Source organism: Rhinatrema bivittatum, chromosome 1 (genome assembly GCF_901001135.1).
Source record: "Rhinatrema bivittatum chromosome 1, aRhiBiv1.1, whole genome shotgun sequence".
Classification (NCBI taxonomy): domain Eukaryota; kingdom Metazoa; phylum Chordata; class Amphibia; order Gymnophiona; family Rhinatrematidae; genus Rhinatrema; species Rhinatrema bivittatum.
In genome coordinates, this window is record NC_042615.1 from 425,297,543 (window position 1) to 425,441,721 (window position 144,179).

Here is a 144,179-nt window from a genome sequence, read left to right on the forward strand (position 1 = left end):
TTCACTGACTGGTTTCTATTATGGTACTCCATGGAGAATTCTGCACCAAAATATTAAAAATGGGTGAATTTCTTCATAAAGGCAAATAAGTCATAATAAATAAAATTCTATATCTAAGTAACTATTTAGTTTTTTATTTTTATTCAGGGATGATAATTATATACTGTGATTTGACAAAATATGTAGAGGTTTTTTTTGGTGCAGGCTTCCCCTAGGAGCAATCTATATTATTTAAACATGGAAATATGGTTCTTGGTGGGATACTAAAAGTACTTTAGTCATAATTTATAAGCCAATTCTTCTTTTCTGGGTAACACAAAATAAAGATATAAACAAATATACAAAACTAATACAAATTTATTTCAATACAAATATTTAAATTGAGCACAATTTTCACAAAGATAGACATTACATTTTCTCATAGGTTAATTCATGGGCACATATTGTACATGTTTTTCGGTACATGTCTTCTTCTATTTGTTCTTCTGGACCATAGTCATGTTGGTGGGCACTTCTTTCTTTAGTCCATAGACTGCTGCGGACAGCTCGACGCAACTCTAATGAAGTGAAACATAAAAAGAAACACATAGCTCAATGTGAGTGCACTTTTATGCCACACGCTTCTTCCACTATTAACTCTTTTCCTGCAGCTCTGCTACTGTTGGCTTCCAGCAAAATCAGAACCGATTCAGGTTTTCCTCCTTGTATTCCTTCTTTCACTTAGGCAAGCTAGCAAAGCCCAAAATCCTTGGCTGCGGCCAAAGATCAGAGCTGCCTCTGGACACCAGTATGTCTGCATCCTGATTCTAGCCAGTAGATTCCACTGATAGTTGGGATTCCCTCCCCCACCTTCCCATAATGGGGTGGAGGAGCAAGAGTATGGGATCTGTGCTGAAAAAATGTACAGAGTCACTGATGGAAACAATCTGTGAATTAAAATCAGAGAATTACATCAGAGGGGTGACTAGATACACTGAAGAGCATATTCAAAGACTGACTGAGCTGGTAAGTTACCCCAGTGTTTCCCAACTCTCTCCTGGAGGCACACAACTGGTTTTCAGGATATCCCTAATAAATTTCCATGATATTCTGAGTCTCCAATGTATGCTAATCTATCCCATGCACACTCACTATAGATAATCCTAAAAACCAGACAGGCTCCGTGCACCTCCAGAAGAGAGTTGCGAAACACCAAGTTACCCAGATAAATGTATCTGGGCAAAGGAGCCATTAAACAAAGTTATCCGGGTAACTTGCGGACAGTGATTTGTTCACTAGTTATGCAGGTAACTTTAGGAAGCACTGCCCATATAAAGTGAAACCATTCCCTAGAATTGCCCCCAGCATCATCTTATTACCTGGATACATTCTGTGTGGGCAACAATTTGCCTGCACAAACTTTAGCCATGGAACTGGGGGAAGGCAGAAGAATGTCAAACCTTGGGGTTTGTCAACTAATTCCAAAAGTTAGCCAGTCAAACCCTTTGACTATTAACCTCACTGCTCTCAGGTGCTGCTCTGTGTGTCACCAAAGAAAGAAATAAAATACAAATGTGTCCACTCTTTACTTTTCTTTGCTGCTTTCTTATCTTAGTTTATTTCTTTTCATTACACACATCTTTCCATTCTGTTTTTCCATTCTAGGATTTTATTCATCTTTTCTTTTAATGACTTTTTGAATTCAGGCACAGCATAACAATAATAAAAGTCAATACTCTTAACAACGAACCTTTGAAATTCTCAATAATATTCAGCTAAGGTATCAAACGGCAAATTATGTTTTCCAAATTTAACCCCTCTTCACCTCGCCTCAGATCTGACCCACCAAGGATTCCCTTCGCCAGATCCAGTATAGATCTCATATGTGTCCAGGTTTTGTTTTAATGCATATGTCATGCATTCCAGGGCTGCAGTTTCAGCAACTTTACTGTCCCATAGATCTAGCCACAGACTAATTTTCCACTTTTGGGCAATCGTGAGATGAGCCAGTGTGGAACCTCTCTTCCATATCCCCAACAAACAAGTAGCAGGGCTGAGAACAAGTCACATTTGCATATAGCTGACACACACTGTATGAGCTACTTGCAATCAAAACCCAAGTACCCTTTTGAATTCCCACCATCTATAGATATAACTTCCCAGCTGCCCAACAGCTAGGATTTGTGCTGCTGAATTTGGCTTAAAAGAAGGGAGTTCGATAAGTGCCAAGCAATAAATAGAAGCTCCTTACTCTTACAGTAAACAAATCTTTTGGGAAGTTCGTCAAAACGGTTTCCACTCTTGCATCCTCGTGTTTCTATGTATGTCTATGTTCCACTTTTAGGTAACTACTTTAGATGTCCCTTTTTCACCAACCTCTTTTCTATAAACGGGACAGCAAATATTTATTCTCGTCTGGGCTGCATAACAGTTCCTCCAGTCCTTCACATCCTGTCCCCTCACCTAAAATCTTGGTGATATCCCTGCATAGTTGCAGGTACAATACTGTGTGTGAACAGGAATCCTTTATTCATCATTTTCAACAAGTGGAATATTTATGATCTCTGCTATATTTTTATGTGTTCTTTATTTTGAAGTACTGTAGGAATCCCTTATGCACCTCATAGTGGTGTCTGTCTGTGTCCTTTTTCATCTGCGCATGTATGAATAGCTTACGTGCATAAAATCTCGCTGGAAGGAAATTACCAAAATAAAATCCCAAAGCCAAGAAATGATATGGCTATAGTCCAGCTGCCAGAAGAATATGTACATAAAACTCTGCAGAAAGAAAATGTACACAGGTAAACTGTCCGCACATATGCAGAATAAAACCATGCAGAAAGAGAACAGCAGGAGCAAGCACACTCCCCACCCAACACACACACACTTTCCCTCATTAGCAGCTAGAACACTTACTCATGCTCCCCATCTCCCTCCAGACAATACAACCCATACCCAAAGCCTGAGTGAAGGTATGAAGCGTGGAGTGATTCATCCAGCGTGGGAGGAGGGCACTGTGTCGCCAAGCCTCCTGCTGAAACCTCCACTGCAAGGCGCCTGGGGCAGTTTCTCTAATTCCTCCCCCACCTCAAGGATGATCCTTTCCATGAACCCTCTCCCCTCCCAACTCTATACACACATATTCCCCCAACTGCAGCCACAGCATCCCCTCACTGGCAACTGTGCACACACATTCTCCCTTTCCCTCCTCCACATACACACAAACACATCTATCTGCCATCTCTTAATAATAACTACTGGAAGTGAAGGACATTTGAAAATTGAAGTGCATCTTTCCAATCTTGTTTCTGTCTCCTATTCCTGGGTTCTCCTCTTTCTCAGACTCTCTTTACTCCTGGGGGAATTCTAAGCAACTGCATAGTGCAGAATTTCCCTCTGGTACAGAATGGCGAAAATCAGTTCAAATTGGGCTGCCCTGACCTGGGCAGAGGAAAAACAGCTGTGATCCATGCAGCCCAGAAGGAAGAAGTTGTTACTTAAGGCCCGCTCAGGACAAATCGGACAACACTTTCACTAGAATGGAGGCAGCACAATAGGGTCGAATCTGCCGCATGGGGGGGGGGGGGGGATACTGTGTGTGTGATGGTGAGTGAGCAGTAGAGGGGATCACAACATTGGTTTGACCGAAGGAGGGCAAGAGAGCTGCTGTGCATCAAACTTGGGGAGGAGAAAATGATTCGGGGGGAGGGGAGAGAATAAGTACAGTGAGGTGGAGCCTGGGATGGGAGATAGCATGAGCAGTGGAGGTCAAGACTTGGGGGGGGGGGGGGGGGGGGAGGGGAGGGCAAGAGCTGCAGAGAGAACTGGGGGGAGGAAGGATGGGGAAGGGTGAAAGGGGAACTTGACAGGAGAATTGGGTAGAAAAAGAGGGAGTTGTGGGGTCTATTCTGCATGGGAGAAGGGAGAGATCTGAGGTGGCTGAGCCTGAGAAAGTGAATGAGGGCAGAGGGGGTTTCAAGACTGGGAAGTCACAACTTATATATTTAGACATTTTATATACCATCGTTCCATGTAATGATCACAACGGTTTACAGAAGTAACATTCATAATTATTAATCAACAAATATTATGGCATTTTGACAAAGTATATAGAATTTTGCAGAATTCTTAAATATTGCACACAGAATTTTTTAAATTATTTTGCACAGAATTCCCCAGGAGTATCTCTTTAAGCTCAGTCTCTCAGCTTTGCTCCCACTCTTCTTTCTTCTTAATCTCTTCTTTGGCTGCCCTAGCTGATCTTATAGTTTTCCTAGCTTTATAGTAGCAGTGGAACTCTAATATGCTGTCTTATGCATTGGCAGTGTTGCACCAGATCTGGTAAAATTTGGGGGATCGGAAGATGCATTAACCCAGAAAACCCAGATTCTCTTCCTTCGCTCTCCACCCTGAAATGCACAGTACATAGTCCCTCTGCCAGAGTCTTAGTAGATTGTGATACAGTGTAAGTTGCACTATTCTGATTGTATTTGAATAATCAAACTTTTCTGAAATAAAGAACCTTTGTTTAATTTTTAATGTCAAAAAGGCATCAGTTTTCTTCAGGACTAATCTGGCTACTAGAGCTGCACTTTTCCTGTCAATAAACAGCTACTCCACTTTAGTCATGCTTCTACTTATGCCAGGAATGAACTCTTGTGCTGAGGTTATGCCTCCTCACTTTCTCTATAGGCAGTGAGGCGTCTGGGCTAGGGGGCACACTTCCTTCCACAGTCTCTGCGATACACCACCAAACTATCACAAGCAGAGCCAATGAAAAGCGCTATACATGGTCCATAAGAATGTCTGAGCTAAATCATAATATATCCATTGCTAACAGTACCACAAGGTTTTAATCTCGAGACATAGCTGTTTTATCTCAAACACCTCACACAAAGCAGCAGCAAATAAAAAAACACACACACTTCAGAGTTAGCTCTTCATGGTATCATTTCTGGACTGAATACATTTCTGCTTTAGCTCTGTGCTCATTTTGGTGAGTATGCAGCATCCTCTGTTTTTCATGTTCTGTGTTTGGTTAAGTGGCATACTGCTTGCTAGGCACACCATACACCTCTTTGTGGCTATCCGTCGATATAAAGAGAATTCACAAATCATGAGAGCTGCTGGGCACACTGTTACCTGACCACAGGCATAAATAGGTGGTACAATCATATAGAGGGAGATACACAATAAGGAAAAAACACCTTTGCTTGATAATTAGTAAATTTGTCAAAGCATATTAAGAAACACTCATGTAAGATAAATCAAAGTTTGATTTCAATACAATATAAACTAAGAGTCTCCTTCACTCATTTTTTTACCTTTCACTTTTTTATCAAACTTTTTCTGTTTCATTTTATCTCTGTTCTCTTGCCTCGTTTCCTTGGCTTCTTTCAATACTTCCTCATTACCCCAAACTTCAAGAGATCGCTTTATTACCTAAGGAAAAGAAGAATTACATCCAACATGTGCCAATACAGAAACACTGACATAATATGCATACAGAAACTTAGCATGCAAATATTTTACCTCTAGAAATCTGGGTTTGAATTCACAGAAAATCAATTTATCAATTTAACCTGATCTGTGGCAGATATCGGTCACCAACTCAGAGCAAGGAACCACAGGAGACAGTAATGGACACAAATTACTAAAGAACAATTATATTTATTTATGTTTAGTAATATGAAGATTTAACTGACTACTAAGCAATAACAGATGTGTTGGGACTAATGTGCAAATTCAGTGGAGAAGAAAGACATGTCCTGATCTTTAACCCCTTTTCCTCAACCCTCCCTATAATCTGGTACACTCAATTCCCCGATGACCAAAATATGTCCTGAACTTTACCCAATTACTGTCAACCCTCCCTATAATCTGGTTCTGTTTTCTCTGTTTGTGTCTATCTTTATGGTATTCTCCTAGTTTTAGATTGTGTTCCCAGTTTATCTCTGAAGTGAATGCCTACCTTTGTTGCTACAGTTTATTTTCCCTGTTTAACTCCGATGTGTATGCATACCTCCATAACTCATCGTCTGTGAGTGTCAAACCTGTACACCGTTGTGAACTACTGATTCTCACATGGAATGACAGTATCTAAAACACTCAAATAAATAAATACATTTCAGTACGTGCAGGAAGAGTATGTCTAAATTTTTATGAATGTTTATTGTACATTGCATAGAAATTTCAATCTGCAGTATATATATTATTAATAAATAAATAAATAAATAAATAAGAACCAGGTGGCAGGTTTCTGCTGGACCCACTGGTAGCTGAGCTCTCCATGAGATGAGTGGGTGGGAGGTGGTGATGGAGTTCTCAGCTAAAACATTCTCCTCATCCCACCTAACCACCCTACTCACTGCTGGAACCCATGCAAGTGCTCTACCATGGGGGCTAGGGTGTCAAAGCCCTTGACAGGATAAAGAGTCTGGCCCACACCTGCACTGCGTAACTACCTCATTCACCACTGTACAGGAACTACAGTCACTGGACATAACACAGGGAGCTACCCATCAGCAGCGGAGATCCCTGGGAAGGGGTCTTCCATATGAAAAAATGTGACATGTGACTCTCTTCTCAAACAAAAACACCAGGGACTTAGCACGATAACATCAGATCTATCCTCACATAGCTAGATATTTTGCATTCACTGATGCTCTCTGACCTATCTTTGCTTTGATCTTTTGTATGATGACTTTTCTGCTTTTAGCTGCAATGTCAAGGTTAATGATTTTTTTGTTTGTATTGATGTGGGAAACAGGTAAGCAGCGGTGAACTTTGATCTCTGAAAAGTGGCCTTCCTTGTGAGGAGTCTTGCTGTGCCCTATCTCTGACTGCCAAACCATTTGCTATGATCTTCTTGGAATAAAAGCCTTTTTTTTTTCCTTTTCCCTTGATCTTTCCTCCTCAGATAGCATGCCCAGGTGGCTGCAGGGGCGGTGTCTCCATGGCACTCCCTCAGTGCTGCTCACTGGCCAGCAGGGCTGCCACTTTCTTTCCCTGGGTCTGAATGTACCACCATAGTGTGCACAGGCCTGACCAGCCCAGTGGATCTGCAAATTGAACCCTGATGCCTTATGCTGCATAGCTCTATGGCCTGAGCTTCAGCCCAAACATATTGTTTTTATTGAGTTCCTCTACTCTGTGTTTATTGCTGTCGGCACTGGCTGCAAGTGATTCCTTGATCTACTGTGGCTGACTTCACCACTTGGTACCAATGCCTCATCTTCACAGGCTTTTATCCTGATGCTTGTTCTCCCATCTCTGAGATCATACAATTTAAAGGACTGGCAAGTATTTAAAGCCAATTTGAGAAGGTATAGAAGGACTTAAATACTGCCTAGCTATAACCAGTCTGGATGGCCACTAAAAATACCTGAAAACTTTCATCAAAAATGGAAAGGGGAAAATGGAGAAAATACTTACCTGATAATTTTGTTTTCCTTAGTGTAGACAGATGGACAGGACCAGTGGGTTTATGCTCCCCTGCCAGCAGATGGAGTAGGAGCAAGTTGTCATCACAGTATATATAACCCAGCAGTAATCCCAGCCTTCCAGTATTCTCTTCAAAAGCAACTGTGGCAGACAAGCAAAAAAAACTTGATCAAAAACAGATAACCAGAACCGTACTCAACCAACCATAAACACTGAACTCACATAAGATTCTAGGAACCTCAAGCTAGGGACTGGATGAACACTTACTAGTAATCCCTTGGGACCTAGAGCCCCAAAGGAGGACTTCTGACACACTAATGCAGCAGCTGAGGGCGGGAAGCTCAGTCCATCTGTCTACACTAAGGAAAACAAAATTATCAGGTAAGTAATTTCTCCATTTCCTAGCATGTAAACAGTGGGACTCAGGACCAATGGGATGTACCAAAGCAGAGTGAGAGGCTGCCTGTGGTCCAGTCATCACTGCAACATGCAAAGGCTGCATCCTCCCGGGCCTGCACATCCAGACGATAAAACTTGGAAAAAGTGCGCAAGTCGGACCACGTCGCAGCTCGGCAGATATCGACAGGAGACAAACTAACCCATGACACTGCCTGAGCCCTAATCTAAATAGGCAATGACTTTCCAATATCAACATACGAGGCTGTGACCTCTTCCTTAATCAAACAAGCTACGGTAGTCCACGAAGCTCGGGTGCCCTCTTACTCCCGCCATGGAGAACAAATAGGTGATCAGTCTTTCGAAAAGACTCATAGACCTCTAAATACTGCACAACAAGACACTTAACATCTAAGGAGTGCAAAAGGCGAAAATCCTCCTCATCCCTGATCTTATCCAGGGATGGCAAGTCCGAGACTACCTTGGGCAAGAAGAATGGAACAGTATGCAGCTGTAACTCCCCCGGAGTCACCCGAAGGAATGGCTCCCGGCAAGACAAGGTATGCAGCTCAGAAATCCGACACATAGAATATATAGCCACCAGGAACAGTCTTCAAAGTCAACAACCATAAGGAAAGGCTATGCAGTGATCGGAACACAGGGCCTGCCAAAAAGTCCAGCACCAAATTAAAACTCCACAATGGAACCGGTAACCTGGTCTGTTGTCTAAGGTGCTTCACTCCCTTCAATAAATGGGCCACATCAGATGAGACGACAATGAAACACCATTCACCAGGCCTCTGACACAGGCAAGAGCTGCAACCTGCAGGGATCTTAACTGAATGAGGAAGAACACCCCGCTCCTCACACCAGGCCTCAAAAACTCTCCAAACCCGCACATAAGCCAAGGAAGTGGAGAACTTGGGAGCGTGGAGTAAGGTGGCAATCACCGCAGAGGAACAACCACACGAGCCCTCTCAAGGGCCAAAATGTAAGACAGAATCAAGTCAGATCCTCGTGAAGAACTGGTCCTTGCTGAAGCAGATCCATGTGCGGCGGAAGATGAAGAGGGGCCTCCACCAGGAGTCGTAACAAATCCACATTCCATGGATGCCTGGGCCAGTCCGATGCCACCAGGAATACTAGCCCTTATGGCCTTCAATCTTGCAAATTATCCTGCCTAGCAAGGGCCACGGAGGAAAGGCATAAAGCAATCTGTCTTCTGGCCTGACCTGTATGAGAGTGTCTATTCCCAGGGACCAAGGATCTCTCCTGTGACTGTAGAAGCGAAGAACCTTCACATTTCAAGAAGTAGCCAGTAGGTCTAGGAACGGAAGGCTCCAGCGATCCACAATCAGCTGAAACACCTCGGCTGACAGCACCCACCTCTCCTGAGTCCAGACTCTCCTTGCTGAGAATGTCTGCTCTTACGTCGTCTTTTCCTGCAATGTGAGAGGCCGAGATCATCTTCAGATGACCTTCTGCCCATTCCATCAGCTGGTCTCTTTCATGGGACACTTGCTAGCTCTTGGTTCCACCCTGGCGACTGATATAGTCCATCGTTGTCGTGTTGTCCAACATCAAGTGAACCGCTTGATTTTAATCATTGGGTGCGAGCCATATGGGGCCGCAAGTGGTGGCAAAGAGGAGTGGAGATTTGGCAGGCCGCAAGCAGTGCCCAACCTGCTCGCGAACCAGAAAACCCCAGTCAGCGGGCGTGATCGAGAATGAGGTAGCAGTCAGGGCCGAGACCGGGGGGGGGGGGGGGGGGGGCGCAAGGGAGAAGGCTCGCCTAGGGCGCCAAATCCCCTTGCACTGGCCCTGGAGAGGAGAATTGCATTCCAAATTTTTCTCTGCTATATTACAGACTGAGGAGACAGAGGGCGTAAATCTGCACAGTCGCACAGAGCAAAGCTCTGTAACAGCTACATAAAGCTCCGCCTCAAGGCCATCCGGAGGGATGTCCCAGACAGCATGGCTAATTCATCCTATCATCTATGGAAACACCACAATAAGCAAACTTGCTTTTCTTTTCACATCTTGAATGGGTGCAGTGTCAGCAGAATAGAGATATTCAGTAGCTTTTTCTCAGATTAGTTCCTTTAAAAAAGTAACTGGAAAAATAACTTTCAATTCCTTTAGCTTCACTCTAAAGAGAACGTTTGGGTAGTCATCATCATCATTTATTTATTTCAGGCCTTTCCAGCCAGGAAGATCTTCCTTTTGAAGATTTCTAACATTTATTTTCTAGTATTTTTAGCCATATGTATATTGATGATCTCTAAACCTATATTCTATTATACTACCTGAAACATGCCTTGTTACTATGGTTACATAATTTACAGTATACAGTACTGAGGAATAAGCCGGGGGGGGGGAAGGGGAGTGAACCTAAAAGGGATTTGCAGAAGAGAAACTCAACAGGAGTCAAAGAGTACAGTGATAGTATAGTAATAGATCAGTTGCAATAAATCCTCATATGGTGCAAAAATAGTCTTGGATTCAGAGGATGCTGTTAATAGTATGGATCTAAGGCATGGATCAATTGGGGAGGAGTATACTGAGACTGGCAACTATATTGTTTATATACAGAATTGTAAGGGGTTAGAATATGTTGGGAACAGAGGGCCTGATATTCAGCGCCACTTAGCCAGATAAGTATTTGAATATTTGGCCGTGTTTAGCAGCCGCTACTTAGCCAGATAACTATTTGGCTAAACAGTTCTCAGTCTGTGGTGAGCGGGATGGTGTGTTCTGGGGCATGGCTACTTATCTGGCTAACACAGCCGGAGAAGTGGCGATATTCAGACATCTGGCTGCTGCATCATCAAACAGGGACTCCCCCCTACCTCCAGCCACTGTGTCAGACGAAGACTCCCCCAACTACCTGGGGTTTATTTTCCCAGTAACAGTCCTGGCTAAGAACCAGTAAACGCAGGTCCAAACTATGCTTTGCCACAACATTCCTTTTAACCTATTTTAGAGGAAAACTCTGTACTAGTGTGTCAATTCTGAAGTTTTTATGTACACAAAAATGTGAGACTATGTCCCCTTGACTCAGGTATTCACTTTTGACTGTAAAATAAGACGCAAGTTTGGATTTACCAATAATTACACTAGGTGTGTGCCTATGGGGCAGCAGACCAGCTGAAGATTTACTGCCTCCTAGCTGTGCTAAAACTCATTCAGGAAGAATAGTCATCTGTTTTCAGCCAAGCAGCCTACAGAGAAGAGGAGGTGGTGAGCCTGAAACAGATAGAGCACAGCAAAGAAGAGTTACTCTGCTCCCTAATTTAATCCCTCCCTTTCTGTCATTTCCCCTCCAGTCCAGTCCTGTGTAGAGACAGGAGGGGGAGGGCAGTAGGGCTGGATCAGACAGAGAAAATGGAACAGAGCTAGTGAGAGCTCCTTGATAAGAAACTGGCAGCATATCGTTGATTCTGCAAGAAACAATCAGTATAGTATATGCCTTGCTTATTCCAGCGAAGTTTGTTTGCCTGCATAGTTGATGTACATTATAAGAACAGGATTGCTCTGTGCTTTTATAGGATTGTTTTGGGGTGGGGGGGGAAGGAGAAGCTTATTATGACTGTTGAGTTTAATTATTATCAAAATCTCTAAACCTAGCAACACCTCTGGTTGCTGGCTCCAGCTTCTCCCCATCCTGATGGAACCCATAGGGTTCCGAAGTCAGTGCTGTTCCCCACTACCTTCCTCTGTATCTGGCCCATGGATCACCGTCCCTGATCTCCATTCTGCTTATCACCTTTGTTGAACTGAGCCAGCAGGAGGATAGCAGCAATGGTGCCTGACTATTTCTTCCTTCTCTGTTGCCTGGAAAATAAGATTTGCCATACTGGGTCAGCACAGTGTACTGCTTCCAACAGTGGCCAATCCAGGTCACAAATACTTGGCAAGAACCTAAAAAGTTGATAGATTCCATGCTGCTTACCCCAGTAGGAACACAGGGAGACCAGGAACCGGGGCCTTAGGGGCCGAGCAAATTCTAAAGTGTAACCGTGTCTTATTATACTTAAGACCCACTGGTCTGATGTGATTTTGGCCCACTCCTTGTAAAAAAGAGCCAGTCGGCCCCCTATTACTGGAACCAAGGAGTGAACCGGCCTGACATCATTGGGAGGATTTAATTTAATTTAATTCTCCATTTGTTTCCTTTACAAGATGGTTGAGACGTCTGGTCCCGTCTAAGAAGATATGTGGCTCTTGTTAGAATCATTTCTATATGCCCCTGAGGAAGCTTACCCAGCGAAACACCGGCCAGTGTAGGGCGGTTCTACTAATTACATATGAAAGAGTCATTTCTGCTTACATGAATGGAGGACTGTTTTAATTTATTGATAAAAGAAAAAAGAGAAAAAATAAAAAATATTTTGTTTGCATTAAAGTGATGATGAAGGTGGATGATAGATAAGACCGGTTAGTGTCTACTTGAAAGTGACATATAACGTCAAGGCTTGCTGACACCTTCAAAGGGTATCAATTGAATTGTTGTTTTGGGTTCCACATTTTTGGTTATTTGAGGATTTAATTGTCCCAGATCATTGAGAAAAGCTTTGTCTGCCCGACATGCGTCCATGAAAGGACTGATTCCAGGACTGCTGCTGCCCGGAGCCCGGTCTCACGGAAGATCCTGACAATCTTGACCCCCCTGAATTTCCAATTTCCCCGGAAATGGGAGTGAGGGGAGAAGGTAGTCCTCGACTTCGGCTTGTCCTCAGGCAGCTTATGAACCTTGTTCTCTCCATGGGATTTGATCATGTCCTGTAGATCCTTTCCAAAGAGCAAGCCTCCTTGAAGGGAAAAGAACCCTGCTGTGACTTAATGTCCGCCGACCAATTCCTCAACCAGAGGAGCCTGCACGCAGAAACTGCTGCCACCATGGCTCTGGAAGAAGTCCTGAGAAGGTCGTAAAGCACATCCGCATTGTAGGCCCCTACCGTCCGGCCTAAACCAACTCAGTATCAGACAAAGGCCTAGCCTCCTGAAGCTGCTGTACCCAGCGAAGGCCCGCTCACAATATAAAACTGCTACATATAGCTGCTCACGCTCCCATGGCAGAGACCTTGAAGATCTTCTTGAGATGGACTTCCAGCTTCCTATCCTGAAGTTCCTCGAGCGCAGTAGTCTCAGTGACTGGAATGGTCGTCTTCTTAGTGACCGCTGAAACCGTGGCGTCCACTTTGGGCACTTTGAGGAGATCTAGAGCCTCTTCGAGCTGCAGGTATAATTTGTCCATGGCCTAACTGACCTTCAGTCCTGTATTCGGAGTGTCCCACTCTTGGAAAAGTAAGTCTAGCTGACTTATGAAACAGGAAAGACCTAGTGAGACCTCTAAGGCTCACCATAACAGGAACCACCATTCTCAGCCCAGAGTTCTCCTGGGGGGGGGGGGGGGTCAGTACCCAGCTCGTTCAGAACCGCAGGAATAAGAGGCGCCAGCTCCTCTCTGCGGCACAGTCCCACCACCTTGGGATCATCCCCCTCGACAGCAGACCCCTGAACTGAAGAATGTTCCTGATTCCCCACATCAGGATCAGCCCCTGGAGGATTCTGCCCTGGCGGGTCGTCCTGAGGTAAATTCTCAGAGAAACTGTCCGTCGCAGGAGGAGGTGGTGCAGCCCACCGAAGATGCTGGGCCCTTGGATCCCCAAGCTCCTCCGGGGCTCTGGGTCTCTTCGCGGAACTGGGAGAGGACTCCCTGTCCCCATGACACTTGGCTGATTTTCTGGCCTTGTAGGCCTTATGCATGAGAAGGATGAATTCAGATAAATAAGAAGAGGTGGTGTTTGAACCTTCCTCAGAGTCATCCCTTCTCGGCCCATGTGGCCCTGGGCGGCCTGGCCTGCGGCGACAATGTCGGAGGGGATTCCCCCTCCTCCCCCGCAGGAGACCTGAATGCTGACAAGACTGTCTCTGTTCCCGCGCTGAGCGGGAAGGGATCCTCCGGAGGCTGCCGCACCAGAGAGAGCCACCCAGGCTCCCAGCGTCCACTCAACTTCTCCTCTGATCTGCTCCTCAAGCCGCCCTGCCCACCAGGGAGGCAGCAGGAGCACAATCCTCCACACAAAAGATGCACACGTCACTTCAGGCTGAGCAGGCCACACCATGCAGCATGGCGAAATGATGAAAAAATGGCGAAGCGGTAGTGAGGGGAGCCACCTGAGAAATGGGAAGCTGGAGAGCCGCCTAAGCTGGCCCGAAGTATGAGCACGTTGTAAAGCGCGCCGCTGGAAGGAAAACGGAATGCTTTTTTCTTTTTTTTTAAACTTAATAAAAATGAGCAAAAAAGAAAGAAGACATTTCCCTGAAATGGCAGCAGGCTCTATGCATCCCTGCAGGGTGAGTGAGCCGGGAACCCTGGCGTCAACCCTGCTAGCCGCCAAGGGGATGAGGGCTAATCAAGGTCCCCGACCTGAACCCTCTGCCTCAAGTACCAAGGGGGATAGTTCGCCTGGGACCTCACTACACCCTGGGAGGCTGGAAAGCTGAATCTTCCTCCTTTTGGATCCTAACTATGCTATTCACTCCTTCAAAATATCTATCTACCAGACTGCAGGTTTTGCACCTCCACCAACTGCTGGAGACAGAGAAATACTGAGTGACTGCAGATGGCACCTCAGGATAAGTAGCAGTGTCAGTCAAAATGTCTCTGTCTCCATCTGCTGGAGGGAAGGCAAAACCCAGGAGTCTGGACTGATCTGGGTACGTACAGGGTACGTAATCAAATTTCACTAACAAATTTTTTAATTTGGTTCTGTGAACATGCTTCCCCAAATTTGAATCAGATGAATTATTTAAGGAAGGGGTTCTAATAATGTTAAAATCATCCCCAGTAATGACATGTCCCTCAAAAAAAAGTATTAAACATTACTTAAGAGAACAAATAAATTCCCCTGATCAAATATTTAACCCAATCTCATTTTAACCTTGAGAAATCTGCCTTCTTTTTCCATCCTGGATATCTACAATTAGATCCTTAGATAATAATATCCCCACTCCACAATATGTTTTCCTTAAAGTAGTGCTTCTCAATCCAGTCCTCTGTGCACACCTACAGTCAGGTTTTTAAGATACCCACAATGAATATGTATGAGATAGATTTGTATACAGTGGAAGCAGTGCATGAAAATCTGTCTCAAGCATATTCATTATGCATATCCTGAAAACCTGACTGGCTTGATGTGTTCCTAAGTCTGAGTTGAGAAGCACTGGCTAACAGTACTGGAAGCTAAAAACATTTAGATTTTATTTCTTAGCAAACTTTCATCTTTTTTCCTAAAATGGGTTTACTGAATAAATAAAATGGAAACATTCAATGTAGCTGCTTCTCGAAATAAAAGTTGCCTTTTCATTGACAAGTTGAGACCTTTATCATTTAAAGAAAGTATTCTAAAAGACCCAATCCTTATACAATTGACAATCAAAACCAAAGCAAATGATTACCCCAAAGAATCACCATATATCATAATGGCACATGTATCTATCCAAATAATAGATCCAGACCATGTTGTTTTGTCATCTGTTTTCAGCAACAAGCATCCCCCAGAAATCTCCCCCTAAACCCCGATTACTCCACCCCCATGGATCTGTAGGCTCACTGAACACAGATCCAATTGAAATGCATGAGGAATAGCGTCAACAATCAAGTGTCTCCCCAGATATATAGAAAGTGGATTGGCCACTGCTGGAAACAGGATGCTGGGCTTGATGGACCCTTGGTCTGACTCAGTATGGTATGTTCTTATGTTCTTAAAGTAAAAACCTTGATCTAACCCAACACAAAATAATCCTAGCCAGCACCCCATTATTATAATCCAAAGGATTCAAATCCCTTTTTTCTCCTTTTCAGGACCCTCCAAAATTCATAATTCCACAAAGAATTGCCATGGATATAGTCAGTCCTTCAAAAATCCAAAAGAAATGACAGTCCCCATAATTAAATTTCTCCAGATGAAGTCACAGTTTCTGTAGATGATGCTGAACCTCCTGAAAGTCAATGCAGTCTACCCTTCCTTTGTTTCCTCGTTGCCATCTAGCAGGAACATTCTGTGATGATGAGGTTGAGGAAAGAGACGGAAAAGTCATTGCCACAACGATTTTAGAACTGGAACAGCTTCCTCAGGTGGTCTTGCTAAAGACATTACACCACTGATAGTAAACTCCAGAGCAACATCAATAGCGAATATTTACCTTTTGTAAAATTGCTGTAACATCTGAGATTTCTATGCTTTTCCAAATGAAAGCAATATTAAAGATTTCCACTTTTTGTCCTGCCCAGTCCAATAAACCCAGCAATCTAGCCTACTATACAAAGGCTTCCTTCATAGAAAGATCATGAAAACATGTCACAAAATTTCTGGGGCTATTATGTTTGGGAGCTCATTGAGCTCTATACGTTCTGACCACTATGATCTCCACATATTTATTGGCGTGATCTCTGGGCACAAGAATATCCTTTCCCATCTGCTTGACCACCTGGATACAGTCAATGTGATCCTCTGATTCAGGAACCTAATTCTCATTATGCCTATGGGACCTATTCTCAAAGTCCTCAGTTTTATCAGCCAGGTCATTGCTCGATTTCTACAACTCACTAATAGCGGTCTGTAACTGCATCATATTCTCCGCTTGGTCCTCAAGCTTCAATTCAGCCTCTTCCACTTGCTGACCTATCTCCAAAATGTCTCTTCTCAGGACATTCACAATCACAAAGATTCTATCTTTGACACCTGAAATATCACATTTCAACGGAGTTCTTCCTGTTGGCAGACTCTCCTGCACTCAAAAGATAAGCGCTCCTGCTCATTTCAACTCTCGCCACATTTTTCTCCTTCACTGCCGCTTGCTGCAAGGCTCACAAAAGCGTTAGAAGGTTCCACATTTTTCAGGTAAGAACATGGTTTTAAACCAGCAAATTTACATCTGGTGGGCATGAGTGGCTAAGTCTCACCTTCCAAGAAGGATTCAGATCATCAAAAGATGGCAGCATATATCCAAATTGTGGATTTTATTCATATAAAGTGGGAAGCTCAGCTCTTAAGCGGCCATCTTGATTGCTGAAGTGACTTCCCCTCCCTTCTGAACAAAAAAGCGATTTAACCAGGCTACAACCCTAACAGCAGCTGTATGGCTGCATTAGGCTGCCATGGTTCTAGTTTTAAAAGCGCTGGGATAATCTATATGGAATGGCGGTTACAACGCTAGCAGCATTGGTACAACTGCATCTAAGGTGGCTAGGGTAACCTGCAGCATGGAGTGACCATGGTTAAAATTAAGCATCAATGAGCATGGGGAGACCAGATTTCTTGAATAGCCACCTCACAAATTTGTGATGGCTGTACAGATTGTTAGAAATGTGGTTGTACTATATGGGCCTGGGTATTGGATTACTTATTGGCTTTGAAAGAATCAAAGAGGTAGACAATGCCTAAAACTGCCTACTAATGAAGGCACCGAAGGCCAGCACTGAAACGGAATTTAAACATACTTGGAATAGATAATAGAGGGCACAGGGTAGAAACCGTGTTTACAGACTAAAATATGGGGAGGGGAAGCAGAAGTGGAAGCTGGTGTTGGTTGGAGCATGGGAATTTAAATAGGCGTCTATCCAAAGTGTTGTAAAACCGGATAGGAAGAATAGACTGGGCAGAGTTGGTTAGTTCAACTGGTCTCTCTCATCATTTATTACATTACTATGTTAAATAGAGCAGATATAAACTAGGATTCACAGAATAGAGACACATAAATCATCGGAAAGCCACACTGCAGATTGGGTTTTGTCCCTATAAGAAGCAGGAATATCTTACTAACTGTCACACTAAAAATCAAATACCCAATATTCACAACACTACATTAAAAATATATACTTTTTAAACAGATGTTTCTAAACCCAGTGTCTTCTAGGGTAAATTATTACAATGTTCATTTACTGTATTCCACAGTAGTCCCCCTATAAACTATACTGAATGTTTTACTTATTAATATTCCTTCTTCCATCATACCTGCAATTTTAAGTAAAGCTTCATGTCTCCCCACTGTGTATTATGAGGGTTCTTCTTTACAATAAATCTCAGCACGGGTTCCCTTTTGTCTAAATCACAGTCTTTGAGCAAGTACTCCTGCTTTGCCTCTGTCCTCGTCAAAAGCCTGTGCTTTCCTTCTGTGTCCCTGAAACAGATTGAAAGGTCCAGTAATTAAGCAGCCAGAGATGTCGCAGAATATTTTCTAAAGCAGATGAGAACAACATTTCAGAAGCATTTGACACGAATGTTATACACACTCAAAGGGGTGAATTTTAAAAGTGTTGCTCAAGTTAATAGGCCCATGTGCTGTGAGTATATGGGCTACACGTGAGCAATGCATATTTTAAAAGTCGCAAATTATATGCATATGCAAACTAAAAAAGGGGGTGGAACTGGGGCATGCCAGGGGCATTCCGAGGCAGGGCCAACAGTTACACATATAAATCCATATTTTAAATCCAGCAGCCACAGTGCATGGCAGGCTGTTAGCCGCGCATGTTTACGTCTGTTCTTGATGACGTGTAAGCCTGCATTAATTTATTTATTAATTTATTTATTTATTTATTTAAACGTTCTTATATACCACCTCCTCCAAAGGTTGGAGCGGTTTACAAAGGAAACTTACATAAAATTATAAAAAGCAATAAAATAAAATAAACCAATAAGAAACATATAAAAATAGATGCAATAAAATAAAAATACATAAAACTAGAAACAACACTGGCTAGATAGAAAAGGGCAGGGAGTCGACAGAGAAAATGAGGAAGCAAAAAAATCCTATGTAAGCAAGTTTGGGAGGTTAAAGGCTAGACAAATCGGAGAAAGCGGATTTGAAAAGGTGTATTTTGACTGCTTTTTTGAATTCTTTGGTATCAGTAATAAGCCAAATGCGAGCAGGAAGAGTGTTCCAGATGACAGGGCCTGCAATAGAAAAAGATCTTTCACGGGTAATAATGAGCCTGGTGGATTTTGGAGAAGGTACCTGAAATAGCATTTGATTTTGAAATCTTAGAGCACGAAAAGGAGTATATAAGTGTAAAGTGGAGGAAGGCCAGCAATTTTTATTATGAATTAAGTTATGAATAATCGTTAGCAGTTTGTACTGGATGTGCCAGTTAATGGGTAGCCAGTGCAGATTACATAAAACAGGGGTGATATGCTCAAATGATTGGATCCTAGAGAGTAGCTTAATGGCAGAGCTTTGTACGAGTTGAAGTGGTCGAAGTGATGTAGTCGGAAAGCCTGCATAAAGAGCATTACAGTAGTATAAATCTTTATTTAGACCTAAATTGACTGGGTGAGGAGTGCAGGCTGAAGAACCAGAGGGGTGTGGATGATTGAGACGAACTGGGAAACTGGTGAATTCACTGGGAAAACTGGAAATGTCCGTCACATGAACATGTTTTAAAATCCACTTACCTGTGCATGTTAAAGCGGACAAAAGTCCTGGGAAGATACGCAAAATACATTTGCTCGACTAATAACTTAAAATTTGGAGCGCACATTCGCTCGGTGGGCAAATTTTAAATCATCTGTGCGCAACTTGTGTGAATGATTTAAAATCCCAGCACATGTGTGCCCGCGCACTTGTTTTAAAGTTACCGTCCCTGATTGCCTTCCCTCTCCAGGTGGAAAGGAGGGCAATATCCTGGGTCACTGAAATTGACGTCTGCATTCAGACGAGAATATCCATCTGAGGCCAAAGGACAGGATCCCAGGCCAAGGAGCTGCATAGTGCAGGTGTTCAAGGGAAAGTCACAGAGGATCCCCAAGTTGCTTGTAACAAAATCTTGGAAGGCAAAGGAGGCCACTAGGTATTTAGGAGCTCTAAGAGATACCTTTTTAGATGTGCGCTGAGTGGCTGTAAACTCTGGTAATTTAACTGTGACATGGATTTTCTTTTTAAATAACTGCTACTATTCTGCCACAGAACATTTTTATTTGTATTGGTAAAATACTATTTCATTTAAATAGAAACATAGAAATGACGGCAGAAGACCAAACTGTCTATCCACTCTACCCAGTAAGCATTCACACTTATTTTTTTCATACTTATAAGGGACAAGAGTAACAGATAAGTAACTTTTTGATTCTATTTCCCTTCCATCCCCGCCATCGATGTAGATAGCAGTGCTGGAGCTGCATCTAAGTGAAGTATCTAGCTAATTGGTTAGGGGTAGTAGCCGCTGTAATAAGCAAGCTACTCCCAAGCTTGTTTACCCAGCCTGTGCAATTCAGTCCTTGTTGGTAGTTGTCTGAATATAAATCATCGTATCTTCATTCCCCCTGCCGTTGAAGCAGTGAGCTATGCTGGATATGCATTGAAAGTGGAGTATCAGGCTTATTTGGTTTGGGGTAGTAACCGCCGTAACAAGCAAGCTACTCCCCTGCTTTTTTGTGAATGCAAATCCTTTTTTCCACATTTCCTCTTGCCGTTGAAGCATAGAGCAATGTTGGAGATGCATTAATCATGTGTATGTTTCTTGAATAAGGATATTAATCTCCAGGTAGTAGCCGTCATTCCCACAAGTCACCCCCATGCGTCTTCTCTTCATTTCTGAGAGACTGAGCTAAATATCCTATTAGGACTAGGAGCTCCACTCCAAACCCCCAACAGGAAGAACTCCCAAGACTGCAACAAATTTGCCAGGACTCAGCGGTACCTAAAGATGGCCTGACTGCAAATCTAGGGAGGACCTTGAAAAATAGGGTTACATACAGTTTCCTATTCTGACATATCCACACATTAAGAAATGTGGAAGGAAGGCAAAGCAATTACCAGCATGGTTAAAAGGGGAGGTGAAAGAGGCTATTTTAGCCAAAAGATCTTCATTCAAAAATTGGAAGAAGGATCCAACAGAAGAAAACTGGATAATGCATAAGCGTTGGCAAGTTAAATGTAAGACATTGATAAGACAGGCTAAGAGAGAATTTGAAAAGAATTTGGCCGTAGAGGCAAAAACTCACAGTAAAAACTTTTTAAAATATATCCGAAGCAGAAAGCCTGTGAGGGAGTCAGTTGGACCGTTTGAGGGGTTAAAGGGGCACTTAGAGAAGATAAGGCCATCGCAGAAAGATTAAACGATTTCTTTGCTTCGGTGTTTACTGAAGAGGATGTTGGGGGGATACCTGTACCGGAGAAGGTTTTCACGGGTAATGGTTCAGATGGACTGAACCAAATCACGGTGATCCGAGAAGATGTGGTAGGCCTGATTCACAAATTGAAGAGTAGTAAATCACCTAGACCGGAAGGTATACACCCCAGGGTTCTGAAGGAACTCAAAACTGAAATTTCAGACCTATTAGTAAAAATGTATAACCTATTATTAAAATCATCCATTGTACCTGAAGACTGGAGGATGGCTAATGTAACCCCAATTTTTAAAAAGGGCTCCGGGGGCGATCTGGGAAACTACAGACCAGTTAGCCTGACTTCAGTGCCAGGAAAAATAGTAGAAAGTGTTCTAAACATCAAAATCACAGAACCTATAGAAAGACATGGTTTAATGGAACAAAGTCAGCATGGCTTTACCCAAGGCAAGTCTTGCCTCACAAATCTGCTTCACTTTTTTTGAAGGAGTTAATAAACATGTGGATAAAGATGAACCGGTAGATGTAGTATATTTGAATTTTCAGAAGGCATTTGACAAAGTTCTTCATGAGAGGCTTCTAGGAAAAGTAAAAAGTCATGGGATAGGTGGTGATGTCCTTTCCTGGATTACAAACTGGCTAAAAGACAGGAAACAGAGAAAAGGATTAAATGGACAATTATTCAGCATCGGTCTTGTTTTTGCTTTTTCTCACATCCGTGGCTACTCTAGACCGATTACCGCTTTGTTTTTTGGATCCCTCCATGATTCCCTCCAGCTTTCTTCACCCACTTTGGGCCATTATTAATGCTGCACTAAACAGGCAATGGGCCATGAGCATCTCCCTTCATGGCTACACAGTCCTGGTCTGTTTATTATGTATCCCATGTTCAATGTATTCACCCATTTTTGTTTGCTGTAATTTCCAGTTGTTGGTTCTCTGTAAACCGAAGCGATATGTACTAGTACATGATCTTCGGTATATAAAAGCCTTTAAATAAATAATTATATTATATTCTCCAAAATAGACTACTGTAATGCTCTCCTCCTTGGCCTCCCCTCCAACCACACCAAACCTTTGCAACTCCTACAGAACGCTGCTGCACACATTCTTTCAAACACTAAAAAAAAGAGACCACATCATACCAACCCTTATCGAGCTTCACTGGCTACCAATACAATCACGTATCCTTTTCAAAACTCTATCCCTCATCCACAAAAGCATTACAAATGGAAACCTTCACTGGCTCTGCCCTCCCCTCCTTCCTCGCTCCTCCACAAGACCCACCCGTCCCGCCCTTCAAGGAACACTCCGCACTCCCTCTATCAAACCCTACAAACTGATCTCCACAATGAATAGAGCTTTTTCCCTCGCTGGCTCTACTCTTTGGAACTCCCTCCCTCCAGATCTGCGCACAGAGACATCCACACCTAAATTAAAAAAAACCTTAAAAACATGGCTTTTTCTACAGGCCTACCCGTCTTCTAATCCCACCACATATGATTGATATCTAAAATCTCTGTGATACAGTCACTGATTATTTTTTGTAATTTTTGTAAATTTGTCTCTTGTTTCTCTTTTAATTATAGTTACTGTTCCATTTAAAGGCCTTGCCTATAAGTTCCAAGTTAATTGTAAACCGATACGCTGTGCAAATGGATGTCGGTATATAAAAATGCCAAATAAATAAATTTAAAAGGTTTTTTGTCTTTATTTTTATAAATCTCTTCTTCCACTGCTGCAGCAAGGAGCACAAGAGGCAGGGGGACAAAATCATGGGGGGGAGGTGAGAGCTAGCAAATGCTGGAGAGTGGATGCTGGGAAGTGAGAGGCAAGATGCAAGGGAAGACATGGATGCTGGGGAATGGGAGAACTGAGAAGCGGGGGGGGGGGGTGGATGCTGGGAATGGGAAACAAGATGAAGAAGGGGGGTGTAGATGCTGGGAAATAAGTGGGTAGAGGCAGAGGATGGATGCTGGGGAAGAAGCTGCTGAGGTTGCATACTGCAGAGGGAGGTGGGGAGGGAATGACAGGAGACAGATACTGGGATTGGAGGTAGGTGGCAGATGGCAAATGATGGGGATGACAGAAATGGAGGGTTGTTGGTGGCAAGGGCTAAGAATGGAAAAGGAGGCATATGGACAAGGAACAATGTGGAGATGGAGAAACAGGTGAAAAAGATGAGGATAGGAGGTGAAGGATTGGAAATGTGGGAGAGACAAGAATAGAATGGAAACACATGAGAAAAGCTAGGAAAGAGTAAAGAGATAGTAATGAAGAGAAACAAGTTGGAAATGAAGGTTACAAGAATGAGGGGAGAAGAAGGGGTTGGGTCCCTGGTGGTGTGTTGTCTGCAGCAGTAAGTAGTGGTGCCGTAGTTGACAGTGGGGAAATGAAGGACTATTGTCTGCCTCCACCACTCACTTGCAAAAATTATGGCACACCTGCACATGCCCCAGAACATTGCCTGTGACACTACAACCAGTCAAGTTTTCAGGATATCCACAATGAATATACATGAAGCTCTATAAGACAAAAAATAAATTAAAATAACCTAACAGTCACTGTATTGGTGCCCCGGAAGAGGAAGTGGTGAGCAGCAGGTGTGTACGCGGGAAGAAGAGACCATGCTAGTGCAGGCAGCATCGGCCCGAAGAAAAGGAGAGAAGCGCGGCCTGAAGGATGAGCAGCGCAGCTCGGAATAAAATAAGGAACAATGTCAAATCTCGTGGCCGATGGGACTCCTTTCTCTGCGAGGACTGAAAATGAAGTAGGTTGCTGCTGCCTTTAGGGTTGGGAGGAGGCTGCTGCCGCCGCCAGTTCGGGGGAGGGGGGAGAGTGAGTGAATGAGCAAGCATGTGTGTTTGAGATCCTGTGAGTGTGTGTGTGTGTGAGTGAGATAGCATGTATGTGAATGATTGAGCGCCTCTATATGTGAAAGAGTATGTGTGTGATTGAGAGCTGGTTTAGGTGAGGGAGCATATGAGTATGTGATTGAGAGCATGTGTGAAAGTGAGAGAAAGAGAGAGCATGTGTGTCTGTGTGTGATTGAGAACTGGTTTAGGTAAGGGAGCATGTAAGTTTGTGATTGAGAGCCTGTGTGTAAATGAGAGAAAGAGAGAGCATGTTTGTAAGCATGTGAATGAGAGTCTGTGTGTGAGAGAAAAAGACAGCATGTGTGTGTGTGATTGAAAGCCTGTGTGTGTAAGTGTGAAAAGATAGACAGCATGTGTGTAAATGTGTAATTAAGAGCCTATATAAGTGAGAGAGAAAAAGCATGTGCATATGTGAGCATTTGAGAGTCAGTGAGCGAGAGGAGAAAGTTGCAAGCAAACCATCCCTCTTCCGTTAATTCAAAACAATCTCAGGGCATCTGGATATCAAACGTTCCCAGGTATGTAGAGCAAAAAAATTTTTGTATCATTATTTTTCATTACTGGGTCTTTGTGTCTGCTATTTTGAAATATTTTATTGGTATCTAGAAATTTTTGATATGAGTTTTTAATTATTGGATATTCCATTCATCAGCTGTTTTGAAATAATCTGTTCTTTTTGTATGGTTTTACTGCTACTGATTTTATATTTCTTGATTTGCTTTATAAGGATGGGTGATGTTTCTTTTTTTCCTTTGTTACACTGCATACAGAGACTATGGCTTGTTGCGTTTTGGACTCTTTATTCTTTGTTAGGTGAGGGTCAGCACATGTGATTCAGGTGAGGTTTCTGCTGGCATGTAGTTTCTGTGTAGGGCTCTATAGCAGCCTGACTTGGTCTGTTTTCCTAATAGGAGGTGTATTGGTGTCTTAAGACCTGGTGTAATATTTTCAGTGTTGCCTTTTCTTAGGTAAGGTGGTTACTGTTTAAGTGCTGGAAATTGGTGCTGTTTTGGTGTGAGATTTTTACTATTTATGCAATTTCTTTTTTTTTTAATTTATTTGTTTATTCATTTTACAACAATCATACAAAGCATCCACTTTGCGAAGAAATATGGTATTGAAATAGAATACAATAAAATACAAAAAGAATAAACACATATGGTAACAAACAATACCCATTAGACCACATACCGTGGGGAGGAGGGTTTCAGCAAAATAGGAGATACAAGCAAATAAAAAAAGGAAATGGCACAGCTTTCAAGCACTACTATATCATTATAGGATGATTTCCAAGCAGTTACGTGTTACCAGACTGAAACATAGCCTTCTTAGAATCTATGAAGCTTTTTAGCTGTTCTGGTACAAAAAATATATAACTCTCTCTATTATCCTTTGCAGTGCACTTACATGAAAATCTTAGAAAGAAGGTTGCACCAATGGCTAGGGTTTTTCATGATTTTTTTGCCCCATAAATAATGCATTAGAATTCCTGAAATAACTCTGGCCCCCGCAAGAAGTGCTGTCCCTGAGCACTGCCGGATCGTCAACTGCCTGGGTAAGACTTGGGGAGCCGAGGGATACAATCTTATCTTCCCCTTCCTCTTTGCAGGCATTTTTCCAAATTTAGAAGGACATTCTTAAAAAGAAATCTTGCGAGCGAGCAGAGCTGTGTCCGGGTTAAGCTGCCATCTTGGCTCCTCCCCGGGAGGAACTATGCTTTTGTCACTATTTATGCAATTTCTGTTCAGCAGAATACGTATCTTTTCCTTGTGTCATTCCTAACAATAAAAATAATACTGGACCTTTATTTTTTATTTCCACTGTGAATTGTAATGAGCAGTGTGTCACACATGTGAGCGTGGCCTGTCAGGTGTGTCACGATGGGAAAAAGGTTGAGAACCTCTGGTCTAGATGCTTGTATACGAGATATCTGTAATGAATAGTAGAATATGTGTCATGGAAGTTTAATTTTTTAGCTATCCATACCTAGTTAAATATTTTTGATTTACCTGGGGATTATTTTGGCAATTTACTCATTGTGGTGTGGCAAACCAAGACCCACCTTCTTCAAATTCAAGTAAAAGTGGTGGAGGAGTAGCCTGGTGGTTAAAGCAGTGGACTGAGAATCGGGGTTCAAATCAGCCGATACACCATGTGATCTTGAGCAAGTCACTTCACCCTCCACTGCCTCAGGTACCAAATTAAATTGTAAGCTCTCTGGGGACAGAGAAATACCTGCTGTATCTGACATGTAACTTGCCTTGAGCTTGGGTTTGGAAAGATGAGTAATAAAATCCAAAATCAGCAACATAAAAAAACCCCAGGAAAAAAAACCCCATAAAATATCAAGATTCTTCATATTAACATTGACAATGCCCCTTTCACAAATGACCTCTTGTGCATTTAAAAGGAAAGGAAAAGAAGCCAACCATTTTTTTTTAATAAAAATATTTTTTTTTAAAAATATTAGCAGTAGATTTGTTTATACCCAGCAAGCAGAAGTAGAACATCAAATGCAGAAAAAAGTAAATGCATTTTAAGGGGAAACCTCACCGCTTAACTTGAGCTAACAGGGCCAATTCTACCTCATAAAAATTACTTTCTTCTCAGATATATGAAATTTTAGAGGTGTATAGCAGCAGGGAGCATTTCAATAGTACTGCTTAATAAAATTAAGTCTTGGATGGTACAGCTCCAGATATTTTTAAGAACAGACAACAAATCTCACCTGCAGTTATCACACACTGACAGATCAAAGTGATTACTGAGGTAGGAATCCATGAATTCTCGGCTACATTCTTCACAAATTATGTAATCGAATTCCAGCACAGGACCTGTTGGAAAAGACGTTTTGTTTCATTTCCGTGTCCATGTTAAACGCAGGCATGCTCTTCACATGCTTATCATCTATGTTTTGCTGTGCATGAGAATGTACATTTTACCCAGTACTACACAAACGTCTGATACCAATAATGACAACCCCTCTCACCCAATTCCTCGGACTATCCTTATTCTCTCTAACACTCTTTAACGCTCAATCAATCTCAAAAAAAACTCACATAATCAATGACTATCTCCAGGACACACAACCGGATATATGTGCTATGACAGAAACATGGTTGAAACCCACAGACCTACCTCTAATTAACCAACTACCCATTCACATCTACGACATCTACTCCATACCCAGACCCAAAAAAAGAGGGGGAGGACTTTGCTTAGCTGCAAAGAAGGAGCTCAGACTAACCCTACAGACCACTATTCACTCCTCTCGACTGGAATTTGCCCTCTTCAGCTCTAAACAGCTCCAAATTTGTTTAATATATGCCCCTCCCGGTCTCCTGGATTCAGATCCATCACCACTCATTGAACTCATCGCCAAACACCTAAAAAATGACACCCCAGCTGTCATCCTAGGAGACTTTAACATTCACACAGACGTGATCCCTTTATCCGCCAATTGCGATATGCTACTATCTTCTTTTAAGGCTATGGGCTTCTCTCAAATTGTTAAAGGTCCCACGCACAAAGCAGGGCACACTCTGGACCTTATATTCATCAACTCAGGCCTTTCACAATCTTCCCCACCACAATGCTCCCCTATCCCATGGTCAGATCACCTGATGATAACAACTAATCTCTGTATCAAGGACAACCCCATATCTCCAAACACCAAAACCACAATTCACTACAGGAACTCATGCTCTAGAGAGGACCTCACCTCTCTCCTATCTTCGGAACTCGCCAATCTTGACCTTTCAGACGCAGAAACAGCCACCTCGTCATGGCACAACATTACGAACAAGGTGGCAGAAAAACTTTGCCCTCAAAAAACCAAAGAGATCAACCCAGCCTGCAAAACCAAAAACCATGGTTCACGCAGGAACTAAAAACCATCAAATTAGAATTGAGAAAAAAAGAACACGCATGGCGGAGGAATCCTTCCAACACTACACTGAATGAGTACAAAACCCTCATGCACAACTACAGAAACAACATCCTTCGCACAAAGAGAGATTTTTATGCCCACAAAATTCACAATTTTTCCTTTGATCCCAAAGCACTGTTCACATATGTCTCAGAGCTCACAAAACCCACCTCACCAACTATCCCAGATGATCAAGCACAATCAAGATGCACAGAGCTTGCTCAATTTTTTGAAAACAAAATTCTCAAGCTAATGGCCCCTCTGGCAACCAGTAACACAGTACCTCCTTCTATCATCACTCCTTCACGCAACCAGAACATAAACCTAGATTCATTCGAACCTATCTCCTCACTTGAAATCGAAATGACTCTCAAAAAGATGAAACCCTCCACTCACCCGACAGATTCCATCCCTTCTAAACTCCTACTCACCATTCCGAACATCATAGCGAAGCCCTTAGCAGAGATAATTAATAGCTCGCTAACCCAAGGACTAGTACCAGACATCCTGAAACTAGCCACCCTCAAACCTCTCCTCAAAAAACCCAACTTGGACCCTACAGACCCAGCTAATTTTCGCCCCATAGCTAACCTTCCATTTGTAGCCAAACTTATGGAGAGGATAGTCAACAAACAGTTATCTGAATACCTAGAAGAGCATAAAATACTCACAACAGCCCAATTCGGATTCCGCAAATCCCTTAGTACAGAATCCCTCCTAACCTCTCTAACTGACAGAGTCCTCGTAGGTCTGGAGAAAAAGACCCCATACCTCCTGATTCTCCTCGACCTATCAGCTGCATTTGATACCGTAAAACACTCTATCCTGATCGACCGGCTCTCAGACATAGGCATCTCAGGATCAGCCCTGGAATGGTTCAGATCCTTCCTACACAATAGGACTTTCAAGGTCAGAATCAGCAACAAGGATTCCCTCCCGGTCAAATCCTCTTTCGGAGTTCCCCAAGGATCCTCTCTCTCCCCCACCCTCTTTAACATCTATCTTCTCCCCCTATGTCATCTACTCTCAAGTCTTAAGGTCACACACTTCATATACGCAGACGATGTTCAGATTCTGCTGCCAATCACTGACTCCATCTCCAGCACCATCAACTTCTGGAACAATTGTCTACAGTCCATAAACTCACTCCTATCTAGCCTTAACCTAGTACTTAATACGTCAAAAACAGAACTTTTGCTTATCACTCCAGATGAGAACCTTCAGCCTACCAACAACCTAACCTCACCACCAATGATCAATTCCACTCAAGTAAGAGACCTGGGGGTCACCTTAGACAAAAGGCTGAACCTCAAAGAATTTGTCAAGAACACAACGAAAGAATGCTATTATAAACTACATATTCTGAAAAAGCTGAAACCTCTCCTGCATTTTCAGGACTTCAGAACAGTCCTCCAAACAATACTATTTTCCAAGATCGATTACTGCAACTCTCTGCTTATAGACCTTCCAACCATAACCACAAAACCTCTACAAATGTTGCAGAACTCCGCCGCAAGGATTCTTACTAACACCAGCAGAAGTGAACACATAACACCCATACTAAAACACTTACACTGGCTCCCCATCAGATCCAGAATCATTTTCAAAGTGCTAACTATAACACACAAGAACATCCATTCACAAACGTCGCTAGATCTAAGCCTTCCACTTCGCCTACACGAGTCTTCAAGACCAATCAGAAACAGATACTTAGGCACCTTACACGTACCTTCAGCCAAGTCCTCACTCAAGAAACGTGCATTCTCGACTGCCAGCCCCCTTCATTGGAATGCCCTCCCCACGGACATTCGCCTCGAAACGTGTACTCGAACATTCAAAAAGAAACTCAAGACCTGGCTCTTTACAAAAGCCTACACTTAAAGGTCTAGCTCAGAACCACATCCCAGAACTTGAATCATTCTCGCTTTTATAATCATATCAAACAACTCCTAATTTTTATCCTTGGTCTCACAATTCCAAATCATTAAATATTTGAGCATGCTACACCAATACCTCTTAATCCAGATGTAACCTCAGTTTTTGAAGTCTTCAGTTTTTGAAGTCTTCACTCCTATAGAAATAACCGCCAGTTCTTATTTACTTAACCCTATTCTGTAGACGTAAACTTTTCATGAAGACTGTAATCTGTAAACACCTGTATTTATTATAAGAATTTGTATTTACTATTTATATTTATTATTTAGCCATTAACATTGTTCTGTTACCACTTGGTACTATTTCTCTCCTTTACCTCAAACTCTAAGTTCCTACTAAGTTAGCCATGTTATTTATACCCAATTGTTGGATGTAATTGTATATTTGTTTAATTGTTCAATCTGTTTGATGTAATTTTCTGTTCCTTGTTCTGTGTAAACCGAAGTGGTATGCACAAGTGCATGAACTCCGGTATATAAAAGCCTATAAATAAATAAATAAATAAATAAATACTACTCAGAATGAAGACACTCTAAGTACAGCAGAGTAGAAACATGAATGGAACACATGCTAGATAAAAGCTACTTTCCTAAAAGTTTCCATTATAAGAGAAATGCAGGCTGCCAACATAATTCTGGACATTATTACCCTGGACAGAAGCACTCTATTACTAATAAGATGATGATGATGATGATCCAAAAGGAGAAATTACTACTTACCTGGTAATTTCCTTTCCTCTAAGGAAGGCAGACCAATTCCCACATGTGGGTTATGCACTTCTATCAGCAGATGGAGATGGAGATGGAGTAAGAGCTGATGTCACAGATATATAGCTCTGCACCGACATCAGTCTTCCAGTATTCTCTGAAAAAGCCAAACTGTGGACAAACTGATTATACTTGAAAATGATTATTAACAATAGGTTGCTCATGCTTCCAACCAATTGAGAACATTAAGGGGTAGATTTTAAAAAAGTGCGCCTTCGCGTACTTTTGTTGGCGCATCAGGCGCAAACAAAAGTACGCTGGATTTTAGTAGATACGCGCGTATCCACTAAAATCCTGGATCGGCGCGCGCAAGGCTGCCGATTTCGTGTAGCCGGCACGTGCCGAGCCGCGCAGCCTACCTCAGTTCCCTCCGAGGCCGCTCCGAAATCGGAGCGGCCTCGGAGGGAATTCTCTTTCGCCCTCCCCTCACCTTCCCCTCCCTTCCTCTACCTAACCCACCCCCCCGGCCCTGTCTAAACCCCCCCCCCTACCTTTGTCGGGGGATTTACGCTTCCCGGAGGGAGAAGTAAATCCCCGCGCGCCAGCGAGCCGCTAGCGCGCCGAGACGCGACCCGGGGGGCGGTTCCAGAGGGCGCGGCCACGCCCCCGGACCGCCCCGGGCCAAAACCACGCCCCCAGGCCCGCCCCCAAAACGCTGCGTCCCGCTCCCAAAACGCCGCGCCGATTGGCCCCGCCCCCGACACGCCCCCTCGAAAAACCCCGGGACTTACGCGAGTCCCGGGGCTCTGTGCGCGCCGGCAGGCCTATGGAACATAGGCCTGCCGGCGCGCAAGGCCTTGCTCGCGTAAATCCGGGCGGATTTACGTGAGCAGGGCTTTTAAAATCCGCCTCTAAGTGCAGATGAAAGAATTAATGTTCACTAAACTGAGGGACCGGTTAAAACACTTACCAGTCCTCCAACTAATACAGGAACACCACCCTACAATATCCACACCTAAAGAGCGAACCAAAGGCAAAAGTCAGCAGCCGAGGGCGGATCGGGGATTGGACTGCCTTCCTTAGAGGAAAGGAAATTATCAGGTAACTAGTAATTTCTCCTTCTTCTGCACTCAGGCAAGCCAATCCCCACAGGTGGGATGTACCAAAGCTACTCCCGAACAGGGCAGGAAGTTGCCCACAGTCTAGTTAACACTGCATATGCGAAAGCTGCGCCCTGCAGAGCCTGAACATACAAGTGGAAAGCTTTGGAAGGTATGTAAGAAACATCCCATCGCTGCCTGGGAAAACTCGTCTGGAGATGATAATCAAGGCTCCGCCCACAATAGCACCTGAGCCCTAGTGGAATGCGCTCTAAGTCACTTAGAGAAAGGAATCTCGGCAACCATACAGGTAGCCACGATGACATCCTTTTTCCAACAGGCTATAGTTGCCCGCATTACCAGCTCCCCTTGTTTACCTCCACCATGGAGCAGAAACAATTGATCAGACATCCTGACATGTTTAGTAGCCTCCAAATATCACCTTAGATGTCGCTCAACATCCAAGGCACGCATGAAATAATAATCACTCATCTCTATTCCTGGATAAACATGGTCAGGAGAAATAGACAGATTCAAATGAAACTTCAAAAGCATTTTCAGCAACAGAAAGTACAGTCTGCAACTGCACTGCTCCGGAGTCACACACAGAAAAAAAAAACTGTCCTCAAGGAAAGTAGCTTCAAGGAGAGGCTACAAAAGTCTCAAAAGGCAGGGCCCACCAAGAATCCAGAACCAGATTAAGGTTCCACAAGGGCACCGGTAGCCACTAGAGAGGATAAAGATTCTTAACTCCCTTCAAGAATCAAGACACATCCGGAGGGGAAGGCCAAGGTCCTCCATCAACTTGTGAGGACCTTGGCCTTCCCCTCCGGGAAGATGAGAGCTGCCAGTTGAAACTTCCAAACATTAATGGAATTTCCACTTTGAGTGGCTGAAAACCTCGCACCAAGCCTTGAAAAAACTCCAAACACTAACATAAACCAGTGACAAAGAAAAATGTTTCAACCTGGCACAAGGTGGAATCACTGCAGCAAAATAACCATGCTTCAATAAATGAAGGACATAACCGACCCAGATCATCATGTAGAATCGGACCTTGTGCAACAGATCTGTCCAGGTCACACGCTTGAGAGGACTGCCCACCAGCAGTCTATGCAGATGGGAATACCACAGCCTCCGGGCCAAGCTGGAGCCACCAGAAACACGTGTTTTGGTTTGTCTTGCAATCTTCTGCACAATCCTGCCTAATAGTAGCCATGGGGGAAAGGAATATAGCTCCCCATCCCGTTGTCCCACTAGAACAAGAGCATCAATATGCAGAGCTTGGGATCCTGCCTGCAAATGAAAAACCTTGGAACCATGAGTTGGCTGAAGTCGCCCGCAAATCCAGAAGGGTGACCCTAGCATGCCACCATGAGCAGAAAGCCTTGGCCGAAAACTCCCACTCTCCAGGACCAAGCTCTGACTAATGAGAAAGACGGCCCTTTCCGGCAATGTAGAAGATGGATATGTCCAGAAGATATTGCTCTACCCATACCATGAGGGCATCCATTTGCTCTAACACCTGAAGGCTGGCTTGAGGAAGGATGTATGCCACCATGGGCGCATTTTATGACATTATCCCAGCCATCCGAGCTTCTAGAAGCTCGACGAATCACAAGCACGCCAGCCAAACTGCACGTGTTTCCAACTGATTGAAGCTCCTCAGCGCTCCAGCAAACTGTATTACCAATCTGGTGACTCCAAAGAAACTCTCTTCCTGAGACGATCTGTTTGCAACCGCCACTGCAAGTGGATGCTCACTTCTAATGGCAAGAGAAGCCTCACCATGTAGTCCTGAGACTGTGGACCCTACCTGGAAATTGCGCTGAAGAGGCAACCTGTATGCCTTCACCTAGGGGGAACTCCCAACTTGGCTGCCATCGAATCCAAGGCCTGTAAATAAGGTCACACTGACAGGCAAATAGATCTACTCAGGATCTGAACTGGAGCAATTAAGTTTTTGAATGCGACTCTCTGGCGAAACACTCAGCCCTACTAGAAAACGACAGGGATGCCAAGATACTCCAACATCTGAGGCAGTTATAAGGCCTAGCTCTCTTTCAATGCAGATACTGGGAACCAAGACGCCATCCCTGTGGAAGGACACCACTATCACCACCATGACCTTAGAGAAGGTCCTGGGCGCAATGGCCAGCTGGAAGGACAGGGCCTGAAACTAATGATGTTCCAGAACAGCACACCGCAGGCACCATTTATGTTCCAGATGAATGGGAATATGGGGAAATGCCTCCCTCAGATATAGAAATGGGAGAATTCCCTTGATTGCACTGCCATTATTACGGCGCACAGAGTTTCCATACAGAAATGAATCACCCACAAATGCCTCTTGTGGAACAGCGTCCTGTATTTTCTTGCGATTCAGAAACAGAAATTTTGGCCTTCAAGTCCAACTTTGCGAAAAAGCCACTTTTCTGGTAACATTTGCCTCAGAATATGATATGGGTATTGTAATGAAGAATTTCTTTAAAAATATGACAACCCATTTTATGGGGCTCCGGTAAGAATGTTTCCGAACCTTGCTCGTGTAACGCAGCAAAGAAGAAGGGAATTCCTTTCCTACACATCACAAGTTAAAGCTATGGGTTATTCTTTTGTTTGGAGATACCCCTGCAGATGCATTGTGAAGCAACAGAATGAATGTTTCATTTTCTATTATCCTGAACAGCTTAAATCGTTCATAAATTCTAGGATGATTACTGTAATATCTCCTAGTTAGTACTAAGTTGGGATCATAAAGAATGTATTGTTGTCAATTCACGTTAAGCTATTTCTTTTTATATATAACAAAAATGTTTGAGTTACTTAAAATTCTCCTGTATATTTGCCCCCTTTATACATTTAGGGAGGAACTTATATCAGGGTTATGATTTCTTTGTTATGTTGTGCGCCCCATCCTTAAAAAAAAGAATTCGGACCCGTCTATTTTGAACAATTATCGGCCGGTATCTAATCTTTCTTTTTTGGCCAAATTAATAGAAAAAACAGTTCTGAAGCAACTAAATCATCATCTTGAAAGTAATGATATTTTATATCCCACACAATTTGGTTTTAGACGTCATTTTAGCACTGAGACCCTGTTGTTATCTCTCTCAGATACTGTGTTAAGAGGAATGGATCATGGGAAGGCCTACTTGTTGATTTTATTAGATTTAATCGGCAGCTTTCGATACTGTGAATCACCAATATTTGATTACGAGACTAACTGAAATAGGAGTGTCAGGAACAGTCCTGAAATGGTTTGCATCTTTTTTGTCCAACCGTTTCTTTCAGGTACAGAATACATGCTCCAGTAAAATGGACTTAAATATAGGTGTTCCACAGGGTTCTGCGCTGTCACCCCCATTGTTCAATATTTATATGTTGCCAATTTGTCGGTTACTATCAGGTTTGGGTCTACAATATTTTTTGTATGCAGATGACATCCAAATTTTATTGCCAATAGAAAATTTGGTAGAAGAGACATGTAAACTTCTTTCAATATATCTGAGGGCAATTAAACAGGTCCTTGATCAGTTGAAACTTGTACTCAACATGGAAAAAACGGAGATTATAATATTAGAGAGAAAGATCTCCCCTAGGGACATAAGCCAGATAAAACTTCAGGATAACATCACCTTACAATTTTAAGAGACAGTTAGGGATCTAGGATTTATAATCGATCCAGAATTTTCTTTTAAAAAACATGTCCTTGCAAAAGTGAGAGAGGGTTATGCAAAATTATTGATGTTAAGAAGATTAAAGCCACTATTGGAGACAAACGATTTTCGCACAATATTACAGACCCTAATCTTTGGAAGCTTGGACTATTGTAACTCCCTCTTGTTGGGACTGCCTGCATCCACTATTCGACCATCTACCTCCCCATCTGGGGGGTCCTGCGGGGCCGATTCCCCAGTCCCCAACATCGGATCTACTGCCATGGGGACCAAAGTGGGAGGGGGGGGAATCCTCTTCTTGCTCAGAGTGTCGCGAGTCACCCTCCTCCCCCCGTGGGGAGAGGGCCACCCCCGATGGGCCTTCCAAACCGGAGCAGTCTGGGCACAACAACGTAGAGTTCAAATTCTGCCCGCGTGCCCCACAACAGCGGCAGACCGCCGATTTTCGCGGCGCCATGCCGGGCCGCGTAGCCACGCGGTCAGAGCAGCTGAGGGAAGAAAAAAATAGGCCAGAGACCTGCAGCCGTGCGAACGCCGCTGGCAGCGCAAGAAAAAAAAAATAGAAAAACAAGGCTCCGCGAGGAACCGCGCTGTTCAGCCACCCGGGTGCTGAAAACGCGGCCTGGACCCGGTACACACACTGCCTACTTTCACTGTCAACCCATTGCCCTGGGAGAGGAAGGAAATGAAACTGTGATGGCTCAAAGCTGTCCTCACAGCCTGCTGCACAGCAGGCTCCCCCGGTGCAGACTCCTTACCTCAGACTGAAGAGACTTTTTTATTTTTTAACTAACTTTAAACAACTAAACTACTGAAGCCTGCACTAACAGGGGTCGAGGGAGCAGCTTCGGGGGTAAGAAGACCAGGAGCCCCCAGCCTGTACACCCCGGGACAGAGCAGGCGAAACTCCAGCAGGTGGTAAGGTGCATCTTCTGCAGTCTTAGTTTTTTTCAGGGTAGTTAGGAAATTTATTTTATTTTTCCCTCTCGTTTGCTTCCTGAGGTGTTAGGCACCTTCGTGGGCCATCCCTCAGTGGTTTCCTAACTACCCTGAAAAAAACTAAGACTGCAGGAGATGCACCCTACCACCTGCTGGAGTCAGAGAAATACTGGGGGACTGCAGGTGGCACTCACGTTATGTAGCAGTGCCCAAAGTTCTAATTGTTCTCTGACTCCACCTGCTGGTAGGGATACACAACCCACTTTTCTGGACTGATCTGGGTATGTTCAGGAACTGCCCTAACCTCTTCAGCCTCTCCTCATAGGGGAGCTGTTCCATCCCCTTTTTCATTTTGGTTGCCCTTCTCTGTACCTTCTCCATCGCAATTATATCTTTTTTCAGATGCGGCGACCAGAATTGTACACAGAATTCAATGTGCGATCTCACCATGGAGCAATACAGAGGCATTATGACATTTTCCGTTCTATTAACCATTCCCTTCCTAATAATTCCTAACATTCTGTTTGCTTTTTTGACTGCTGCAGCACACTGACCCAACAATTTTAAAGTATTATCCACTATGATGCCTAGATCTTTTTCCTGGTTGGTAGCTCCTAATATGGAACCTAACATCGTGTAACTACAGCAAGGGTTATTTTTCCCTATATGCAACACCTTGCACTTGTCCACATTAAATTTCATCTGCCATTTGGATGCCCAATCTTCCAGTCTTGCAAGGTCCTCCTGTAATGTATCACAGTCTGCTTGTGATTTAACTACTCTGAATAATTTTGTATCATCCGCAAATTTGATAACCTCACTCGTCGTATTCCTTTCCAGATCATTTATATATATATTGAAAAAAAACCGGTCCAAGTACAGATCCCTGAGGTACTCCACTGTTTATCCTTTTCCACTGAGAAAATTAACCATTTAATTCTACTCTCTGTTTCCTGTCTTTTAACCAGTTTGTAATCCACGAAAGGACATCGCCTCCTATCCCATGACTTTTTAGTTTTCTTAGAAGCCTCTCATGAGGGACTTTGTCAAACGCCTTCTGAAAATCCAAATACACTACATCTACCGGTTCACCTTTATCCACATGTTTATTAACCCCTTCAAAAAAATGAAGCAGATTTGTTACACTGAATATCACTTAAATGTGAGAATAAAAAAAAACCACAGTTGCAAAGGCTCAAAGAAGACAATTTGAATTTTGAAAATTTGCTATTCATTTGCAAGGATAACGTAGTATAAACTTAGTATAACATGTCAAAGCCTCAGATCTCATAGATAAAAATGTTTTCTCCTTTCCTGTGTTACCCAAGTGATGTCTGGATAAATCCAGACCTTCTGACCATGAAATAGTGAGCTCCTATTTCTAAAGAAAAATCTAAAAGTTGTATTATCATCATTCACAAAGGCAAAGCTCACTGACAAAGTCCCTCTTTGTACAATTTTGATCTCCTGTGACAATTCCAAGACATCAGTAAGATTCATAGATTGTTGAACTTGAGGATCACTTCAAGGTATCTCAATAGGATTCTGAGGCAAATAATAAGCCTTGGTGACTAAAGGCATAGCTTCAGATGGTATCTTAAGGATGTTAATCAAATAACTCTTGAAAATATACATTATAGGTAGCATCTTGATAACAGGAAAATTCAAAACCCTAAGATTAAGGTTTCTTATTTTCAATTGTACCAGATTTTATTGAATTTTTTCTACTGATATTTTTTTTCAATAGAATTTAATCTTGTTTCATGTTGTGAAGCCATTTTTTCTATATTAATACTATGTTTATTAGTATCTAAATAGACTTGAGTTAATGTAGCAATTGCAGATTCTATTGATACCAATGCATTCCAAACACTGTCAAGTGTTATAACTGCCAGTTTTGACAATAATGTACCTAGTGCTGCCACATTCACACCACTTTCAGTGAGTAGAGTGTTAACGTCCCAAATCGGATCCAGCGTTGAATTGGCCACTGGGATTTGTTCAGAAAAAAACCCAGATACTTCAGAAGAAATTTCTTTAGCAATATCCCCGCTAGCTATAACCGCATTGGAGCAGTCTCCCATGGCTTCTGCTTCTTTCCCCTGTGATACAGGTCTCCCCATAGAACAAAGAATGGGGACCGTAACTGGTAAAATATATGCAGGGCTCCGTCCACTGGGAGGGGAAGGTACCTCTGGCGCACTGGGACTGAGCGAGATCTCCTCGGCCAGTGGGAGTGGCGTTCATTCTATGTCCCCTCCCGCAGTGGCCCTCGCTCCCAGCAAGATTGGCGTGGAAGAAAAGAAGCTCTTGATCCTTGACTGATTTTGATCCAAGTCATCAGATACAGGTAGGCTCTCCCGGAGCTTTGCTTTCCATTTAGTGTGTGGCATTGGAAGGAGGAAAAGGCAACAAAGTCATTCATAAAAAGGCAACGGGAGAGAGAGCATTCTGATCCAGCTCCTCAGTCATCTGCCATCTTGGCCAGGCAATGGAATTTAAATATGATTGAGACACATATAGAGGGCTGTGGTAGGAAAAGGTTGAAAGGTCAGGGAGAGCTGAGGCTGATTTAAGTATGGGAATTTATATGCTTGTCAACCCAAAATGGCAGAGCATTAAAAAGGAACCCAACTTGGCATACTGGGAGGCCAACTGGTTTTTATCTGCTGTCATTTACTGTGTTCAAAGAATTTTAACACAGTTCTGTTTCACAACTTCATAAGAACATTAAAAAAGTGCCATGCTGGGTCAGGTCAAGGTCAATCAAGCCCAGCATTCTGTCTCCGACAGTGGCCAGACTGGGTCACAAGATCCCAGCAGATCCCCAATAGTTGATTATTTCTTGTATCTCACTCCCAGGGATAAGTGCTGGCTTTCCCGAGACTACATAGTTAATAACTCTTTATAGGCTTTTCCCTCAGGAACTTACCCAATCCTCTTTTGAACCCCCCTATGTTAGTAACCTTGACCAGCAACAGATTCATAAACTGATTGTGCATGGAGTAAGAAAATACTTCCTATGATTTCTTTCAAATCTGCTAATTGCTAGTTTCTTGGAGCGTCCCCTAGTCCTAGTGTTACTTGAAAGGGTAAATATCCATACCCTATATACCCATTCCATCCCATTCAATTTTATAAATGTCAATCATGTTCCCCTTTCGTCACCTCTTTTCTAAGCTAAAGAGCCCTAATCTGTCTGGTTTAAGTAAGATTTTCCACCTCCTTTATCATTTTTGTTGCCCTTCTCTGTACCTTTTCTATCAGGCCATTCAATAAGAAGCACGGGAGAAGGGGTGCTCCGTGATGAGCGCCCGCTCTCCCAACGCACTCCCAGCCACCTCTCCTGTATTTAAATGAGGGGCAGCACTGAAAAGGAGGCGCAAGGGACAATAGCACATCTCTAGTGCCTCCTTGGTCCAGGAGAGATGGCTGTCAGCAGGTTCAGGAAACAGACGCTCAATTTTACGAGCGTCGGTTTTCCAAACTCGCTGACAGCCATAGTTTAGGAAAACGGACACTGGTAAAACTGAGTGTCCATTCCTTTAACCTGACTGGCTGGCACATTTTTTTTTTAATTATTATTATTTTTTTTTATTATTATTATTATTTTTTTTTTTTTAACAATTTTGGTTCCTCCGACTTAATATCGCTAGGATATTAAATCGGAGGGTATACAGAAAAGCAGTTTTTTCTGCTCTTCTGTTCACTTTTCAGGCTGCTCAGAAATTAACACCTGTACATAAAATGTGTGGATTGGCAGCACATTTTACTTTCAGTATCCCAGGTGACTAATAGCCTCATCAACATGCATTTGCACGTGATGAGCTCTATTAGTTTCCAGGGGGGGGGTTGGCCATGCATTTTCGGCAAGCTAAACCCCTTACAGTATAAGGGGTAATGGACGTGCGTCAAAAACATGCAGCCAACCGCGTGTTAAACAGTGCATTCGGCTGAGCGCATGTTACAGAATTGGCCTGTATGTCCACTATGTTTACATGCAGTTGTACCATGGATCTAAACAAAGGCATTATAATATTCTCAGGTTTGCTCTCTATTCCTTTCCAAATAATTCCTAACATTTTATTTGCCTTTATGACCACTGTCATACACTGAGCCAAAGATTTCAAGGTATTGTTCGCAAGGACTCTTGAGGTCCTTTTCCTAGGTGATGATTCCCAACATGGAAACCCAGCATCAATAAATGTAAGTGGAATTATTTTTCCCCAATGTATGTTACTTTGCACTTGTCCACGTTAAATTGCATCTGCTATTTAGAAGCCAAGTCTCCTAGTATCACAAGGTCCTTCTGCAGTTCTTCAGGATCTGCTGCTGTTTTAACAACTCACAACAATTTTGTGTCATCTGCAAATTTGATCACCTCACTCATTCCTTTCTCTAAATCATTTATGAACATGCTAAATAGCACAGGTCCCAATACAGATCCCTGGGCACTCCACTAATGACCTTTCTCCATTTAGTCCTACCCTCTGTTTCCAGTCTTTTATCCAGTTATCAATCCACAACGTTGACTCTTCTTCTGATCCCAGTTTCCTGAGGAGTCTCTGAGGGACTTCGGTAAATACTTCAAATAGCTTCTATTCCCCTGATGAAGTGACTAGAAACACATACTTTTAAAAAGACAGCTTACCAAAGCTGATCTCTCCAAACCAAAGATACAACCAACTGAAGGAAGTGAGTCCAGGTTACCTGCACAACCCCTTCCATTAGTGACTCGCTTTCACACTGCTGCTTTTGTAAAATGATGGTGTTAACTAGGCTGTGTCTTTCTCACTAGTGCTATATCTGTCATTCCATTATTTTGCTTGACCACGATGCCTCTCCCAATAATGAGAAAAACAGCCATAATCCCTCCCCCCAAAGAAAAGACTCCACATTAAAACTGTCAAACTGTCCTTCATCTTCTGACCCATGTAGTTCAGTCTCATAATTTTGTTTTTAAGTCCAGTCCATACAATAAAATACATATAAGCAGCTATGGATGAGATCAGCTATTTTCTGTTGCAGAGTTTGTCACACATTTTACCTGGTTGTTCCACAATTTTTTCTATCCGTTGTTCCTCTATTTCCTCCTCCTCCAGGAAAAAGCCACCTCCTGTGTCTATAATCTTCGGTGGAGCTTTTGCATTAGTTATTCCTGAAAATAATTAAAAAAAACAAACCAACAAAACTGTTTTAAGATTATAGGAGCTGCATGTACAATGATGAGCAAATTAAAAAATATTAGTTTGAAAACAATTAGATGTACAAGACATGACCTTAACATAGTGCACTCAGAGGCAGGACTGCAGATTTCTCTTCTCTAGATGCATCGTTTTACTAATGAACCTGGAATGGTACACCAGCATTTGGTTAGTTCATTTATCTATCCCCCATACAAAATTTCTTTATGGATCTGAACACAACTTCTACTAAATTACATCTTAAACTAAAAGACATTTATAATGGAACAAATCACTAAATGAAGAGACAGCATTTACACAAATTCACAACTGTATTTTACAATTTGCCCAGTCACTAGTTTCAGAAACAGGAGTTTGCAGACACTTCTCTTTACCAAAATCCCAGAGACAACCTGCACAGTGGAAATCTAATTTAAAGGGCACATGTATAAAATTTAGGGCCTGATTCACTAAGCTGTTTTCCCATAGACTCAGAATGAAAAAAAAAGTCTTTGTATTACATATAAATGTAGAAAATTTATTTAAAACATATCTTGCGTTAGTATTTGTAGTGCCTTAATTTGCAATTTGAATTTCTTGCTGTGTTTACAGCCTTTGTAGCAGGTTACGTGGTGATGTCACTGCTTTGTGAAGATCTACCTAGAACTTACTTGCTGCATCAATACTACTAAAACAGTTTGGGCCCAATTTATTAAGCTTTATGCCCACAGTCACAGAATGGGGAAAAAGATTAGTAAACAGTACCTTTGTTACAGAATTCATTGGGCAGTTAAATTCAAGAAGAACCCCATTTATATTCTAAGATTAATTATTTCCTGTTGAGATGGTCCTGTTAAATGTTTTGAAAACTCCAAATAAATCAAGGCATTACTGTACTGACCGTCACGAAAGCCCAAAGCAGATATAAAGAAAGCATGAATATTAGAGCAATAGCTGAAGAAAGCACCTACAAAAGAACATGCCATACTGGTTCAGACCAAGAAGTCCATCAAGCCCAGTATCCTGTTTCCAACAGTGGCCAATCCAGGTCACAAGTACCTGCCAGGATCCCAAATGATTCCGTGCTGCTTATCCCAGGGATAAACAATGGATTCATTGTAGTCCTCCTTAATAATTGTTTATGGACTTTTCTTCCAGGAACTTTTTCACACCATTTTAAGCCCAGCTACACTTACAGTTTTTACTACATCGTCAGGAAACGAATCCCAGAGTTTAATTATGCATGGAGTAAAAAAATATTTTTTTCCTATTTATCTAGTAACTTTATTTATTTATTTAGGGTTTTTATATACCAACATTCTCGATTTACATATCGAATCAAGTCGGTTTCCATAGAACAAAACTGTCGCTGGTAAGGCGTTACATTAAACAATAAACAGAGAATTGAACAATAGAACGTAAATCAATAAATATTAAATATAAAATATAACTTTATTAAGTGTTCTCTAGTCTTTGTATTTTTTGAACGAGTAAACAGATTTGCATTTACCTTTTCCATGCCTCTCATTTTATAGACCTTTATATCTCCCCTTAACCATCTTTTCTCCAAGCTGAGCAGCCTTAACCGCTTTAGCCTTTCCTTATAGGGGAATTGTTCCATCCCCTTTATCATTTCGGTCAAGCCTTTATCTTAATTTTGAGATGTGATGACCAGAATCGTACTCAATGCTTAAGGTGCGATTGCACCATGAGAGATACAGAGGCATTATGATATCTCCTCTTTAATATCTACTTACTCCCCCTCTGCCAACTCATCGCAAGTCTAGGCGTATCTTTTTATATATGTACGCCGACGATATTCAGCTCCTCATCCCAATAACCTCTACGATCGAAGACGCACTGAGACTAACAGCCAACCACCTTATTTCAATCAGAAACATGCTGAACCAACTAAAACTATGCCTCAACATGGACAAAACAGAATGCATACTCATTGAAAGAAACAGCACAGGCCAAATGACCCCATTACCCTCCTTACAAATTGACAACACTAACATTCAACTGAAGAATAATACAAAAGACCTCGGAATTTGGATTGACTCCGAATTAAACTTAAAAAAAAACACATCGCAACGAAAACAAAAGAAGGCTTTCATAAACTCCACATACTTAAACATCTCAAGCCACTACTACACCAACAAGAATTCAGAACCGTCCTGCAATCTCTCATCTTTACCAGCCTCGATTACTGCAACTCACTACTAATTGGCCTTCCCAAATCTACCATAAAACCACTCCAACTGTTACAGAATGCCGTAGCCAGAGTTTTAACTGGCAAAAAAAAATCAGAACACATCACCCCTGTTCTGAGGAGCCTTCACTGGCTACCGGTCGACCAAAGAATCAAGTTCAAAACCCTAACAATCCTTCACAACGCAATTTACAGATCAGATGACACCATCCTCGATAACATGATCCAAACACACAAACCTCAACGCACGACAAGAACCTCAAGCAAATTGCACCTCACCATACCTGCGCTCCCATCAGCTAAGCACTCCAACACTAGGAACAGAGCCTTCTCCATTGCAGGGCCGAGAGCATGGAACTCCTTACCAGATTACTTAAGCTCACTCAGAGACATAAAATCTTTCAAAAAGGAACTCAAAACATGGATATTCAGACAAACTTTCACAGATGATGTTGGCTAAGCATACTTCAAACACAAACTCTAAAGACTCAATGACTTTACCCTGTTTTTTTGTCACGAAATTTATGCAGCAGTACTCGTTTGTACCCTGATTAGACAATGTTTATACACTGTAAGACCTGTTTAACCTCGACTATTACTACAATGTTTTTTGTTGCGTTTAATTAACATAATACCCGTTTATATCGTTCTTTCTCTGTATCAAGTTGTTATTCTGTAAACCGGAGTGAAGGCAGATTACTATACTTCAGTATATAAAAGACTTTAAATAAATAAATAAATAAATAAATAAATACTCTCTGTTTTATTCTCTACAAGCCATTAAGCCCATTAAAATGGGCGACATGTTTATTCCAAATGCCAGCTAAGCGTTGTGTGTGGAGGTGTCAGGATGTGTACTCTTCCCCCCCCCACCCTCTCTCCCTTTGCCCTTCCCTTGCACCCAATGCTCCCTCATCCAGCTCCCCTCTCCTCTTCTGCTGTCCCATCTCCCCAACCCCCTCTCACTTTCCCAGTGCTCCTCCTCATCTCTCATTCTCCCAATGTTCCTCCTTTCTTCCACAGGTCCTCTCCTGCAGCCCCTTCCCATTCTATCACCCTCTGGTCTGCCCTGCAGGCCCCCTCTCTCCTCATTCTTCCATTACACTCCCCTTTCCCTCACTGCTCCTTATTCTCCCACTCCTCTGGCCCTCCCTTTTCTCTTACTATCCTCTTCCCCCTCCACCCTCTCTCCCTTTGCACTCCCCTTGCACCCAATCCTCCCTCCTCCAGCTCCCCTCCCCTCTTACTGTCCTGCTGCCCCATCTCCCCAACCCCCTTCCACTTTCCCACTGCTCCTCCTCATCTCTCATTCTCCCAATGCTCCTCCTTTCTTCCACAGGTCCTCTCCTGCAGCCCCTTCCCATTCTATCATCCGCTGGTCTTCCCCTGCAGCCCCCCTCTCCCCTCATTCTTCCATTACACTCCCCTTTCCCTCACTGCTCCTCACTCTTCCTTATTCTCCCACTCCTCCTCCTTTGGCCCTCCCCTTTGCACTTACTATCCTCTTCCCCCTCCACCCTCTCTCCCTTTGCACCCAATCCTCCCTCCTCCAGCTCCCCTCCCCTCTTACTGTCCTGCTGCCCCATCTCCCCAACCCCCTCCCACCTTCCCTTCTCCTCATCTCTCATTCTCCCAATGTTCCTCCTTTCTTCCACAGGTCCTCTCCTGCAGCCCCTTCCCATTATATATGCACCCGCTGGTCTGCCCCTGCAGCCTCCCTCTCCCCTCATTCATTACACTCCCCTTTCCCAGCACCCTACTCTTCCTTATTCTCCCACTCCTCCTCTGGCCCTCCCCTTTCTTCTTACTATCCTCTTCCCCTTCCACCCTCTGTCCCTTTGCACTCCCCTTGAATGCAAGTTTGTCAGAGCCGTGGGTCTCTCTCTCTCGTTTGTGCGCACGCCTCACCGAAGCCCTCACACTGCTCCATTTCCTCCTGGCACCACTCCGCTCTCACCGACATGCTCTCTCTCTCGTGCACGCACGCACCTCGCCGCAGCCCTCACACGGCTCCATTTCCTCCTGGCACCACTCTGCTCTCACCGACATGCTCTCTCGCCATCCGTCAGAGCTGTGGGTCTCTCTCTCTCTCGAGCATGCGCGCGCCTCACCGCAGCCCTCACACGGCTCCATTTCCTCCTGGCGCCGCTCCACTCGGACCGACGTGCTCTTGCCCACGCATGCATGGTAGAGTTGCTGTCTACTGCGCATTTGCAGGCCGTCGGTCAGAGCCCATTTATAAGGTTGATTCTTTCCTAATAATCCCTAGAATTCTATTTGCTTTCTTGGCTGCTGCGCACTGAGCAGAAGATTTCAACGTCTTTTCAACGATGATGACTAGATCCTTTTCCTGAATGGTGACTCCCAATGTGGAAACTTGCATTGTGTAGCTATAATTTGGATTACTTTTCCCTCAGTGCATCACTTTGACTTTGTCCATATTAAATGCCATCCGGATGCCCAGTCTGGCACGGTTTATAGCCATAATAAAAGATGTATACACTCTTTATCCCAAAAGTCAAACAATATATATTAAGCCAGAATATTGAAAAAAAAAAAAAAAGTGAATGAACGTCCTAAAGATCACTCAGAAGCTACAGTTCTCAGAGCTTCGCCGAACATTTACAGGCCTCGCTGGGTCCAGCACCAATCTCCATGGTAACTTCGCACTGCGACCCCCAGGGAACGCGCGCGCACCAACTCTGTGCATCACTGACCCCTGACCTGGCAAGCGTGATGCAATCACTGACCCCTGACCTGGCAAGCGTGATGCAATGCTGGAGCGGAGCTGCCGAAGCGCATCAACAGCTTCGGCTTGCATTTGTCCAGGAAGCCAACCCACCTGTTCCGGCGGTCTGAGCTGGGTAGGGCCTGCAGGCGAGCCGCGCCTGTCTCAGCATAAGCGCTCGCTGCCGGTTCCGCTCGATCCTGGCTCTCACAGCCGCGGGTAGGGGCTGCTCTGCCTCCCCATCCAAGGAAGGCCCCGCAGCTTCCCCTTCCATTCTGTCCCTTGCCTGCAATCCCCGGCGGGGGGGGCGGAGTGATAGAGATACCGGGGCGGAGTGATAGAGATACCGGGGCGGAGTGATAGAGATAGCGGGGCGGAAGTGGTGCCAGGCACCAGAGGGAGCGCCTATTTTCCGAATCGGTCTTCCTGTTTCAATGAGGATCGGCGCTCCTGGAAGTCTTATTCTGGTCTGCGTAGCCTTGAACATTCCCCCTTAGCTTTTCCGAGGCAGCGAGTTGGAGTGGGAGATTCCTAGCAGAACGCAGCGTTTGGAAATCGGGGTGAAATGGAGTCCATAGTGTATTATATTTTCTCACGTTTTGAATTAATGTGCCGTGGCATTATTAATTCATGTATTAATGTAGTGCATATGCCTCCCCAGCAGGGCTGGGGTTTTTTTTTTTAGCGCCAGCACGGGAAATGGTGCCCCCTGTAGCCGGGGTGGAGAGGGAGGCAGTGCCCCTGCCAGGCCTGCAGCGGTGCTCTCCGTGGCTGGGGAATTGTGTGTGACAGCAAATAGGCTGATACAATATTGGTGCGCGTTAAATCGGGTGCCGCGGTAAAAAGGAGGCGTTAGGGGAAATTGTGCGCCCCTAGCGCCTCGGCAGCAGGCGTCCAGGAGAGGTGGCTGTCGGCCGGTTAGGAAGACATTCTCAATTTTATGAGCATCTGTTTGCCGAACCTGTGCACAGCCACGGGTTAAGAAAATGGATACTCGTTAATTGAGTGCCCCTTTTTCTAACCTGACCGCCAGCACATGTTTTTTTTAATTCTCCTATTTTGGTTCCTCCAACTTAATATCGCACAATATTAAGTCAGAGGAACAGAAAAGCAGTATTTTATTTTATTTTATTTATTTATTTATTTATTTAGAGTTTTTCTATACCGGCATTCGCAATGGGAATCACATGCCGGTTTACAATTAACAAGGTGTGACAAAGGTAATATAATAAGAACATTAACAGGTGCTAAAAGAAAAAGCAGTTACAGAAAAGCTTACAAAAAAAAAAGTAGCAGTTACAGAAAAGCTTACAAAAGCTTTTCTGTAATTTTTTTCGGCTCCTCAAGAATGAACACCTGCTCCAGGTAAGGGTTAAATTTTTGTGGGTCAAAATGTGCGTGTTGGGCTCACATTTTTTTTTTTTTTTGCATCGGGGGAAATAGGTAATAGCCTCATCAATATGAATTTACATACCATGAAGTACCTGGGTATACTCCTCTCTAGGGACCCGGCTAAACTATATGAAGTAAATGTTCGCCCGCTGTTGACCAATATGACTAACAAACTTAAAATGTGGGAGAACTTGCCGATCTTGACAGGGAGAATAGCCTTATTAAAGATGCTAGAACTGCCGCAGTGGCTTTACATTCTGCAACAGATCCCACTTTGGCTAACCTCGGGAGATATAAACAGTATTAATAAGATAGTGAGGAAGTTCCTTTGAAGGGGACGCAAAGCTAGGCTCTCCCTTGATACCTTACGGCTAGAAAGAAATCAAGGAGGTTTGGGATGCCCGAGCTGGAGAGATTATAATCTTGCATGCTTATTACGACATATTCGAGACTGGTTGGATGGGACAGGCATATACACACCACTCGAATTCCTAATGGAATGGTGCAGTCCTTATAGCCTCGCCGCCCTTATACAACTTCCGGGATCACTGGTACCGGCACATTGTAAAAGGAGTATGATCCTATGCTCGGGTAGGAAAGCCTGGAGTTTCTTATACTTAAATAAACTGAAAATGGGGACATGTTTGACTCCACATATTCCGCTGAGGGGGAACCCCCAATTTATACCAGGGATCTCGAGTTCGGTGTTCCGGGCTTGGGGAATGAAGGGTTTGAAAAATGTATACCAGCTATATGCTCCCAGGACAGGGATATTCTGGAGCTTTCCGGAACTCCAGGAAGTATATGAGATACATAACCATGATTTCTTTGCCTATTTGCAGATCAGGCACTATGTGTCCCAGGTCTTTGGGCTTCAGATAAATAGGGCTCAATGGGAAAATGTAGATAATGTCATAGATCCAGGATGTAAAAAACGACATTCTTGCTCTGTGTTCTCTCGAGCCTTAAAAGAGTTGAAGTACACCTCAGCGGTGGTATCTATACAAAATAAATGGGTCGTTCATGCTGATATTTACTTATCACTACTGTCTATTATGCAACTCTTGCAGAGCAGTTATAAGTTGTCAGAAAATGTGATTCTCCGTGAAATGAGGTTCAAATTTCTGCATTGCATATATATACCCCAATCCCAATTGTATATTGCAAAATTAGCTGATTCCGATTTGTGTATTAAATGTCAGACTCATAAGGGTACATATTTACACAGTTTGTGGGAGTGTGACACGCTGGTTTTGTTTTGGGAGGAGGTATTGGAACGGTTGGGAAGGATTTTGGGAATTCAGATACCTAAGGATCTTACACTGTGTGTGTTGCATTTGCCAAATGATTCACTTCAAACACTGTCAGAATATGATCAACAGTTTTTGCATAAAACCCTGCTTGTAGCTGTTCAAGCTATTTTGTCGAGGTGGATCTCAATGGAGAGTCCTACGAGGGAGCAGTGGCAAGGTAGACTCGAAACTTTATGTTAGCACAAACTTAGGACGGCATCTACGCAGAAATTGGTGAAACGGACTGAGTGCCTCTCCATATGGAATAAGTTTTGGTGGTCATTCCCAGCTTCCAAGAGAGACATTATTCAAAAACTCACCAGACATCAGTACCAGGAGAATACGCGCCTAGCATCTAATTAGTAGATACTCAAATGGAGGGAGATACCTTTGTCTTTGTAAATGTTACTGTTTGTTTGTCCTGCTGCAGAGGAATGGGGTAAGGGGGGGGGGGGGGGAAATAAGGGGTTATGGGGGTTAAAGTTTCATTTCTTGCACTGTTCAAGGTAAATTGTAAAGTTGTTTGATTATGAAAATCCTAATAAAGAAAGATTAAAAAAAAATATGAATTTACATGTGATGAGCTCGATTGGTTGCGCGTTTTGGATGTTCTAACCCCCGTTTTGCATCCGGGGTTATGGACATGTGTCCAGTCGTGTGTTGAGCCGTGCGCTGTGGCCAGTGCACAGTATTGCATCAACCTGTTAGTGGGCACACAAGTGGTAGAGAGTTCTTGGTAAAAAATTAAAAATGACCCCTAAAATATTAAAGATAAGCAAAGTTTTTGCGTTGTGGAAGAAAACAGGTAAATGATTAGGTAACTGGAATATATATTAATTTGAATAGAATAAGCTATAGTATCTTTTCAGTATTCAGGTTCCTCTGTCAGTCTTGACTAGTGCTAGCAGTTGATTATATTGGGGGGGGGGGGGGGGTTTCCACCTGCAAACTGCTGGATGACTTGTGCTGCCTCCAGTCCAGGTGTGCGGAAGGTGATGGCTAGAAGTTGTGATTGGTGTAGGATTAATTAAGAAATATATTACAACCTAGTCTACTCTCAAAGTTGTCCATCCCGATGATCCCTTTCTATTCCAGTTGTATCAAAACACCTAAGTCCTCTAGCCCAACAGAAAGTCAGCGATTGCACCTTGGCTTATATATCTTGTAGTTGGAAAGGAAGATGCCTTCTAGACCTAGGAAGTAGTTCAGAATCATGGATTTTGGCCAAAGTGGAACTCCAGAGAGTGACGAGGAGGCGGATAATGCTGGTGCTAAGTATGGGTTGGGGAAGGCATTTGGGAAACCATTAAATCTGAGTCAGCTCAACCTTGGTGCTGCAGATGACATAGGGCAGCCCTGCAGCTGCTATTACATGGGGAGAGTATCTTTACCCGTGGCCTTTGCTTCCCCTCCTTCATTGCAGCCTATGAATCTGTTTAGCCCTGCTTAACATGGCATCTTTCCCCACCCAACACAGCAATCTGAACTGCTCAGTTTATCAGGATGTAATGTGGCTCTGCCAGCCAAAGCTTGGGTGAGGGAGCACCCACCTCACTCGTGACAGGGTATGACATATCTGACCCAACTTCGCTAGCCAAAAATAATTTACATTTGCCATGTGATTAACTGAGGGGGAAGGAGAGGGAGCTTTTGGACTTCAGTCAGCACCTTTTACATAGTAAATGACAGCAGATAAAGATCAAAATGGTTTATCTAGTCTGCCCAGCAAGGTGTTTACAGTTGTAACTGCATAAGAACATGCCATACTGAGTTAGACCAAGGGTCCATCAAGCCCAGCATCCTGTTTCCAACAGTGGCCAATTCGGGTCATAAGAACCTGGCAAGTACCCAAAATCTAAGTCTATTCCATGTTACTGTTGCTAGTAATAGCAGTGGCTATTCTCTAAGTCAACTTAATTAATAGCAGGTAATGGACTTCTCCAAGAACTTATCCAATCCTTTTCTAAACACAGCTATACTAACTGCACTAACCACATCCTCTGGCAACAAATTCCAGAGTTTAATTGTGCGTTGAGTGAAAAAAAACTTTCTCCGATTAGTTTTAAATGTGCCACATGCTAACTTCATGGAGTGCCCCCTAGTCTTTCTATTATCCGAAAGAGTAAATAAGTGATTCACATTAACCCGTTCTAGACCTCTCATCATTTTAAACATCTCTATCATATCCCCCCTCAGTCGTCTCTTCTCCAAGCTGAAAAGTCCTAACCTCTTTAGTCTTTCCTCATAGGGGAGCTGTTCCATTCCCCTTTATCATTTTGGTAACCCTTCTCTGTACCTTCTTCACCGCAACTATATCTTTTTTGAGATGTGGCAACCAGAATTGTATACAGTATTCAAGGTGCGGTCTCACCATGGAGCGATACAGAGGCATTATGACATTTTCCGTTTTATTCACCATTCCTTTTCTAATAATTCCCAACATTCTGTTTGCTTTTTTGACTGTCGCAGCACACTGACCCGATGATTTCAATGTGTTATCCACTATGACGCCTAGATCTCTTTCTTGGGTGGTAGCTCCTAATATGGAACCTAACATTGTGTAACTATAGCATGGGTTATTTTTTCCTATATGCATAACCTTGCACTTATCCACATTAAATTTTATCTGCCATTTGGATGACCAATTTTCCAGTGTCAGAAGGTCTTCCTACAATTTATCACAATATGCTTGTGATTTAACTACTCTGAACAATTTTGTAACATCTGCAAATTTGATTACCTCACTTGTCTTATTTCTTTCCAGATCATTTATAAATATATTGAAAAGTACGGGTCCCAATACAGATCCCTGAGGCACTTCACTGCCCACTCCCTTTCACTGAGAAAATTATCCATTTAATCCTACTCTCTGTTTCCTGTCTTTTAGCCAATTTGTAATCCACGAAAGGACATCGCCACCTATCCCATGACTTCTTACTTTTCCTAGAAGCCTCTCATAAGGATCTTTGTGAAACACCTTCTGAAAATCCAAATATACTACATCTACCGGTTCACCTTTATCCACATGTTTATTATCTCCTTCAAAAAAGTGAAGCAGATTTGTGAGGCAAGACTTGCCTTGGGTAAAGCCATGCTGACTTTGTTCCATTAAACCAGGTCTTTCTATATGTTCTTTGATTTTGATATTTAGAATACTTTCCACTATTTTTCCTGCCACTGTGAAGTCAGGCTAACTGGTCTGTAGTTTCCCGGATCACCCCTGGAGCCCTTTTTGAATATTGGGGTTACATTAGCCACCCTCCAGTCTTCAGGTACAATGGATGATTTTAATGATAGGTTACAAATTTTTACTAATAGGTCTGAAATTTCATTTTTTTAGTTCCTTCAGAACCCTGGGGTGTATACCATCCGGTGCAGGTAATTTATTACTCTTCAGTTTGACAATCAGGCCTACCACATCTTCTAGATTCACCGTGATTTGGTTCAGTCCATCTGAATCATTACCCATGAAAACCTCTGATATGGGTACCTTTGTACCTTTTGTTTAGGGTTGTAACTGTTACTCTATGCAGTTTACCCTCAAAGCCTCCTGTTTATCCATATGCCTTCTGTTTAGTACTCCTTTTCTATGTCTATCTGGCTGACTTTCCATTCTTTTTTTCTCCGGAAAATCTTATCGTTTTGTCCATTTACTGTTCATTGTTCTCTCTCCTTTCTTTGTTTTCTCTTTCCCAAATCTCCATTTTCTTTCTCCGCAACCTTCTCCTCATTCCCTTTTCTCTTTCTTTCTGTCTTCATTCCTTCACAATTTTATCTTTCCTTCTTACCCTTCCTTCTCATCCCTTGTTCCACAACCTCTCCATTTTTTATTTTTTTTTACTTCTGCCACAAATCACTATGTAAACACCTCTGCTTGTCATGGAGCTGAGTGCATCAACAAGATAAAGTGAAGGAAATAAAAAGCAATGCACTTTGTTGGTAGTACCAATATGGTCCATGCTGTCCCAACGAGACCTGGACGGTGCTTGAAGATTTTCACCTTACAACAGCTGCTGTTCCCCTCAGGTTGAGCCCATCAGTTCAGGCAGCCTCCAGTACTTCCACTGTTTACAGGAACTAGGCTGATCTGAGTGCGAGACTGGAAACAGGAACAGGCAGGTAGCTGAAAGCAAAAACAGGCAAAAGCGAGATCTGGAATCAGAGACTTATGCAAGGGCAAGAACTGTGACACAAATAGGCAAGGGAACATGAAGATGGCCAGAGATCAACAATGAACCAATAACACGCCAGCTGAGCCATTGGACCAGCAAAGGTGTGGCAGACAGAACTTCCTTGTATACTGCAGTCTGTTAGGGTCCCACCCAGGTTAGACCTAGGTTATTTTCAGTCCCTGGTGTCTTTGTGATGGAGGACTAGGGAAATGGTGATGTCATAAATAGGCTAAAGTAGTCCATGGATGGTCTTCCTATCTTTTCTTCTGAACTTTACTAGGAGTTCCTGGCTGTTTCAGAGATCCTGTACCCTCTGTTATCAAATCCCCTGGCTCTGAACAGCTAGAGCTGCAGGTTCAAATCACCCAGACACCTACACATAACTTATGTGACATAAGAGGGTAATTTTCAAAGGCATTCTTGTGAGTTAAACTGTTTTAGTCGCCCTACCCAAATCTGTCATGTATGGGCATGAGTTTTCCTGGACTAAGAGTTTGCATTTACATGCATATTTTTTCATTTTCAAAAGTATATGCAAGTACATTTTCTTGAAAAAATTGTGCACAAATTAGCAGGTGTAATTGTGCCTGGGTAGATTTGGTGGGATAATTTTCAATGTGAACTTAGGCATGTAAGTTTGCTTTAAAAATTGGTGTACCTTATACATGTATTTGATTTCACATTTAGGCAGGCTGTTACAAAATTAGACCTCCCCTCCCCCTAAGATGATTTCTGGCCCTCTCATGTATCCCAGAAAATGTTGTATAATGGCTTCTTGCTTCCTTTTTCATCTAGATTTTTCCATTCCTTTTCCTACTTTGTCTCCCCAACACCACATCCCCCATCCTTCCTCTCCTCCTCCTTCCCTTCCGAAGCTTTCTTGTTTCTTTTGCTGGTCGTACTGCATCTTAGTATAGCACCGGTACTACAGGACAAGTGAGCTGTGAAAATGAGAAGCAGAAAGTACTCCCTTTGAGCTCTTGCTTTTGTTTCCCCCTCCCATCAGTTGTGAACACTTGTGCTAATAAGTAATAGGAGCTGGAGTATCAACAGTGGAGAGAAATGATTCCTGCTGGCGCCTCACAGGCAGCTGACACTGAAGCACTGACATGATATTAGCAAGTCACTATCCATATTGAAAATCGGGTTATCATTGGAAAACATTCACTAAAAAAGTTTGACACATCTGTATGGGAAAACTTTTCTTTAGTCTTTCAATCAGGAAGGAGGAGAACCCTAGGCCTAGCTCCTCCAGATTTAAAAATCTTACGAGCCAATCCTGCAGTCCTATTCCTCTCCATCCCTGAAATAATGGGAATAGGTGTCCCTCCTCCAACCCATCCTTACTCCAGCACATTATACAAAAGATGGCAATCCATTCCAAAGAATAATGCAACAAAAAACACCCAATTTGAATATAAAATTAAAATCACCAGCTCATGTATGGAGGACTCTACAAGGTGCATAAAGGAACATCTGCTTTGGTGCACCCTTACGTGTGGGCCTGTCCTAAATAGGGTGGGATTGGCTGTTGATCGTGTCGCTGGTGGAAGGGGTGTAGTCATGGGTCATTAACCCTTGCAACCAGGTCACTCAGTTGATTACACTCCATTGAGAATTTCCTGTAAGGAAGAACACAGTCCTTACCCCCTAGGAGTAAAAGTGCTGGGTGTAGCTCATAGTTTCAACTGTGGGAAAGTGCAACATATAGAAGGAAAACCTGGCATCAGCTTTGAAAAGGTTGGCATTGGCTGTTGATTGTCACCCATAGGAGGGTTACTTAGTTGCACAATTATATTTTGTTTAAGCTGCAGGAAGTAATGTGGTAGTACTCTAAGGTTGATTGTCAAAGGCGTTTATCTGGATAACCTTTAAGTTAACCGGATAAATGCTGAGTTTTGAATATCGGCGGTACTTATCCATATAAATTTTATCCATAGAAGTTATTATCTGGATAAAATATCCGGATGATTGAGAGATATTCTGAGGTGAAATTGAGTTAGCCATATAACTTATCTGGCTATCTCCGATATTTGGAGTTATCTATTTATTTATTTATTTAAAAAACGTATATTCCACACATATCCAAGTATTCACAGTAGATAACATGTCAAACATACATAAGTAAAACAAATCAATAAAAGACTAGAGTTAAAACAAAATATACAACAATAAACACACAACATAGATCATGCACAAAGTAAAATTAAAAGGTAAAAGTAATAAGCTAAAACAAAAATCTAAGCTATACATAAAACAAAAGCAAAAATAGGAGACGTTCCTGCAGAATGTATCTTAAAATGAAGGGCTTGTCTGCTGAAAGTATCCTAAATACAGGTAATAGGAAACAACCAAAACGGCATAAAAAACAAAAACATCAGCCATCAGGGAAACTGAGTAATTGGCTTTGTATAACTCCACCAAATGCTGCTTCAAAAAAAGGTTTTTTTTCCCCTGCCTTCTTACAAGTAGTGATGCAAGTCAGAGACTTAATGGAATCAGGGAGGTAATTCCAGAGCTGTCGACCAATGATGGAAAAAGCATGGTTATGAGCCTCGAGCAAATGGACCATGTGCAAAGATGGGAGTTCTGACAAACATTGATTTGCAGAGCGTAAGGAACAAGATGGGACATATGGCTTCAAAATCACAGTTGCACAAGGGGAGATGTAAAACAATTTTAAGCTTTATATGACAAGACAGGGGTAGCCAGTGAAGAGAAAAAAGATATGGAAATATATGTTCACGGAATCTTGGTTTGGCGGTGTTTGAAATCTGACAAAGTGGAGCTGGGCCTAGGCATCCATTCCTCAGTTTGTATGCTCTCCTTTGCAATCGCTGGGCGACATGAAATCCCAGAGATTGCATAGTACTGTGACTCTTTGGTGTCCAGTTAGTAATATAATAGTACTGCAGTGCCACACTCATCATGACTGCCTGCATTAAATAACTTTACAGAAGAAGAGTGAAAGGTGGGAAATGAGTGGAAGAGGAAAAAAACAAAGAGATGGGAGAAAAGAGATGGAAGAAAGAAGTGGAATTTATGTTGGGCAAAAATTATATAAAAATTGAAAATAGTAATAGATAAAGAGAAATGGACAGAATATGGAAATCGAAGCAAAATTACAGAGAACAAAATGAAGAAAAAATGAAAAAGAATAGAACTGAGGGAAGACTCACAAATCTCAGGGTGAACTAAACATAAAAGTATCAGTATCTGTAGTCCTTGCATTTGAAATTGAAGCAGACCACGAAGAGATAAATCCTGAGTAAACATTGGAAAACTTAGGTGCATAAAATGAGGAACGGAACACAAAATTTGCCCTCAATATAGATTTTCATATTGAAAATATTGAAATGTGTGCATTGCTTGTGTAAGGTTTAACCCCACATAAAAAGGGGGTGGTTCACGAACAGGTAAAAAATGAATCTGAATTTTCATAGTTATGCACTCTGTTTTATCATGGGTACATCTAGAGCATATATTTAGCCACAGAGCAACATGGCCTTCAAAGACAACTTGTATGCGTGTGTCTCATTTTGAAAATCAGTTGGTTTTGTGTGTGCTCAACCTTATATGCCAAACTGTGCTGTTAGGTGCACTACTGAAACAATATCCCTAAGAATATCAGAATGTACCAGCTTGGGATGTCAAGCAGCCAGAGCTGGCCTAAGGTCTCTCTAGAAATTGTGCCACTTCACGTTTCTAAGGCTTGAAGACATGCTGTAGTCATTCCATGGTCTAGCAATTATTCATATCTGCACTTAGTAATTAGCTTGTATCACCTTTGTAAGCCAAAATATCTGTAGCAACTAGTTGTTTTTTATGTTACATAAAAATACACATAATTAAAAATATATCTCCCCTTGAATGGTAGATAAGGTAAGAGGAAATCTTTTTAAATAAATACATAAATAAACTGGCCTCCTAGACTGGACAGATTGTGTCGGTATTTCAACATGTACCGTGGTTTTCCCAGAAGTGCATCTAGGATTTTTTTTTAGAGGGTTTTAACAAATTGCTGTGAGTAGGGCAGCGTCAGAAAAGAAGATCCACTGGTATATCCTAGGAAAAGGGTTTGGAAAATCTTTACCTTTTGATTGTAATGGTGTAGTTTGCTGGAAGTGTGATCCCAAAACCAAAAGCGGTACATGGACATAGACTCAACTTATGGAATTCTCCATATGTCCATATTGACCGCAAATGACCTCCCCTTTCGACTTATGGACTTATGAACATAAACTTTTGGTCTGCACATCCCTACTTCTGGCAGACCCCACTGTGATTATCCCGGGGTCTGCGGACAGAAGTTAGGAGCCACTGATGTAGACCATCTCTTTTGCAATCACATACGCTAATACTGTAGGGGTGTTTGAATTTGTAATCCTGTAGAAAAATATGAATGATTGATGTTGTTTCCTGTACTATTCAGGAGGATCCAAAACCACTTAGCTAACATTGTTTATTCTCTTTATTTCCACAGATGCAGTAGATAAGTCTGTCTGTTTTACTGAAACACAAAAATTATTTAAACTGTTAAAGAAACGAGGAGACAATACATCACTTCAAACAGAGAAAGAATGAGGAGGCAGAGAGAAAATGAAAAGAAGACCCAGCATAAACAGAGTGCGTGGAAATTTAACCACAGCCACAAAGGGGGAAAAACTGCTTTTCTTTCAGTTTGATGATTTCTGTGCTCTCAGGGCTGAGTCATGGCAGGCAGCCGGTATCTGTCCTCTTCCAGTGCTGTGCTTACCAGGCTCTTTAAGGTAGTTTTCTTTTAGTACAATGTGGGGAAAGGAAATCTTGAGGTAAAAATCTCTTGGTTATGGGGGAGAATAGGAAGGGGACAAAGGGCAGGAGGGAAGGTACTGAAGAGAGGAGGGAAGGGGCCAGAGGGCAGGAGGGAAGGGACCGGGGAGGAAGAGGGGAGGGGGAAGGGAACAAGGGACACAGCAGTCAGACAGCAAGAGGGAAGGCACCTGGGGAGGGGCAAAGGGTGAAGGAAGTGGGGTAAGAGGAAAAGTGACACAGGGGAAAGAGCAAGAGGGAAGGGGACAGAGGGCAGGAGGAAAGGCAGGGGCCTTGGGTACAGGGGGTGGATTGGCCTATCGGGGGATCGGGCATCCCCCGGTGGGCCGATCGCGCTAGTCATGTGGTCTGCCGGGCGTGGCCGTGACAGTCACGCTCTGCAGACCACATGGTATCTCCTGGGCGGCGAATCCCTGGGCCGCTCTTCATCGGGAATCCGCCGCTGCTTGGGTAAGATGAAGCAGAGCAGGAAGGAGAGGGGACAAGGTGGAGGGGGACATGGGGGAAGATTAGCAGGGCAGGAGGAAAAGAGCTGGGGGAAAGGGGAAGGAGCCATGGGTGAGTGGAAGTGAGGCAAGAAGGAAAAGGCCATAGCTGGAATTCAGGAGGGACAGGACACGAGACAGAGGGGCTGAGGGTAAGAAAATGGACGAGAGGGCAGAAGGAAAGGCACTCGGGGGCCAAGAGGAGGGAACTGCATTAAAAAATGGGTTAGGGCTGAGAGGCAATAGGGCAGAAGAGGGGGATGCTTTCCTGAAAAGTAATGGTCCTGGTGTACATCTCTTTATTTCTTTTATTTAATTAATAATTTTCCATATATGTCATATAACTGCATGTAAAAATGAAAGAGAAACGTGGTCAACAAACATTTTAAAGGTTGCAAAGAGGTCCATGATCTGAACAAATGAAAAGTATCAACGACAGTGTTGTTTTTGGTGGCAGCAGCACAGCATGGAAATGGAATTCTGATTGCCCAGAGATTGGTGTTAGCGGCAGGGGCTCGCATACACATCACCCACACATTGTTTCACCCAAACACCGCTCCTGCTCCTGCACTCACTCAATGAGTGCTCCCTCCCACCCCCGGGCTGGCTATAAGGGTGCCAGAGTATCGGCACAGAAATTGCCTGCACGTGCTGTCACCCCCTCACCCGCACACTCGCTGGCTCGCTCCAGGGTCGTGCTCTGAGCTCAGGATCCTTTCGGAGAAACTCCCCCTCCCTTTCTGAGAGAGGAGCTGCTTTCCACTTTCCACGCCCCCGCATGGGATTGGTCGGTGGGAATGGCAAGGTCATCAATAAGCTTCCAAAGGGGCGGGGCTCTGCTGTTAGTACTTGTTCAGTGACTAGGAAGCAGGGGGGAAACTTTAGAAATGTGAAAAGGGCGCCAATTTTGTCCCTAAAGTTTTAAAAAATAGCTAAAACAGATCCCTATCCCAATCACAGTTTTAGAAATCTTTATTCGGATGAAAAATTCCCCAGATCCAGTGATAACAATCTCTTTATTGCCAGCTCTGTATAATCCCTTAATTTAAAGCTCCCTGTCTTCTCACTGATGTCATCAATGTGAGTCCTGAGAGTTAAACGTCTCCTGTGCTGTGATGTAATCAGCATGTGCCCTCAAAGTAAAGCGCCCCCTGCTTTGTGATGTGATCTATGTACTCAGTGGAACGCTGCCCGCCTCTCTGTGTGACGTCATCAGTCTGCACTGGGCAGGATGGGGTGGTGGAGCTGATCTGCACGTTTGATGCTTTTGAGAATCAGAAACAGGAGCAAGAGTTTTCCCTTCCCCTTCCCTGTCTGCAGCCCGCAAAGAAAATGCCTGCAGGAGCTTCTGCTCAGATAGGAGAGTGCCCCAGCTTAGAAACAGAAACATAGAAACATAGAAATGACGGCAGAAGAAGACCAATCGGTCCATCCAGTCTGCCCAGCAAGCTTCACACTTCTTTTTTCTCATACTTATCTGTTTCTCTTGGCTCTTAGTAACCTTAGGTTCTATTTCCCTTTCACCCCCACTATTAATGTAGAGAGTAGTGATGGAGCTGCTTCCAAGTGAAATATTAAGTTTGATTTGTTGGGTAAGCGGCAGCATAGCTCTCTGCCTTGAATACTTACAAGTATTTAAATCTATATCATAGATCTCATTTTGTGTCTTTCATCCAGGGTATACATATTTAGATCTTTAAGTCTGTCCCCATACCCTCTATGATTAAGAACACTGACCATTTTGGTAGCTACCCTCTGGACTATTAAGTTTATATTCTTTTGACAGTGTGGTCTCTAGAACTGTATACAATATTCCAAATGAGGTTTTACCGGAGACTTATACAGAGCCAATTTTTTTTTTCTGAACTCAAGTATCCTTTTGGCTTTTGTTGTCACCTTATCTAACAGTTTCACCAAATTAGGATCATAAGATATGCACACCATCAGATCTTGCAACACTGCATCCCATATTGTACTTCTCCCTTTTTATTTTTAAATTTATATTCCAGGTTTTGTGACACTTGAAAGCAGATTACATTCAGGTACTGTAGTTGTTTCCCTATCCCCAGATGGCCTACAATCTAAGTTGTACCCAAGGCAATATAAAGTGGGGTGACGTGACATGTCCAAGGTCACAAGGCGTGTCAGCAGGATTTGAATCCCTCTGTTCCTGGTTCACAGCCTGCTACTATAATCACTAGGCAGCTATTCCACCAAATCAAATGCATAATCCTGAATTTTTTTTTAGCATTAAATCTTAAGATGCCATACTACGCCATTTGCTCAAGCCTCACTGGATGATCCCTCCTCATGTTTTCCAGGATCTCTATGCTGTTGCAGATTTTTGGTATCTGCACAAAAGTAAACCAACATTTCCCAATAGCCCATTTGCAACATTGTAAACAAAAATGTGGAACAGAATCAGAACCAGCGCAGACTCCTTTGGTACACCAATGACAAATCCCCTTACCTCCTTTCCTGAGAGTGAGCGCCACTTACCCCTACCTTTTGTTGCCTCTCACTCAACCAGTTTCTAACCCAGTCATTTTAGGGCACATTGATACAGGCTGGCTTTCAAATTTACAAATATTTGATGCCAAAACAGTGTAAATTTGTATCATTTGGCCCTCTTAAAAAGCAAACTCAAGAAGCCTGGATTTTAAAATTTTCTGAGAACACCTAAAAATTATAATTATTTTTTTTTTACACCCCACACATAGTTTGATCATTTTTATGCGTTTGTCAGTAAACATTCCTTAAATCTGTACACTATATTCTAATATCTTTAAATAAACCAGAATATTGACTAGGCGGCAAGTACAGCATAGTACCTTCGTGGCCTTTTGGCAAAGAGTGAGAAACTGTACAACAGGAGGACAAGGGTTTAACACCCTGCCACCCAACCCTATTAAACCATCTGCCAAAAAGAAAATACATTAAAGGTAGTTAATGGAGTCCACTTTTTTTTCATTAAGAAAACAATCCTGTAAGTAACAGCACCAGATATACGATGCTGTTATTTACAGGATTGTTACAGTTCAGACAGAAAGTCAGCATACTAGCAACCATCCTGAAGGATTTAGAGAGCGGCTAAGAGAAAGAGATGCTCTCTACAAAATGAAGACTATAACCTTCCAACTTCCGGATACCTCCTCCGCCCCAACAGAGCAGAGAGAACCAACACCTTCGCGGCATCAGAGCCCCGGTCGATCTATCCCATTCAGAATGCCCCCTTGGCCTCAATGGCCCCACCGCAGTGCCAGGCTCAGCCCCTCCGCGGCCAGTCCTTACCTGTCGGGCGCAGGTGAGCAGATTGCAGGAGGCACGGCGGCTCTGCGGCCGCTGGAGGAGACGGGAAGCTTCCTGCCTTTGCTCTATAAACACTAAGTCCATAAATGCCAGATAGGGTTGCCAACTTTTCCATAGACCAGGACTGGACACTTGATAACCGGGGGTGGGGTGGGGGAATGGTACCCCCTCATTTGCATAAACTTTAGATCTTGCCAGTGAACTGCCTATACAGTGCATCTATGTAACTGCAGAACCACTGGAGCTCAGGGCTGTGCTGTACACCACCTCCTCTCCCCTTACTGTCCAATCACAGCATGGGAAAGGAGGCAGGAATACAGCACAGCTCTCCTCCGATAGACTCTGACCTGTCTTTCTCATCCTCTAACTGAACTGAACTTTTCAACCTTTTTACTTAGGTATACACTGCCCCTAGCTTATTTCTAGCTTCTGACTACGTTTTTTTTTTTTTTTTTTTTTTTAAATATACAAACACTCTAACTTCTGGTTACTAGCTGCCTTACAGACTTTTAAAAATAAACACACTAACTACTGCTTACTGCATATTAGCTGCCTTACTGACTGACTATTTTAAAAATACAGTCTAACTTCTGCTTACTCACTGCCTTACTGACTATTAAAAGCACAAACACACAATAATATTCCCAAATAGTTAACTTTGCCCCAATACTTTTAAAAAAGAAAATTTCCCAAGCAAAAACTTACTGATTCCTTTCAGCCACTAGCAAGATGATCCTCTCCTCTCAGTGCTCCCACTGGATTGCACAATCTTCTTCAGTAACACTCCTTTCCCTGGGCTAATGCATTACTGAAAATTTACACTCCTACTAGAAAGTTGCGTTCTCCCACCCGGGGCATGCTAGAAATTCCATCCCACAAACTGCAAGAGACACGGGAGAGATCTTTTTCATTGTTGTCCCTGAATTTTTGGAATTCTCTCCCCATCCATCTACAGCTAGAGACTGACACAAAGAAATTCAGAGCTGAGAAAAAAAACCTTACTTGTACAGATTAGCATTTTTGTAATTATGCCATTTTTTCTTTATAGAAAGACTCTTAATTGGGCAGACGTTATTTGTTTTGATACTTTAGTCTTTGTTTGCAATATGTGTTTTTATGCGATTAGGTACAAATCTTTGTAAATCGCTCAGCCTTATGCACCGAGCAATTCATATATTGTTAATAACGATAAAGATAAGGCATCACAGGGTTGACTGAGTGGAGGTGCGATTGCTGTATGATGTCCCTGAAGGTCTCCTCTATATACCTCTCTGTCTCCGTTATCTCCTCCAGGTCTGGGAGGAGAGAGAGTGACAGAGCTAGAAGTGACAGGGGGGAGAGGGATAGTGAGGATGGGTGACAAAGTCATAGGTAATGAAGGGGAAAAGGGAGGATAACAGAGTCAGAAGTAGTGATGGAGGAGGGAGAGAATGAGAGCCAGAGGTATGATGGGGTGGAGGATTGAGAGAAAGCCAGAGGGAGATTGGGAAGGAGGAGGGTTTGAAAGATGGACGCGCAAGAGGGAGTTAGTCTTGGAGTGCTATAGGGAGAGTTGTGTGAGAGATCCAGCAGGGGTAATGGAGGATGTTGTAGGAGAGAGAGACAAAGAGAGAATGGGAGGGGAAGTAGAGCGAAAGAAGGGGTCAAGATAGAGGAAGAAAAATAATGATTGAGGGCTAAGCCCCTGTCATTATTATTGTGGAGGTTGGAGGAGCTATGCTTGGGCTACAGAGAGACGGATTGAGAGAATCTTTGGATGCCTGATAGATTTGTGAGGATAGGATGGGGGCATTCAGAGGGAGTCTGGTAGGACAGTGTGAGACAATTGAGAGAGCATGGTGGGGAGTAGAAAGAGAGAGACTGAAAGAAACAAGCTGGGAAAACTGGTGGGAATAAGGTGGGGGATTGAGAGACTTGTAGGAACAGGGTGGCAGGACAGAGAGAGACGGGTGGGAAGATTGTGAGAGACTGGTAGGGATAGGGTGGGGGGATTGGGAGAGACTGGTGGGATTAGGATATGAGAGAGGGAGAAACTGGTAGGGACAGAATGGGGGGACTGGGAGAGAGAGACTGGAAGGGATGAGGGGCACTCATTGGGACCCCCTTTGCTGAGGCTCTTTGATAAATTCTGATTCCACGAGTCTTAGTGCGTGAAAGGTTGGCCACGTCTGGTCTAGATAAGTGGTCATGGTGTGAGGTTCAAAGTGAGCAGATGTGGGAAATAGTTTGTGGACAGGCTACTTGTCCATAGGTAACTGGAAATCCGGTTGGTGGGTGGGAGATTGTTAGGAGAGAGGCACTCACAAGAGAATAAAACCATATGATTCAGGGATGTGGAGAAGCTCTGGAAGATTTATTTATAGGATATTATACATTATTTAGGAAGTAAAACAATCCTCTAGGCCAGCGATTCTTCAGTTTTCCAGAGATATTTTTTTCTTTAATCTGACAGCAAATTACAGGACTGAGATGGGCTGGTGAGCTGTGTACATCTAGGAGTGCTGTAGGCTGATTAGCACCAGCATCCAGAGCCACCAGTTAACTAAGATCCCCCCTCAGTTTAATGTCTGACTGCGCCACGATTAATCAGAAAGTTCAGGTCCTGCTAACAAGATCAGATTTCTGCTTTCCTCTCGCTGACACCATCACTGCATTGTGTTGTGAGCAGGGAGCCTGGGGTGTGCAGACATGGGAGTTACAGTCAGGGAGAGGCTGAGCTCAGACAGGAAAAGAGAGAAAAAAAATGCAGTACAGAGAGGATCAGGGGCGAGAGACAGACATTTCATGGATCATTCATTCTACTAGCAGTAAAGCCAATCCAAGGATGGGGAAATACTGTGAAGTGTAGGAAGTGTGTAATTAAGATGTAGCAGAATCACACTCCCATCCTCTATTTTCTTTATCCCCCCTTCCAAAGCCCCTTTCACTCCATTTTTTCACTTGCTCTTCCCCCTGATCCCCTTTCCAAAGCCCCCTTAACCCCCTCACCCTCTCTCCTTCACTTCTTCCCACCAACTAATCCCCTCACTCACCCTGGCTTCCCCCCCCCCCCCAATAAACCCCTTGGTCACTCAAATTATTTGCCCCTTACCCTGATACTCTCCACGGTTTATTCACTCCTTCCAAACCCCTCACTCACCCTGATATATTAACTTCCTCCCTTCTTCCACCACACAAACCCTTCACTACTCTCATCCCCAGTTCACTCCCCCCATTTCTCTTGGTTCACTCCCCAATCAGTTTGTTCTCTTCCCTCCAGCCCACAATCTCAGGTTAACACTCTACAAGACCTCCCCATGCCCATGGACCCCCTCACTCAGAGGGTACTATCGGCAAACCAGGAAGAGGAATAGGACAGTGACTCTGCAGTGTTCGTGATACATCCTTCCTCCTCCTTTACTGCGCCTGAGCATCCTGCTTTGAATCAAGGAGGTCAAACTGCACCATTCAGGTCTCAGAGGCCTCAGTCCTCCTCCTCCTCCTGTTTGTCCGATAGGAGCCAGTGAGTGAGGAGATCCGGGGATCCATTGCCACCAATATGTCTCTTTGGGGGCAGGCAGGTGGGCGAGTAAGGGGTTAATGCAGAGCTGGAAAGCATAGCCTGAGAGAGAGAGAGAGGGGTAGAGCTGGAGAGCAGAGCGTGAGAGAGGGAGAGGGGCAGAGCTGGAGAGCACATCGTGAGAGAGGGGCAGAGCTGGAGAGCACAGCATGAGAGAGTGAGAGAGAGAGGGGCAGAGCTGGAGAGCACAGCATGAGAGAGAGGGGCAGAGCTGGAGAGCACAACGTGAGAGACAGAGGGGCAGAGCTGGAGAGCACAACGTGAGAGACAGAGGGGCAGAGCTGGAGAATACAGCATGAGAGATAGAGGGGCAGAGCTGGAGAGTACAGCATGAGGGAGAGAGGGGCAGAGCTGGAGAGCCGAGCATGAGAGAGAGGGGCAGAACTGGAGAGCACAGCGTGAGAGGGAAGGAGCTTGAGAGTGCAGAATGAGAGGGGAGGAACTCAAGGTCCATATAGACAGAGCTGGAGACTACAAGGAGGGAGGGGCGGAGTTCAGGTTGCACCCTGGTGATGCAGGCATGGGGCAACTATTATATTCAGATTATTTTAATTAATTTGTACTGAACTGGATTCAGTTGCTCCTTCTCTGCCACCTCTCCTCTCCTCTCCCCTCCCCATCAGCCTCACATGGTCTCTCCCCCCCTCTTGTGATGTTATGATGACAGGAGCTGACATAATAAAAGGCAAAGCTGCCAGGGTGTCTATTATGCAAAGGTTGGCAGTAAGCAGTGAGCATTTCTGCTGATTGGGGCTCTGGATAGCAAGAGACCAAAGGACCTGAAGTTTCAGGAAGTAAACCACAAGCAAAAGGAGAAAGGGGAGGAGGATTGACTCAACATGGAAATGAACTACAAGCGAGAGGAGAAAGGGGAGGAGCATTGACTGGACATGGAAATGAACTACAAGCAGAGGAGAAAGGGAAGGCGGATTGACTAAACATGGAAATGAACTACAAGCTAGAGGAGAAAGGGGAGGAGGATTGCAGCACAGAACAACTCTACCTGGAACTGAATATTGTAACAATTCCTCCCACCCCTCCTTCCAATGCTCCCTCTGCTCTCCCTCCTCCCATATCTCCCCTCCTCCCTCTCTCATCAATCTCCCTGCCTTATCTCCTGCTCTCCCCTTTCCATCTTACTTTTTCTCCTTTGCTCTTTCCTCTCTGCCACTTGCCTTTGCTGTTCTCTACTTTTCCTCTCCTTTCTCTGTCTTGTTTATGCTTCCCCTTTCCCTCTCCCTCTCTTCTCCTTTTAGCAAAACCCTTTTAGTGGTTAATATTATTTCCCTCCCATGTAAAATTCCCTTTTATTACCATTAGAGTCATTGCTGCTGAGGGTTCCTGAGGGAGACAGAGCTGTGTGTTAATAGGGACAAACAGGGAGAGTTTGTAAAGCTAAGGAAGCCCAGCCAGTTGTACAGTCTGAGCTGATCTTATCAGCACCATCACAGCTGACTGAGACAGATGCAGCATTCAGCTCTGCAAAAAGGTTCACTTAAAAACCAGTTGGAGTTACTGTGAAATTCCTTTTCTTCTTTCCCTGCTTGTAATGCAGTTTATTTAAAATCCTTTGGGTTTACTGTTCTTCCTTCATAACAAGCTCTATTAGCACTGTGGATCCTAGGTGAGTTTTTCAGTGATTCTTGTATTTTCTGGATGTACAGTCTTTATTTGTCTGGATTCTGTGAAACCCCAGGTTTAGGGAGTCACAATGTCCTCAGAAAACCCTCATGAAGGAGCAGGTGGTAGGGTACTTGGGAAACCCAGTTGGTGGTTGGGAGGTTGTCAGGAGAGAGGCACAAGTGCAGGAGCAGGCAAGGCCTCTGCAGTGCTTGCTAGGACCTTCAAGATCCAAGCAAGTGAGCAAGGGTTTAACCTCCAAGTGTCAGCTGATGCAGCTTTTGCTTTACTTCTGCTATGAATATTTAATCCAGGGAGGTAAAGGAAGAGATGTGATGTGTGCTCTTCATTCCTGCCATGAATATTTAATTCTGGATGGCTGGGGAGGGGCCAGAAGAAGCAGCTCTTGCTCTGTTTCCCTGTGAACATTTAATTCTTGGAATGGGAAGCTGCAGGAAGGAGCTAAGGATGAGGCAGGAGCTCTTGTGCCACTCTCCAGTCCTTATGAATATTTAATTCAAGGACAAGGTGGGGAGATGAACCAAAGCTGTGGCAGCAGATCATGCTCGCTCCTGCAGTGAACATTTGATTATGGGGGGGGGGGGGGGGGAGGAGGAGTCAGAGACAAGGAGCAAAAGCTCCCTCCATGAACCTCTGGTTTGGGGCTCTGGCAGTGGCTGCCTGGGACTGAGCTGTGGGTCTCATCTGGGTCTGGATGTTTCACAGCCTTGACCTAAATAATCAAAGTATGCAAGGTCTGGCCAATCCCATGTGAATTTTAACCTGGAGGTTTGCAATGATAATGAATGCAAAAGTACACATCTAGACTTGCTTTGTTTATTGCCCCCTCAAAAATACCCATGCCTGCTTTTTGTGAGGGCACGTTGTTAAAGGAAAACTCTGCATATAGTTTTCTCCCTGTCCTAACCCCAAACCAGAAATATTTACAAAACTACATGGGGAAAAGCCCATGCCTTGTTATATGCTCCTACGTTTACTTGTGTAGAGGATGGACAGTAATCAAACAGCCCATTTCTGTGGATAAAAGAGCGCTTTACCCCCGGAAATGGCTTTCATTATTGTCCTCCCTGTATATAATGGTGATGTGTGTTCAGCCTTACACATTTTAAAGCCTGAATCTTTCTTTAACAGATAAAGAAAAAAAGCAAGCATGAAGAGGACCGAATGACTATACCCCCTCCCCTCCCCCTCCCCCTCCCCTCCCCTTGAGTGACTGCTCCCCCTCCCCCCATCCCCAGACCTTGTTCTCCCCTTACCCTATTCCCACCCCTGTAACTCCCTCCCCTGCCCCCATTCCTCCTTCCCCGTGTGAATGTGCATGAATGTGTATGAATGTGTATGAATGTGTTCCCTCACCTTCCCCCCCCCCCTAACCTCCCACTCCCTTGCCCCTTCCATCCTTGACGCCCTTCCCTTTTCCCATTTCCCACCATCAATCCCATTTTAGAACCCGGTAAGTTATAGCTACAGTCTGTCCGTTTTTTTTAAAAATTACCCATCTTCTCCCAAATATTTCTGAAAAGTATTGTCCTATCTCTAGTTTGCCTGTCTTGTCCAAAATGTTTAAAAAAGTAGTTCAAGGTCAACTCTGGGGCTTTCTAGAGAAGATGTTAGTGTTTCATGCTAAACATGCAGGTTGCAGGAAGTGCTTCAGCATGCAGACAGCACTCAGTCCCTTGATGAGCCCTATAGGATTTCCCTCTTCTTTGTCAGCCCTGGTTTTGTCTTTGTTACTAGTTTTAACAGGATGCATTCATTACGGCCATTTATTTATAGCAGGGAATTCTGTTTATTTTATTCTTTGTACACTGCATTGATTTTCTTTTGTAAAATTTTGTGATTAATCAAGCTAATAAATCAGAATTAAAAAGAAAACATGACAAACAATCCAACAGAAAATCAGTAACAGAGAAATGAACAAATCTCACAATCTCCAGAGCAAAATAAAAATAATCTGAGTGAAATTATACTTCACAGGCTCTTTCAAAGAGCCAAGTTTTGAGGCTTTTCCTAAAAATCCTGAATTCTTTCTCTCTGTGTAAAGAGAGAGGAAGAGTATTCCAAAAATATGCAGCTAAATAGGAAAACCCCCTCTTTCTTGCATGCTCCAGACACATTTCTGTAGGAGAGGGAACTGGAAGGTAATGCCAGCTGAGATGAACGTAATCACCTTGCAGGCTCATCAGGAAGTAGGAGAGGCCATGATAGCCTGCAAATTAGCCTAAGAAAATAAAAACAAATCTTTGTGCTAGGAGAGAAGTGAGGAGCAAAACTTAATGAGTTATCAAACTTGAGTCCTAATGAAGTAACACTATTTCTTAACTGAATAGAAGGACCTGCCATCGGCGGGGAAGGAAGTGAATTTAATCTACATTTCTAGTAAAACAAATGCCCTCCGAGTTTCCTGGGTTTACCTTTATCTTCTTCCCTGCTATCAATCCCCTCCCCTTCCAGGTGGTGAGGGAGAGGAAGGTGAATAGAGACATTATTGCTAAATATGTATTATTAATGCATCTAAATGGCAGATGAAATCTAATGAGGGCGAGCAATCCATGCTTTGGGATTCTGCTGACCTGGATTGGCCACTCTCGCAGACAGGATGCTGGGATTGATGGACCTTTGGTCTGATCCAGAATGGCACTTCTTATGTTATTTATCTAGCTCCAGCAGCAGAGAGAGAGAATAACTGATGTTATTCCATTTATTTTTAAGTTCAGACACATTATCTAACCTTGCTGGCCTTTAGCTGTAAAGTATTATGCACTTTACAAACTAGAGGCATCATCCTCTCCCTGGCAGGGTGCACAGTCCCATTGGAGGGACATTCTTGTAAGATGGAGCAGTGAAATTGCTCTGTGGGAAGGAATTACCTGCTGGGGGATGCACGATGGCCAAGGATTGTGCTCTATCACTGGCAGGTCATGGGTAATAACCACAGTGTATGTGAGCCCCAGGGGAGGGGGATGGGGACATGCAGTCAAAGACTGGAGAAGAGGGGTGAGGTCAGGGGTCATGGTAAGGGAGGGCTCTGGGGCTAGAGTAAGCTCGGGGGTCAGGGGAGGGGTGAGGTCAGGGGTCATGGTAAGGGAGGGCTCTGGGGCTAGAGTAAGCTCTGGGGTCAGGGGAGAGGTGGGTATTTTTTTTAGATTTAGGGGTAGGTCCTTCAGTGAGGTTAGATCCTCTGGAGCTGCTCAGGGTAAGTTTTCAGGAAGCTGCTCAGTGCTGAACCGGCTAAGCTAAATTTGGGAACATTTCCAGCCGCCATGCTTTGATTGAAAATTTATCCAATAAACGTAATCAACGCTTGTGGCCACTCAGCAGCTCTTCTGAAAACTTGCCCCTTACCTTGTATACAGAAATGGACACAATTAACTTTGTGATAACCAAGATCAATGCCTGTACCGCAAATGGAAATGCTCACACATCTCCTTTCTTTCTCTTTCTGGTTCCGCTCGTCCTGCCAACTTCTGCACCGGTGCATTAGATTTACCCTTGCCATCCCGTATCCCGTGTGTGTGGTGTGATTGCAGTGAAGACAAGGTAAGGAGCCTTGGCAAACATCACTTTGTGCCCTGTAATACTTTTAAAGGTCCTTGGTCAGTGGATTTGTCCGGCTGAGTTTGGAATTTAGCAGGACAAACCGCAAAGTATTAAAATTGTGGGCCAATGAATGGTTAACTTACCTGGATAAAAAGATGACCGGGTGTGGGGCTTATGTTTAGCTGGGTAGCAGCCCTGAAGTTAGCTAGATAAACTTACTCCACTGTCTTTGGATCTATCCAGCGGGAACTCGTACCTGGGTAAGTCCAGCTAACTTCCTGCTCTCGGCACCGCTGCAATGACCTATTAGTTTATAAATATAAATGAAGAAACATTTTGTTGGTATTCAGGGACTTCACAGTGCTAATCAGTGATTTCTCAGAGACGAGGAGTCCCTCAGAGCACAGGGAACAGTCTGCCCTCTATAGTTACTCCAGCGAGCCATAGCAAATGGTTAGTCCACTCACTACCCTAAACTAGGTCCTCCTCTGGGAGGAGCTTAGACATTAGAAAAGGCACCCAGAAAAGACAAAACAATAAATATAACAACTGAGGAATCACTAAATAGCAGTCAAATGTTTATTTATTAGCACAATCTGTGGTCAGAAGACCTCATTGATTCAGATGCTGGTTGGTTACTCCAGCTCTACCTGACACAAAAACCTGAAAGAACTGTGTGAGACTTGGTACTAACTCACCGGTCGCTAATCATTCACAGGAACAGTGCTAATAAATGAATGTTTGTTATTATATACAAGAAAAGGATTTACAGTTAACTCAAAAGGCTTGAAAAACTGGAAACAGCAAAGAGGAAAAAAAGAGAAAGAACAGTAACTGCTGGTACTTATCAGTTTGTCTGCAGAGTGAATTGCTGCATCCTTCCCAGTCAGATATGAGGGTCCTGTGCAACCTTTTCCTGTCAACCCACAGCTGTACTTCCCAGCTGAAACAGGTCTCTCTCTCTCTCTCTCTCTCTCTCTCTTTCTGCTAATTCCAACTCTCATTCTCTCAGCCCGTTCTGTCCCTTAACAGATCCTCAGCAGCAGTGCAATGTCTGCTGAAACGAGCATCTCTCTCTCTCAGTGTTACAGTCTCTCTCTCTCAGAACCTTAGCAGCAGGGTGAAGATATCTGTCCTGGGATTCATCCCCTCAGCTCCAGCTCCAGCTCCAGCTCCTGGTGCCAGTGGAACACTGCGCTCTTATACTGCCGCCTGCTGACTGGCTGAAGATCATCTGAATAAAAAAAACCATTCTCTCAATATACCAGGCAAATAACAGTTACAACTCCTGCTCATCACCAAGAACAATTTTCCAAGTGTGTGGCGCGACGTTTGTGCTGTATCCGAGGGACATTTGAATTTCTGCTGACTCCGCCCTTCCAGCTCTGCCTCAGCTCCGTCCCTGAAACACCTCTGCTCGCTGGCTGTAAAAGGCCATTGATTAGAGCAGTGGGCTGGAAGCCAGGGTTTAAATCCCACTGTTACCACTCCTTGTGGCCTCAGGGTCAGATTGTGAGCCCACTATGAATAGAGAAATAACTACAATACCTGAATGTCATCCACCTTGAAGTGCTGAAAGTTGGAATATAAATAAAAAATTAAAAAAAAATCTCAGGCTCCTGATTGATTTACCCAAGTAACCTCTACAGTACTGATTCAATGGCGCATTTCTTTTTTTTGTTTGTTTAAACATTTTTATTGACAATGATAAATGAGGTTCATAACAGTAACATTACAATTCAATACAAATAATGGAATACACAATTGTCACCAATGAACTAGCATCCGTACCTAAGGTTTTATGATAATTATAATAGTACATTCCCCAGTCCCCTCCCCCCCCCCTAGTTACCAGGTATACAACATTGGGAAAAATAAAGAAAAGAAAGAGAAATACATAGGAAAGGAATGGAGATTTACAATATGCTAATCAGTTGCAAAAAGGGAGCATTCTGCTTATATGGAAAGTATATAAAAGTTATCCAACATACGTACATGGCCAAACATATGGTAATGCCACCCACACAGGTAATATACGCCAAGACCTGAATACATGCCGAGAATGCTATGTGGATACAGTTATGCCGATTGCTGATCTTCCAACCACTGCAGATACGGATCCCAAACCTTATGAAAAGCCAGCAGGCGATCCAGGTGAACCGCTGTGAGGCGGCCTAGTTGATAACATGCATGTAGTCTGTTTTGTATTTTAGCCAAACTGGGAACTATAGCCTTGGTCCAGTGTGCTGCTAATTCTGTACGAGCTGCAATAAAAACTTGTAATGCAAATCGTTGTGTCTCTTTATTCAGCCCCTGTATAGGTGCTCTCAGTAATACATGCCAAGGTTTAAACTCTAATGGAGTGTGGAGTATCCGGGACATCCAATCTATCAATGGCTAGAAACAAGCCAACTTGGTACATATTATCATATCTGGTGGACATGCCCTAACTTCCCCACACCCCCTCCAGCAGTATTGTGAGACTGCTGGACGAAATTTATGGAGAGTAACTGGCATATAGTGCCAGCGATATAATAATTTATAGCAATTTTCCTGCAACCCAGTGGAGATGGAACATTTACCAGCCGCTAGGTATATGGAGTCCCACTCCATATCTGATAATAAGTGGTCGAAATCAGATTCCCACAAGGCACGATGTCTTAATGAGCTGGTCCTCTTACCATTAAGAAGAGTATACACTTTGGAAATCACACCACGTACCACTAATGCATTTCTGCAATAATGCTCGAATAGATTACCTGTCAACCGCAAGGTGCCACTGCGTAATGCTCTGTGCGTAAAGTGGAGTTTAGCGTATAGTAAAAAAATCTGCGTCTAAGGGATAGTGACTTTGAAGCTGCGCACTGGTCATAAGAGTGCCCTGTGATTGCACATTTTTCCACTTAATAATCCCTGCCGCTTTCCATGCCAGGTAGGATAACACATGTGTCCCACAGTCACCCATTCTTGACAGATGGGAAACCAACAAGTACACCCTCCCACTCAATCAGTTCATCAAGTAAATCATTAAAAAACAGGATCACAGTGGGCTCTGGTAGAATTAGACCTGTAACAAGGAGACACACACAGTATCATATGCAACAAGCACATAAAGCCCTCCCTATATTAACTGAAGAAATTCTAGAGAAAAACATTGAGATGGATAACTCTGTCATCAATGGCACAACTGCAAAAGGAACGAGTAAAGTGAATAACAAATCTCAACTAAAGTCTCATAAGGAGTACAGGAAAAGCAATAACCGTAAAGAGAGTACCTGGAAAGCTATGACTACAAATGCTCATAGTTTGGGAAATAAAATCCCAGATCTGCAGGCCCTAATGACAGAGGCAGAATTGGACATCGTTGCTATCACAGAGACATGGTTCACAGAATCTCATGATTGGGACACAGCAATACCAGGCTATAACTTGTTAAGGAAGGACAGAGTGGATAGAAAAGGGGGAGGTGTGGCTCTTTATGTCAGAAATAATATCCAAGCATCTGAGCTGCAAGGTAGTTGGGGCAAGGAAGAAGCACTATGGGTCGACCTAAAAACAGATGATGGAGCATCCATTTATATTGGAGTGGTTTACAGGCCTCCAAACCAAAAGGAAGAGCTGGACAGAGATCTGGTTGAAGACATCCATAAGATAGGTAAGAAAGGGGAAGTGGTGATCATTGGTGACTTTAATATGCCAGATGTAGACTGGAAAATCCCATCTGCAGAATCTAAAAACAGTAGAGCAATACTGGATGCCATGCAAGTATCTTTGTTCAAACAAATGGTATTGAAACCCACGAGAGAAGGAACTATTCTCGACTTAGTGCTCAATAATGGAGAAATCGTCTCTGATGTCAAGGTGGGTGCCCACCTCAGCACCAGTGATCATCAAACGGTATGGTTTAATATCACTAAAAGAATAGGGAAAAGAACCACAAAGACCCGAGTTTTACAGTTCAAAAACACAGACTTTGAGGAAATGGGGAAGTACCTAGAGGAAGAACTAAATGGATGGGAAAATGAGAGAGATGTGGATCAACAGTGGACCAATCTAAAAGGAGCAATCGCCAAGGCAACTGCTCTATATGTTAGAAATGTAAAGAAAAGCAAAAGAAAAATGAAACCTATCTGGTTCTCAAAGGAGGTGGCTGACAAAATTAAAGCTAAAAGAACTGCATACAAGAAATACAAAAGATCCCAAAGGGAGGAGCACAAAGAAGAATATCTGATTCAACTGAGGGAGACTAAGAAATTAATCAAGTTGGCAAAAAGTCAAGCAGAAGAGAGGATTGCCAAGGAGATAAAATATGGTGACAAAACATTTTTCAGATACATCAGCGAAAAGAGAAAAGTCCAAAGTGGTATAGTGAAATTGAAAGGTGGAAATGATCAATGTGTGGAGGGAGACGAAGAAATGGCAGAAATATTAAACGAATACTTCAGCTCTGTGTTCACTAAAGAAGACCCTGGAGAAGGACCATCTCTACACAACAAGAAACTGGAGGGAAGCGGAACAGAGGAAAAACCATTTACAGTAGATAATGTATGGGAAGAGCTAAAGAATCTGAAAGTGGACAAAGCCATGGGGCCTGATGGGATTCATCCAAGGATACTGAGGGAGCTCAGAGATGTGCTGGCGGGACCGCTGTGCGACCTGTTCAATAGATCCCTAGAAACGGGAGTGGTGCCGAGTGATTGGAGAAGAGCGGTGGTGGTCCCTCTTCACAAGAGTGGGAACAGAGAGGAGGCTGGTAACTACAGACCAGTTAGCCTCACTTCAGTGGTGGGAAAAGTAATGGAGTCACTGTTGAAAGAGAGAATAGTGAACTATCTACAGTCCGGAGAATTGATGGACCAGAGGCAGCATGGATTCACCAGAGGAAGATCCTGTCAGACAAATCTGATTGACTTTTTTGACTGGGTAACCAAGGAATTGGATAGAGGAAGAGCACTCGATATCATATACTTGGATTTCAGCAAAGCTTTTGATACGGTTCCGCACAGGAGACTGGTGAATAAAACGAGAAGCTTGGGAGTGAGTGCCGAGGTGGTGACCTGGATTGCAAATTGGTTGACGGACAGAAGACAACGTGTGATGGTAAATGGAACCTTCTCTGAAGAGAGAGCGGTTTTAAGTGGTGTACCGCAAGGATCGGTGTTGGGACCGGTCCTGTTCAATATCTTTGTGAGCGACATTGCAGACGGGATAGAAGGTAAGGTTTGTCTTTTTGCGGATGACACTAAGATCTGCAACAGAGTGGACACGCCAGAAGGAGTGGAGAGAATGAGACGGGATCTAAGGAAACTGGAAGAGTGGTCGAAGATATGGCAGCTGAGATTCAATGCCAAGAAGTGCAAAGTCATGCATATGGGGAGTGGAAATCCGAATGAACTGTATTCGATGGGGGGGAAAGGCTGATGTGCACGGAGCAGGAGAGGGACCTTGGGGTGATGGTGTCTAATGATCTGAAGTCGGCGAAACAATGCGACAAGGCGATAGCTAAAGCCAGAAGAATGCTGGGCTGCATAGAGAGAGGAATATCGAGTAAGAAAAGGGAAGTGATTATTCCCTTGTACAGGTCCTTGGTGAGGCCTCACCTGGAGTACTGTGTTCAGTTCTGGAGACCTTACCTTCAAAAAGACAAAGACAAGATGGAGGCGGTACAGAGAAGGGCGACCAGGAAGGTGGAGGATCTTCATCGGATGACGTATGAGGAGAGATTGAAGAATCTAAATATGTACACCCTGGAGGAAAGGAGGAGCAGAGGTGATATGATACAGACTTTCAGATACTTGAAAGGTGTTAATGATCAAAAGACAACGACAAACCTTTTCCGAAGGAAAAAAATCAGCAGAACCAGGGGTCACGATTTGAAGCTCCAGGGAGGAAGATTCAGAACCAATGTCAGGAAGTATTTCTTCACGGAGAGGGTGGTGGATGCCTGGAATGCCCTTCCGGAGGATGTGGTGAAGACCAGAACTGTGAAGGACTTCAAAGGGGCGTGGGATAAACACTGTGGATCCATAAAGTCAAGAGGCTGCCAATGAAGAGTGGGTGACTCGCCAGAATGACGGCTACTGCCTGGAGTCAATACCCTTATTAAATAAACATACACAGGCTTACGGTGACTCCAACATCGCTCTAAGCTTCAACAGCAAGAGGAAATGTGGAAAAAGGATTCACACTCACAAAGAGGGGAGTAGCTGGCTTGTTACGGCGGTTACTACCCCAAATCAAATAAGCCTGATACTTCACTTTCAATGCATATACAGCAAAGTTCTCTGATTCAACGGCAGGGGAGAAGAAAAACTGATACTTCACACATCCAGCAGAGCTCTCTGCTTCAACGGCAGGGGAGAAGAAAAGAGGGTTCGCACTCACAAAGCGGGGAGTAGCTGGCTTGTTACGGCGGTTACTACCCCAAACCAAATGTGCCTGATACTTCACTTTCGATGCACATCCAGCATGGCTCTCTGCTTCAACGGCATGGGAGAAGACTTATACGTCACGCATATCCAGCATAGCTCCCTGCTTCAACGGCAGGGGAGAAGAAAAACAACCAATAAGGGCTAATAACATAGTCTGGGTAAAACAAATAAGCATGGGTGCAGCTTGCTTATTGCGGCGGCTACTAACCCTAACAAATCAAGCTAGATATTTCACTTGGATGCAGCTCCATCACTGCTCTCTACATTAAAGGTGGGGGTGGAAGGGAAATAGAACCAAGAGCTAAGAGAAACAGATAAGTATGAGAGAAAATATGTGTGAAGCTTGCTGGGCAGACTAGATGGGCCATTTGGTCTTCTTCTGCCGTCATTTCTATGTTTCTATATGTTTCTATATTATGATGGGAATGTGGTAAGAGAGTATTAGTAAATAAGTGGGTCATGTTTGAGTATAGATCCTTACCTACTAAGAGCTCTTTTCATTGATGCCACACTCTAAGGGTGGTGCCCAGGGAGCTTGTTAGATAACCAATAGGACCCCAGGTAGATTGCGGTTGCCATGGGATTGCCGATATTGGTAGCTCCTGCCAATATCAGCCTGCTCCAACATGACCCATTGTGGTATCTCTGCTGTTCGGTGTAGCACTACCAGTGCCCTTGGCTGTGCCGCACTAAAATACCATGCTAGATTTGGTAATTGTAGACCACCGCTGATTTTGGGGAGATACAGGGTAGTCCTGGCTACTCGAGGGGGTCGCTTGCACCAAATAAAACCGCATATCATTTGCTGCCACTTTTTGAGAAGAAAGGAAGGCATTTAAATGGGGATGGTGGTGAAAAAGAATAACAAACGGGGTAGAATGTTCATTTTGATAATTGCCAATCTACCTAGCCAAGAGTGCATGTGTTGTAGCCAATGGTCAATATTCCCTTGGATAGTACGGAGAAGAGGAGTGTAGTTGAGTGCGAACAATTGATCAGTATGTGGCCCGAAACGGACTTCCAGGTATTTCATAGATGAGTTCACCCATTTAAATGGATATCTTTGTCCTAAAAGTAGGACAACATCTTGAGGGAGCGTCAGATTTAAGATTTCGGATTTGTCATAGTTGACCTTCAATCCAGAGACTGAGGTAAACTGAGCTAGTTCCAGCATTACTCCTGGTAGAGAGGAAGTTGGGTCCGTTAGTGTTAGCATAACATCATCAGCGAATAGCGATATTTTGAAGTGATTGGAACCCCTCTGGACTCCATGTATATTGATGGCCTGTCAAATCTGCATAGTAAAGGGTTCTAAAAATAAAGCAAACAACAGAGGGGATAAGGGACATCCCTATCTAGTGCCACATCTAATAGGAAATGGATTCCCATATCAACCATTAGCCTTCACCCTGGCATGAGGACACTCATAAAGCTTCATTAACCAATTAATAAATGGAGTACCAAAGGCCATATGCCATAGTGTCTGAAAGAGGAAGGACCAGTGCATAAGGCCAAACACCTTTTCCGCATCCAACGAAAGGAGGACAGCGGGAGTGCGCTACATGATGAACTAAATCTACAATGTCCACTATTCGCCTGACATTGTCTGCCGCCAATCTACTAGGGACAAATCCTACCTGGTCAGAGTGCACTACGCCTGGTAGCACACCATTTAATCGTGCTGCAAGGACTCTAGGCAGAATTTTCAAATCAATATTAATGAGCGATATAGGCCTGTAGGATCCACATTGTGTTGGGTCCCTCCCCAGCTTGGCCAAAACAGTGATAACCGCCGAATTGGCTTCTTTAGAGATTAGGTCCTTTACCTCTTAGGGCATTGAACATATCTGTTAGTGGGCCAACGATATTATGGGGAAACCAACGGTAGTACATACCAGTGAATCCGTCCAACCGGGTGCCTTTCCAGGCTTTACATTTTTTTATCGCCTAAAGACTTCAGATGGCTCTATGGGTTTGTCTAAAAACTCCTTTTGAGAAACTACAAGGGTTGGCAGTGATACTGATTCCAAATACTGATCAATTGCAGAGACGTAGGAGAGTATAACTGTTCATAAAACTCTGAAAGATTGTCTAATGCCATCAGAGGACGTAACTAGACGACTCTGAACATTTTTAACTCCTGCCACCACTGTTTGTGCCCTGGCCGCCTGTAATTGATTCGCCAAATATCTCCCTGCCTTGTTGCCCCCTTCAAAAAATTGGCATTTTAACATCATATGGTGGCTGTAGGCCATATCGTCAAGGGACATTAATTCATCCTTAACCCGCAGTAGTCAGTGATAAATGGGTCCAGACTGAGTGGTACTATGCTGTTGTGACAGTGTCGCAAGGTCGGCTAGTAAGGAGGTTAGTTTGCTCTCTCTCCTTATTGCAATGAGCCGCTCTAGCGATAACTAGCCTACGGATCACCGCTTTGGAGCACACCCATATAGTGACAGGGGACATGTCATCAGTTTGATTTTCCCGGAAATAATCAGATATTTGATTTTCCAAGCAACACGCGAAAGTCTTATCTTTAAGTAGGCTATTGTTAAGTCTCCGGGGACGAAATCCTGGGTTAGGGTCCTGTATGTGCAGGTCTGCCTAAACCAGAGCATGGTCGGACCATGTTATATTATCAATTCCTACATTACCTATCATATTCTGAGAGTGAGCAGATATGAAAAGATAATCAATTCTGGAGTAGGTGTTATGGGGTGCTGAGAAGAATGTGTAAGAACGTGAGTGAGTATAGCGCTGCCTCCAAATATCCACCAAACTCCATTTTTCCAGAAAGCGAAGTCATTTTGTCCACATACCAACAGCCCCTAAGTTCTTAGAGGAGGAATCGACCCGGGGATCCTTAGTAGCATTAAAATCGCTTCCCATAATTAATTCCCCTTCCATATGTTGTTGGAGTAGGTGATCAATATTTTGGAAGAAAGGATGCCTGATTTGTGTTCGGGAAGTAGGTATTTAAAACTTCTAAGACAACGCAAGAAAACACTAAGAAAACACCAAGAAAAGTCCACAGCCTCAGAGAAACATAAAGCATCTAAGACAACCCAAGAATTCACAAGACACTCCACATAGCCACATCCAATGGGCTAGCTTAACTACCTAAACTATATAATAACCATGATGTATATTCTTTCATTAAAAAATATGATGTAACAATGTTCTCTAATACAACTCAATTTTTGTTTATCTAATGTAATTATTCTGAACCATTATGATGGCGAATCAACGTTTGTTTAACTAATGTAACTATTGTGAACCGTTATGATGGCGAAACCGAATGATGGTATACAAAACATGCTAAATAAATAAAAGCATATAGATACACTTACCCACCCGTATTTTCAAAAAAATATACCTTCCTTGAGGGTCCAGTAATTTAAATAAGACTTCATGTATTAGCAATTAATATACCTACTCCTGAGGAGCGGGATTTATTGGTGCTGGCAGCCCAAACAGAGCTAGAGTACTGTGGGTAACAAAAAGACGCTCGTGACGTTTCTTGACATGCGTTTCTTGGATAAAAATGATATCTGCTTTTTGTTGCTGAAACTCCCTTTGTAATAGCAAGTGCTTTCATGGGGTGTTTAACCCTTTCACATTAAGTGTAAATATGCGAGACACCATATGTCATGAATATAGAACCCAAAAATCAAATGCACCAACTAACTTAGAGGGATTTCTATTGTGTAATCTAGTCCAAAAACAAATCACCTCTTTATTGTTTCTTTGTCTTTTTTCACTATTCCATATATTTAGCCCACTAATGGGTTAATGATTCTACAACAATCTCTAAATGACTCCGGGGTCTATTAGCCCGAAGAGTCAATGTTTTATGAAAAATGTTTTGTATGGAAAGAGGACAGGGTTCAAATCCCACTGCTGCTCCTTGTGACCTCGGGCAAGTCACCTCTCCCTCCATTGTTACGATCCCTGCCCACGGAGCTAATTTCCACTGAGCAGGCCTCTTCACCTACCTGCCTGAATCGCCACGCTGCCGCTTGTCTCCGACGCCGCAGGGACCTCCCATACGGCTGGGAAGCCGCCGAAGCTCATGCGGCCTTGTCCGCCGCACTGCCAGGTCCTGCCTCCGTCTTCGCGGCCCTGCCTAGGCCGCTGCCGAAATGCCATCCGTATGCGGCCTGGAAGCCGAGCCCACCTGCATCTCTCTGCGGCCTAGAGCCACCACCGAGGTCTTCCTGAGCGACAATGGGAGGCCGCTTCCGCTCCGACATCATCCTGCAGCCTAGAGGCCGCCCCAAAGCCTGCCTGGTCCTCTCTTGTGTGGTGTAAGACACCGCTGTCCATCGTCCTGTCTTCCTCCAGGGCCCTTCTCTAGGCACCAGTGTCCGTGTCCTCTATTTATTTAAAGGCCAGCAGCAGAAAAGTGCTCATGGCCCCACCGGAATCCACCTGGTCTTCATTTCCTGCTTCAGCCCTATAAAGGGATTCTTCTTCAGTCACTCCTGGCCTTTGGATCAGGTTCCACAGTTGGCTGTGTCTTCTCTCTGGTCCAGATCCTCCGTGGTCTTCTCCTGCTTTGATGGCTTCGTCTTCATGTTTCCAATGTCCTTCGTCCAGGTCTTCAGGCATCTTCATGTTCCTTATGTCCCTCGTCCATGTCTCCAGATGTCTTCAGGTTCCTGATGTTCTTCGTTCGTACCTCCTGATGTCAGATGTCCTTCCTGATGACTTTGCCTTCGCCTCTGCCTCCAAGCCTTGGTTCTTTGATGTCCACTTTCCTGACGTGCCATTGTCGTGGTCCGCGACCAGTCCCACGGGTGGGCTGTGTAGGGCGACTCACGGTACAGGCCATCTTCATCTTCATCTGCACAGTGCAACCCTCTGGAAGACTTCTGCTTCAGTCCTACGTTTTTAATCCTTGAGAATCATGAATCCTGTGCTTGAATCTTGTCCTGGTCTTCGGAGCCTTTTGCTTGTCGCGTCCATCCATGTCAAGACTCTGTTCAAATCTGCTCCGCACCAGTGTGGTCCGCGACCAGTCAAGTGGGTGGACTGTATAGGGCGCGCCCTGGTGCAGGCGTCTTCAGTTTCTTCATCATGTTCCGGTATCAGCTTCCACTATCCCTCCTGAAGTCTGCTTCGATCCCAGCGTGGTCCGCGACCAGTCCCGCGGGTGGATTGTGTAGGGCGTAGAGATGTGAATCGTGTCCTCGATCGTCTTAACGATCGATTTCGGCTGGGAGGGGGAGGGAATCGTATTGTTGCCGTTTGGGTTTTAAAAATATCGTTCAGCGGCGGTCCGGAACCCCCGCTGAACCCCCGCTGAACGACCTCCTGCAGTCGATCTCTTGCCGGCGCCATTTTCCGTACGGAAAACGATTCGCGGCAAGAAATCGCTTCCTGAACCCCGCTGGACTCCCAGAAACTTTTGGCCAGCTTGGGGGGGCCTCCTGACCCCCACAAGACTTGCCAAAAGTCCAGCGGGGGTCCGGAACGACCTCCTGCGTCGAATCATTTTTGTCTATGGCCGCCGCCATTTTGCGGCGGCCATTTTGCAAAATGGCGCCGGCTGAAGACAAAAGGATTCAATTGAGGGGGCCGTTCCGGACCGCCGCCGTTCTGGACCACCGCTGGATCCCCAGGTAATTTAAAGCATTTGGGGGGGGGGGTTCGGGAGGGTGGGGGATTTAATTTAAAGGGTCGGGGGTGGGTTTTAGGGGGTTTTAGTGTGCTGGTTTTCCTGCCCTCCCCCTTCCCCCGATTTACGATTTTTTAACGATAAATCGGGGGAATTGGTATTGTATCGTGGCCCTAACGATTTTTGACGATTTAAAATATATCGGACGATATTTTAAATCGTCAAAAAACGATTCACATCCCTAGTAGGGCTCGCTGTGTCGCAGTCTCGACCCAGCACTTTGACTTCCTTGCCTTTGTCTACAGTGCCTTGATACTTGCCTTCATCTACAGTGTCTTCGGTTCAGTCTTCGTCTACAGTGTCCTCGCTTGAGTCTTCATCCAAAGTCTTCTGTGTTCTAAGGACTCCATCTGCCCTCGTCCTCTGTCCGGCCTGCCGCCTCTTGCCATACCCAGTGGCAGGTCCGAAAGGGCTTGGAATGGTCAGAGGACTGTTCTTTGATCATGAGTTGGGCCTTGTTCTCCATAAGCTTGCTGCAATAGATCTTTGTGTTTCTCTCTGGACTTGTGGTCTCTCCAGAAACAGTGGTGAATGCATGAAGCAGCCTTCCAGGGGAGGTGGTGAGAGGCTGAAACAGTTTCCAAATTCAAGAACCTCTGGGATAGGCAATGAGGATCCCTAGAAGTGAGAATGTTACAGTAAAACCTGAAACTGGGCAGGCTTCGTGCTATGAGAAATGAGCAGATAAGATCTGGTTCGTGGTCCTCCCATCACTTACTCACTTACGGGACCGGCTTCCGGAACCGTCATCAGGGGGTTTCGCGGCTTCTGTGGGAACAAAAACAGAGAGAGGGGGCGGGGGGAGGGAGGGATGGAGCGGGGATGAAAGACAAACCAAATTGGGAGAGAAAAAAGAAAAAAAAGGTGAAAAGAGAAAGATGCCTCCGGGTCTTCTGGCAGGCAGGGGCAGACAGCAGGTACGGCCTGCCTCCGGTCTCGGTGCAGCCCTTTAAACCTCTCCCCCTTGGCGTGCTTTTCCGGCATCTGACATCAGCAGCGCCATCCAAAGGGGGGAGGGGCTCGGGACCGGCTTCCGGAACCGTCAGCAGGGGGTTCCGCGGCTTCAGTGGGAGCAAAAACAGAGAGAGGGGGGCGGAGGGAGGGATGGAGCGGGGATGAAAGACAAACCAAATTGGGAGAGAAAAAAGAAAAAAAAATGTGAAAAGAGAAAGAGAGATGCCTCCGGGTCTTCTGGCAGGCAGGGGCAGGCAGCAGGTAATAATAATAGAAGGGGGGGGGGGGGGCATTCCATGAAGTTAGCAAGTAGCACATTTAAGACTAATCGGAGAAAATTCTTTTTCACTCAACGCACAATAAAGCTCTGGAATTTGTTGCCAGAGGATGTGGTTAGTGCAGTTAGTGTAGCTGGGTTCAAAAAAGGTTTGGATAAGTTCTTGGAGGAGAAGTCCATTAATGACTATTAATCAATTTTACTTAGGGAATAGCCACTGCTATTAATTGCATCAGTAGCATGGGAATCGTCTTAGTGTTTGGGTAATTGCCAGGCTCTTGTGGCCTGGTTTTGGCCTCTGTTGGAAACAGGATGCTGGGCTTGATGGACCCTTGGTCTGACCCAGCATGGCAATTTCTTATGTTCTTATGTACTGTATTTCAATATATGTTTTTGTTTTTTTTTTAATTTTTTATTTAATCAGTATTTGAAAATAATTACACAATTAGACTTACAAAGAATCTCTAAGTAATTTTGTCTCACAATAAATCATAACATTCAAAAACAGCAAGTCAAAAATCCATTGTAAGTCATTATCTCAAAACGATATGAAGAAAGATAAAAGGAATATCTATAGATCCTGAGCAAATTTACTAGGCCACACTTCTTGTAGACTAACAAGGAGAGAAAAAACAGTCTATATCATTTATCCTGCTCCTGTGGGTTTGGATAAATTGGCTTCATTTTTACATTTAGACAAAAAACTCTAATTCAGATGGTTCATAAAAAATATAAGTATTTTCCTTATACTGTGCAACACATTTACAAGGATATCTTAAATTTATGTGAACATCGAGAGATCTTGCCTCCTGACACAGATTTACAAAAACATTTCTACGAGATTGAGTTTCCTTCATAATGTCGGGGTATATCCATACCTTTTGTCCATAATATAATTATGTCCGATTACGCAGGAACAACCTTAATACTAGATCTCTATCAACAGGGTTGACAAATGTTACTAGTAGAGTTCCCCTATATTCGATTTGCTCTTCCATCGACGTTTCCAAAAAAGCTGTAAGCTCTGTTTCTAAATTCACATTCAGATCCTTTTTTCCTAATTCAGAGGCTTTTTTTAATACTGGGGCATAGTATATTTTAGATGTTATAGGAATTTTTTCAGAAGACATCAACAAAACATCCAGTAAATATTTTTTAAGTTGTTCTTTAGGAGATAACACTTTGATACAGGGAAAATTTAATATTCTTAAATTTAGATAACGTGTCTTATTTTCAATCATTTCAATTTTCCTTCTCATTGACTTATCCGAACAGATCAAATTAGTTTGTACTTCAGAGATAGAGTTTAACTGGACTGAAACTTCTTTTATTCTACTTTCACATTTGTCAACTCTTAATTGGGTTTCTGATACCAGATTTTGTGAGTTATTTACCACATTTGTCAACCGTGATATGGAGCCCTCCAAGGCCAATATAGCGTTCCAAATTACATCTAATGTTATCACATCAGGTTTAACTAATTTCTCCATCTTGAAGCCAATACTCTTCCCCCCCTCCCTGCAGACTTCATAGATCTGAGAAATCTCAGCTGCTGGGTCTCCTTCCCTTTTCTGTTCTTCTCCGTTAAGTTTACCTACATTAGGCAACTTAACATTTCTTACTTCCACTCCAAGTCCCTCCTCTGATTCCGGCATAACTCCAACCAGTGGTAGGATATCCCGGACAGAGTCCTGAAGATTAGCAAGATGTGGGGGAGTAGGAGTTTCAGGGGCACCCGGGGTCAATGAAAGATGGTCTTCCAAGAGAGGCAGGCTTTGCTCTTCGCCTGCACTCTCAGCGGATTTATTCCCCGGGGATGAGGCTGCGACTGGTGTAAAGTAACCTTGAATTAAAGGCTGCAAGGAGGTAACTATCGCTGGGACAGAGGACTCCATACGAAGTCTCCCCTTACGCTTCGTATGAGGCATTACCAAATTTAAAGAATTATATCTTAGCTGGTTACTTTACAAACCTCTCCTTCTAAAGTTCAAGGTATTCCTTTTAAACGGAGACCTCTGAAAAAGGTTCAATCATTCAGTCCAATTCCATTCAAACATCGAGGCAAAGATCGAAGCAAAGTCGAAGGTAAGTCGCGCGCGGCTTCAGCGACGCGCCGGCGGAATTGCCGCGCCGCTGAGAGCAAGATTTTAAGGACCCCAGTGGTCCGCCACTTATGACGTCAGACGGGGAGGTAGCAGGGACGCCGTCGGGGCCGGGAAGCCAGTCCTCACCCCCGGTATGGCCCTGAAGCACTTTCCTCTCTCCTTGTTCCTTCTCCTTGGCCTCAAAGCAGGGTGGAAGTAAGTCCAGTTTTAAGGACCCCAGTGCTCCGCCACTTATGACGTCAGACGGGGAGGTAGCAGGGACGCCGTTGGGGCCGGGAAGCCAGTCCTCACCCCCGGTATGGCCCTGAAGCACTTTCCTCTCTCCTTGTTCCTTCTCCTTGGCCTCAAAGCAGGGTGGAAGTAAGTCCAGTTTTAAGGACCCCAGTGGTCCGCCACTTATGACGTCAGATGGGGAGGTAGCAGGGACACCGTCGGGGCCGGGAAGCCAGTCCTCACCCCCGGTATGGCCCTGAAGCACTTTCCTCTCTCCTTGTTCCTTCTCCTTGGCCTCCTATTTCAATATATGTTTAACCATTTTACCATGGATGGCATATATCCAAAGGGAAATGGGAAACTAAAAATGCAATAAACTTGCTCACAATACTTGACCAAAAAAAAAAAAAAAGAGACAAGTCTGTAATATTAAAGAAGTCACATATAGAAAAACAAGGTTTAATAGAACTCAGTCAGGAAGGATTTACCCAAGGGAAGTCTTGCCTCACAAATCTTCATTTTTTTGAAGGGGTTAATAAACATGTGGATAAAGGTGAACCGGTAGATGTAGTGTATTTGGATTTTCAGAAGGTGTTTGACAAAGTCCCTCATAAGAGGCTTCTAAGAAAACTAAAAAGTCATGGGATAGGAGGCGATGTCCTTCCATGGATTATAAACTGGTTAAAAGACAGGAAACAGAGAGTAGGATTAAATGGTTAATTTTCTCAGTGGAAAAGGGTAAACAGTGGAGTTCCTCAGGGATCTGTACTTGGACCTGTGCTTTTCAATATATTTAAAAATGATCTGGAAAGGAATACCACGAGTGAGGTTATCAAATTTGCAATGACACAAAATTATTCAGAGTAGTTAAATCACAAGCGGATTGTGAATCATTACAGGAGGACCTTGCAAGACTGGAAGATTGGGCATCCAAATGGCAGATGAAATTTAATGTGGACAAGTGCAAGGTGTTGCATATAGGGAAAATAACTCTTGCTGTAGTTACACAATGTTAAGTTCCATATTAGAAGCTACCACCCAGGAAAAAGATCTAGGCATCATAGTGGATCATACTTTGAAATCGTTGGCTCAGTGTGCTTCAGCAGTCAAAAAAGCAAACAGAATGTTAGGAATTATTAGGAAGGGAATGGTTAACAAAATGGAAAATGTCATAAAGCCTTTGTATTGCTCCATGGTGAGACTGCACCTTGAATACTGTGTACAATTCTGGTCGCCACATCTCAAAAAAGATATAGTTGCAATGGAGAAGGTACAGAGAAGGGCAACCAAAATGATAAAGGGGAATGGAACAGCTCCCCTATGAGGAAAGGCTGAAGAGGTTAGGGCTGTTCAGCTTGGAGAAGAGACGGCTGAGGTGGAATATGATAGAGGTCTTGAACGAATAGATGTTTGTAAGTTATTTACACTTTTGGATAATAGAAGGACTAGGGGGCAATCTATGAATTAGCTAGAAGCACATTTAAGACTAATCGGAGAAAATTATTTCACTCAACGCACAATTAAGCTCTGGAATTTGTTGCCAGAGGATATGGTTAGTGTAGCTGGGTTTAAAAAAGGTTTGGATAAGTTCCTGAAGGAGAAGTCCACTAACTGCTATTAATCAAGTTGACTTAGGGAATAGCCACTGCTATTAATTGCATCTGTAGCATGGGATCTTCTTAGTGTTTGGGTACTTGCCAGGTTCTTATGGCCTGGTTTGGCCTCTGTTGGAAACAGGATGCTGGGCTTGATGGACCCTTGGTCTGACCCAGCATGGAAATTTCTTATGTTTTTGAAACTAAAAAACTATCTAGACGTAGTATATAGGGCCAGATGTATTTCCGGCTGAGAAGTGAGGGAGGGGGCACATCTTCATGTCACTGCCCAGAATACATCTGGCCAATTGTAAAAGCCGATGCTGGTCTTCTCGATGATAAGCCCTATTGAAAGAAATTTTTACCACACATGTTTTTGGAAAAATGCTAGTGGAAAACATGCTGCCGCACTGCAAAAGTGACAGTCCCCAAATTGATGGGTTAAAATGATGTGATCACAATACCAATATCAGTATCCAAATCCCAGTACTAGCTGGTGTTGCATACATCCACTTCATCAGGGGAAAAAAATAAATAATGTAACTGTTTTGACCACGATCTCATTTGGGTGTTCGCCTCCTCATATTCATAGAAATGGCAGACCAGCACATGAGGAGGCGTACACCCGAATGAGATTGCGGTCAAGACAGATAAGTAGCTGGCAGGATCCAAATTTGTAGATAGATTCCCAGCTGTTCCATCCCCTCTATCATCTTGGTCATACTTCTCTTTACCTTTTCTAATTCCTCTATATGTTTTTGAGATGTGGTGACCAGAACATAATGTGTGAGAGTAATGAAAGAGGTGGGTGGAAGGATGCAGAAGGTGAGGGTGTATTGTAAAGTTCATTTAGCAGTGGCACTAGCACTGGAGAAGTGTTTGTAATGCTACTTTGAATTTGTGAATAACTATTGGACTACTCTTTCTAGATCTTTCTGTTAAAATGAAAAAAGCAGAGTTGCTTACCTGTAACAGGTGTTCTCAGAGGACAGCAGGCATGGGTGACATCATCAAATGGAGTCCAGCATGGGACTTTGTTTTCAAAGAATCTAGAAATTTTAAACATGCCCTACTGAGCATGTGCAGCTGTAGTCATCACCCTGCCCCCTAGGCAGAGTCCCTCAGTCCATGATATAGCTAGTAACTGTAATGGCTAATAACTCCTGGGGGAATTCTGCTCAAAAAAATTTAAAATTCTGCGCACAAAAACTGAAAATTCTGCAAACTTTATATTGGTCAAAATAACACAATTTACATGACAGTCTTTAAGTAATTACATTTTAAATTATTACAGAAAAAAGTTAATTAAAATTGCAGAATTTTAAATATTTTGAGCAGAATTTCCCTAGCAATTCACTGTAAGAGTTTCCCTTCCACATACACACACCCTCATACAGGCTCCCTCACTCTCTCGCACACACACATCCCCTCATACAAGGCCCTCTCTCTTGCATACACACCCACACAAGCTCCCTTTCTCTCTCTCACATATATCCTCACACAGGCTACCTATGTCTCTCTCTCTCTCACAGCCCTTCACACAGGCTCTGTCTCACACATACACAATCCCTTCACATAGGCTAGCACCCTCACATACACACAATCCCTTTTTCATACACACGAGCTCCCAATCTCTCACACATATACCCACCCCTTCACAATCTCCTCATATAGGCTCCCTCTCTCTGAAACCCACACTCAAGCATCTCCCCCCTCACCCTCTCTTACCTCCCATGCTCTCTCTCACACCCTCCTGCTCTCTCTCACCCTCCCCTCATATAGGCTCCCTCTCTGAAACCCACACTCAAGCATCTCCCCCACCCACCCTCTCTTACCTCCCATGCTCTAACACCCTCTTGTTCTCTCTCACTCTCCCCACCCCCTCTTACCAACCAAGCTGTCTCTCCCCCTCCCCCATACCCCCTCTCCTCATATAGGCTCCCTCTCTTTGAAACCCACACTCAAGCATCCCCCCACCCACCCTCTCTTACCTCCCATGCTCTCTGTCACCCTTCCCTCTCTCACACACACATTCTCTCTCACTGGCATTCCCCCCCCCCCCATATGCTCTCTCTCACCCTCCCCTCCCCGACACACATTCTCACCAGCATGCTGCGGGACGTGCTCCATTCGCGGCGAAGATGAAGGCCCGTGTGCCAAAGACCTTTTTAGGTCTACATATTCTGCTGGATGTTCTACATACTTTGAATGAAAAAAATTGTTAACAAAAACATTCACTAAAAAAAATTCTTGTTTGCATGTATATATATATATATATATATATATATATAAAAAACAGGAGGAGGTTGGCAGGTTTATTATTATTATAACATGCTCGAAAGAGGCAGGGTTGCCTACATGATTATATGAAACCCCAACCAACTCCTTAAAATTATTCTTTGAGGGGGTGAAAGAGGCGGAGAACATACCTTGCAGCACAGCCTTTCCGGGGGTAGGAGCGATTCCCGCCCCGACGGGGCTCAGCTGTTCTACATTTCCTGTTTGAGGGACCAGAAGGAGACCTTAAAAGCGGCCCGATTGCAGTCTTTCACTTGGGGTGAAAGAGGAGGAGGACATACCTTGCAGCACAGCCTTTCCGGGGGTAGGAGCGATTCCCGCCCCACCGGGGCTCAGCTCTTCTACATTTCCTGTTTCGGAGGGACTGGAAGGAGACCTGAAGAGAACTTTTGTCGCTTTTACTTACAATGAATTGGGACCTTGACGGGACTGCTAATATTTACAGAGCCTCAGGTAGGCGTTAATTTTCCTGTTTTTCTCCTCTGAAACCCTCATCAGAGAAGATTATTATTAATATTGTTTGCAATGCCGCTACAATTTGCCTCCTCAATATTTGAGCTCATTGAATATATTTACCTCATAAAAAATGCCTCATACCAAGAGGAAGGCAAAGTTAAAACCTTCCTCAGGTATTACAGTTACCGAGATGAGCCAGAGGAGTGTAATTGAGTGGTTGGAATCCCCCCAGATTACCCCTGTAGAGGAGACCGCTATGGAAGTGCAAGTGGAGCGGATTGCACCCCACCTGGTCGAAGAGATCTCATTGAGTCCAGGGGTGCTGGTAACACCTCCTCCACCTGGTATAACTGGGGTTCCACCAGTAAATGAACCAGTTGTATCTCAAGAAGCCTCAAATGCCCTAGATCAGAGAATAGAAAAAGTTTTAATATCTAATGAGCTTAATAAGGAAATTTCCTTTGAAATATCCGGATCTGAAGATTCTGCTAGCTCATCTTTTTTTCCTAAAGAAGAAAGCACACCTAAAGTAGAAAACCCGAGACTGGTTAAGCAAAAAGATACTGCTATAAGTGCTAAATCTAATCTAAAGTTTTAACATCTGTGATAATGAAGCCACCAAATATTACACTTGAAACTTTGTGGAATTATATTGCCAAGTTAGATACTTCGATTACAAATTTGACAGTGGCAGTGCTGGAAGCAAATAATTCTTTGAAAAGTAATTCATAAAAAGTAGAAAACCAGCAGAAGGAAATTTGTAATATAGAAGAACATATTATAAAGACTGAAAAAATTCAAAGTAATCAAGTTAAAGTTGAGGAGGAGTTCCATAAAAAATTTGAAAATCTGGAATACTCTCTGCGGGCTTTGAATTTAAGAGTAATTAACTTTCCAATTATTAAGCAAATTAATCCTGCTGATCTATTTAAATCATATATTATACAGATTCTAAAGGTTCCTGAACAAGGTATGCCTGTAATTGAAAGAGCATTTTATATAGGGAAAAAGAAGGAACAAGAACACGATCCAATTCAGTTCGAGGCTAAAGATGGTAAAGAACAAAATGTCCCTCAAGAAAATGTAATCAATATATCAGATTTACTTCAAAGATCCCAAGAGGAAATTGAAGTAAAATATAGGAGTACTTTGCTGGTAAAGTTTGCTTTCATCACTGATAAAGAAAATGTATTAAGATTTTTCTTTAGTATCAGATTAAAACATTTTATGGGCAGAGAATTTGGGTATATCCTGACCTAGTCAGGAATACCCAGCTCCGTAGGAGAAAATTCTTAGCCCTTAAGAAAGTAGTTATGGAAAAGGGAGGTTATTTTTTATTAAAATACCCTTGTAATTGTGCTGTTAAGCTTGAAGGGAAGGATTATTTATTCTCAGATCCCGTACATCTTGAGAGTCTTCTTCAGAATATTGTAACTCCAGCTAATAAGTAGGTACTAAGGGGATTTTATTGCATGTATACCTAAAGAAAATGGGGTAGATTTTTAAAAACAGCGCGATCGCGTACTTTTGTTTGCGCAGCAGGCGCAAACAAAAGTATGCTGGATTTTATAAGATATGCGCATAGCCGCGCGTATCCTCTAAAATCCTGGATCGGCGCGCGCAAGGCTGCCGATTTTGGGCAGCCTGCGCGCACCGAGCCGCACAGCCTGCCTCCGTTCCCTCCGAGGCCGCTCCGAAATCGGAGCGGCCTCGGAGGGAACTCTCTTTCGCCCTCCCCTCACCTTCCACTCCCTTCCTCTACCTAACCTACCCCTCCGGCCCTATCTAAACCCCCCCCCCTTACCTTTGTCCGTAGATTTACGCCTGCGAGAAGCAGACGTAAATCTACGCACGCCAGCGGACTGCTGGCGCGCCGTCCTCCGACCCGGGGGCTGGTCCGGAAGCCTGGACCACGCCCCCGGGCTGGCGCCAAGCCCATGGTCCCGCCCCCGAAACGCCAAGCCCCGCCCCCGAAACGCAGCGTTATCGGGTCCCGCCCCCGACACACCCCCTTCCAAAAACCCCGGGACCTACACGCATCCTGGGGCTCTGCGCGCGCCGGCAGCCTATGGAAAATAGGCGCGCCGGCGCGCAAGGCCCTGCTTGCGTAAATCCGGGTGGATTTACGCGAGCAAGGCTTTTAAAATCCGCCCGAACATGATCAATGTTTACGCGCTCAAAATAATCTTCTCTTATTTTCTGTTAGATTGTATCTGAGCATGAGTAATATAATGGTTTTGTTTTCTTTATAAGTAATACTTTTGAACTTATGAGTTAATTACTATATATCATGCTTAGCAATTGCTGTTCGGTAAGTTTATGTTTGCCCTTTAATGAAAATTCAATAAATTAAAAAAAAAATTTTTTTCTTTGAGCATCGAGATACCATAATCCCACTTGACGTGCAGGTTATAAAAATGTGTATAAACACTTGTAAAATAGGAGAGAAAACATCGTGTTTACACATAGAAATATATATTTTCACAGTGAGTGAACCTGTTGGTTCCCTTTTTGGATACATTGTTGATTGTATATCACTGTGTAAGTAGCCAGATTTTTATTGGTTTGTCACAGCATTTGTGAGCCACAACATGGAATCGTGGAAACATATCTACAGATTTTCGGAGGCACAAGTCTCAGATGTGCTGAGAGAACAGTCACTTTTGTCTGAGCCAGGTACTGTCCAGAAAGACTCGATTTGGGAAGACTATGTTCGTCTTAATAAAAAATCGATTAGGGCAGATTTGCACGGTGCAACACTTATCGAATACGTTAAACTCCAGATAATTCCTCGTGGGTTGCGGGTACTTAAGGATCCCATGCTGTTTAATGATGATCCAGAGTTCATTAAGATATGGTATGCCATTCTATATAAATGCTCTCTAGATTTAATGTTGCATATCATTGGGAGAGAAAAACATGTGTAAAAGAACTTACAGAACAGACTCATATCATGCTGGATCAAATCAAACAGGATCCCACATTCACAGCATTGGATGAGAAGATAAAAGATCTATAGAACAGTTTAGATCAATTTCGTAAATTTATTAAAAACGTTAAAATTTCCAAACTGAAGAGAGACCAAACCGATTATAAAATGGACCGGGTTTACAATTGGATAGGAAACAATTCACAATCAAGAAAAGTTAGATTCACATTTTCATCGGATGAACAATCGAGTGGTTCAGATGAGGGGGAAGAACCTTTAAATGCCAGTGAACATCGAAACCCGCAGCGAGGTAACGGCACACATGCCCCCTTTCAGAAACGTGGCACACTGTGGTCACACCGTGGCAGAGATAAAAAATTTGAGCAGGGAGGAAATTATGAACCACGACAGACTAGACAAAAAAAATGACACATGGATTCGGTGGAAGGCAATAAGGCGTTAAGTCCACAACAATCAGCAGTTGTCAACTTTTCATCGATCCCTCTCACCTCTACACAAATTGATGTTTTGAATCAGGGTTTGTCATTCGTACCTACGACTAGACATTCAGAATTTGACTGCAGAGTGTCTATTCAAAAATTCATACGTAAGTTAAATTTAAGATTGTATTTTTCTAATGACAGCGGGATGAGCACCGATCCATCCATAGTCAAACCCCGTTCCAATTGGCAACCACCGGGACCGGTAGATCCACTTGTACAAACTTTTCATAGTTTGGTCTTACAAGAATTGACCATACATAAAGCCAATACCAAACGACATTTTAATCTATCCCGGATGCATCGTGACGCCCTTACAAATTTATCTAAGTTATCACAAGTGGTAGTCAAACCAGCTGACAAGGGGGGTGCAGTTGTGGTTGAGGACAGGGAAACATATCCATAAATTAATTGTTCACTTACAAGATCCACAATATTACGAACAAATTTCCATTGATCCAACAGGACTTATTACAAAAAAGGTAGAGACAGTATTACAGAGCACTATGGGACTTACATCTAAAGAGAGGGCATTCCTAACGGTATCTCACCCTAGGAAACCCGTTATATATTCAGTCCCAAAGAAAGATACATAAAGATCATGTTAGTCCACCAATTAGACAGATTGTTTCTCAAAATGGTTCAGTTCTAGAAACTATTGCATCTTTCATAGACACATTCTTGCAACCGTATGTTCAACAAATTAGATCATACGTAAAAGATACTTCACATTTTTTGATTTTATTACAATCTCAGGTTATCAATCAAGAAAATTACATTATGGGTACTACGGATATCAATTCCTTGTATACCAGTATCCCGCAGAATAGAGCCTTGCAGACAGTAATACAAACCTTGCCACAAAGCACCACACCCCATAGAATTTCAAATGAGCTATTAATTGATCTTACTGAAATAGTACTGTTCAATAATTATTTTTGGTTTGGCCAGGAATGTTTCCATCAAATCCACGGAATTCCCATGGGGTCACCTTTAGCACCGGCAATAGCAAATTTATATGTGGCAGACTTTGAGGAGAGTCACATAATTACATCCGAAAGGTGGACAGACATTAGGTGCTGGTTCAGGTTTATAGATGACATCTTTTTCATTTGGACCGGCACAGATCAGCGGTTACAAAGGTTTCTCTCATGGATAAACACTGTGGACAGCAATTTGCAATTTACAGCACAAACTTCATCGAGCTGTATTACGTTTTTAGATGTGCAAGTTTCAAGATCCCGAGGTACCTTCAATACCACAGTACATCGTAAAGCCACTGACAGGAACAATCTATTAAGATTCTCGAGCCATCATGCATATAACTTTAAAATAGGCTTGCCAGTAAGCCAATTTTTCAGAATAAGACACATATGTTCCACTGACGAGGAATATGAAGTCCAAGCAAAGGAGAGATTCAGAATTAGAGGCTACCCCTATAAAGCCATTCAGAGGGCTTATAAAAGGGTGATCGCCAACAGTTGACGATGTATAGGCCCAAAAAGGAAACCAGTCGTTGGTTTGTGTTCTAAAACACAAACCAAGAGTTCCTTATTTAGAGGAAGAAATATTCGGGATACACTAGTACATGCGCAATTGGCATGTGAGAGTCCCAAAGAGGAAATAGTAGGTCATCAAACATGCGGACGGTGTAGCTGGTGTTCCCAATCCATAGTGGGCAAAGAGTGGACAGACCCGGTGACGCACTATAAAGTTTGGAGAAAGAGCAACACCAATTGTAATTCCAGCAATATAGTATACGTGATTATTTGTCTGTGCCCTAAACTTTACGTCGGTCGCACATCACGCCCAGTTCGAGAAAGATTAAGTGAACACAAATCAAGATACACCACAGCCAAAATGACGGCACCCATGGTACAGCACTTGACAGCCGCAGCTTATAACATACAGGATTTGAAGTGGACAGTGCTCGAACAAGTTGTAGTTTCCACCCGTGGTGGTGATTTAAGTGCCCGATTGAACTATCGGGAACTATTTTGGATCTATACTTTAAGGTCATCAATCCTTACAGGCATGAATGACGAATTGAATCTTTCCACAATATTAATCACAAGTTCCAAATGGAACTTGTGATTAATATTGATAAAACAGAATTTCTACACTTAGAACGGAAAAATACCGAAATCAGCCAAACGCCAATAACCCTCAATAACAACCAGATAATTAAACTAGCTGAAAAAATCCGAAACCTTGGAATAATAATGGACCCTGAAATCAATCTAAAACAGCACATATCACTGAAAGTAAGGGAAGGCTATGCTAAACTCATGATACTCAGAAAACTACAACTGCTACCAACACTAACTAATTTCCGAACAGTTCTACAGGCACTAATTTTCTCCAGCACGGACTACTGTAATGCCCTTCTATTTAGGACTCCCAAACACAACATTAAGATCACTCCAAATACTTCAAAACACAGCAGCTAGAATACTAACCGGAAAAAGGAGGAGGGACCATATAACTGAAACCCTAGCGGAACTACATTGGTTACCTAACGAACACAGAATTAAATACAAAACCCTATGTACCAAACACAAACTAATACATGATGAGAAATCGGACCTGCTAAACACAGCATTAAGAGTACACGTCCCACACAGAAACCTTTGTTCTGCAAATAAAGCACTCTTAACCATTCCTTCAGTAAAAACGGCAAGATTAACCCAAGTGAGAGAAAGAGCATTATCACTAGCAGGCCCCATACTTTGGAATACAATGCCTCTAGAGATCAGATTGCAAAGAGATCTCAAAGCATTTAAGAAAAGTTTAAAAACATGGCTTTTCAAACAAGCATTTTATAAAGAGATGGGAGAATATGAAATATTTAGAAACAGGCAGAAGAACACCGGCGCACAGCATCTAGGATTGTACAGTAGAGTGGTCCACGAACTCTACATCACTATAAACATAATTATAACACTATGAATAGTGAATTTTACACGTGAACAGCACCTCACAGGTACAATTGGTCATGACCTACTTCACTAAACAATTGATTGTCTTTAATGAGATATTGTAACAAACCTTTAGCGGCACCTGTTAGAATGTACTATTGTACGCCCTCACCTACATTAATTTATGTGCCTACATGTAAACTGTTGCGATGGTATAGAAAATATTTTAAATAAATAAATATGATAACTAAGCTGGTTATCGGTTCCAGACTTTTGGGTTTAGAAACAGTCCGGGGCTTTTCCCCTTTGAAGCATGCATCCGAATATAAAGGTTTATTATTAATGGTTTAATAGGTTTTATATACCGATACATCGGACAGGCCTTCACATTGGTTTACAGAGGATAAAACAAATTCAGAAATACAATATTCATAAAATAGTAACAGCTAAAACTATACAAAGTAATGGAATAAATTAGCTGTTAAAAGATAAAAAACTCATAAAACATAAATCACATAAATAAAATCAACTTAATGATAAAACACTAAGGTTAAAAACATAAATTAAACTAAATAACATACAGATAAATAGAATAAGATAAGGGGTAGCTCATCAGGGTGATTTAAAACAGAAACAAAACGTGTTTATGCTGTGCTGCTTATTTCTAGCACTGCTGATTAATCATTTCGTGCTCTGCAAAGGCGCATTTAAATAGCCAAGCTTTCAGTCCAGCTTTAAATTGTTTTTTATCAGTGGTGAGTCTCAATGAAGTGGGTACAAGTAGGTGTGGCCCCACACTCTTCAAGGAAACCACCAAGGAGTACAGTGATCTCCTATAGGACAGAGGAACATGCAAACCTTACCTGATTGGTTCCCACTTTTGCACAGTGCATTGGATATAAAGGAGTTCTTTCGGACACAGGTTCAGTCGACATCCAGATGAGGTAAAGGCAAAGACAACAGCAGTTTGCCGTGGAACATGCACATTTTGAAGTTACCCAAGAGGAAGACGAATTAACCATGGAAAATCTTTTGTGACAGAGACTCCGTCGTGTAACTTCAAGGGAAGTAATTGAAACTTTAATATTAACATCGCAATTTTTATAAATAGAGTGTTAGACACCACTTGCCGGTACACCCCCTGAGGAAGGACGCTGGTCGTCTGAAACATGTACATGTTGGGATTATAATATACTTTGAGGTATGATAGAAAGGACAGAGTTTTTATCATGTTGAAAGAGCGTGACTTCAAGTATATATAAGAGATTTACACCAAACCCAATAGTGTGGGAGCGGTGGTGAAGTGACATCTCAAAACAGCTCGGGAACACTTTTGGAGTATCGCCAAAGACTTTTTTAGGTCTACATATTTTGCTGGATGTCCTACATACTTTGAATAAAAAAAAATTGTTAACAAAAACATTCACTAAAAGAAAATTCTTGTTTGCATGTATATATATAAAAAAAACAGAAGGAGGTTGGCAGGTTTATGATTATAACATGCTCAAAAGAGGCAGGGTTGCCTACACGATTATATGAAACCCCAACCAACTCCTTAAAAAATTTCTTTGAGCATCGAGATACTATAATCCCACTTGACGTGTAGGTTATAAAAATTTGTATAAATACTTGTAAAATAGGAGAGAAAACATCGTGTTTACACATAGAAATATATATTTTCACAGTGAGTGAACCCATTGGTTCCCTTTTTGGATATATTGTAAATTCGGTATTAGCCAGGAAAATTGCAGATTTTGAAAATCCCACCCCCTGAGCGGCCCCGATTTAGCCCGATGACTTCTTATCTGGCTAAAACGTTATCTGGCTAACTCGGAGGCGGGGTAGGGAGCCTTCGGGGTCAGAATTTGGCTATGCGGCTAAGGTGAGTGCTTGGGCCTCGAGCCTGTGGCCACCTCAGCATAGCCTCCAGTAGGTAAGGTGGCTCATTGCACACAACAATCCTAATCCCAGGCCCTTCCAGGGGGTCTAATTTAATTATTTTATTTTATTTATATTTAGCCCACACCTTTTTATTGGTAGCTCCAGGCCAGAAGTAACAAAGTGCACAGTAAAACGATGGCAGGGCAGCTAAAGATCACAAGGCTCCACCTGGTCTGTCCATTTGAGATTCATCCACTTTGGTTAGAAGTTCCTAGAAATTCCCATATGCAACCCAGCAACGACTTCTGCCTCCTCGGTGTCTTTCAGCTCACTTTTCAACTCTGTTCCCACCGCTGCTGGCTTTATGTGTCCCAAGCATGCCCCAAGTCTGTCCCAGTAATGGCATCTACATCCACCACTAGCAGGCCGTTTCAGGCCTTGCCCTCTTCAGCTTAATCGCCTCTAAGCCTGCGAGCTGCACCTTAAACACCAGCACCTCCGTCCTCCTGCAGCCCCACGGTGAAACATCCCTTGTGTGAACCATGGAACACTGCCTCCAGGGAGCCCTGCAGGCTTCAAACATCCGCTGTTACGACTACACGGCCATGTGCGGTTCTCACGGCAGAAGTTTGAACCACGCGGGGCTCCGTAGGTAAGGATCTCTGTGGTTCAAACAAGGGGAAATGGGAGGGCTGTGCTGGGGGTGAGAGTGGGAGTTAGAGATGGAAAGCTGATAGACAGGTGAAAAGAGAGAGACTGAGGACTGGAGGGCTAGTGAGGGACAGAAAGGGGTGACACTTCCCTGTGAGTGGACAGAAAGTTAAAGGAGTAAAAGGCAAAAGGGAAGGCTCAATGTCTAAGATGGGCGTAGGGAAGACAGCAGGAGAGAAGAGCAGAACCAATAGCAATGCCAAAAAGGATGTGAAGAGATAAAAAAAAAAAAAGGTTGAAAATGTTTTCTTTGCAGCTTTTAGAGAAGGGTCTGCTCTGGGAATGTGCATTTCTTCTGTCTTTGCATTTTGCTCAGTTCAGGAGGAAATGCATTTCTTTTTCTTTTCCCAGTGCATGCACAGTCAGGCTGGTCTGGCTTTTCCTTTCAGCCACTGTCCTCCGTTTTCCTAGTTTGAATTTTGTGGGCCCTTGTTTCCTTAGTAGGTAGGGCTCAGCTAATTCTCCATCTGTGTGCTGCTGGCTTGGTCTTGTGAGTGCCAGGGGCTGTGAGTTTGAATCCAGCTTAGGGATAAAGGGAGGGGGTGAAGAGTAGGTACTAGTCAAGCTGATCTGATCCCTTTTAGGATTTTTTTTTTTATTGATTTTTTGGGGATTTTCTTTTCTTTTTCTTTTTTTTTTTTACACCCGTCATGTTTCTATGAGGGTTTCTGTTAACTTGTAATATATCTGGCATGTCCTGTTTTTCCAATAGGAGGTGTGTGTGTGGGGGTGGGGGTGGGGGGTCAGCATGCAGTTTGCTTCGGAGGAGCAGTAAGTTTTAAAATAAAAAAATTAGGGATAGTTAGTGTAGGTTTAAGGGGTGGGGGGGATAGTGGAAGAGGGATGTTATAAAACTGGCATGTTCATGTGCGCTCCTTTTAAAATCGACCCTATAATAAATACATAATCATAACAGTAAAAACGTATTAATAATATTTCAAAAATAGCTGAAGAATAAAAGACTGAATAATTAAAAACACTTTTTATTTTTAAATGTCCGAAATAATAAAATATTTCAAAACAGCAGACACATCAAGTAACACCTGAAAATTATTCAGTTGTGCTCATAAGTTTACATACTCCTGGCAGAATTTGTAAGATGTGTAGCATTTTAAGAAAACACGAGTGATCAGACAAAACAAGTCTTATTTTTAATGTCTTTCAAATTAAATTATTTTATGCCTATATATACACACACACACCCAAACATATGCTCACACACACCCAGGGGTCTCCAGCTTTTCTTTGGTTGGAATTCACCAGCAGCCACGGGCCCTCCTCTTCATTTCAGCTGCTAGCAAATTGGGATCCACCTACAGCCCCATTATTTCATTCACACACAGACACACACACACAAAACCCAGGCAGGCTTCCATTCTATCTCTCTCTGTCATACACATACACACACACAATGACCAGGCAGGCTTCCATTCTGTCTCTCTCTGTCATACACATACACACACACAATGACCAGGCAGGCTTCCATTCTGTCTCTCTCTGTCATACACATACACACACACAATAACCAGGCAGGGTCCCATTCTGTCTCTCTCTGTCATACACATACACACACACTGTTCTGCATATACCATAAATCAAATACTTGCAAATGCTTATCTAAAGAACACATGCACACACAATAAACAGGCAGGGTCCCATTCTCTCTCACACATGCACACACAACCCAGGCAGGCTCCCATTCACACCCACCCAAATCCTAGGCAGATTCCTATGGAGAAATTACAATTTATCTAATAATTACCTTTACTTTAATGAAGACAGGTTAATCCATGACTAGTGGGTTATGAATCTCTACCAGCAGATGGAGACAGAGCAAAGCTGACGTCAGGGTATACATGTCCCTGCAGTTGTGATAACCTCCTTAATCCAGCCCGCTAGAATTCTCTGCAAAAGCCAACTGTGGACAACAAAACAATACATAAGATATGCCATACTGGGTCAGACCAAGGGTCCATCAAGCCCAGTATCCTGTTTCCAACAGGGGCCAATCCAAGTCACAAGTACCTATTTTAAAGCGAAGTGCCATATTCATTGCATGAGTTTTTAGAAAACTCAGTTGTCTGAAGAGGAGGAGAAGGAGGAGGAGGACGGGTCCTTGATTAGGTTTGTTACTGTTTCAAAGAGTAGTTTGGAGTTAAATATTACTCCATGAATCTGTTTTGCATACTATTCTTTTTTTGCATTATTGATTTGTTCACTGTAATTTGTTAAAAGGGATTTGTGTTTTTCTAGGGATTCCATGGATTGGCATTTCCTCCATTGCGTTTCAGATTTTCTCAGGGTATCGTTAGTGTGTCTAAGCTCTTCATTATACCAAGGTTTCTTTTGTTTAGTTGTGTTGCCTTCATTTTGGAATTTTTTTTCTGGATCATAGCTATTAACAGACAACCATTCAAACAGTTCAGGAAAACACTGAGTTCAGACAAGGAGCGTAGTATTACTAATCTAGGAACTGGATCAGTAATCCCTGAAGATGCAGCCATTCAGGAAGTCAATAGTAGAGATGAGCTTCGTTTTTCTGGCTCGGGTCGGGTTTCAGTTTGGGCGCTTTGTGGGAAAACTCGTTTTCCCACGGATCATTTTTCAGCAAAAACGAAGCTGGAACCCAAACCCGAAACCGGAGAAATGAATAAAAAAAACCTCGAATCGGAAAAAAAAACACCCCAACCCTTCACATTTACTGTATTACAACCCCCCACCACCATCCCGATCCCTCCCCAAGACTTACTAAAAGCCTTGGTGGTCCAGCGGGGTCCCGCGAGTGATCTCTCCCTCTGTGCTGTCGGGCTGTCGGGCCTGCTACGAATCAAAATTGCGCTGATGGCCCTTTGCCCTTATGATGTCACAGGGGCTACCGGTGCCATTGGTCAGCCCCTGTCACACGGTAGGAGCAATGGATGGCCGGCGCCATCTTCTGCTCCTTCCATGTGACAGGGGCAGACCAATGGCACTGGTAGCCCCTGTGACATAGTAAGGGCAAAGGCTATCGGCGCCATTTTGAATACTGGCAGCCGACGGCCCGAGTGCAGGAGATCACTCCAGGACCCCCGCTGGACCACCAGGGACTTTTGGCAAGTCTGGGGGGGGGAGGAATCCTGACATAAACAAATGCACATCTCTAGTCAATAGCACCACCATCCAGCAACCAAGAGCGGGAAGGTGGATTAGCCTGTCTTCATTAAATAAAAGGAAATTATCAGGTAAGTAATAATTTCTCCTTTTTTAGCATTCAGACAGGTTAATCCACGATAAGTGGGATGTACCAAAGCTACTCCTGAACAGGACAGGGAGCTGCCTGCGGTCCAATCAACACCTCATGTGCGAAGACTCTGTCCTCCCTGGCCTGCATATCCAGATGGTAATGCCTGGAAAAGGTGTGTAAGGAGGACAAAGTCGCAGCTCAGCAAATCTCGATGGGCGAAAGCAATCTAATCTCTGCCCATGACACTGTTTGAGCCCTAGTGGAATCATCCCTAACTTGACTAGGCAACAGCTAACCAGTATCCACATATGCAGCCATAATAACCTCCTTAATCCAGCAGGATATTGCAGTCTGCGAAGTACTCACATGCACATAAAAGCAAATCTGCAGGGGCAAGTATCATAGACATGTATCACATCCAGCACAGCAGTGACAGCCGTACATTATCTATCTGTTCACTCAAGTCATGGCTAGGTACAAAACATTTTCTGTGTATGTGTGGAGGCATTTTGCAATCAGAGCTTCCCAAAATGTGCCACTTGCATTTATTAAGACTTCAGTTGTCTGTGGAACTTTTCCACAGACAACAGTTGGTTTGAATCCTAGTGATTATTTTGCATTATGGATTTAGCTACCATGACTATAACCGCTAGGTCAATTTGCTGGCCCACCCAAATTCCTCTTTCCATTTCCTCAGTTTGTTATATGTTGATAAAGTCCTTTGAAATGCCCATGTAATCCTTGACACTAATATTGGTAAAAGAATTTGCTAGAGGGTATTGAGCTGTACTTCTGACCACCAGGTGGAAGCACCATGCTATATTATCCTGAATACTCCTGTGTTCTGAGAAAATCATCCACTGCAAGAAACAATAATTCCACAATTCGTTGGAATTAAGTGGAGGTTGCCTATAGAAGATCAGAGGTAAGTAGTAGTATAGCACTCTACCATACTTGGGTGAAATATGTAAAAATCAATAAAGAGTGATTATTTTGATTCCTGGAAATATTTATTTATTTATTTATTTAGCATTTTTTATATACCGAGGTATAGCAGAGTTGCCTTCACTCTGGTTTACATACAAAAAACAACATGATACATTGAACGATGTTTGAAATTTAAAAAAAATTTCAAAAGTTAACAGTAATGAGCAAAAAAAAACATAAGAGAATGAATATTACAGGATAACACAGGGTGGAAACCCTGGGTAGGTGGACAGAGATATCTGGGAACATCAAAGACAGAGGACATCTGCATCATGAAACAGGGAATTTGAATGAGGGGGATAATGAAAGATAGCAGGCTATTGCCTGTTAGATTCTCTAGACATCTTATGTACATTATATACAGTTTTAACACTAACAAGATTATTATCATGGTGGTCTTTTGACAATTATATAAAACCCTTAAGGGTCAATTTTGAAAGTGTTGCTAGTGAAAAAATGGCCACATATGCGCGTAGGTGGGTCTTGTGCAAGCAACACACATTTTAAGAAGCCGCGAAGTACGCTCGTACATACCTGTGTGTGCTTCAAGAAGAAGGGGCGGAAAAGGAGTGACGCATGAGAGTTCGGGGCGGGGCCAAGACTTATGTACGCAAATCCACATTTTAAAGAGGCTGACCATGGCGTGCATCGGTTTGTGATCCGCAAAACTTTACTTCTGGTCCCGATGAGAATCAAGTTTGGAGATCTCAGGTTTTAGGGAGTTTAGCACAGCGTGTTGATTTGGGGTTAAGGGTGGGGGGGGGGACTTGCAGGATGAAGAACCAGAGGGCTCTTGAAGACTTCGATATGAACTGGGCAAACTGGTGGATTACTTGGAAAAACTGCTTTTTTCCCTTGCGCGAACATGTTTTAAAATCCACCTGCGTAAGCAAGTAAAAGACACTAAAGCCCTAGCCGAAATACACATGGGAGGGGTACTTTAAATGATTTGCGCATACTTACGAATGCAGTTTAAAATTGGAGCATCTCTCTGCTTGCGTGCCGATATGCAAGTTTATGGGTGCATGTGCATTCCTTTTAAAATTCACCTATTTATTGTTAATCTTGTTCAATACATACCTCTTAAACTTAGGCTGTATTTTAAATGAAAGACTGAGGTGTCTATAAGTTGAAACTGGGTGTCCTGTATCTATTTAACTTTGTCAATTTTTTAGGTCAAATATTTGTCCTAATTTGAGACTTTTTGCCCAGGTTGAGAATTATCCTGGCGACCTATTCACCTATGGAATGCTTTTATCCCTGACTCTGTTCTTTTTATGATTCATGTACCAGACTGTATTTTCCACATTCTGAATGCACGTTACAATCCTGCAAAGTCCTCGTAGCCTTATTGGTTCTGGAGAGAACAGGAATCTCTTTAGGCTATAATACCGTTTTACTGGACCTACAACAAAGGTTGTTGTAGTTCATGAGCTTTGGAGATCCCAATCATTCAAAAAGAATTTGAAAACCTGGCTTTTTGGAACTACATTTGGAGGGAATGACTAAGAGCTATTTTATACTATTTCAACTATTTTTACATAACATGAGGCTCTTAATTTTTAAGAACTGAAAGGGAGAAATCTATAGTATTTACATTAAGTATTTTAATTTGTTTTCTTTTAATATGATTGTATTTTACTATGTTTTACCTGTTTATTGAATTGTATTTTGTTTTTATTTACCATTTTTAGGAATAATTGCTCTTTATTTAATTTATTGTTATTTATGTTTTAAATATGGAAACCATTGTGATGGCCAGTCTGAACGATGGTATATAAGACCTCAATAAATAAACAAATAAACAAGCAAACAAATAAATAAATAAATAAAATCTTCAGATGTTCAAATGATGCCAATACCTTTCTTTTTTTTCTTTTTCGTAAGATATGCTTGGTCAGAATACTGGACTGCCTCCCAAACCTATCCTTTTCTCACACATCAGGCATGAAGTAACTTATCCAAAATCATCAGGAATTCGAAGGCTGAAACTGATGACAAGCTTCAGCAAACTATGGCAGCCTTAGTCTCCCTGCAACGCATGGGAGCTTCCAACACCATCTTGAATATGAAAACAGCTGATTCAAAATTGGGGAAAGTGTCTCCGTCGGGTGCTGAACCGCCTCGTGGCAGCACTTGCTTCTCACCTCTCGTTTCTCTGGAAGGGAGCTGTTACCACTAAGAGCTGTTCAGCAATGTTCGAGAGAATGGAGGCCAGCGTTTTGTTTCAAGGGAATCATCTCCATTCTGTCTGGTGGCCCAAAATGCCCTCCCTGTCCTGCCTGACTTGTGAAAAGTGAAGAGAATGGACTGATTTTATTATTGTTAATAAAATTAAGAACATGGGTTCAGATTTGTAAATCCTCTTTCCTTCCTAACGTACAACGCTAGGCAGCGCACCAGATAGCTATGCTGTGAGTCATTTCACGGTGTTCCAGAATATGAGCTGGCAAGTAAAATGTGTTTGTCATGCGTCTGCTGGGATTTTCTCAGTTGCCCACCATCTGTGGGAGTGGATATTTTCAATAGCTTGACCTGTCTTTCTACTCCATTTATCATCCTCCGATTATTGTCTGCACTTCCAGCTGAAAGATAGGTAATTAAGAAGACATGTAATGTGTTGAAAGCAGCGACTACGGATTGAAAAGAATCAGGTATGCAAGAATTGATGAGTGAATGTGCAATAGCAAAAAACTGGCAAGGTTCCCTGACAGGAGATCACAGTGCAAGAGTTTGCTATTATAATTATTACTGGTATTACAAAAGGTGACAGGAAATGAACACGTGTCTTTGTTATGTGGTGAATAGTGTTCAATGTGTGTATGTGGCTTCCATTTTCTGCTGTTTTTATACGAGATGGATGATGTGCCAAGGAGATACTCATGGGTTCTTGGGAGCCCCTTGGTAAATTATTTTCTTAAAACAAAGAATGTCCCAGCAAATGAAGCAGAGCTGTCTAGAGCCCTTTGGTATGAAGCTGGTAGTAGTGAAAGCTTCTTGTTAAGAAATCGGTAGCACATCACTAATTGTGCCATGCTGCCTAGAACAGCAATACTAGGTGTATCAGTAGTTCTCAAACCTTTCCACTAGGGTCTCTCTTATAAGCTAGAACAAAATTATGGGATCCAATAGTCCAAACTCCAAATTAAAACTTTTTTTCCACATATTTAGTGCTGTGAATGTCATGATACGTATTTAAAAGCTTTGCAGATGGCCATCTTACGGTTCTGCTTTGTATGCTTGATTTTCCTGGTTGAGTGTATCTGGTGGTATTTCATCTCAGAACCCACCTGAAAGTGCTTGGGGATCCACTCATGAATCCAGACAGGTTGAGAACCACTGGACTGGAGTCCTCAAAATATTAACATGCTTATTTCTTGAATCTATTGTATCCTCTTTCGGTCTTATTCATTAGTCTCTTTCCTTTTTTGTCATGATATCTTTTACTTTCGTATATATTTTTTTCAAAATAACATGTAGGCATGTTTTATTATGGCTGTGCTTCCTGCTTTTAAAACTTTCAGTGCATTCTTCAGGAGTTTACTTTTCTTTTATTTACTTTTTATAAAAATGTAATACAACATATAGCAATATTGTAATTGAATTTTCAAAGTTACACAAGTCACGTTGAGAGCAATATTTGTATTACATCATATTTTTCAAGTTAACCAAACTGTCATGACCACCTTGTTCGATACACATGACAATCCAAACATTCTCCATACACACCTCACACACACCTACCCCTCTGAAGTACGCTAGAAATATCAATTTAACACATTCAGGTGACTAATTTATCTAAGAATGACCTGGGTAGTAGACAGTAAAAGGATTCCCAAGCTTTTACATAGTCTCTTTACTAACTCGCCATTAAGTAAATGTAACATCTTGCATCTTTACGTTTCATGTATCAGTGTGACACCTGCCTGCGGGTCCGATAATGATTAGCATTGCAGCATCTGATTTAGTTAAGGTCATATTGGAGGGGGGAAAGGCTAAGCAGAAGGAGCTTTCAGGCTATAAATTCTGATATTTCAGTCCACACCGATGATTTGCAGGCCAACAGGTATTTTGTATCCACAGGCCTGCAAGCCAGTTTTCAACTCCCTGTGGAATTTCCCTTTGAAAATCCAGCAGTGGTCTGGTGCCATGGGGATTCTTTACCTCTTGTGCTTTCCAGGTTCACAGTGTATTGAGTAAAGAACATGCAGGGATTTCAGAATGAAATCCCCATGCATACTTTTGGGGACCTACCTACCTCTGCCCCAGGTGCCATCCTTTTTCCTACATATGGGGGAAGAGATTTACCCATGGAAAACATGAAAATTACCCTCTTAATAACTGCTATTACTACTACTTTTGATCATTACTAAAGCAATACTAGACATAACACAGTGCTGTACTGATACACAGAAAACAGTCCCTGCTCCATGGATCTTACAATCTAGCCAAGACAAAATAGGAATAACATACTTCCCATAGACTCTTATTACTAAAGTAATAAACAAGAGTCTATGGGAAGTATGTTTATTGTACAGAAGTGGCTATGATTTGAAAACAGCCTTAAAAAGCAGAGTTTTGGGGCTGGATTTAAATGTGGCTAGGAAGTTTATTCCAGGCATATAGCACAGCCAAGTGGAATGTGCAGAGTTGAGAATTGCCAGTGTAGGAGAAGGGCACAGATAAAAATGACTTGCCTAATGAATGGAGTTCATGAAGAAGGGTGTACATAAGAACATAGGACTTGCTGTTCTGGGTCAGACCAAAGGTCCATCCAACCCAGGATTCTGTTTCCAGTGGCCAATCCAGATCACAGGTAACTGGCAGGATCCCAAGGGGTAGATAGACTCCAAGCTGCTTATCCCAAGAATAAGCAGTGAATTTCTGCATCTCTCCCTTAATAATTGTTAATAGACTTTTCCTCCAGGAATTTGTGCAAACCTTTTGTAAACACAGCTACACTAATAGCTTTCATCACATCTTCTGGCAACAAATTCCAAAGCTTAATTATGCATTGAGTAAAAAAAATGTTTTCCCTTATTAGTTTTAAATGTATTACCCAGTAACTTCATTTGTGTGTCCTCTGGTCTTTGTACGTTTTGAATGAGTAAACAACTGATTAATGTTTACTCGTTTCATTCCACTTATTATTTTATAGACCTCTATCATATCTCCCCTCAGCCATCTCTTCGTCAAGCTGAAGAGTCCCAACCTCTCTAGCCTTTCTTCATAGGGGAATTGTACCATCCTCTTTATCATTTTGGTTGCCCTTCTCTGTATTTTTCTAATTCTGCTGTATCTTTTTTGAAATGTGGTGACCAGAACTGCACACAATACTCAAGATGAGGCCACATCATGGAGCAATACAGAGGCATTATGATATTCTCTGTTTCATTCTCCATTCCTTTCCCAATAATCCCTAGTATTCTATTTGCTTTCTTGACTGCTGCTGCAAACTGACCAGAAGATTTCAACGTATTATCAATGATGACACCTAGATCCTTTTCCTGAATGGTGACTCCTAATCTGCAACCTTTCATTAGGTAGCCATAATTTGGGATACTGTTCCATAAGTGCATCACTTTGCACTTGTCCTCATTAAATTTCATTTGCCATGTGTATGCGCAGTCTCCCAGTTTTGCAATGTTTTCTTGCAATTTCTGACAATCCTCTTGAGATTTAACAACTTTGAATAATTTTGTGTCATCGCCAAATTTGAACACCTCATTCGTTCCCATTTCCAAGTTGTTTATAATATATTATAAAGCTGTGGTCCCAAAACAGATCCCTGGACACTCCACTATTCACCTTTCTCCATTGGGAAAATGTACCATTTAGCCCTATTCTCTGTTTTCTATCTTTTAATCAGTTGGCAATCCACAATATAATCCTGACCCCATCCCATGACTTTTTCATTTCCTAAGAAGTTTCTAATGAGGGACTTTGCCAAATGTTTTTTTGGAAATTCAGATACACTATATCAGTTGAATCAACTTTATCCACATGTTTATTTATGCCCTCAAAAAATGTAGCAAATTTGTGAGGGAAAACTTCCCTTGGATAAATCCTTGTTGCCTTTGTTGCATTAAACAAAGGTCTTGCCGTGTACAGCCCGTGGAATGCCTCTGCACAGACTCCTATTGAGAGGTGCCCTAGTGCCATGCCATAAGAATCTGCCTCCAGCTGCTAATTTTCTGGCTGCCGCCATTTGACCCTGCCTGGCCTAGGCTGCTGCCACCAGCAAATTGTTCTCATAAGAACATAAGATATGCCATACTGACTCAGTCCAAGGGTCCATCAAGCCCAGCATCCTGTGTCCAACAGAGGCCAAATCAGGCCACAAGAACCTGGCAAGTACCCAAACATTAAATAGATCCCAAGCTACTATTTCTTATTGATTAATAGCAGTTTATGGACGTCTCCTCTAGGAACTTATCCAAACCTTTTTTAAACCCAGTTACATTAACTGCCGTAACCACATCCTCTGGCAATGAATTCCAGAGCTTAATTATGGTTTGAGTGAAAAAGAATTTTCTTCAATTTGTCTTAAATGACTTATTTGCTAACTTCATGGAGTGCCTCCTAGTCCTTCGATTATCTGAGAGAGTAAATAACTGATTTACATTTACCTGTTCAAATTCTTTCATGATTTTATAGATCTCTATCATATCCCCCTCAGCTGTCTCTTCTCCAAGCTGAATAGACCTAACTTCTTTAGCCTTTTCTCATATCTAAGCCATTCGATGCCCTTTATCATTTTGGTTGGCCTTCTCTGAACTTTCTCCAGTGCAACTATATCTTTTTTGAGATGCAGTGACCAGAATTGCACACAGCAATCAAGGTGCAGTCTCACCATGGAGCGATACAGAGGCATTTTGATGCTCACCATTTTATATGCCATTCCCTTCTGTTGCTTTTTTGACCACCACAGCACACTGAGCCAACGATTTCACTATGATTCAAACAATTCTGAGCAAATGTATATGTAAATCACACAATCAAATACTGAACTTCCATCAAATAACTTTTTTTGTCAATTTTTAGAACACATTCATCGCTGAAAACAGGTATTACTGGAAGAAAAATACCTCAGAATCCAGCATATATGGTTTTGAAATATGCTTCAGATATTGTAATCACTGGTCTGAAAAAACTTCCAATACCATCCAATTTTATTAATCAAAAATTTTCTGTGAAGTGATTAGTTTCATATTTTTCTTTGATAGTTTTATATTTTTCTTAAAAAAATTTATCATGATGGGAGCTAAACTGCTGAACTGCTGACGATGGCCAGCGTTTCACAAAAAGCTGCTTCAGGACAGTGTATTTGTAGCGAAATCTAAAAATAAGAATCAGAATATTGCTTAGGAAAAACATTGTTCAGCTTTATAAAAAGTGCAAATATTGTACTTACAAAGTTCAGTGAATTTTTTGAAAACCGGAGCACCCTGCTCTCTTTTAGAGATGGTTTTGACTGAAAAACGTTGACACATGCCCACTGAATGCAACATCTGGACTTTCTTAATCATGCATACTGAAAACTTAAATTGGAAAATGCTTTGTTACTCCTTGAATTTCAATTAATGCAATTGTTGATTCTTCAAAGACGCAAACCCAGTCTTTTTTGTCAATGTATGCCGAAGCTGGTAGAGACCTTCTAAAACATGTATCTTTGAAAACATTTATTTGAATAGACACAACTTCTCAAAAAATGTTCTTACTATTTAATTTATTGTTTGTGCTTAAATAATGTTCATTCTGTGAATGCCGGGCCTGTTTTAAAAAGGCCCGGCAACGCGCGTAAAGCCCCGGGATGCGTGTAAGTCCCAGGGCTTGCAAAAAAGGGGCGGTCCGGGGCGGAGCGGGGGTTGGGCCAGAGGCCTCCGACATAGCAGCCATTTGACACTGTGTCAGAGGATCGCGTGCCGGCAGGGTGCCAGTGTGCGCAACTTGCGCCTGCCCAGAGGCAGGCACAAAAGGTAAGACAAAGGTCAGGGGGGGTTAGAATAGGGCTGGGGTGGGGGGGGGGGGGAAGGCAGCGCAGCTCGGCACGCACAAGGTGCACAATTGTGCACCCCCTTGCGCGCTCTGACCCCTGATTTTATAACTTGCGCGCACCTGCAAGTTATAAAATCGTGCACACATGTGTGTGCCGGGTAGTGCGTGCACATGTATGCCCGCGTGCTGCTTTGAAAATCTACCCCAGAATGTAGGCAAACTATCCAATCTTGTTCCAGCTATAAAAATAACTTATCCTGATCTCAGCCTTGAACCTGTCTAAGAATGCAACCTCTGGTTCAATATTTCAAAAAAGAAATCCAGTCATACTTTGAAACATCTTGTTTCTAAATAGTAATATAATGTGACTTGTGAAAAAAAGCTTTTGAATGATCCATATCAATTAAAAAATGTTTCATTGTTTAACCTGTACAATGTCCATTCTGTAGATCTTAGCCTCTAACCCACTCCAAAATATGACCCATGATCAAACCTTTTAAAATGAAAAAATCATACTTGCAATTTTACACAGTGAGCTAAGATGGATGCTTAAATTCTTGATTAAAAAAAACCAAAACGATTATACTAAAAGGTCTTAATCCTGAGAGTTAATATAGTTCTCTCTATAGAGCAGATACTAGTAAAGACTTTCATAAAACAAGGTTCTCCTGCAGTTTATCACAATTCGCTTGAGATTTAACTACTCTGCATAATTTTGTGTTATCTGCAAATTTGATCACCTCACTCATCATACCCCTTTAAAGATCGTTTATAAATATATTAAAAAGCACTGGTCCAAATACAGATCCCTGAGGCACTCCACTGTTTACCCTTTTCCACTGAGAAAATTGACCATTTAATCCTACTCTCTGTTTCCTGTCTTTTAGCCAGCTTGCAATCCACAAAAGGACATCGCCTCCTATCCCATGACTATTTAGTTTTCTTAGAAGCCTCTCATGAGGAACTTTGTCAAATGCCTTCTGAAAATCCAAGTATACTACATCTACCGGTTCACCTTTATCTACATGTTTATTAACTCCTTCAAAAAAGTGAAGCAGATTTGTGAGGCAAGACTTGCCTTGGATAAAGCCATGCTGACTTTGTTCCATTAAACCATGTCTTTCTATATGTTCTGTGATTTTGATATTTAGAACATTTTCCACTATTTTTCCTGGCACTGAAGTCAGGCTCACTGGTCTATAGTTTCCCGGATCACTTCTGGAGCCCTTTTTAAATATTGGGGATACATTGGCCACCCTCCAGTCTTCAGGTACAATGGATGATTTTAATGATAGGTTACAAGTTATTTGAAATAGGTCAGGGGTGTACACCATCTGAGGTGATTTATTACTCTTCATTTTGTCCATCTGGCCTACTACATCTTCCAGATTCACGATGATTTGGTTCAGTTCATCTGAATTGTCATCCTTGAAAACCATCTCCAGAACAGATATCTCCCCCAACATTCTCTTAATTCTGTCCAAAGCAAAGAATTCATTTAGTCTTTCCACGATGGCCTTATTTTCCCTAAGTGTTCCTTTAACCCCTCTATCATTTAACAGTACAACCGACTCCCTCACAGGTTTTCTGCTTCAGATATATTTTAAAAAGTTTTTATTATGAGTTTTTGCCTCTTCGGCAAACTTCTTTTCAAATTCTCTATTAGTCTGTCTTATCGTTGTCTTATATTTAACTTGGTAATGCTTATGCTTTATCTTATTTTCTTCTGATGGATCCTTCTTCCAAATTTTGAATGAAGATCTTTGTGCTAAAATAGCCTCTTTTACCTCACTTTTTAACCATGCCGGCAATCGTTTGACCTTCCTTCCACTTTTCTTAATGCGTGGAATCTGGACTGAGCTTCTAGGATGGTATTTTTTAACAGTGTCCATGCTGCATGCTTGTTGCACACTCTTAACCTTTGTAGCTGCACCTTTCAGTTTGTTTTTAACTATTTTTCTCATTTATCAGTTTCCCTTTTAATGTTTAGTGCTAGAGCTGTGGATTTACTTATTGTCCCCCTTCCAGTTATTAATTCAAATTTAATCATGTTATGATCACTATTGCCAAGCGGCCCCACCACTGTTAGCTTTCTCACCAAATCCTGTATTCCACTGAGAATTAGATATAAAATTGCTCCCTTTCTTGGGTGTTACTGAACCAATTGCAATCAAAAGAGAGGTGGATCAATGTCAAGAGAAAAAGTTTTTATTGGTCATATGACTTGGGCCGAGTTTCACCCATAAGCATGGACTGCTTCAGGGTTTATACAACACTAAAATAAATAAATCACAATTAAAAAATTAAATTTTAAATATATAAACGATCACATAAATAAATAAGACATCACATATAAAAGAAATACACACACATATAAAAATAAAAAACTTTTGTCTGTAAAGGTAGGACATTTCTAACAAAGGGCCTCATTTTCTAAAGTATCGCAGGCCTGTGATTCTTTAGGGAATGAGGGGCGGGGGGCAGAAAAGGGGGCGGGCTTGCACTAGCCGGCAGCGATCGCACCATCGCGGTGTGATCGCTGCCGGTTTCACACCCAATAGCGCCACCATAGAAGGTGTAGTTATTGGGCGCGAACTCGGACGCGAAAAGGGCCTTACCTTTTCGTTGTCCACGGCGTCTTCGCGGAGTCTGCCCGGTGACGCCCCGATTCCTCCTCTTCCGGGGTGGACTCCGCCCCCATTTTGTTATCGCACGTAATAAGGGGCTTTCTGCGTGCAAAACGTTCCTTATCGCGTGCGATCCCTCTGGAAAATGAGGCCCAAAGGTACTGATAATATAACATTTACCTTTATTTTTCAAGGTTGTCTTTTGAATGATTTGTCGCACAGATTGTAAGTGTAGCCAGTAGTACTCTTTTAGGAAAGCAAGGTACAACTCCAACTCCGTTCTAATATGATCATATAAAAGTTCATTAAATATTTTGTTTCGAAACATTATTTGTACACAAATGCATAAATTATAATGGGGTTAAAAAATGTTTGAGAGTTGTTTTTATTTAATAATAAAATGTGTCGTTGTTTTCTGTGGTATACCAGATTCATTTAAAGTGCTTTAATCTTTAAGGTGCAGCAAGCGCTGCTGGGTTGTTATGCCTGTCGGTCACAGATGGCTGCGACTGCGAGTACTCACAACTTGTTCTGCTTTCCTACCCTCCCCGGGTCTCCTGACTGCACGGGCCTCTCTGCATTGCCATGTTCCGCAGGCCTCCTCGCGGAGGCAATGTCGCCATTACTTCCGGCTCCGATGTTGGGTCCTCCTAGGCGCGCGTGCACGTGTCACAAGTCCCGCCATTGAAGCCGCTTCGGCGGGAACCTCAGGGGCGCCCCTTGTTGATGATGTCATCGGACTCAGGTATTTAAGCTCCTGCTTTGCCCCCAGCAAGCTGACTTGGCAACAAGTTCCGTACGAGTCCTACACCTGCCTTGTTCCTGAGACGCCACTCCTGCTTGTATCGTGGACCCTGTCTGGCACCTTCTCCTCGGGGGGTCAGTGTGCACTCTAGGAGACCTGTTCCCTGGCCTACCCCGCTCCTCGGGCTGGCCCTGCACCTCTTCCATCTGGATTCCTGCTCTACCTTGGCAACTACTGCAGCGACTTGTGAGTTCTCAGCCGGCCTTCCCCGCTCCTTGGGGTTGCGCCGTATCCTTCAAAGACTGTTCACGCCTTCCTGCTCCTTGGGCCGTGCTCACCTACTCCAAGACCACCCTGAGCTTCCCCGCTCCTCAGGGCTTGCTACTTGTGATTCTACAATTGACAACTGTCCCGCTCCACGGGCCTGTTTCTCCATTACTCAGCCAGCTACCTTCCGATCTCCAGGTACCTGTCTACATGAGCTACTGGACTTGGGCTCAGGCTCTCCGCCCCGGGGGTCTGCCTACAGTCTCCTGCGCTGTGGCTCCACCCCTTGGGCTGCATCATCGGAGAATATCCTACTTGGCTGTTCGGGCATCCGTCAACCCGTGATCTGCCTGGTGCCCTCTCTCTTCAGTCTCTCCAAGTGCCATCTATAGACTGCTACCCTATGGGGGTCATCTCCTGGTCTCTGGGGCTCTCCCCTTGACTGTGCACAGAGCTTCCCTACACTCCAACATCTCACCTCCTGATGGTGCGGACCTTTGGGGCTCCTCCCTACAGGCTGTATCAACTCGCATCTCGGGCCAAGGATCCACATACACACTAATCATAACACGGGTGCTGTGCCTTATAAAAAACCTTTTCAAAATATTCTCTGCATTTTTAATGTTAAGCATGCATTATCCTTCAGTTTAGCTAGCAGAAATTGAGTAATATTCTGACATTTGAGAGCCATTGTTTTATTTTAAATGTCGTCATTTATCATTTTCAGCGCGGATAACACCCGCGTTGTTTCGGATCGGGGACTGCCGTAAAAATTCAATTAAGCTTACCGATCACTTGTTATATAGTTTAAAACAAAAATATACCCTCGTACAGAAAATAACTCTAGTACTTACTTAAAAGTTTTTAGCAGCAATACATATGCCGACGGTGAAATGTACCGGATATATGTGGGATTAAAGTTCCCGCCGAAAAAACGTTGATCTTATACACTCCTTGCAACTTCAAAATTATAATTATAAAACATTTTTTTTTATATAAAAGACGAAGTGTAAGTTATTTAGCCCCTATATTAGCCAACTCAGTCCAAAATAGAAATGATAAAAAATAAAACAGAATTTTCTTCACATGCTGACACAAACTTAAAAAATAGATACAAATTTTAAAAAGATAAAAAAAAACTAATGATTAAAGATAATTATAAAAACACATTGTAAAAATAAAACCAGACCAAATAAAATGAAGTTGAAGTTCTGCTCTAGCTTACAAAGTTTTAAAGTGGATTGACAGACATAACCATTGTAGCAATAGGTTTTCTCCTTGTGACAAAGTATAGCTCATTGTCTGCGAGTAACCAGAGTCTGCCTCCTATTTCCTTTGGCTGTTATCAAGCTGCCTACCACTCGAGCTTTCCAAAAAGTGTTTCTCCAGGCCAGACTGCATGATCAGATAGGTTCTTCAGGCATGACTCTGCAGCTAGTATCTTGCCCTCAAACTCTTCAGACAGGACTGTACAGGTTGGCATCTCACCCTCAGACAAGCTCTTCAGGCATGACTTGTCAGACAAAGTGTCAGGGGTTGAATCTGTGGCCCTGGGTGCTCAAGGACTCTTAACTCAGTAGAAATCTGTAGAAAATACAAAGTGAAGTAAAGCTACTTCAGAGGCTCCCTATTGGACCAGTATTAGATGTGTCCCAAATAGAGGGCTGTATATAAGGAGCCCTAATCTGACTCACCTTTGCTGTTCCAACAGCCGCACACAGACTGCACTGTGTGGTGGTGGTGGTGGTGGGGTGGAAGAGATGATCATAGACTCTTTGGTGAATGGTCTGAATGCACTGGAGGAGGGCAGTAATGAGGTCCCAGATCTTGCACTGATGGTGGACACTAGGCCTGAGGTGGGGTTCCAAAGACCCAGATGCCAACAGGTACAAAGGAGAACAGGGGGCGTCCAGGTAAAGATAGGCCAAAGCCTGAGAAGCAGTAGGAGACAAGGAGAGTCCAAGGCAAGCTGGAGTCACAGTCAAGGCGGCAGGAAGGCACAGTACCAGGAGCAGAGCAGAGGTCAGAGCCAGGAGATAGATCAGATGTAGTCTAGACGATGCAGGGGTCAATACCAGAGAATCAGTCTGAGGAACGAGGAGCAGACAAGGGAACATGCAGGGACAGGAACCAGAAATGACAGGAACGGAAGACAGGAATGAAAACAGGAACAGAAACCAGGAATGAGCAACGAGTACACGAGCAATCATGGAGACCTGTTGCCAAGGCAGGGGACACGTGGCTGGGCCCTGCCTTTTATACAGAGGCTCAGTGATGTCATTATCCAGGGCCGCAGGCTACTTTCCCGCCGCGGCCCCTTTAAAAGAGCGCAAATTGTGTGCGCGTGCACCTAAACTGGAGCCTGGAAGAAGTAGGGCAGCGGCGTCACTCTGCGTCCCATGTGGGGAGGCCCCCCGGGTGCCAGGAGGACCTGCACAGGAGTCAGAAGCGGAAGAGGTGGCTGCAGGTGCTCAGGGATGGAGGCGGCTGCCCACCGCCACGAACGAAGGTGAACCGGAGCTGGCAGCTGAGCTCCCGGGGTGAGTAGGCCCGGGCATGGGCCTTATATGGCTGGGACACGTAACACCAGATGGCAGATGTCATGTATCCGAAGTCATATATCATGTCTATAGTAATTTATTATCTTGCCATTGTTGGGGCATAGGTTATGAAGCAAATTAATTTGGTCCTCATGGACAGCATCTCATTTCTCACCATATTTGCATAACATCCCTGTCCTGCCAGCACGTGTTCCTCCAAGTTGGGATGTGACTGTAGCTCATGCTGAGGATGTGATTCCCTTTTTCCCTTTTGCTCAAGCTGTTGCAGACACTGGCTCCTGCACAGGAGATGGAATAGCAGTATTAGATGTGGGTGCGGACAGGAAAAACGCTTGAGGAGGATGACTGAGACCAGTCAAGTTCCTGTGGCAGAAGACTTTTCAACATTATGACCTCCTCTGCTATCTCACTATAGAGATGCTGTGGGGCTGACTATCCATGTCCTCCCATGCCAAGCCCTCAAACAGCTCCTCAGAGGACAATCTTCAAACCTGCCTCCCCTCCCCCCCGCTGTGGGTTAAAGTATCTGTGCCATTCACAGAAAATCCCAGGCTGCTCACCAGATCTTGTTCTTTGTTGTCTTTGACTTATTGATTGAATCCTTGCCATAGAGGACATTGTTGTTCTCCACTATCTTGATGAAAAGCTCACTCTAATGAAAGATAAAACAGATGGCACAAATCTCCTGACAGGCTTCCTGGTATGTGGTGTTGGGTCCTGCCTCCAAATCTATTTATAATAATAATAATAATAATAATGTTTACTTCTTACATGCTTTACCACCAGAGGCAACCAAAACATGGTACAATGAAATGAAATACACAGAATTCAGTTGATGCAAGAAACCCTGCATCTCCCAAACATACAATAAAATCCAAGATTCCCAAAATAATAAACCCACCCTACCTCACCCCACCCTAACTCCGCTTGGAAAACAATAAAACCAAACACCTCCCCTAAATGGTAAACTCACTCCAGTCCCCAACTAACGACTGATTAAATGACTAAATTCCACTTTATCCCACCCATTTCCTATGCATAATCCTCTGCAGGACTTTACCCTTACCTCACCATATGCAGCATTCTACTTACTCCCTCAACTAGTTGGATAGTCTGGCCAAAGAGCCATGTTTTAAGCCCACTTTTGAAAAGTCCATTCTCCCGCAGAGCATTCACAGGCAACACACTCCACAAATATGGTGCCATGCAGGAGATGACTCTATTTCGGGTTCTGGATAATCTCGCTTCTTTGATCGAAGGGACCACTAATTGTGTGGCAGAAGAAAGCCGGAGAGTCCTCCCAGGGGTATAACTAGTCCGTCATTCCTGGAGGTATTTTGGTTGCTGACCCCATAGGACTTTGAATGCATGAATTAAGATTTTAAAGTGAATTTGGTATTTTACTGGTAGCCAGTGGAGAGACTTTAAAAATCTCAACCTAGGTTTGCTGTGAGGGTCCTTACCTGCTTGGCACCTTCTCCCACTCTTTGCTCCTTTACCTTTCCCCCTTCCTCCTCTGCCCTCGCCAGCCCTCCCCGCATACATTTTGTTCTGTTTATCTCTTCCTTGCACCTGTTCTCCCACCTCCGTCTCCTGACTACTGCCTCTTCCTCCTCTTAGTGTCTCTCACAACAGGCACTCTTTGCTCATGCCTAATCACTCCCCTGCCACATGCCATCCTGCCTCCCGGAACTACCTTTCTATCACACTCTAATAGAATAGAAACTGACAAGGCAGAAACTACAAACACATTCACATGAGCGTTCACTCCAGAAGACCTACACGAGACATTTGGAAGGGGAAACAAGGAAACTACAGGATGCTGGAATCAGTAATCAATTTATAGCAGAGCTCCTCAGCTCTCCAACAAAATCCTACCTTCATGTCTAGTCCAGAGCTTCTATTCACTTCATAGCACTGAAAAGGAGGAGCAGTAGGAGAGAGAAAAGAGGTGGAGCTGAACAAGGGTAACCTTTAAAACAAAAATACCAGGTGGGGAAGTTATGGGGAAAAACTGCACCAACCTTTTCTCCACTCCACCTCCCCTAGTAGCTACAATGGTGAAGGTCCTGTCTCAAACCCCCCACCTCCTATCTTGTCCCTAATGATCTCCCTGTCAGTGCACTACCCTGTCCCCAGCAGTCTCTCTCTCAGCCCCCCCCCCCCAGCAGTTTCATTCTTACTGTGTCTCAGGCACTTCCAGAGCAGACAGCACCTCTTTTCCTCCTCCAGTGCCCAGACTAGTGAAGAAGACGGACACCTCCTCCCTTTGGCCTGCTCAGGCCGCTGATTAAGCAAAACGATTCCACGTTGATAACCCAGCCCAAAGTCAGCAAGGAGCTGAACTCCAGGGTGCATGCAAGCTTTAAAGAAAGCACTTTAATTAATGTGCATGAGTATTTTAAATGGGTGCTAATGTTCACATATTAGATTACTAACATAGATTTCTAGCCTATTTTATACATAATTATTTAGTACATTACGCATTAATATGACTCAACATGCATGTTAAAATCATGTTAATATGAGTTAACTGCCAATTTTAATACCTGCTAATAGACAGACCTCAAAGTCATTGACGTTTCCCTTGTTGACTGTAGCTGTGCTGACTAGACACAGAGCAGCAGTAACACATAAGCTGAAAGTCTGCCCGGGGCAACTGCTAATCACGTATTTGTAAGTTTGTTTTGTCTTTTAGGTGCTTGAAAGAGCTCAGTTAATAGAGAATGCTGATATTTTACTAAAAGTCAGCATGTCAGACAGATTATTAAAACACAAGGGGGCTTCGATTTTCCTGCTGCACAGAATGGGAGATCCACTTATAAAGCCAGGAACCTAAGACATTTGCACTTTATTGTGTTTGCAGGTGGTGATGTGTTATGTTTTTGCATGTCTTAAGCCTCTTGATATTCTTATTACAGTTTTGTCAAATGATTTGTGCAAAAACAAATTGACCAGATATTTTTAAAAAAACATAATAAAGGGATTGGTGATGTTAGTTATTTCTAGCTGGATTTTCAGTTTATTGTTGTGGCACATGTCCAGGTTAGCAAATTTTACAGTGACGTGTCTGGATAGTCTTTTAAGAATTCTCTTCTCATTTTAGATGGAGGTAGAGACTTTGTTGCACTCAGATGAAGATTGATGGGGAAAGTATTCCTACTCTGCGGTTCCAGGTCTTAGGAGACAAACAGAGCCAACTCTGCTTGTGCAAACTCCCAACACATTGCACAGATGGACTTGGTTTTCTAAAATTGAAATTCTGAGGTCCTATATGCAATGTGATGAAATTAGGACTGGCTCTGCTTTTCCCTGGTGGCCTGGAACCATCTGTTTATCTTAATGGCAGGACGATATCTGAGTCAGAACCCTTTAACATGTCTCCACAGACAGCTGATATGACTGTGCTGTGTGCTTTCAATATCCAGACCCCAGGGCTCAAGTGCATTGCTTTTGTGATGTCCTGGTTCACTGGCAGCCATCCAAACCTAGAGACTTCTGTTTGAAAGTTCAGACTTGTTGTTAGCCAACAGGTTTTTCTGTGAGTCTAGAAAGTAAATATCTCTGGATCTTTGGGTTTTTAATAAATAGCAACTGTCAGTGGTTTTCTGGAAAAGAAAAGGTGCCAGTGCTTATGCGTAGGGCCCTCTATGCTTGTGCAGTAGGAAAGAGCAGCCATTCAGGGCTTCACTCTCCGCTACGGAGCCTATAAAATGACAGGATTGCAAATATTACACTCAACCAGGGGCGGAGTGGCCTATCGGGGGATCGGGAATCCCCCGGTGGGCCGGTCACTCCAGTCACGTGGTCTGCTGTGTGCAGACCACGTGATGTGCTCGGCAGACCACGTGATGTGTCCTGGGCCGGCCTGGGCGGCGAATACCCGGGCCGGTCGTCCTCGGGAATCCGCCACAGCACTCAGCCCTAGAACACCAATACATATCTTCTGGGGAAAACAGAACAAGTCAGACTGCTACAGATCCTTACACAGAAATTGGATGCTAGCAGAATACCTCTCCTTGATCACAAAGACAAAACATACATAGGCTCTCATCAAACACAGAACACGTGACCACAAAATACACTGGTATACAAATTTATAGAAGTTGTCTGCTTCAGTGATAAAATGTGGCATTTATTATTGATGGTTGATGTGATGAATTCAAATATGACAATTAAACCAGCTGGCTACTGTTTCCATGAAATTTAAGTTTTTATATTTTATGTCTATGTCTATTGCGGAGGTAGTGCGTAAATACTAGTTTCAATCATAAATTGTAAACTTAGGTCTTTTTGTTTATGATTGCATAATATTTCATCTGTCGTGTTTATGTAACACTTTAAAAATTACATTAGCAAAAGGATTATAGAAATAAAATTTACTATGAAACAAAAGGCCAAAAACTATTGGGGCAGATTTTCAAAGGGTTACACGCGTAACTCCGAAAACCTGCTCCTGCGCGTGCCGAGCCTATTTTGCATAGGCTCGGCGACGCGCGCAAGCCCCGGGACGAGCGTATGTCCTGGGGCATTGAAAAAGGGGCGAGGAGGGGGTAGGGCGCTGGTCTGGGGGCGGTCCGGGGCTGGGACTGAGGCCTCCAGCACAGCGGCTGTGCCGGGGGATGGCGCAAGTTATGCCTGTCAGAGGCAGGCGTAAATTGTGAAAGAAAGGTGGGGGGGTGGGATTTAGGTAGGGCTGGGGGTGGGTTAGATAGGGGAAGGGAGGAGAAGGTTGGGGGGGGGGGGGGAGTGGAGAGAATGGGGAAAGCCATCGGGGCTCCCCTAGGGCTCGGCGCGCACAAGGTACACAAGTGTGCACCCGTTGCGCGCGCCGACCCTAGATTTTATAAGATGTGCATGCATGTTATAAAATCGGGTGTATATTTGTTTGCGCTGGGTAGCATGCACAAATGTATCCCGCACGCGCAGGTTACAAAATCTGCCCCATTATGTATTTCAGGAGTGGCCAACTCTGATCCTCGAGAACCTCAAACAGATCAGGTTTCAGGATATCCGCAATGAATATGCATGAGATCTGCAGTTCATACAAATCTATCTTATGCATATTCTTTGTGGATATCCTGAAAACCTGGCCTGTTTCTGGCTCTTGAGGACCGGAGTTGGCCGCTCCTGTTGTATATACATTATATGTACATAATTTAATTCTTATTCAGTGACTGCTCTTCTTGGCTTGTCCCTGTCCAGCAATAGTGTGCAAGCATTGATGGGCTCCATTTGCCCCTTTTATCAATTTTTTAATTGCTGCAATGTCCTGGTGAAATCACTCACCATGTTCATCACTCATTGGTGGAAAAAAATCTAGATGAGAGTGCAAAAAATGTATCTTTAGTGACTTGTTGCAGCCAGGGCTATTGTATGCCTTGAGGAGGTTTCCCACCAGCTTCTTGTAGTTTGCCTTGTTTCCGAGAAAATTTGTTACCACTTATTGGAAGGCTTTCCACTCTGTCTTTTCCTTGCCACGCAATCCCAGTCATAGATTTACTCATAGATTCTTAACTCACTTATCCTCTGTAATTCCAAGGTCAAAGGTTGTATATACTGACCCATTAGCATATCTTGAAAACTAAAGCCAATCAACAATTTTAAGCATCGTTTCTGTTCTCAGTGACCCAGATTTAGTAAAGTTAGACTACATTCATTTCGGAAGCATTTTGGCCATAGGATACTGTGATAAATAGAAGTATGCAGGCAAAACGTGAACTGGAAACCACAAGAAGCCAGACTTTGCATGCAGTGCACCACTGGGGAAAAGGAAACAGAATACATTTCCTTCCATACCATACAAATTACAAAAATATCAGAGATGCTGCACATTCACATTCCCAAAGTTGACATATTCAGATCACTAAACTAAAAGGAAAATACTTTTTGTTTTCTACCTTTGTTGTTTGGACATTTTGGAACCTAACATAACAGCCCACCTCACAACAATGATGGGAGCTCAGCAGCTCCAACATAAGACATCCCGCCCACACACAAATGGACAATGATGAAGGCTCGGTGACTACAACGTAAGATCTCTCTCCTACGTACCCTCACACAAATATAAAAGTATTATGATGGTGGCCCAAACATAACACTTCTCATCCCCCTCACTTCTCATCCCCCTCTGTCCCTCCCTGGAGTTGTCTCTGCCTTCCTCCTCCCTCCTCTCAGCAGGCAGGATCAATCCCCTCTCCTTTTCCCCAGGTGTCCACTATTAGTTCTTTTCTATGTCCCATTTTCCTGCCAAGCGAGCAGTCTATTTCCCTATGTCCCTTCTCCATGCATAAATGAGGACACAGGGAGGGAGAGCAGAGGTGGCACTGGATGCATGGATTCTTTTGGAGAGACCACAGGAAAATTCAAACAAATGGAAGAAAAGATGCTGGTACTCAGTACTTGGTACATACCCCTTGAAAAAAAGCTGGCAACTGATATAAATAAAGGGGGTTATTCAAGAGATATACAGGGTGATTAAAACTATTTCACATGGCTGCAAAAGCAATCTGTCTGTCTGTCTCAAAATTTGAGTACACCACCTTCTTCCAAGGCTAGACAAGATAGCTGTGGAGACAGAAGAGAGGGATGCTAAGGAGACATCGGAGGATGGGAAAGATTCTGCTAGATGTCCTGCACACCAGACAGCTACAAGAGTACAACAATACTTCATCTGAGAGCCTGCTGATAGATGTGGTTTGTGAGTGTCAGCAGTGTTATGACATGAGTGGTGAGGATTAAGGAAGTGCATTTGTTTGAAATGAATGGGTAAAATGCAACAGATGAGACAACTTTTGTTTCATTTGCGGCTCTCTGAAACAAATGGAGGGTGCCTACAAATATAATAAGCAGTTTTGTTTCATTCATTTATGTTTCCCATTCAAGTCTATGGCCCATGTAAAAGTACTGCAGTGAGGCTGGTAACTATAACAACCACACAATACCTGTGTGAGGTAGTAAAATGGACAGAGAGGAGGCAGGAAAAGAAAGTAAGAGGCAGGATGGAAGACAAACAAGGTGAAGCATTCTTTTTACTAGCCTGTAGCTGGCATCTGGATCAAGTGAGGCTGACATTCTCCTGTTACGTATGTGGACTCTTGGGACTTCCACAGGGTGGAGGGGCAACGGAGGAGCCCCAAACTCTCTGCCATACCAGGTGGGCACTTCAACAAAGGCCAGGTCTTGGTGCTAGGCCCAATACCCGTCATCTGGAGTAGACCAGTGACCAGCAAGAAGAATCCTAGGCTCAGTTTGAATCAGGGCCAGCAGTAAGCAAGAAGAATCCAATGTGTAATCCAAATCTGAGGCAGGCGGCAGGCAAAGAGGAATCCGAGGCACAGTCCGAGTCAGGTCAGGCAGCAGGCAAAGGGGAACCAAGGCACAGTCCAATGAGATAACAGGCAACCGCTGGAAAATGCTTCAGGGACTCAAAGGCAAGTCAAGCTGCCCTTTAAATAGGGGCAGCTTGATGACGTCCATCACCTGCGCCGCTGAATTTCCTGCCACGGACCCTTTAAGAAAAGGGCCTACTGTGCACGCGTGCGCCTGGGGGGACCCGCGGCAGCGCATCTCTGCCACGGAATGGCGGCATTCGGCGGTCGGGCACGACACAGCGGTCCTTGAAGGGTAACAGTACTCCCTCCTTTAGGGTCCCCCCCCCCACAAGGTCTTGGTTTCCTAGGATGGGTGGCATGAAAAGTCCTTAAAAGGGTCTTGTCTAAGATGTTTGATGCGGGTTCCCAAGAATTCTCCTCAGGACCAAAACCTTCCCAAGAGAGTAGGTATTCCCATTTGCACTTCCTCCGGCGAACATCCAGGACTTCTTTTACTTGATAGATTTGATCCTCAGATGCAATGGCGGTGAGTGCAGGTGTCTTCAAAGAAGGCCATGTAAGGACCATCGGCTTGAGAAGCGACACGTGAAAGACGTTATGTATGTCTATGAGGGAGAGTGCCTGCGCACGTGTGTGCGTGTGCGAGAGCACCTGTACAGATGTGTGTGAGAGAGGTTAAAGTTTGTGCACCTCCTCTAGTCTATGACAGTCTCAGGAGGACTGGAAATCTAAAGTTCCCAGGTATGGAGAGTGGGAGATTTTTTTTTATCCTTGTTAGTTTTAATTGTTGGATGTGATGTATCTGCTGTTTTGAAATATTTTATTAGTATTTAGTAATATTTTAAATATTTTTGTAGGTGTTTTCAATTGGCTGAATTTATCAGCAGATTTGACATTCTTTTTATTGGTATGTTTAATGTTTTATATTTCTTGATTGTGTTTGCATTGCTTACAGAGTTTGGTTTCTTGTGATTTCCAGTTCAGTTTTTGTCTGCACATTTCAATTTATATTTTACTAGCCGTTAAGCCCGTAACAACGGGCTACATTTAAAAAAAATTTTTCGGTCCATTTCCTTCCCACTTCCTCCCCCTCTAGTCTCCCTCCCCCACCCCTCACTCTCTCCTCCCTCCCCCCCCCTCCACCTCACTCTCTCCTCCCCCCACTCTCTCCTCCCTCCCCTCCCTCCCCCCACCTCACTCTCACCTCCCTCCCTCTCCTCACCTTACTCTCACCCCCCTCCCCCACTCTCCTCCCTCCCCCACTCTCTCCTCCCTCCTCAGCTCACTCTCTCCTTCCTCCCCTCCTCCCCCACTCTATCCTCCCTCCTCTCCCCGCACTCTCTCCTCCCTCCCCACCTCACTCTCACTCCCCTCCCCCACTCTCTCCTCCCTCCTCTCAGCTCACTCTCTCCTTCCTCCCCTCACTCACTCCCCCTCTCTCAATCCCCTCCCCTTTCAGTCATCCACACCCGGCAGACAGGGGGGTGTCCCTCCCTTGCGTGCGCACCGCCACCGCTACTGCGCCTCCCTCCCTCGCGCGCATCGCTGCCGCTGCTCCTCCCGCTCCTGCTTGTTGTTGTCGTCGTCACCGCCACGGCAACTGCTCCTCCCGCTTCTGGTCATCGCTGCCGCTCCTGCTCGTCGCCGCCGCTCCTGCTCGTTGTTGCTGCCGCCGCCGCTCCTGCTCCTAAGGAGCAGGCGCCATTTTTTTTTTCGGGCACGCTCCGCTCTGGCCGACGTGCTGCCCGTGCATGCGCGGTAGAGTTGCTCTCTACTGCGCATTTGCGGCACGTCGGTCAGGGCTCCCTTATCTAGTAGATGATCTCTTTATTCTGTATTTGGTGAGAGTCTATCTGTGTTCTGCTTGTGTGACTGACTCTTTAGGTATTCTGCTAGTATGTAGTTTCTCTGTAGGGATTTACAACAACTTGGCTTTAATCTGTTTTTCTAAAAGAAGGTGTATTGGTGTTTAGGGCCTGATGTAATATTTGCAGTATGGCTTTTTCATAGGTTGAGTGCTGGCAATTATGATACGGACGGCTTACGATATTGAAATTGTAGTTCAGTTTATTCCTGGCTTTCTGTGGGCCAAGTCCACACCCAGTGCACTTTACCATAGGTCTAATACCATATGGGATCCAATAAACCCACCCTGATTACTATGAGAAAGATAGTTTATTAAGTTTATTAAACTATTATTATTGAAAGTGTATTTTTTGCAGTGTATGTCTATATAATATATATGTTGTTGTAAGTGATATTTTTACATCAGAAGATTGAATGTCTATTTTCCATATGCAATTTGCCTTTTTATGTTGGGGAAGTTAATACATTTTAAAATGGAAAAGAATGTATAAGTTTTAATTATGTGGGAAGAGGAGGGAAGGGGGAATGAAAGGCTGTAAAGTTTGTCTAGGGCATCTAATATCCTTGTATCAGCCCTAAGAGAGAGTGTCACACACACAGACTCTCACCATCTATCAACCTCTCACACCCCCAGGGGGAAGATCCTGGAGAATGTGGGAGGCAGGCAATAGGGAATGGAGGAATCCTATTTCTGGACCCAGGAGGTGGGTGGCCAAAGGCTACCCTGCCCATTACACATTTCTCCAGCACCCTCTAGTGCGGATGCTGAAGACTGAGAACAAAAAATAATAGGCCCAAAAACTGAGTGGTTAGAACAGTGGGCTGCAAACAAGGGAAGCCAGGGTTCAAATCCCGCTGCCATTCCTTGTGACCTTGGGCAAGTCACATCACCCTCCGTTGCCTTTCCCCTGCCCTGGCCCTCGGTGATTTCACCTGCACCGGGCCATGGGGGGGCACCATTTCATCCTTCACCTCAGGCAACAGATTGATTGAGCTGCCTCTGGCAAATCTTATGTTCTTAAGAGCCAGTCTGGCTGATTCAGTGCTGTAACCTTTCTGAAATCCTGACTGATGTGGATGCAGGGTATTGATTTTAATGGCATAATTGTTCAGTTAGACTGCCATGACATTTTCTATGATTTTCGAGCTAGGTCTGTAATTGGACAAAACAGTAGGATCAAGTTCAGAAGAGGATGAACTCTAGCAAATTTTAACTGAGCTGGAAAAAGAGAGAAAACAATGAGGAGTCAATAATCGTTGAGATGTGCCTAGTTAAGCTGAGTTGGATTTTTCAAAAAATACCTAAGGCATGGGATCTAACTGTGATGTAGTGAGATGCAAGGATTTGAAAAAAAGCCTAATACTTGCTTCTGAAATCAAATTAAAAGATGGAAGTTTGATATAAAAAAAAGGTGTTAAATGAGTGTAGCTGTAGAGTGGAATCAGGGCCATTATTAACAACAAGATCTTTGTAAATGGAACTGAAATTATCTACAAAAGAAGTAGCAAGGCTATTGGCTGAAGAAAAAGTGTTATCAGGTGACAAAGAAGCTGGTTTGTTAGAGAATTGGGAAACAAGCTTAAATAGTTCCCTTGGGTGAGTGTATGCCAATTTAATCTTTTCTGAAAAGTACACTTTCAGACTGATAGTGTCTATTAGCAACTTCATATTTATTTTTTATCAATTGATTTATTTTTTGCAGATCCTTTCAAAAAGGTGGACTTGTCTCTTTAAAATTCTCAAGCAGGCATGGAACCACAGCTGAGTGGAATAGCAATACAAACCCTCTATGGAGTCTATGTTCACACAGACTATAACTCAAATACTTCCTCATTACACAAATCAAAACAGGGCGATACTCTACAAATATACAGCAAACAAGGTAACACACCCAATCCAATGCCACACTTTATACACCTTGTTCTCAAGGATGGAGAACACCACCCGACCATCCCTCAGTTGTCTTTTGGTATTGACCCACGCTTGCCTTGCTCAATGACGCTTGTCTTGCTCAACGACGCTCCACTCATCTCCATTCTGGATTTGACTGTTCAGGCTTCGGCCTGTTCTAACTCGGGTGCCCTCTGCCTTCCTCTAGTACTCCTTGGTGCCCGGACCTCTGGGACTCTGCATCGTCCAGATCAGACTACCAGTTCCTACCACTGCTGATGGCTCCTGGCTGACCTCCTCACCATCCCAGTGAAGACCTCGGACGGAGGCCTACCTAAGTCCAGCCAGCCCCGGTACCCAAAGGCTCAACCTGAAGGAAACAAGGGCTGGTATTGGCGAAGCTCCAGCCGGCCTCCGTCTGTCAGCCAGTTCTGCCTGCCAATGGTGGGGACCTGTAGTGCTTGCCCTGTGGGTAGCATCAACCCCACCTCGGCCCAAGGGTCCACCTCCTGCGTAACAGGTTGCCAAGGCCATGGACTTGGCGGACCTGTCTGCTCTCTAGGCCATCTCGGGCCTGGCCCAGAAAATCCAGGAGCAGCAATGAATTTGGAGGCATTGGCTACTTCTATAGAGTGCCTCTATATCTGATTGGATTCTCACCCAATGGACTTAGCTACATTGAAGTCCGTTCTCAGGCTTGACCTGAAGCTCCAGAATCTCCAGTTGACCTTAGAACTGGTGGTGGCAGACGTGAACCGTATTGCCGCTCGCCAGGCCTCTCTGACCCAGTTTAATGCCTTACCACCATCCCCAGCGGCCTCCATGCTGATTCCCGATCTCAGCCGGGCGGTTATTTCTTTGCCGGCACTGCCCCATTATTCGGGAGACCCCAAGTAATGTCGAAGATCCTTAAATCAATGCCAGATGCATTTTACCCTTCGGTCAATGCTTTTCCTGAATGACTTAGTCAAGAAGACCTTTATTCTATCCCTTTTAGATGGCAAGGCCCAGGCTTGGGCCTCCCCCTTGTGGGAATGCTCTGACCCCTTGCTTTCGAGTCTTCCACAGTTCATTTCGGCTTTCAAGCAAGTTTTTGAGGAACTAGGCAGGCTTCCTGCGATGGGCTCAGACCTGTTACAATTACATCAGGGAACTCACTCCTTAACTGATTATGTGATCGATTTCTGTACTTTGGCCACGGAATTAAATTGGCAGGGGGACAGTCTACATGCCATTTTTCTGGAAGGACTGGCCCCCAGGGTCAAAGATGAACTCGCTGCATGGGAAATTCCCATGTCTCTCGAAGGCCTCATCAACCTAACAGGGAAAATAGACAGACGACTCTAGGAGCAGGCCCGAGAAAACCAGTCCATTCTGAAGAATCGCCCTCCTCCATCTTCAGCCGTCCCTTGGTCTCAGGGAATTCCTCAGAGGAACCCATGCAAGTGGGTCATACCCACATCATGGTCGAGGAAAGGTCTCGCCGTCGTCAGTTAGGCCTTTGCCTGTATTGTGGGAACTCGGGTCACCTTTTATTTCAATGTCCTGAGAAAAAGGAATTTTCCCCACGCTGGGAAATCTTGGAATCTGAAGCCCTTGGCCTCGCCACAGCTTCACCTTAATTCTTACTGCCAGCCTCCTTGGAACAACCCCCCACTTGCTTTACCACCCAGGTCCTAGTGGACTACAGTGCTGGGGGGAATTTCATCCAACAAGAACTCATGGACCAATATCAGATTTCCACGTGTCCCTTAACACCACCGTTGGCTCTTTCCTCCATTCATGGAGACTTCCTTTCCAGTTTGGTGACTCGGACCACACATCCTCTTATGCTGAGAATTGGACCGGATCACACAGAACGTATCATCTTCTACATCCTTCCTAAAGACATGAACCCAGTCATTTTGGGTCTGCCATGGTTGCAAAAACACCAACCGCATGACCTCGACTGATCTCATTCAGTGGGGTCTGCAGTGTTTGGAAACCTGTTTGGAACCAGTGGGGCCTCCCCACTCCTTGATCGTGGCTACCTCTCTGCCTAACCTTCTGCTCCCAAGCAAAAGGTCTCAGGAGACTCATACAAATCCTTGCTCCCTCCAGAAGAACATTTTAAGGACCGTCTTCACACAGCTGAAGGAACAGCTAACACACAAGACAGCTAAATTCGAAGTCTTGGAAAGGGAACACCATCAAGTCATGAAAGGGTTTGTGGCCCTTTTGACCTTTAAGGAAGAAGAGATCCAGAGCCTGAATGCCCTTCTGCAACAAGAGAACGGGAAACGGCTCTTCACCTCGGCCCTTTCCACTTTGCCTGTGGCCCCAGTTGTCGCTCCAAGCAACTCTGGAATGTTTACCCCATTACATCCCGAGGGAACACAGCCTCTGGATCCACATGGATTTGGGGACATTCAGTGCCCCGTCAGCTAAACCCTCAGAAAGGGGGCCTGGAGGAGGGGGTACTGTTGCGTTGGCCGGTCACGGAACCCGTGACTGACCTTCCTCACCCTTTCCTGTTGCCTTGCTGGGAACGAGCTCCGGATCCTCCACGACATGGAGGGAGCGCCTCCAGCACTGCCCACCTCTCTGCGGCCATGCCTGCCGCCAACAACCCGAGGCACGGCAGAGATGCCACCGCCGCCTGCGTTTCTGGCTCCCCAGGTGTGTGCGTGCGCCTCTCTAAATTATTTAAAGGGCCCGTGGTACGCCAAGGTTGCTGGCCCTTTTCCATGATGTCACTGGGTCCCGGTTTATAAGGCCGAGCCCAGTCAGTGTTTCCCTGCCTTGGCAACAGGTCTCCAAGCTGGTCATGTCCTGAGTTGCTAGTTCCTGCGTACCCTCTGTGTTCCTGGTTCCTGACTCGTCTGTTCCAGATCCTGACCTCGGTACCCGTTCCTGTTCCTGTATTTGTCTTCACCTCTCTTGTTCCTTTGATTGAACTCCTGGCTTTGACTACTGCTACACCTGACCACACTTCCGCTTGTCTCCTGGAACTGAGCTCTGCATCGCTTGACTACTTTGCTGCCCGTCTCCTGCCTTGACCTTAGCCTTGCCTGAGCATCTCTCGGTTGTCCTCTGGTATTGACCCACGCTTGCCTTGCTACTCTTCCTTGCCTGCCCCCTGCCCTGATGTCAGCCTGGTCAATGACGCTCCACTCGTCTCCATTCTGGACTTGGCTTTTCAGGCTTTGGCCCGTTCTAACTTGGGCACCCTCCGCCTTCCTCCAGTACTCCTTGGCGCCCGGGCCTTTGGGACTCTGCCTCGTCCAGATCAGACTATCAGTTCCCACCACCGCCTCTGGCCCCTGGCTGACCTCCTCACCATCCCAGTGAAGACCTCGGACAGAGGCCCACCTAAGTCCAGCCGGCTCCGGTATCCAAGGGCTCAACCTGCGGGGAAAGAGGGCTGGTATTGGCAAAGCTCCAGCCGGCCTCCGTCAGTCAGCCAGCTCCACATGCCGATGGTGGGGACCCATAGGGCTTGCCCTGGGGGAATATATCTTCTTAGTGTAGCCTCTTTTGGTGGGTTTTCAGGACTAGATTGGAGAACAGTTAAACCAATATAGATAAAGTGGCTTTGACGCTGCCTGAGAAGTGTTTAATTTGCAAATAATGAGTTATATAATTAGCCAGCTGAATACAACTGATCGCCAACGTGACAACTCCCACTAGCTTGTGCATTTTCTCTTTTCCCTGTCTCAAATTTTGAAACAGTTGAATTTAAGTATATAGCTAAGGAGGACTTAAAAAGCAAAGTTTTGTGATATGAAGCAACATGAGAAATTAGTTTTATTTGTTATTTGATATAAAATGTTAGTACAAGGGCTAAGAGGAAAGCCTATATGATACATTTTTTATTCTTCCCTCCCCCCCAAGTTATCAGACTTGATTTGATGTTATATTTAAACAGTGATGGGACATAGTTTGTTTGAATCCTTTGAGGTAGTAAATGTGAATGTCCCAAGAATTTCATAATTCTAATGTTATATTGTGCCTTACAGTGATGTAGGAGGAAAATAAGTGACAACTGCAGTTTATTGTTATAAAAGCTTTGTTTTGTTTTGCTTTTGCTTTGTTCTTTTTGTGGTTGCAGTTTATTGCTTACATTAAGCCTGAGTTTAACAGATCATGCATGATTCTAATGCCTCTAAGACTGTGTTGATTTTGTCATTTTTCTTTATTAAGTCTCACTTTTTGTGACTACCTGGCTTTCTTTTAAGGACATTGAACTTTAACTGCCCTGGATTGGAGGGCACATTCCTGTTGAGGGTATGATCTTTCTACCTATGGGAAAGTGAATTCTTATTAACCTCACAAATGGTTGTTATAATTTGCTTTTGAATGTTAGAGGGTCTTAGATGTGGGCAGAAGAAACCTCCCTCTCATGTTGCCTGAGTTTTCAGTGATAACAGCTGCGGGTAAAATAACGGAACTACTCAATTCCTGCAGGGGCTCCTCCACAATTCCACTCCTCAACAGTGTGATTCAAAATATTGGGAGAAGCTACAGTGCGTGATTCTGGGGAATTATGCACCTGCAGAATTTCATGCAGAATTTTTAACAACATGAATAATTCCCTGGGTGCCCTGAGGAGGCAAAGTAAAATTTATGGCACCAGTCAGTGATGCCACATTCCTGCCTGTGCAGAAGATTGGACTGATTGACAGGTTGTGTTGTGAGGACAGCAAGAGGCAGGAGGACCTGGGCAGCACATGGAGGCTGGGAACAGCTTCTGCAGAACCAGATTAGCTGGAGAAAAAATGCCCTAGCGCAGGGGCCAGTAGAAGGAGACCGTGGGAGCAATAGAGCCTGAGAGCTGCACGGTGCCGCGAGTGAGTGTGGCTGGGAGCAGTTCCTTCCCAGATTGGGGGGGAACTTCCCTAACCCAAACTCTACCCTTCCTACCTTTTCTCCTCTCCTCCCTGACCCCTAACCTAACCCTACCTAGCTCCTAATTTTTTATTTTAATATTTTCTGCTCCTCTGGAGCAGAAGTATCTTCTGTGTGCCGGCCAGCTGCTGGCACGCGCTTCCCCGGGTCAGCGGCCAATGGTGCTGTCCTGGCCTGACCCCTGCCCCACTCCTCCCTGCCCAGACCACACCCCACAGGCTGCCCCTTTCAGCAGGCCTGGCACTTCGGCATGTAACAGGGGTTACATGCGTGGCCAGGCCCATTGTAAAATGCACGCAGCATGCACAAGGCCTAGCCACAAACATAACCCCCAAAATCTACGTGCGTGGCCCTTTTAAAATAAGGCTGTTAATTACTAAGACTTAACTCTTAGATTTGAAACTTTCATAGATATCACTAACTCCTTTTATTTTCTCATTTCACAGAAATGCGGCAATAAAGAGGTCCGATGAGTTGGCATCATACATTAGCAAGACAATTTTCTAAAACCATTTAGCTGGGTAAATTGGCCATCTGAAAATTGCCCACCCCTTGCCCAGCTAAAAGGGGATCAGCGACCCCCATATTTTTAGCTGGCTACAGAGGAGGCATACTGGGGGAGGGGGGGGGGGGGAGTGCATGTTTAGGTCAGGGAGGGAAATAAAGCTCACAGATGACATTTTTAAACCCTGCATTGTTATTTTTATGGGTAAAAGTACCTGGAGAAAAAGCAAGTGCAAATCTCTGCAGGTATTTATTTAGTTAAAATACTTTTTACTCTGCAACATAAACAACAATCAAAGACAACTGTCAAAGGGAAAGGATGTTTGTGCTTTCCCTTTTGTGGAGAGTACCTGTGGACTTTGCACCAATATGCCTGGTTTTGAGAATTGCCTCCTAGATCAGTGTATGGAACCCCATCTTTGGGTGGCTGCTAACCACCCATGGGGTCATGAAAGATGTTGTTAGTCTCCCTGGTGCTGGAACCACTCCTGGCTAGCTGCTACACTGTTTCTTACCCAGGGCCTGAGTCCTTTGTTGATGGGAAGAAAGAAAGTCTCTTTTGGGCCCGGAGTGACAGGGCTGCATTCAAAACTCCTTTTCCCTGGGAGAAGTATAACTTATTTCTCCCACTGTGTGTGCCGTAGTGCCAAGAACAACGCTGGAGGCTTTTGGTTTAGTGTCCAAAAGTAAATACTAATGGGTAATCAGAGGGAATATGGCACAATAAACGCGGTCCTCAGCACCACCGATTTACTCTTTGCTTACAGGCTCTTACCTATCTGTGCATGGGTCTCCCCCATCAGGGCAAGGGAACATCCTCCCTTCAGGGCTTGGCTAAGCGGAGTCCCAGGTGGGCACGGTATCCCTTAGTCGGGCAGGAAAAACCCTTTCCAAAAAATGGTGAAAAATGGTAATCCCAGTCTCTGCATAGAGAGTCACTTTCCTCTGTCCCCAGGGGTGAAGGCTCCGGATGGGTGTCCTCAAAGATCTCAGTTTGGTCTTACTCACAGTTAGGTGGTCTTTCGATACTTCTTTCTCTCAGTCAAATCCTCTCAGGAACATGCTCCTGTTGCGTCCGTCGCTGCTCGACACCCTCACTCCGCCCTCTCTACCTCTGTGGCGACTCCCTCCGGGTCTGATGGACAGCTAGCTGCCGCGGCTTCTTCTTGCCGTCTCCTTCTGGCGTCCTCGGACCGGCACGACGCTGCGGATCCGCCATGTTGCCTGATCACGTAGGGCGCGTGCGCGCTCCGATTGATGTACCAGCAAGGGCGCGAACCTCGGGGGTATCCCCAGAGATGATGTCATCCGCTTCCAATATAAAAGGTCTCAGTATTCGCTAACGAATTGAGTTAGCAAGGAGAAAGTCTTTGCTTCTAGCGGTGATTTGTCCAAGCTACTCTGCCTCCTCAGACTTATCAGGGGTACCCGCTCCTCGGGGGCCTCGCTCTCTTTTCTTTATTTCAGATTGCAGATGGGAACCAGTACTCGCTCCTCGAGGGCCCATGTTCCTGAACACTGAAGATTCTCTACTGCCTGGAATCTATCGCAGATACAGACATTCGTGCGTTACCATCGCTCTCTCAGAGCTTTCCCTGGAACCAGGTACTCACTCCTCGAGGGCCTAACCCTTTCCAGCTACTGATCTTCTTTAAGACCTTATGTGAGTTCTGTCATCCAGTTCTGGCTATGAACACAGCATACCCTGTCTACTCACTATCTATAGTTTCTCTACAGCTCAGCAACCCTGGGATCGCTGTTCCAGTACCTGAGGAACTTCAGCCCTGCCGGGCATATCAGCTCACTACTGCCACCTCTGGTGGTTCTACTAACCTGTTTAATAAAATAACTATCTGTGTCTGTCTCCATACCCAAGCCTAGCCGGTGGTCCCTCTCAGGATATCCTCCTGGGGGCGCAGTCATCTGCCATCGGCCCAAGGATCCACCTATCCACACTGCTCTACAGCTGAGTGCCCTCTCCAAGCACTCCGCTGGTAACAGATTTCTACTCCTTCTCCATCAGGAGTCTTCAGCAACAGATTCATAACAGATTGCTAGCTCCGCAGTCTATACCTCTACAGATTGTTATCTACTCCCTCTACAGGAGCTGAGCATATCAGATTGCTAACTCCTCCTTCCTCAGGAGCAGTTCCATACAGATTGCTAACTCCGCCCACGAAGCATAACAGTTTGCTAACTCCTCCTTCACAGGAGCCGTATTCATAACAGATTGCTAACTCCTCCTCCAACAGGAGTATCCAGCAACAGATCTACAACAGATTTACTACAGCTCCAGCCAGGAGAGGGGGCAAAACCCTTCCTTCTGGGCAGCCAACAAAAAGTCTTTCTTTTCCTAAATTAGATGCAGCACCAGGAGACATTGTAGTGGGTCACGACTATTCTTCTGATTTCTGGGAAGCTCACAGTGGGGCAGGGCTTCCCTACCCAGGGCCTCCAAGGGAGAGCTAGCCAGAGGTCTCTGTCTTCTTACAAATAAGGTCTTCAAAATGACTGAAAAACAACCCAAGAGAAACCCCCTGCATCTAAGGAGAGGGCTGCAGGAGCGGAATCCCTAACCCAGCCCAATGACCACAGGCAGGATGGAGCCTAAGTCCCCGGGTAGGCCAAATAACCAAAGGAGGGAAAAAACTCTCCAGACTTCCTCCAAACAAAATTATACTGACCTCAGAGCTCTCAGGAAAGAGCTGTTTATAAATCCCACAGAGGGGGATGGCCTTCCCAGCTCTCTCAAAGGGAGGGGCTGTACTGTATGGCACCTCCCCTCGCAATTTCAATCTCCACAGTCCCTTGCTAAATGGGTTAACCCAGGGCATTACTGGTATGAGCCGGAGGGGCCATTTCACATACGTATGTTAAACAATTTTATTGGCACAATTTAAAACAATACAACAAAGCAATAATATTAACAGTACCATCATTTCCCCTTTTTAGCCCCTCCTCCCCATACAACGCATCTAACATCTTAAAATAGTAACTGTCAATACAAGTGGCATCAGCAGAAATAACAATATATAAAGATCAATGATGCAACATCCTCTGAAAAAACAACAACAACACACCTGTCAACACCCAGGAATCCTTGCAAATTTAAATGTACTCTGAATTGCCAATAGCAACTTCTCAATAAAAGGAGATCAGATTTGCTGGAAATTGGCATAATCTTTGCAAGTCTTAGATAAACTTTGAACCACGTGGGTCCTCCAATCCTCAAAGGAAGGGGATCTTATCTTTTAGCCAACAGAATGCGTTTTTAGCTGACTTACAAGCCTTAATAAGCAGACTTTTATGAAACTTTCCAATACAAGTATGAACATCTAAACATGTAAACAATGTAAAACACAAAATGCACTAGTGCACTGCACAACCTTCCTGGTGATGGCTGCCAGATATTGTATAATGCTGTTCCAAAACCGGTGAATAGCTGGACATTCCCAAAGACAGTGAAATAACATTCCCTATTTGTACATTGAAAACATTTGAGTCAGTAAGCTTCATTATTTTTGCCCTGGCAGGTAATATAATGATTCCATGTAGAATTTGAAATTGCAACTCCCGAAGCTCCATAACATTAATTGTGGTTACTTTAGTAAAAATAATAGAAGTGGCCAAGTCTTTTGTAGTAAGACATGTACAACAATCCCTCTTCCATACAGCAGCCGATGCTGTCAAATTGGAATAATTTTGGTCCGCGTCCAGCTACCTACAAAAGCAGGACACTGAAGCTGCTTTATGAGCAAAGCAAAGCAAAAAGGATTGGGATTTATCGGATGTGTTAGCAGAATGAGAAAATGCAATAGTGGATGGAAAGCAGTGGCGAACGTCAAGCACATGAAGGCCTTTCTACTCAAACCAATACTTCTCCATGCTCTGGATGAGGTACTTCTGAAAGTTGTGGAATACAAGATTTTATAAATAAATAATTTTAATAAAGCGAGGCAGCCAGGAATGACAGATCCTGAAGAATTGGCAAATAAAAAAAGAAAGGCACTGAGACCCCAATGAGCCCTCTTAAAAATCTCCATGCTGCTTTAGCTGCTATTACTTCCAAAAGGATGGGCAGCAACATTGTAAGCTAAGTGGGCTTTATTTCCATGCAAAACATAACCTTAGACTAGAGCCAAAGCTAGGAACATCTCCCTTTCCATTTTCAGGTCTACAAAACAGTTCATGCCATTCAATCAGTCTGTTAATGGACCAGATAAAACCGATATATTATAAAGCTGGAAATTAGGACAATTTAAGCCTCCCACTACTATTGATAGCATTAATCTGTGTAAGCACATTCTAGACTTTTTTCCTTTCCATAGGAATCAAGAACTCATTTTAATCAATACAGAGATATCCTTGGTTCGCAGCACTATAGGTAGCATTGTTAAAACATAAAGTAATTTGGGAAAGAAAACCATTTTGAATAGAGCAATTCAACCTTGCAAAGACAATGGGAATTGCAGCCAACTTTCCATCTTTGGATTGTGTTTTTAAAAGGGGTGGTATATTCAAAGCATACAAACAGGCTGGATGCCGGGGAAAACCACACACCAACATACCCATGGCCCACTTCAATGGAAAAGAGGGCCACGATGCCCACAAAGTTCCCAAAATATGTACACCTTCAATTTGTCTAGGTTTAGTTTGTAACCTGAAAAAGACACATACATTAGAAAAATCTTAGATAAGCTTATTTAACATATTACCAATAAACCATTTCCCCTTCAATTTTAATGTTTCCTTTTCCTAAAATTTTACTTTTCCTATTCAGGTTTTCTAGGATAGACTCTGGCCAAGACACAATTTGGGTAATTATTCTGCTACCCTTGTTTCTAAGTATTCCTGAATATATTTGCTTACCAGACTACGCATTTTCCATCTTTTATGTTAGAAAACCTTTCACTATGGACATGAGAAATTCCCAGCCAGTACAGGTAAGTTATACTCTTCTATAGACCTCTTTAATTAAACTTAAATGTTCACTTCTGATCAGAAGTGGGTAGTGGATGTGCTTGGTGAGCTCGCATATTCCATGAAGTTCTGTGTAGTTCCAGTTATTTTCGGTCACATGAGGTTTACCTTGACTCTTGAAGAGTACTAATAAGTGAACAATTACCTCTGTATATGCCACCTATATGTGAAAACCACTATAAAAAATATCTAGTGTTAATTGTTAGAATACTTCTGCTCTTAAAAAATAGCCTATTGATAAACTAATGATTTTTATGTGTGAGAGGAAAAACACCTCAGAACTGGCAGGAAACATTGAGAGCTGAATCCAAATCCAGTTAGTACAATCACTGGTCTTAAAAAAACCTCTCTTTTTATTTAAACTATTTGCTTGTTTTTTTTAATTCATTTTCTTTTATTCTTTCAATATTTATATTCAAATCCCAAGATTTTTCTTTTTCTTTTTTTTTTTATAAAATGCAGAAGTATGCCCAGTAATGATAGAGGTAAGTAAGGAAAAGAATTGTCTACAGATTCCCTTATCTCAATCTGTTTCACAGTCACTTTTCCTTCTATTTTAGCGGAGTCTGAAAAATGCCAACGTTGCCAGTGTTTCGCAGTTACTGTGTCAGGGCATTAGATTTATTCTGAAAAACATTTCACACAAAACCATTAGCACAAATGCTATTTTGCAAAAACAATTAGTTACTCCACACTTACTTGCTTTTTCTCAATTATAATGTTCATGCCTCTCTCTTTTTTATCCCACTTGGCTATATCAACATTACTAGTATCATGTGGCTGAATGTTGTTTTAATATACCATTCCAAAGATTTATATCATGGCCAATCAAAAAGTACTCGCTGTATACAACCTCTGCCAATCACGTCTCGATTAAAAAAAAACATGAATGCGTCATCCAATCAGCTCTCAAAATGTCCATGAACCAATCATTGATTACTTCTTCTTTATTTAAACATAACCAATGCGATGGCTTTATATATTCAACTCCTACCAATTGCCATTATTGTCCCCAATAACGCCATGGAAATTCCTATGCAATATGGCAAAAAAGGATTATTTATTGCAGAATGGTTGTAAAAATTAGACTAAACTAGCCTATTCGATCTTATAGTTTAAACCAATCGATTCTTCTGCTTTCAATCTGAAAATCCATTTTTGCTCTCTTAAATATAATTCTTGTTCTCTTTTCCCGCCTCTTAGGTTTGGTGTCACGCTGTCTATGGCAAACCATCGTAGATCTTCTCCTGAATGTCCCTACAGTAAACAATGTTGTACTATCGGTGCAGTTTCTCTAGCACTGTGCTCACAACTTTTGTGTTCCTCAAGATGCTCTCTTAGTTTTTCCAACAGGGACATTGAATTATATAGACAACATTTGTAGATATACATGTTGTAAAATTAAGTAATCTGTATGCATAATTCATCCCTGGACACACAAACTCTTTAATTTGCAAAGTCTGATTACACACACCACAATGCCTGCTTTGTAATATTCTTTAATTTTATGACCATCCACAATAGAAACATCTTCCAGTCTTGAGTCTTATAGTGTTGCGGGACATAATGTTTCTTTCATGTTCTTAGATCGTGAAAACGTCATTCTAAAATCAAGATCTTCTAGAACTGGTATCATCTGAATTATATGCCAATATGAATGTATATTTCTCACAATGTTTTTGGAAGTTATGACCTCTGAGTTATCTTTATTAGAACCTGACAACAGAATCTCTCTATCACTGTAAAGGGCTCTCTTATAAGCGTGTTTTATACATACAGTTGGATATCTTCAGGTTTTAATTTTACTGAAGAAATTCTCAGATTCATGCTTACAGATTTTCACAGTCGAACAATTGTGTCTGTATCTCAGGAATTGAGCGACTGGTAAACTTTTTCTCAAAGGTTCCAGATGTGCACTATTATAATGTAAAAAATGTATTTCTGTCCATTTTCTTCCTGAATATTGTTGTCTTCACATTGCCAGATGCCATTTTAAAATTCATTACATCCACAAATGAAATTTTTTGAAAATCATAATTTATCTTGAATTGTATCTTTTCATCACATGTATTGATCCAGTTGTCAAATTTCTATAGCTCTTCCTCACTACCACACCATATCATAAATATGTTGTCTGTATAGCATTCGTAGAAAAAGATTTTTTTCAAAAAATGGAGAATTGTTTATCCATAACTCCTCAAATTTCATCATAAACAAGTTTGCTAGAGACGAGGCCATGGTTGCTCTTAAGGCTGTCCCTGATATTTGCTGGAAAAAAATTCCTTGAAACATGACAAAATTCCTCTTCAATGCTATTTTGACTAGTTGTACAATGAACTCCATGGGAACCATGTGTGGACATTCTCTAGTTTCTAGTAGCTCTGTGATGACTTGTATTGCTGAATCTTGTGAAATGGACATATATAAAGAGCTAATATCCATGAACACCAACCAATAATCTCAAATGGAATTTGCAATGGTATCAAACATCTTTAAAACATGGGCCATATCTTGAATATATGATGAACCTTACATGCTCAGGCAAAAACAATCTATGGAGCATCCTCTGGCCAATGATGATTTGAATGCTGGCCTTTTTTATGGGATAGATCCTGCTCAATTGGGCTCCAGAACAGTTGGGGATGTTAACCAGAAAGGTTCTATCATTAGGCAGGGTGAAGTGGTTGCTTCAGGCGTAACATTTTGGGGAGGCAAAAAGTGCCCCCCTCAAAACAGCCTTCTGGTGACCACCTCATTTTCCTGCCAAAAAGAATCTAAAATTTCTGCTCAGCGACATGATAGATAAGGTGCTGGTAAGGTTCCCACCTCCACCAGCAGGAGGAGAGCAGTGTAATTTGTCAAAGTGCCAGTGAGGTTTGCACCCTAGCCAAAAAAAGGAAGCATCTGGCATTTGCACCTCCCCTCCAGCAGTTAGGAGCAGCACAGCCAAAGCCCAGAAGAAAGAGGAAGGCCTGAGAAGTGTTTGTATGAGAGGGAGAGGCTACATCATTGTGTGTATGAGAGCCTGCAAGTATATGAGAGAGAGCATCTGTGTACATGTGAGATCCTATGTGTACATTAGAGAGAGAGAAAGCCTGCATGTATGTTAGAGAGAGATCTTGCATTTGTGTTAGAGAGAGATCTTGCATGTGTGAGAGAGAGCCTGTGTGTGTGTGGGTGACAGTGAGCGATTGCATTTGCAAGCCTGCATGTGTATAAAAGAGAATGCCTGTATGTGTGTATGAAAACAAGCATAGTTATGAGAGAGAGAGAGACAGCTTGCATATTTTGAGAGAGTACCAGTGTGTACATGTGAGAACCTGCATGTGCATGAAAGTGAGAGAAAGCAAGCCTATGTGTTCATGAGAGAGAGTGCCTACTTGTGTATGAGAGACAAAGAGCCTGTGTGTGTATGAAAGAGAGATAGCCTGAGTGTGTGTGAGAACTATGTCTGTATGAGTGAGAGAGAATAAAAGCTTGCATATATGTATGAGAGCAAGAGAGCACCTATGTGTGTGAAGGGAAGGGAGAGAAGATAAAGATTGCATGGTTCCCTTCCCTTAAATCCACGGCAATCTCTGGGTAACTTGAAATCAAAAGATCTCAGGTATTTACTTATTTGTTTTATGGTATGAGAACTGGAGATTTTTAAATCCCATTATTTTAAAGTTTGGGGTGTTATTTCATGTGTCTGCTGTTTTGAAATATTTTATTGGTGTTTGGGAAAAATTAGAACAAATTTATTTTGGTTTTTAAATTATTGGATGTTTGTTGGCTGTTTTGACATATTTATTCTTTTTATTAGAATGTTTTTAATATTATGAATGATTATTTATATCTCTTGATTTTATTGCATGATGTTTTGTGAGGAAATGATGTTTCTGTTTTTCAATTGTTGCATTGCATAATACAACCAGGCTTGTTGTGGTTTCTAGAGCATGTGTGTGAGCAAGAGAGAATGAGTGAGCCAATCAGCATATGTGTGAGCAGAAGGATTATTTAAGATGGTGAACCTGTATGTGAGTGTAAAAGAAAGTGATTGAGCCAGTGAACATTTGTGTGGGCAAGAGCGTGAGAGAGCGTGTGAGCCAGAGTGCATGTGTATGAGAGAGACTATAAGGGAGTTTGTGTGCGAATGAATGTGTGTGTGTGTGTGCGTGCGTGTATAAGAGAGAGGAGAAAGTTTGTGCATACTTCCTTCCCCTGACTAAAACATGATAATCTCAGGGTAACTGGAATTTAAGTTCTCAGGTATGGAGAGCAGGGGATTTATTTTAGCTTAGTTTTAATTATTGTGTGTTTTTTGATGTATCTGCTGTTTTGAAATATTTTATTGATGATTGGGAAATTTAAAAAACGTATGTTTTTCTGGCCAATCCTTCAGTCCAAAAGTCCCTGGGGGTCCAGCGGGGGTCCGGAACGACCTCCTGCAGTCGAATCGTTTTTCCGTATGGAAAAACGATTCGCGGTAGGAGATTGTTCCGGACCCCCGCTGGACTTTTGGCAAGTCTTGTGGGGGTCAGGAGGCCCCCACAAGCTGGCCAAAAGTCCCTGGGGGTCCAGCGGGGGTCCGGGAGCGATCTCCTACGCTCCTGACGTCGGGGGACAAAAAAACAAAATGGCGCCGGCGCCATTTCTACAACGCATGGAGGTCCAAGAGTAAAAGATCACACCGGGACCCTTCCTCTGGACCCCAGGTAATTTAAGGCATTTTGGGGGGGTTCAGGAGGGAGGGGGATTTATTTTAAAGGGTCGGGGTGGGTTTTAGGGTTGTTTTAGTGTGCTGGTTTTCCCGCCCTCCCCCTTCCCCTCCCCCTTCCCCCGATTTACGATTTTTTAACGATAAATCGGGGGAATTGTTATTGTATCGCGGCTCTAACGATTTTTGACGATTTAAAATATATCGGACGATATTTTAAA

The 144,179-nt window shown here is 43.4% G+C and overlaps 1 protein-coding gene and 2 long non-coding RNA genes across 9 annotated transcripts; 1 reads left to right on the forward strand and 2 right to left on the reverse strand.

Moving 5' to 3' along the window:
• Window positions 1-339: 339 nt before the first annotated feature.
• Window positions 340-46,625, reverse strand: XPA (XPA, DNA damage recognition and repair factor). 4 transcript variants are annotated; one of them, XM_029603654.1, is made up of 6 exons: window positions 46,354-46,613; window positions 41,164-41,274; window positions 26,556-26,661; window positions 17,841-18,006; window positions 5,304-5,421; window positions 340-557 (listed from the first exon to the last, which is right to left on the reverse strand). In XM_029603654.1, the coding sequence occupies exons 1-6, from the start codon at window positions 46,511-46,513 to the stop codon at window positions 409-411; spliced, it is 810 nt and encodes a 269-aa protein (XP_029459514.1). In that variant the 5' UTR covers window positions 46,514-46,613; the 3' UTR covers window positions 340-408. The 4 variants fall into 4 exon arrangements, with proteins under 4 accessions (XP_029459514.1, XP_029459542.1, XP_029459521.1 ...); XM_029603682.1 differs by lacking the exon at window positions 46,354-46,613 and adding an exon at window positions 45,420-45,720; XM_029603661.1 differs by lacking the exon at window positions 340-557 and adding an exon at window positions 564-926 and having other exon boundaries at window positions 46,354-46,616.
• LOC115092622 lies at window positions 46,276-71,998 on the forward strand. 4 transcript variants are annotated; one of them, XR_003857045.1, is made up of 5 exons: window positions 46,276-46,375; window positions 57,579-57,721; window positions 68,033-68,354; window positions 70,386-70,441; window positions 71,547-71,998. It is a non-coding gene; the product is annotated as an uncharacterized LOC115092622 (long non-coding RNA). The 4 variants fall into 4 exon arrangements; XR_003857038.1 differs by lacking the exon at window positions 46,276-46,375 and adding an exon at window positions 46,691-46,818; XR_003857044.1 differs by lacking the exon at window positions 46,276-46,375 and adding an exon at window positions 46,691-46,799.
• A 44,503-nt stretch (window positions 71,999-116,501) lies between these two features.
• On the reverse strand, window positions 116,502-118,469 carry LOC115080975. Its single transcript, XR_003853709.1, has 3 exons — window positions 118,358-118,469; window positions 117,952-118,075; window positions 116,502-116,820 (listed from the first exon to the last, which is right to left on the reverse strand). It is a non-coding gene; the product is annotated as an uncharacterized LOC115080975 (long non-coding RNA).
• Between the last annotated feature and the right edge of the window lie 25,710 nt (window positions 118,470-144,179).

Bases quoted from the DNA above. Each gene is read 5' to 3' on its own strand.
- XPA (XM_029603654.1), bottom strand. From the start codon at position 46,513: ATGGAAGGGGAAGCTGCGGGGCCTTCCTTGGATGGGGAGGCAGAGCAG. The intron at 41,275-46,353 runs GTGGGTTGGCTT...AATTATTTTCAG, and splicing joins AGCTCAGACCGCCGGAACAG to GAATAACTAATGCAAAAGCT. The intron at 18,007-26,555 runs GTGAGATTTGTT...AATCTGTTTCAG, and splicing joins TCAGTGTGTGATAACTGCAG to GGACACAGAAGGAAAGCACA.